Source organism: Hippoglossus stenolepis, chromosome 15 (assembly GCF_022539355.2).
Source record: "Hippoglossus stenolepis isolate QCI-W04-F060 chromosome 15, HSTE1.2, whole genome shotgun sequence".
Taxonomy (NCBI): domain Eukaryota; kingdom Metazoa; phylum Chordata; class Actinopteri; order Pleuronectiformes; family Pleuronectidae; genus Hippoglossus; species Hippoglossus stenolepis.
The window spans coordinates 23,003,452-23,147,630 of NC_061497.1; the positions used below are offsets into that span (position 1 = coordinate 23,003,452).

The following is a 144,179-nucleotide window of genomic DNA, read 5'->3' on the forward strand; positions in this document are numbered from 1 at the left end:
CGGCTGAAGCTGCAGAACAATCTGAATCAATTCTTATTTCAGGAATTAGTCGGCTCTTTGCTCCCAATGAAATGACCTTCATCAGTGCAAATCCAATTTGAGTCACAAAGATTTTCATTTTCATTCGCTCTGATTGACTTCGCCCCCGAGGGGAGAGAGAGAGGGGAACATAATGGAACGTAATGATAATTTATTTGTGTATCCTTATTTCTGAGTAACCTCAACATGGCAGCACGGTACGAGCATCGTCCTCTAGAGCGGAGAGATTCACTTTGAGTCACTGGACGTTGTTTCTACATCTGCGGAGCCCGTTGAGTTCAGCAAATCACTTGGAAATTAAAATTGATTACATATTGCCAGTTAAAATAAATTACTCTATTTGATTTATCACTTTTAAAAGTCCAGACAAAGCAGAAATAAATGAATCCCTCTTTAGAAATATTAACAGAACTTGTTACATTCGTGTCCATTGATGATGAACATGGACGGAGATGATAAATGGATTGTTTGTGATTATTGTCATGTTGTTTTCAAAAGGAGCCAGTTCTGAAAATCTAAATCAGTTTTAAACTGAATTTTAGTCGCGTGCTCTGTTTCCTGGATCTCTGCTCTTGGTTTTAAAGTTAAAGTTACTAAAACTTTAACTCTGTCTGTCAACTGTTCCAAAGCAATGAATACTTAAATACACAAAGTAACAGAAATGAATTCATGGAGCCTCTTTAACGTTGACTTCTTTGAAAACTGATCCTCTAAACGCAGCAGCTACCGACTGACGCTGGTTTTTCTCTGAGAAACAACTAAGTCAAGTTTATTTGTGAAGCACATTTAAAATGACTTACGTTTACCAAAGTGCTGCAGAAAGGAAATAGAAAGCTTGAAATCAGAACAACTCAAAAACCTGAGAAATCATGAGGGTGTTTTACCCTTCAGCTACTTTTAAGTCACGTATTCTGCATCCTGTGCGATATGTTTCACATGTGCATGTATTCCACTAGAGGGCACACCACAGATTTGGCTCCACGAGAGGAGGTAAGTCATGGTTACTTCTGAGACTCGGGCCGACAAAGCGAGGCAGCCGTGATGTGTAGGTGAATTTAAAAAGAGCACTGGGAAAATGTCAGCTGAGCCTCGACCGAGCGACGGCCAAGAGAATCTGGTGTGAGAGATCTGAGCGTGGAGAGATAATCTCAGAGATGTATTCAACACTTTGCTTTAGAAGATCTTCTTTCTGATTCCTGAACATGATTCACTTACTTCCCTCATCCTCTGTGTGACCTCTGACCCGAGACCATGTTTCTACAGTCGAGCGCTTCACTAAATGTCCAAAGACATAACCAGTGTAACCGTGAGTATGAAATCAAATAAGAACCTGATACTCGGTCCAATACGTTTCATTTATTCAGACTGAAGCTGATTCGCCGTCCAGACTTTTATTCAAATTAAATTTCGGTTTCTCCTCAGGCAGAAAACTTTCCCTCTCCGCAGGGAAACAACAACCGTTCCTGACAGTAATGTGCAGAAGTAGAAGTTAATACTCGTCCCGGTGCCGGAGCAGTAAACTAAATCCAGGTGTGACCTGTGTGTGCAGGAATCTCAGAGAGAAATCACTTCTGCTCGTTCAACCTTCACGGTGAATAAAAGGAGCTCTCGTCGCCCAAATTGTGTTTTAAATCAAAAGTCTGCAGACGCTTTGTCTCATTCTTTAAAAGTCTTAAAAAGCTCATAAATAAAAACACACAGCGATGTAGCTTTACTTCTCCCCTCCGTCGTCCTGACCAGGGTTTTGGCAGCGAACCGACGCAGCCTGTGTGTAAAATCAATCATGGCAGACAAGTGCAGTTGTTTTTGTGCTTAATACAATGAGATGGAATGAGAGAACCCCCCCCCCCCTTCCAAATAAACTCTCTAAAACCACAACTCAATTATTCTGAGAGCTTTCCCAGCTCCTCGGAGAAGGAGGAGGCTGAGATCTCGATGGGACTCATCCTCCGCCTGCTCGTCCAGTCAGGATAACGAATCGCTCGGTGAATAATTCATTCTGAGGCGCGAGTCAAACACAGACCGGTGTGTTGTTGTCTGAGGATGATGGACGAGGCCTCCGGTCGGCCGCTGACCTGAGTCCAGCGTGAAAAGCCTTTCGCATATTCTGACCTGCACCTGCACTGCTGCAAAAATGAGGGAGACAAATCTCCGAGAACGATTCGATCAATAATTGATAATCGGTGTCAGAAGAGTGGAAGAACAGTTTGAGCTGTTTTTGGAAAGGATGGAGTCAAAGATCGACAACACGACAGCCCCCAACTGCAGTGTAGTTCATAAACCCTGTCTCCTCCATGTTAACACACGGGACAAGTGTTCATGTTTCTGATAAGTTTGGTTTTAATTTGATATTTGATGATGTAAAGACCTAGTGAAATGTCATGATTTGACTCTAAATGGATCATAATTCACTAAATGAACATCAGCTGTGTTGAAGAAGACTTGAAACCAGAGATTGAGACAGAAACTCCTGAGGAAAATGTTTAGAGGAAGTAGAGTCGTTTTCTCACAGACTTCTTCTTCTTCTATTTTGGCTTCACTTTTCAGACCTGCAGTCTACGTCCGTTTTTATGAAGAGTCTCTGGTTTGTATGGATTCAGTGGAGACGTGTCGTCCATCTTTACACTCAGGAGAGGAAAAACTGTTTCCTTTTTACAGGTGCATAAATGTGCTGTAGGCTGGGGGGGGGGGGAGTTTCCCCACAGGAGCGAAACAAACACTGCATTTCTCCTCGATGCACAAAGGCCCAAAACAATCTGTCACGTACACCGTCTCCAGCCAGTTTGGACATGGATGTGGACGTCTCTGTCTGTCTTTGACCCACCAGCTGCAGCCACAGCTGCCTGACTGACATTTTACTGAATAATCTCGAAGTGGTCCAGAAGCAGATGTGCGCCAGCTGCTGCCTCAGGGCTGCTCCTCACGCTCCTCACGCTCCTCCTGCTTGTTGCTCTACGGCACACACACACAGCTCTGTTTGGATACAGTGGTATTTATACTCCAGACGTCTGGTTGAGGTGATGAATTCATGTCACTTCACTTTGTAAGATGACACACGTGGATGATGCATAACGGACTTTGATGTACCGGAGTCAAACCTGTGACCTTTAGGCTGCTGAGTTTCTTCCAGACGTTTCTGATAAATCATGATATTTAAAATTGGCTGCCTTGTGTCTTTGTGTTTATTTCATCTAAAGTAACAGCCTTAAGCTGCACACACACACACACACACACACACACACACACACACACACACACACACACACACACACACACACACACACACACACACACACACACACACACACACACACACACACACACACACACAGTCAGACACCGTGCACATGGCACAGCTTCATTAAATTTGTTGTTATAATGGAGCCTGTTTTGCTCCAGATGTCACCCTAAAGATGTTTAAAGTGAACTCGTAATGCAGCGTTGATGAATTGCATGTTTCCACTGCTGAAATATTGCAGCTCTGCGCTCTTGACAGTTTAATTACTGTAATCTAAAGACGAATTGTAGCACAATCTCTGTCACGGTTTTGCGATTCTGCGCTCGCTGCCAGAGGGAAATGGCACCGATGCAAATCACGCGAGGCCCCTCTGGCAGCTGTCCTTGTCAGGGCGTTTTGATTTGGTACGAGTGGACCAGAGGCACTCATTCAAAAACTCACTAATGGAGAAAAGTGAGAAACACTGGGGTGTTACTCATCATGATTTACCGCGACACGCAAACCCACAAGGAGCCTAATCTGTGAGGCTGCTGCTTTTTCTTTTTTGGGTCCTCTGAAAGAAAAAGAATGGCCTCGGGATCCCTGTTACTTTATTGACCAAGAAGAGTAAAGGCATGTTAATTTGTCTTAGTTACACGGGCGCACTGAGGGTATAAAGTACAGTCAGGGCTCTCTGATTTGATAACAGCGTAAAAAGATTTCATTCCAGAGCCCAGAGGGAGAAGCAGGGCTGAACAAAATAGAAGATGTTGCACACGTTTGTATCACGGCAGCAAGAAAACCGCCAAAGCTCGGGAGCTAGAAACGCAGGAGTCGGAGAAACTGACAATAACATGATCTCCTAAAAGAGAGAGAGGAGGACGAGAAGAAACTAGTGAAAGATAAAATGATATAAACTAATGACGCGATCAGAGAGGAGGGTTGTATTTGCTCAATGCACTTTCTCTCCAGGAAAGTTCAAGGTTTGAAACTGAAACGTTCCAGCACAGAAACCACCTCGTTTCTACTCAGCATGATTGTGAGTCAATTAAAGAAACTTTGTCACCGTGCACTCTGAGTTTTACTCTGTTTAAGGTTGGTGTGATTCCGTTTATACGGTGACGCATAAAAGCAAAGTCAGAAGAAGAAGGTGAGAACTTTGGTCTCATTAAAGCAACAAAGGAAAAACAGCTGCAGGTTTTTTTTTACACATACGATCAGATAAAAGGTTCAACGAGCTGTCGAAGCGTTTATCTGATCCGAGATCAGTTCAACCACTCAGTGTGTCTGTGTGTGTGTCTGTGTGTGTGTCTGTGTGTGTGTCTGTGTGTGTCGTGTGTGTGTCTGTGTGTGTGTCTGTGTGTGTGTCTGTCTGTGTGTGTGTCTGTGTGTGTGTCTGTGTGTGTCTGTGTGTGTCTGTGTGTGTGCCTGTGTGTGGTCTGTGTGTGTCTGTGTGTGTCTGTGCGTGTCACAGCATTATATTTGTTATTATATGTCATTTTTTACATATACATGTTCAGTTTTCATCATTGAGATTGATGTACACTAACCAGCATCTGGAATAAAAGAGCAAACTGGGATAAGATTATTTTTTATTTTCTATTTTCCAAAAATATGTATGTAATACAGGTGTGAGGAGGAGGGGAGGGTAAGGAGGAGGGAGGGTAAGGAGGGAGGGGGAGAGTCAGGATGAGGGGACGTTTGAGGAAGAGGAGGACCTCCGTCGTTTGAAGAGAAAACAGGGAACATCTTCCTCCTCTGTGTCCCTTCTTTCTCCTCCTTCTCCTTCTCCTTCTCTCTCTTCTTCAGGTCTTTATTCTCCTTCTTCTCTCTCTTCTTCAGGTCTTTATTCTCCTTCTTCTCTCTCTTCTTCAGTTCTTCATTCTCCTCCTTCTCCTTCTTCTCTCTCTTCTTCAGATCTTTATTCTCCTTCTTCTCTCTCTTCCTCAGTTCGTTATTCTCCTTCTTCTCTCTCTTCTTCATGTCTTTATTCTCCTTCTTCTCTCTCTTCTCGGTCTTTATTCTCCTTCTTCTCTCTCTTCTTCAGGTCTTTATTCTCCTTCTTCTCTCTCTTCTTCAGTTCTTCATTCTCCTCCTTCTCCTTCTTCTCTCTCTTCTTCAGTTCTTTGTTCTCCTTCTTCTCCTTCTTCTCTCTCTCCAGTTGCTCTTTCTTTTCCTGCTTCTTCTTCTCCTTCCTCTCCTCAAAGTTCTGCAGGATCAGGAGTTCTTCTTCCTTTTGCCCAGCAGACAACTTCTCCTTTGTCTCCGTGATGTGGTTTATGAGATCCTCTATCTGCCGGAAGTAGGCCTCCTGTTCCAGGATGTTGCTCCTCAGCTTCTCCTCACAGTCCAGCAGAAATTGAAACTTCCGCTTCCAGTGGTTTTCCACTTCCCGATTCTCCAGTTGCTGGAACTGAATATCAACGCTCAGCGTGACGTTGTCTTCCTCCATCCCTTTCATTGTCGTCTTCAGACCTTCAAGCTCCAGAGCTTCATTCAAAGCATCCAGCTGCTTCCTCAGGTCACTGTTGATTCTCGATAAATCATCGATTCTTGCGGCCTGCTTTGCCACCTGCTCCTTTAGAGCAGCGTTCTCAGCAGCCAGGACGGACTGAGTTTTTACATCAAAGCGTATTTCTCCAGGTGACTGAAAGATACAAATATACATATAACAGGTAAATACACAGTCCCATCCTCACTTCAGATATATTCAAAGGGACAGAGCTGAATGGACTTTAGTCATTTACACACGTCTGCTTTTAAAGTATGTAAAACTAGAGTAAAGTAAGAAAAGACAGTCGTGTTTTGAAGGTGTTAAAACTAAAAACTGTTTAACCTGAAGTCTCTCCTGCTTAGAACAGAACTTACTGTGTCTCCAGAGCAGTTGATCGTCTCCATGTCGGATGAACGCAGGTGATCCAATGTAAGAAAAGTAGTTGTGAAGTACTTTTGCCGTGAAGCGCTGGTCTACTGACGGTCGTCTGTCGGGTTTAAGGGACGTTGTCAGAGAGAAGATTCTCGGGCAGCTGTCGTCTACTAATGGTGGTAGAGTCTGATTCTGCTGAGAAATGTTCCTCCTTTATATGTGACTACATTGGCTTTGATATCAAAGCCAATGTAGTAATGTAATAAATGTAGCCAATGTAATAAAGACTTCTAAATGTGACATCTAAGGATCAAAGGACTGTTGTTTTTGTCATTTGACCTTTACTGAAACATCAATGCACAAACTGTTTGAAGTGATTTGAATGATCTGAATTTCAATTGAACAGTATTACTTATATATACAGTATATATATATATATATATATATATTATGAATATAAATATAATATAAATAATAATAATAACAATAATAATAAATATATAAATATTACGTATACTTACTCTGATGTTAATATGTAACATCATCTCTCTTTGTGCTTTAACTGACTTAATATTGATATTTTAAATGTATTTCCCTTCAAATGTATATAAATGTATCTATAACCTCAGAATTCAATAACAGTCATTGGTGTCTACAGACGCCCTCCATAAATTGGCTGAATTAAATTACACTACTAATTAATCATAATGTGTTCATTCTTGGTGATCTGAATTTAGACCTCAGCATCCATCAATCTTAAAACATCTAAAATCATTTAGCAGCTTGTTTCCCATCTCTCTCACTGCGACCTCAAGGATTCTGCTTCGTCAAGCTTAACTGACGAGATACTGACAAACCGACCTGACGAACATCTGCCAGTGGTGTTTTGGACTCTGGTGTTAGTGATCATTGCCCGACAGTTTGTACCACACATCGGAAACGGAGTCAAACAAATTCACACACAGTGGTCAGGAGGAAAGTGAAACATTTCAATGGCCAGGGCTTCGTACACGACCTTTACTCCAGACCAATTACTGACAATCTAACAAAGCCTGAATGCCTGAACGTTAAGCTATTATACCAGTGTTTTGAACTCAGTCTTAGACAAACACGCACCTTTCAAAAACACAAGAACAAGATGTAGCTCAAGTCCCTGGTTCACGAATCCCTGCCATCGGCTCTTCTTTAGACAGATGAGGAATAAGTCAGTGCTGCTGTCAGAAAAGACAAATCTGACTCTTACCCGAAGTCTTTTACTAACTCTTCAGTTAAATCTGGTGTGTGGTGTGTTTGTGTTGGAGCCGTGAAGATGATACAACTTTTGTCTGGCTCGAAATTCAGATATAATAACGTGTTGTTTTATCACGACAATCATAACCAGCTTGTTATCGTTGTAGTTACTACGTGTGAATCTCTATAAACATGTGAATCTGCAGAATCTTTAGATCAGGGTCCTTCTGGTTGTATGTGAAGTGTCAGGGATGTGAGGGAAGAAGAATGAGAAGAGAAGAGAGGAAAAGAATGAAGGAAATGAGACGTGAGTGAAGAGCAGAGGAGGAGAAACAAGTAGAGGTTTGGAGGAATTTAATATTATAAACACCTTAAGAACTCTTAATACATCTTTTAATTTATATTCTCCTCTTTCAGTGGAGGTGATTTCCAGGAATAAATGAGAGGAGTTGTGGAGAAAGCAGGGGAAGAAGAAGAGGAACAAGAGGACGATAAAGAAATGAAGAGGAGGAGAGGAGAGCAGAGGTTCAAAATTTAATTAAAATACAACTTTTTATGTCTTATACTTTCTTCTGTCAGTGGAGGAGATTTCCAGGAATAAACGAGAGGAGCTGAGAGAGAGAAGAAGAAGAGGAGGAAGAAGAAGAGGATGAAGGAAGAACATGTGAAAAGGAAAAGATCAAATCAAATACATTAGGACAATAATATACGTCCATGTTGTTTATCCTCCGGCTCCCTGACGAAGTCTAACATAAATAGAGTAAATGTATTGAAGAGCAGATTGTCTGGAATCTTTAATGCACAAATAGAGCAGCTCAGATTATTATAGCATGTGTTAAAACGTTAAAACGTCTTTTTGCTAAACAGTCATTTTCCAGCACAATCAAACAAAAATAGGTTTAAAGAGTAAAAACGCTGTTTACGACAAATGTTTTGCCGCCGGTCTCCCTCAGGTTTTACACTTCTCAGCATCTGGTTCCATTTGTCAGCGAACGCAGAGTTCACCGGGGGAAAGTCGGTCCTGCGTGAATCTGCAGCTTTCCTCTCATTTATTCCAGCCTCTGTTCTTTCCTCCTCCTGCGGATAAATTATCGAGGCTGTATGTGGCCGACGTTATTAATCAAACATTTTTCAGGAGGCTCATTTAGCTGCACAGCGTGGGGATGGAGTCGGAGAGGAAGCGCTCGTGCTCGTCTCCTTCTCCAAATGGATTCACACCGAAAGGGAAAAGTCATGAGAGATAATGAGATATGAGACATTTGGCTTTTGTCTCCGCAGGTGAAATATAAACTACCTGCTGCTTCTAACCTGCTTTGTTTCAATCTTCATTATATTCCACTCGTCTCTTCGAATAATCTCTGGAATCTGGCGACAGCTCTTTACCTGGAAAAAGAGGATTTCAAAGTGATTGAATTCTCCCTCGACACTGTTGATGAATCTGGACGTATTTTTGAAAGAGGATTGATTAAACTACTTCTCTGCCTGTTTGGAATGAGCCGCACGTTGATGAGTCCCCGTCGCCGCTGCCACAAAGCCCCGGGTCGCCTATTAATTCAGATTTTATTATTATTGAACACATCATGAGTCCAAATTGCACAGAATTCAACAATGCACATGCTAAGTGTGACGCTGATTAGAAGAAGCTCTTAAGATATGAGAGACGCAAACAGACAGAGATTAATATTAGTTTGATAGACGGGTGTGTAATTGGAATTTCGGTGCAGATCCAAATAAAAATCCGGACGTGGTTAATTTAAATGTGGTTTTAAAAGGGGACTGCAGAGGTACAGTTTGGATCCAGATCCACAAAACCACAGTGAACGCAAACCTGACGAACATCTGCCCGGCGACGTTGTCATCGTGAGTCTGTTTGCATGACGACCACTTTCCTCCCGGTTTAAGGACTGAACGCTCCGAGTGGTGCGGAACCAATTAGCCCGTGTGCAGCACTGTGGCTCTGCCTGGTGACAAGCTCTGTGGAGCCGAACCACATAATGGTGCTCGGCTCAGGGTGCAGAGGCTGCTCCCGCCTCAACAGCTTCTCATCAGGACACCGAGGACACACTGCAGGGAGCATGTGTGTGTGTGTGTGTGTGTGTGTGAAGAGAAGCAACTTGCAGGGGATGTTAGCCACTGAACGGCAGCTGAGAGATTACATGGCGGTGCAGATTGGTAGCTGCGGCACGCTCGAGGCGGAAACCCGGCACAGCGAGATGCATTGTTTGTGTCAGTCACAGAACACGAGGCTCCAGAGGGAAACACAATAATCTCATTGTAGGATTTAAATCTCAGCAGGCGAAAGGAAAATACGAACGTTTTCCTCCGAGCGCTAATTAACTAGAAGGCAAATTTTAAATTGGTCTAAAAGGAACTTTTATCATTTACAGCTCTTAAACCAGTGACTTCTCTCTGCGCTCATTAAGACTGATTAGCTCGTTCACTGAGCTGAAAATGCTCCACGTCAATTACAGTCATTCATGATTTAAAACGAGGGCAGTGCCACAAAACATCTCCATCGCTCTGCAGGGACCGAGGATTCTGCAGAATTTATCTTTTCTTAATGTTGTTGTTCTGTCACGTTCAGGATTCTGCAGTTTGAACCATATTGAAATATAATTAAAAAGCACTTAATACCTACTTTCCAACATTGAATTGTTTTCTCGTTGGTGCTAATGTTGCTTACTTGGATCTTTATGTTTGGTTCCTGATGGCGAATTATGAGAATAACTGCTGTTTTGTGCAACAGGGAGACGTCGCAGCTGAAATCAAATCATTTAATGTCATTTAAATACAGTTCTAAAGAGACACTCGCAGCTTTGTGAAGTTCAGATGCTCAGACATAGATTTATGTTCTCAGCTGGACATGATTCGACTGAAATCATTTGTGAATGTCCACGAAATAAACAACAATTTGAATAACCTGTACTTTGATTTGATAATTGATTTAGTCGCATTTGTGAATAAGTGTGAAACACAAAGTGCGGCTGAGGCCAATGGGACTGTTGTCGCAGATATTTGTTTGATATTTGTATAAATGTTTCAGTCTGGATCATTGACTGTAAATAAAGATGAATGACGCGTCTCAACTTCTCCCCGCTGCTCAAAAATGAAGCCAAAATATGTCGGATACAGGGGCGGCCATCTTGCACTGATGATGTCACCTGGAGCCAGAGTCGGCAGAGTCGTGATCGTGGTGTGTAGCCGCGTTATCGAGGCCCCACCTTCGCATCTGCTTGACCAATCGTGAGTCAGTCTCAGCTGTCAATCATGACGTTTCACCCCGTTTCTATGTAATCAAATATGTAATCAAAAACCAAACTTATCAGAAAACCTTCTCTTCTTCCATCTTTTCCCGGGTGAGACTTGAGGTTTCTCTGTTTTATGTGATATCAAGTTAAATCCATGATTTGCTAACGCCTGGTTCCTTTGTATGATTCAGTCTGAGATGTGTTTGTTACCAGAGGACGGGTCGTGTGTTCTTCCCCCTGTTTGCTCGTACAAAGATCAGTTTGTATTATTCCTGCATCAGAGGTGAAGTCTCCCTGACTTTCATCAGCCCGAGCTGTAAACTGTGAGATCCGTGCTGCTGCAGCTTCGTATCCGCAGGAAACCGACGGAACGTCCACTTCTACAAGGAGACACGTTCGACTGCGCTGGTGATGACCTCATGCAGGGTTACGCTTGTCAAATAGCGAGTACACAAAGAAACACGCACGCACACACACACACACCCTCACTCATTAACGTACAGTACAGGCAGTGCACACACACACACTTATGTATATTTCATGCTCTGTTGGCCCTCTCCTCGCACACACACTACCTCAGCCAAGCCTGAATGAAACATTTATACGGGAGCCTCCATTTACATACCGAGCAAGCGTCCGCAGCCGAGTCGGGTTGTTAAAAATACCTCCTCTGCTCCTCTGCTGCGTCTGCGTTTGACACAACGCTCTGCAAAGTGTCGCTCCGCATCTCAAAGTACAAAAAGAAAATGATTTTACAGAAAATACAGAAGAGGCAAGAAGCTGAAACTCAGTTAATGGCTCCTGGAGTGAAAGAGAAATATAGAGCTAGTGTCAAAGCAGGCGAAACACTGTAAGACAGAATATCTCATGGTGCCGAGTATTACAGGAGACTGGGACACCAGCTGATCGACGCCCAGAAGACTTTAACGAGAGTGTGATGTCCTGGTGTCCACACACTTTTGTCCAGTTTCAAGTTTCAATTCAACAACACGTGGATAAAGATGTAAACGTGACTTTCCCAGTATTTACTGTTCGTTTGATTTATGATGATCGAGAAAGTAGGATATTTCTTTGCACGTCCCCTTTTAATTTACAAAAGGTTTTTAGATTTATCAACACAACTTTCAAACCTCCACGTTCCTTCTTATCTTCCTAATGGAAAGACTTTTACTTCCCTGAGTGACGGGCAAACATAAACTTGCAGAAATACAGAGCGAGTGGCTTCCTGAAGAGAACCCATTACCTCGTGTGGTTTTCACAATCACCGCTGCTAAACCGAGCTCAGGAAAAATCTCTCTCCATCGGATGCTCGTGTCGGCGGGACTCGTGTCGGCAGGACTCGTGTCGGCAGGACTCGTGTCCGGCGACTTGGAAAATTTGCTCAGTCAAGTACAAATTGACTGCTCGACCATTCGGGGGCCGCGGCGAGAGAGGAACCTACCGGCTTCTTCTGGAGCCACAAGATTTAGTCCCTGCTGCACTGAAGACTGGGAGGAGCAGATCCATGGGGAATGCTTAACAAATTATTATTAAATTACATGAGGACAAAATAATCACATTAAAGGTGTCTACTAGTTTCCATTGAGATTATTAAGGGGAAATAATTTCACATTTATAGTCAGTTAGAAAGAAAACGACAATAAACCGTCACCTCCTGATTCCCAAAATATTTGCAGAGACGTGTCCAGGACTTATTAATCTCCTTATGATGAGTTAGCATCCTGGTTGTTAGCTCTTAATGTATCCGTCCTGTTAGCTCCTCTATTTAACATCTCTATTTAGCTGCTTCTCTATTTAGTTTGTCTTATTTGTTATAAAATGCTTAAGACACTTTATTCAGTGTGTGTGAGAGAACTTCAAAATAATAAAATGACGATTGAGACATAAACAGAATCACCGTGGAGCCGCGTACGCAAGAATTTTAATCAAATCACTAAATCTTTTACATTTGCACAGACCGGTAAAATGTATTTTTCATCAGGTCTTTGTAGCCTCGAGCAGAAGGGCCAAGATTTGAGTTGTTGTGTGTTTGTGGGTGGCCGGGGGGGTTTACTCCTCTACATCTGTACCTTCAGAAGCCGCAGGATTTGTGTTTATTCCCTCCTGGAAGCTCGCTGAACCTGCATCCTCCTCCCTTCCCACCATCCGTACCTCCAAGGCTGCTGCCATCTGTATTCCCAGACACTCGTCCGCACCTCAGAGGCCGACGGGCTCAGGGTTTTCTTTCTTCCTTTACACCTCAAAGGCTTCAGATGGATGGATTTCCCATTTCTCCGGTGTAAATCTTTCATGTGTGAAATTGTCTGTGCTTAAAGAAGCCATCGGCTGAGCTGAAGAAGCCGTCGACTCTGCAGTGACAGCCGGTGGCGTCACATCAGCTCTTTTCATTCAATAACAAATAATGAAAAGGATTCTACAGCCGTCCGTCCACACGGACTCACGGCTCCACTGCTGGTTGACGCTGTGAATTCTGGGTAAGTCCACAAGGGGGCTCGTCTTCCCAACTGGATTCGAGTTGTATCTGATAATTTTATACTAATGAAAAAGGTTTGATTGCGTTCTTTTATTTGCTAAAAAGCAGCTTTCGTTTGTTGTTCATTTCCAACGAAGCGGTAGAAGAAACAAACATCGGAGCCCTGAAGACCGGCGGCAGTTTGTCAACGTCAAATCGGGCGAGTGATCGAGTCAAAGATGGGCCCGGTGTGATAGATGAGGGCCGAGCATCGCTATCAATCCTCAGCTGGGAACTCACCTGCAGCGCTGAGCGGGACTGTCCTCACCACAACACAACAGCCGCCCTGGCAAACCACCTCTTTCAGACACGGGGACAAGAAAGAAAGACACAAAAAGTCACAAAAAGTGTGTGAGTTCGAGGCCAGAGATCAAAGTTCATGTCGCAGCAACAGCACTAATTTGTCTTTGTATAGTTTCTGCATAAAAATGGAGAAATGCATCTGCACTTCTTTGCCTCATTTGTTTACAAAAACATGAAGAAGCGTTTTCTGTCATCTCGCGCTTTGAGATTAAATTCAAAATACTTTTAATCGTCCCCCAAGGAGCAATCGAAGGCAAGAGGAAGAGCAAACAGAGAATTCATCCACACAAATAAAAGACGTGACTCATCACTAACAACTCTAAAAATAAAATACTAATTTGTCACATTAGAAAAATTGAGGATGGATAAGACACGATCACTGTTCTCCAGTCTGGTGGCTTCTGGAATAAACCCAAACTTCTTCGCATTAGTTTTTCATAAACGATCTAAAACATATTTCTGACGTCAGCAGCTGAAAGTCAAATAAAGTTTGATTGTTTGATTGATTATTACAAATGCATGTAACATGACGGTTTCCCCAAACTTAACATCACTATTGTAATGTGTGTTATTCTAAAGGGCCTGTTATTACTTTATTTTGAAAGACTTTGTTGTTTCCTTATTGTGCATTTGTCTCTATTTCCTTTTAGTTTGAAAGGATCAGATTTAAATCTCCTGCACTACACACAGATTTCTGTAACGCACAACAGCCCTGCAGCATCTTTTAAAACTCTAATACGATGATATTTCCGTTGCTTGTTCCGAGTGTTTCCTTCCATTGTGCATTTTTAAGTAATAATAATAATTTGTGCAGCTATTAATGTAATTTTAAACAGCAGCATCTTCTCTGCAACAGTGAATCCAGGCCTTGAGAAACGCATCAGGAACAATTGTCATAATTACGTTGGTTGAAATGGACTCAAAGTGCTTTGGTTTGATGGACGAGATAAAAATGGATCTTTAACGCGGTGGAGGTGGTGAAGTCAGTCACTCACAATACGTCCCGTTCTCTTTGAGATGCACATGTTCCTTTATTACTCGATCAGGGCTGTAGATTTTTGGCGTAATCCTGAAGAGATGAGGTCTGAGTATTAAAGATACATCACGAGTCTGGAGCTGAGTTAAAACCCACGTGAGAGGATGTAATCCCTGAGCTCTAATACTGCTCTCAACGTCCTTCTCCGTTTGACGCTGCCGTGTCTCACGTCCAAACAGTTCTCCCTCTTCCTGATTCCTTCGGTCCAGGGAGCCGGGAGACGTGACAGGCTCATAACCTAAAGCTGAATAATTACAGCTAACCTGCTTCTCCACAGGGCTTTGCTGCTATAAACGGCCCTGCTGTCACACTCTAATGGAAAATCGTGGCAGTCGCAGTGTCGCAGCGGCAAGTTCCCGTCCGGGGCGGCCTCCACGGGTCAAATCCTTTAGTTCTCGTGCAAAGCTCCCTGTAGACAAGCTGCGATCTGTGAGCCGAGCGGCTGCAGAGCTGGTGTGGACAGTTTGAAACAGCAGCTCTCCGGATCAGCTGATCTGAGCACAGGACAGTCACCGGCTGGGAGACGTGTTTGAGCCATAAAAATGGGGTTACACGCCGTGATTGACAGCTGAGTTCGGCTCTACGACTGGTCGAGGGCGTGGACCAGGACGTGGGGCAGGACCTCGCTACCGCCGCCGAAACCCTCGATCGCTACGGCACAGACTCTGGCTCCAAATACGCAAAATGGCTGCGTTTGTTTCCGGGGATACTTTATCTTCACTTCTGGATAATTGGAGGAAGTGGAGACGCATCAATCATCTTTATTTACAGTCTACGATTTGCATAGACAACCCGATGCGCCATGAGAATAATTGTGCACATGTTACTGGCGTATTCCACTAGAGGGCGCAGCACTCTGAGCGTAGAGGTCACGTACTGCCCCTCACATTCATATATGCACATTGCAACTCGCAGACGCACAACTTTGGTTTCTGAGAACGTGCACAACTGATGCATCGAGCGGAGGAAGGACACACAAGGCGGCCATGATGCATATGAGTAGTAGAAAGTACATATCCGATCTTTGTCATGATACTTTGAGGAGGCGCATGTCGTTCCAGAGACAAAGCTCAGAGAACCTGATTAAATTTTTCTTAGCACCGTCTTTCTAAACATTTACAATCATCGTCTTTTAAAGCAGATGTTTGCCTGAGTAGTTGTTTTAATTTAATTGCTGCTCATACAGCTCTTCTTAAAGTACTCTATAAATAAAGATTATAATTATTATGTCAACTCCTGCCTGCAGCACAGGAGCAGCACTTTACCTGCTCCTGCATCCACTTACTGCTCAAGTACACAGATAATCCACACGCAGGGAACACGGAGGGGCCTCGTTATTAACGGCACTCAACACGGGTCCAGAGACAACTCTGTAAAACCAGGACACTTCACTTTGTGAGTGTAAATCCTCCGTCAGCGTGTGTGTGTGTGGTGGTTGTTTATGAGCCTCGGTATCGATCGTGTGCTAAACTCACACCCAGCGTCCAGCGAATCCATTCTCACCCTGCAGACGTCTGATTACACACACACTTGTTATCCTTTCTATATGCTACACTTCTGACCCCTGACACTCAGGCATAATGCACCCCCAGCCCCTTAACCATCAAAACCCAATGCCTAACTCTAACCTAAACCTGATTCTAACCCTAAACCAAGTCGCAACCCTCAAACAGCCCATGGAAAGTGGGTCAGAACAGCCTCACTGTGTAGTGTACACACACACACCCACACACACACTGACACACACACAGAGTACTTTGAGTGTCCTCATCATCACGTGTGTGCAGAAGTGGACCACACTCCACCAAAAGCCGGCGCTGTTCTCCTCCACTCCAGAGCAGGGCCGCTGGTGAGAGGAGCTGAGGAGGAGACGATGCCTGAATTTAAAGAGTCCTCCACGCGCTCAGGAAGCGGAGAGGACGCTTCATCCTCACCTGCGTCACGTCAGCGTTCATTTCATCTGCTCCGTGGCTTCGGTGTGATGAGCTGTAAAGTGCCGGATGTTTCTGGAAGCGTAGATGTTCTCGACGGTGTGACGCTCGGCAGCTCGACGGTGACGAAGGTGGAACCAGTCACCAGGTCGGAGGGAGATGAGACAATCTCAGGTTCTCCACAACAGCCTTGATTTACAGGTGGAAAACAGGACTGGACTTATTAGAGAGACGTACACACTTAAACACTAATCTACACATTCACAGATGTCAACACAAATAGCACAAAACTCGTGACACATTTGTAGAGTTGTGTACACATTCACAAATCTGATAACGGATTCTAAAAACACATTTGCAGATTCCTTAACGTTAATCTCAGCAGGAATTTGCAGATTACTGTACACGATTACAATCGGACTACACACAAGTTGCAATACAACTCAACACAAATAATATTGACACACTATTGGCCTTATGTAAAAACACTTGTGTGGATGGAGGATGCACCTCTTGCTATATTTTTTTTAATTACAAACTGAAACTGGGTGAAACTCACAAATCATGAATCACTGAGCAGCAAAAGTAATCGAGTACTTAATACTTTGCTTGTTTAGTCAGATGCAGCTCCTTCAGTTTGCAGGAATAATACCAACCAATCAGATCCCATTCTGCGACTCATGAATGCCAAGAACTGACAGAATCTAAATAACAGATCTATGTAATCCTCAGCAACTAATATTTATAGATTTCTGTTGAGGTTGAGTCATCGTCTCTGCGGAAAAAATCTAATTCAGCTGCGAACAGAAAGAAAAACTGGTTGTTATTATTTCATCGTTTCACTGAGAAATAGTTCAACATGATTCTACAAGAAGAAGACAAGAGAAGTGTGTGTGTGTGTGTGTGTGTGTGTGTGTGTGTGTGTGTGTGTGTGTGTGTGTGTGTGTGTGTGTGTGTGTGTGTGTGTGTGTGTGTGTGTGTGTGTGTGTGTGTGTGTGTGTGTGTGTGAGAGAGAGATAGTGACAGTAAGATGGAGTTAATGTGCACGGGTACAAATGTCACTTGCATTATTGAACCATCAGTGTGAGAGGGGGTGTGCAAACAGCCTGTATTTTAATATGCCTCCCCTGTTTCCCCTCAATGTCCCGAAACCACACGACTTGTCAAAGACATTTTCTCCACTTGAAATTAGCTCCTGCTAATGAAATTTTAATTTGTTATTATGAGAACAGTCGTTGCCGGAGGCGCTGCCTGCGAGACGGAGATTTAAAAGCCTTGAATGCACTCGACTCCCAAACAGATGGATTCCAGGCCGGGAGAAATTGGACGTATCCATTATATTGACGGCGCCCGGTGCCGAACGTGGACCATTTGTCTCCGCCCATGAGACACCGGCTCGGCTCGGCACGGAGGAGCTAATGGCTGACGGTGCATTCAGCATCCGAACAACAGGGTAATTCCACTCGACAATAATCACGGGATCACGTCAAGTCGATGACACCGTAAATGCCTTTGCAGAGATTGGGCAATTTTCTGTCCTGCAGATCCTCCTGTAATGGGCCTGGAAGTGATTTTCTGGAGATGAGGTGAGTATCGGCCTCGGCTGAAACTTTCCCAGGAGGAGAAGTTTCTGTAACGAGGAGAAGTTGTGGAGCACAAATGAATCTTTTGTACAGTCAGACCGAAGGTGTTGAATAATCCGTCCTCTACTGTACAATGGTTACTTCTAATCCATGATGTCATCCACGAGATCTGCTTTGTGATCTCAAATAATTAATTAGTTCAAATGTTGAAACCTAATATTGAATTGATGTGCAATGTTAAATGAATTATATATTAATATTATATATATTTATGTCACTCAGTAGAGTTCATACCACCCAACCGTCCCTTTAGATTTAATCAAGCTGCTCTAAACTTCACACACTTACAGACATCAGTCCTCTGAATGAATTATTTATCCCATGAAATATCTGTATGAATGTTTGCAGTGTAATATAAAGTTATATGATATACTGGTTATCCAGAGACACGCTGGTGTGTTCTTCATCCCACTGATTATAATAAATCAAAGTATTTGGTGGATATGACACATTGTACATAAGGTTATGATAAATTAAAAGTTGTATTTTGCACATACACATTCAAAACATACAAGCTTGAGTGTTTATTAAGTTATTTATATCTATATTTACACATTTTTTTATGGTTGGGAATGAATCTGGGTGAGTTTCGGGTCTTTCTCAAAGCATTTGGGAATTTCTGTGTTTTGTTTTGCTGCTTTCTTCTTCTTGTACGTCAGGTATGAAAATATAGTAAGAATAAAAATATGAATAAACATAGAAATACTATTTACAATACAAGTTGAAATATTAACATATATACAAGGCTACATGTTTTTCTAAATGTGCGACATAAAGAGAGTGATCAAGATTGTGCAGCAGTTTTCTCTTAAATAATAGATTCTAGTATTTTATTGTTGTTAATTATTATTGCTATTGTTATTATCATAAAAGGAAAGTGACAGCGACTTCCCGAGAAAGAAGAATACACTTAAACCCAACTGCTTGTGTTGCCTCATCACAGACGGACGTGTGGATGCACACCTCGGTTTCCACAGTGACGCTCTGACATCGATACAGTTCGGATTCCTACAGAACTGATTTGCTGCTGCCGTTGAGGAATGTAATTCTGAGGACACGCTGTTCTCTCCCTGAAGGCGACAGAGACCCAGCTGTGATTCCTGTTCCTGAGACGAAGCGCTGCAGCTTTAAGTGGAGCTCGTCCTGGTGAATCGGGCTCGACACGCGTGACGTCTGGTGTCAGGAGGATGTCACCACTCTCCACTGATGAGGGAGCCACACGCTGCCTCATTGTCTTGCTCTGCTTGTACGTCAGCCTCTTTTTGATGTGCGCCTGTTCTTTATCCCTCTTTGAAATCTGTGCCAGACTGAATGCGGCTCGGCGACGAGCAGATCGTCCTCCTGCTCCACCGTGGAACGCATTTAGAAATTCTTTTGATGTTACAAATTGCATTTTTGACACTCGGGCCCGTCCAAATGAGAAGCGTTTACTTCCCTCTGATACCACACTGGCAGATACACGGCTGCAGAGAGGCGGCTTTCAACGGAGAGAATTGGTTTGATGGCGTTTTGTTAAAGCTGGATAAGAATTATTTGACTTGATCTGCACTGAGACAGAACTGAATTTATTACCTCTGCACAGGAGGGTTTCACTCGGGACTGTTTCTTTATCTGTCAGCAGGATAATGATAAATCTACGGAATCAATTTGCACGAAACATAATGGAGAATGGAACTGAGGCCAGAGAAGAACCAATAGACTAAAATATATATATACATATGAAACATTTATCAAAAATATCCTGGATTTCCATCTTGTGCTGGTTACGTCATTCGGACTAAGAGTCAGTGTGGATATCCATGTAAGTCTCAGCTGTCAATCATGAGGTTTCACTCCATTTTTTCACGGCAAATCAGTAGGTGGCGCTATAACCTCGAGTTATTTTCGAGTCGTGTTTCTGTTCAGGCCGGGACTCTGATCACGTGTGAGAAATATGGCGGCGATTGGACGATGCACAGTGGAGTTACAACAACTTCCTGTTTCATGTTGAACCAGCACAGCGAACATGGAGGAGGCAGGGTTTAGGACCCTATGTCGCAGAGAGCCACCAGGGGGCGATGAAGATATTTGGGATCTGTGGATTTTTTCAATGTCCATCATTTTAGAAAATGTCTCAGGAAAGATGACGTACAGAAATAAGCACGTTCATGTTTTGAACTTCATGTTGATATTCATGAGTTTGCGTAATTAGATCTAATAGATGTTTTACTGTGTAACAACAAAGGTTGTCGTCTTTACTTTTAACACTGAGAAATACTGAGAAATACTTTGTGTTGTGATAGATATTGTTTCTCGGAGTTCTATTGACTCTACTGATTTAAAAAAGACGTGTCTGACGTCATTCTTCTAAAACTTAAGTTGCTTTTCGAGAAGTGCAGCTCTGTGGAGACTGGATCGTTTCTAAAGCGAGCAAAGCTGTGGCAGCATCATCAGAATCACAACCTACAACAACAAGGACCTTATTATGATCACCTGGATATTTTCTGTGCATGTTTCAGATGTAAGTCTATGTATCTTCACCCCCCGTGAACCGGCCTCTCACCCTCTTTAAGGCAGAACATAAGTGGACGTGTGATTGAGTGAAAACACTCAGGATCCAAGCGTTATTAAAAGCGCTGAGTGTTTATCCACGTGTACTAATACACCTTCACATGCACTATCTGTCAAGTATCTATATCTACAGAGAGATACTTGTGTTTCTACATGAACACACACACACACACACACACACACACACTTCTATAAAGAAAGCAGAGCTGCAACTGCACAACAACATCTCAATTAAATTCAAGTTATTCAACATAATAAGGTTTCTCATTCCTGGAAATGTGCATTTTCCATCGTGTCAAACAATAAACAAAGAAATAACGTAGCAGAAGAAAAAAAGAGAAGATGTGTTTATTTAAAATACCCGTGTACTTCATGTCACGGTGGTTCTAAAGCAGCTCTGATCATCGTTCATCTCAACCTGCCACACACAGAGTTTAGAGCCACAGCAGCAGGACACTGATCACATCTGCTTTACGTTACGCTGACGGACGCAGAGACAATGAAGTCACGCCGATCCTCATCTACCTCATCTCTCCATCAGCTGACTGGAAACATAACGAGGCTTTAATACATATAAACCTGCTGATACAACACTTCCTGTTTGCAGAAACTGCTGATCGCTCATGTAAAATCTGTCAAAATGAGCCTCTCACAGACATATTGCTGATGTTTGCTGATGTGGGTCAATATAAAAACTTAGATTTTACAGATGCATTCATGTTATTATGTTGTTTTTAGGTCAAACTGTGAAATATCAAGCCTCAGTTACATTTCTTTGCCACAGTGGTTTGACATTATTGTAAGAATTTAACAAAACATGATTTTGCACCTTCAACTTTCAGATGAATTCATCTTCAAAAGCGTATTTAAAAAAAATCTGATTTATTTCTAGCCACATCAATTAGCTCCTGGAATGAGAACTTTCCATATTAGTGTTACGTCCTTTTGGTCTCTTCCCATTTCTGACATTTTGAAATCCTGGACTGGAATTTCTTTAAGAATAAACCAATAAATAATAATGAAAAGAAGAAGAACAGCGATATAAGTAAAACTATAATTACGATCTAAAGTTAAACAGACGGCAGCTTTTGTTGCTGAGATCAAACCGGAGGACTGAGCTGAAGCTGCCAAAGCAAATCAGGCGCTGGACGTATTGTCGTTGGTAAATGAGAGCTTAACGGTGGAGCTTCACGGTCAGAGCATCGGCAGGTGGAGCTTCACGGTGGAGCTTCACGGTCAGGTGGAGTCCTGCTGCTGGTGGAGTCCTGCTGCTCTGACCGTGAAGCTCCACCTCCAGATGGAGCCTTCCAGGTGAGCAGCTGCAGGCTGAGAGATGGACTCCAGATGGAGGACGGTGCATGTGTCCTTCCTCAGGGTCATTCCACACGACCTGCGCTCCATCACCGTTTTTCTGCCTCACAAACCCGCTCGGCCTCATGCACATTGTGTGCATGTGATTCTGTGCTGAAGCAACACGATGCAGCTTTTTCACCTCAAACCAGCAGCTTGATTAACGTGAGTCTGATGTGTGAGTGTGAACAAGGAGAAAGTTTCCTCCTTCTCTCCCTGAACGTCTGTTCTCTGTGACTCTGCTGAGTGGGTTCCATCTCCTGTGAGAAGAACTGACTGAGTGTCAGCTTCAACTGTCACAACCAGCTGCAGCTGAAGAGTGAAGCTGAACTGAGATCAGTTAAAAAGACTCAGAAGTTATTAACAACCAGGGAACGCTGAGTCAGTGAGAATCGAGCTGAGAAAAGGTTCAGATAATGATGTCGCATTAAATTCAGTGCAGCGGTGCAAGATTATTGATTTTAGTATTAAATTGAACATTTTAAAGCTGTTTTATAAGTTTATGTGCAAACACAGACAAATTCAGCTGTGGACAGTTCACATATGCAGGTTTATTCTTTATGAGAAGTTGCTTCACGTTCTACATTTGTGCACCAGGGAGGCTACATACTCTCAAAATTACATGAAATAAAACTTTCAAAATAAACTTTACTTCCTGCGTCCTGGTAAAAAAAACAGCGTTCACCTCCAATATTCAACAGGAAACTTAAAATATGAAAAAGTGTTGAATCCATTTCAACAGACGATTCCTTTGTCTCAGAGAAACGAGACGTTCACAAACTCTTCTTTTCCAGATGCAGATTTCCCGATGAATCGATACCTGACTTTGTGAAACCATTTTCCTAATCCCGGTTTTCATTTGTCAAACTTCTTCATGCAGCATCGACGCCTCACACAGAAACGATCTGTCACCGCAGAGCCGCCGTCATCCCGTCGTGTTTCCCGCTCACCGCTTGTTATTGTTTTATTGACGATGACGTTTATGTGGAGATCAGAAACGGAGGAAAGGTCAGATTTTTGTTATTATCCGTTTCACTCCTCTTCTTTTCATGGGCTGGTGGATTCTCCATCTCGGCTGCGAGCGCTGGTTTGCTGTGATATATTGGAGAGATAGTGGAAACAATTTACAGCCGCGGCCGCTCGGTGCAGGTGCACCTCAGATTGGCTAATTGGAAAAATGAACGGGGGGGAAATGAAACGGGGTGAAAATCAAAGCATCTGCCGGCGACTGTCAGCAGCCAGACTGAAATATTACCCAGAAGCTCCAGATCCAAACCTGCAGTCTGCGGCCGAGTGCTCAAATTAAACCTGTCCGTCCGTCTGCGGGAGAGAAATCGTTACCAGCTCATAATGTTCAGGTTTATTAAAACCCAGAAACACAACGTGGATCCATCAACGGCCAAAGAGCCGCAGACGCTGCCCAGTTTAGAGGAAAGGAGAAGGATCGGTGTTTCCCAAAAAACTTTTCTATTTATTGATTATTGTGTGAGTGAGTGTTCGTCCTGCTGTAAACAAGAAGAGGGCTTATTTGAAATGTTTTGAAAGATGTTCCCACAGAGTTCAGCCCCAAAGACAATAACTGTTATTAATAAACCTGTCGAGCTCATTGTTGTGTTTTCCTACGTTTATTTATTTGTGTCATTTACGTTCTTGTTACCGTTTGTTCTACTGTAATTATTTGCTCCTCAGTCCTTTTCCATTGCTTTAAAGGAATATTTCCTAATTGTGCGTCTTTATGAATGTCACCACTGTAATATTTACATTATATGTCCTTAAAAACCCAATAAAAAAGACTTTAAATAGAAATGATAAAGGAAGTTCTATGTTATTTTATTCATTCTCTGTATATATTAGTTTTTTTCTGAGGGGTGAACCTGAATCAGGCCAAACAATTATATACATTTGTCAGATAGATGTTAGAATATATTATATAAGTTTTAAGTTTTTATCCATTCCATCGAAAACCAATAATCTTTAACACTATAAACTTTCTTATTTAAAAAAAACATTTTTCACAAGTCAAAATGAGCCAAACTTCAAAGCGGGTCGTCCACCAACCGGAAGGTCGGAGGTTTGATCCCCGACTCCTCGAGTCCACACACTGAAGTATCCCAGGGCAGAAGTTCACCGCTGTATGAGTGTGTGTGTGATTGTGTGTATGAGTGTGTGTGTAAATATGTGTGTGTGTGAATGTGTGTGTGATTGTGTGTATGAATGTGTGTGTATAAATATGTGTGTGTGATTGTGGGTCGTACTGTAAAGTGCTTTGAGAGCAATCGGAAAAAAAAAGTGTGATGTGAATATATTTCCTATAACCTAAATTAAAAAAACTAAAATCCATCTTCTCAGTTTCTGCTGATTATCCAGAGTCATGATCGTCTCCCATCAACTTCCATTTGCCCGGAAAGTGTCCACAGGAGGACAAATCCTGATCAGACGTCTCCTCCGGTTGATTCTGACGTGAAGAAGAAGTGACTCTGACTCTGACTCTGACTCCGAGCTTCTTCCCCTCGTCTCACTTTAATCCAGTTACTTCCCGGAACCTTATCTTTACCTGTGCATCGCAGGGATCGATGCTTTAAAGTCAAACCAAGGACTGGGAACTGTGGTCTTCAATCAAGTCCTCCGAATGATATTGTATTCGCGCCGCGACCTTTGAGCAAATGAAACTCTGCTTCTAAACTTCATGCTTTACCGACATCTCTGTCTTTTAACTGGAGTGAACAGCCGCAGAGTAAATCTGATTTGACTCTGACGTGAAAAAGCCGGGCCGACAGATTTAAGGAGCAGGTTTGACTCGGTCCTCGCAGATTGATGGTATTTGTCTTGCAGGGGTTTCGGGTGAAAGGCCCCGGGGCCCCGAGCAGAACACGACGCCAGGGCTTGTAATAAAGCACGTCAGATTCAATCACCTCCGCTGCACCACAGCTGGAGGACACCTTGTTTTGTCTTGACCACCTTCCATCAGGTTATCGATTCCCCTCGCTTCCCCGGCAGCACCCTGCGACGCTTATTAACCTTGTGGACCGTCTCGGGACGAAATGGTAAAACGCTGGATTCCACAAAGGAAGAAGACGGAGGGAGTAAAAAGAATAATAAAAAGAGAGGCAGAGAGGAGAGAGACACGTGCAGCGGAGCATAAAAAAGCTTTCTGCAAATTTAATTCCTGGAGAAAAGGGCCGAATGATTCGAGAGCGTGACGCACAAACATGAAAAATTTAAACTTTGTAATTTTGTCTTTTCGGTTAAAGTGAACGTGGGAAGAATCAGCGACGGAGGGAATTCAGATTTCCACACAAATCGAGTGAAGACTCCTCAGACACAGACTGAATCTCACGGCCTCTTGCTCTCATCGGCATTAATTCTGATTCCACACGGCTCCTGTCATTAATGCTCGTTTATTAATGAGCCTCGTTGGCGGAGCTACTTTTAACTTTTTGTAATTAGCTGCAATAATCTGTGTTCACTCTCAACCCTTCAGGTCGCGTGTGTGCTGCTTCATTAAGTGGTTTCAAGCTGCGATAGGTTAATATTTGTGGTTTTAAAATAAACTGGGGGAAGAGATAATTCATTCCTCAGGTTTTCAGTCTTATTTTACAATATATTTGAATTAATTTTAAGAGTTAGAATTAAGTGACACCTCCTCTGACTTTAGAGATAAAGGCGAGGATGTGGCTCCTTTCTCTATTTGTCTCCACACCCTTCATCACACGGGCTAATTATTATAATAAATACGTATGGTGATTTGATGTGAAAATATGTATAATTTAAAGGTAGAATTTAGGATTTTTCATTATTAAACTTTAAATCCCTCGATGACCTGGCTCTCCCCCCGAGCCTGGGAACCTACGTTGACCAGGATCTGGAACCGTCTCCTGCTGTGATCCACAACGCACCAGGTCTCCATAATTAAAAAGAAAAGAAGCTTTTAACCACTAGTTTCATTATCAGCAGACAGAACTTCTACTATTATCTTATGTCCTTGGTTTGTTTTGTTTTTACTCTTGTTTTCCTGTGTGAATCGTCCCTGGGCAGGTAATTATTAATATGATTATTACTGCACTCGCCAAGTTCTTCCTCATCTTAGGAAAAACATTTATTTTTCTTTTCTTCATCACTTTTTATTGAACATTTTGAATACAAAACAAATATGAAAAACATATCAACAATTTCAATGTAACAGGATAACGAGAAAAACAAAGACGGGACTAACACAGACGAACACATGACATAGAACTGAAACAATTTCAAAATGATAAAGTAGATAAATTAAATAATAATCATGATGATGACAATATAAAAAGTAAAATTAAATAAAACAATTAAACGCAGTGAATTAATACTTGTAGGTGGGTATTTCTACACGGACCTGAGCTGCTTCTTCATCACATCTCCAGCTCATGAGTCTGATATCTGATGCTCAACATCTCTGTGTGTCCGTCATCATTTCAAAACGTGGATCCAAACTGGTCCATTCGAGTCCATTCGACTGTTCAGTGCTCATCAGACACTCGTCACTAAAAGCCTCGATGCTCTTGTGTGTGAGCATCGATTCCTGCCGGCAGTCGCTGAGTGCTTTCCCCCTGATGAAGGCGTTGGACAGAGCTCGTCTTCAAAGGCCTGGAGAGCCTGAAGAGCCTGGAGAGCCAAAACCAATTTCTACCTTGAACATCAAATTCTTCCTCAAATAAAAGCTTATGCCATGAGCATCATTTATAAATTGCTTTAATCATATTAAATATATATGAATTTATTTCTTAAAATACAAAGCTGCTGTAGGTAAAACTGTAGATATATAAACAAAGTGTTTCTACTTCGTTTCCCCGTATAACTTTATCTTGTGTTTGTCATAAACTCCACCTCCTCCATGTTAGCAGATGGGATATGGACCGAACTTAGAAGTTAAAGTAGACGTTAATTAAAATGTTTCTCAAATATGGTCTTGATTTTAGGTTTTTTAGGTTTGGTTTTAATTACTAATTTGATTATTGAAAATGGGGTGAAATGTAATGAGGAGATCAGATCATCACTGTCAGTTATAGTGTTGGAAATAGTGATCGAATCTATAATATACTGGTTTTAAATGACTATAAAACTAAAATGTCACTCAGCAGAAGTGGCAATCCTTTAATTCCAATCTGCCTGATTCATTTCTTAAAGATCCATGAAATGTTATGCAGATAAAACGGATCTCTCTTCACTCCTCCTCCTCCTCATCGGTTCTCTCTTCACTCCTCCTCCTCCTCACCGGTTCTCTCTTCACTCCTCCTCCTCACCGGTTCTCTCTCCACTCCTCCTCCTCACCGGTTCTCTCTCCTCCTCCTCCTCCTCACCGGTTCTCTCTCCCTCCTCCTCCTCCTCACCGGTTCTCTCTCCTCCTCCTCCTCCTCCTCACGGTTTTCTCCTGCCGGGTGAAGCCATCATGTAGAGCAGCTGCTTCCGGCTGATCAAGTGATTACCTGATGCTTTGTAGTTCACCAGCTCCTGGAGGTAAACAGCCCCGGAGCTCACACAGGAGCTGGTTTCATACTGGAGCTGCTGATTAACACAGACTGAGCCTCCACCAGGAAGGAAACGAGGTCCTGGTCACGTTCGCTTCACAATGAAGTTCACATTTTATTCATCCTGACACTTTCTTGGCTTCTCTGATGCCACAACCATCAAAACAGCAATATAAACACAAAGGAATAAAAGAATACGAGGATATTGAAGGACGCTAATAATTTCAACACAAGGTTTTTACCTGTAACAGAATATTAATATCAAACTTCCTCCAGCACTGATCTTCCTGCTGCAGTAACATCTACCAACATTATGTTCGTTTCATCATTTCCTCCTGAAGGTGTTTCTCCCTCCGGCTCTTTGAAAGTCATCAGCGCTACACGCTAGCTCCATGTTTGTAGTTGTTGAGTTGCAGGTTCCCACAGTTTGTCCTTGAGGCAGAGCTTCTCCTCAGCATCAGACTGAACACGCCGTGTGGCGCCTGTGGGGGAGACGCTGCCCCAGAAGAAGCAGGTCTCATATTCGCAGTAAACACAATCACTGAGCATCACAGACTGTAACATGTTTGTAGTTCTTCATCATGTAGCTGTTTGATGGTGAATCCGTCTGCACAGACATGAGATAACTGTACATCCTCATCATGCTCGGGGCCTTTTTACCTCCAACAAGCAGGAACAAGAAAGAACTCCCAATAATTAATGAGAAAATCGGACATATTCAGCTGACTGATATCTCTGTTTGTATTTGTCATTTGTTTGTTTGGATATTAGCAGAGTTACTTAAAAAACTACTGCACCGACTTTAATTCATGTTACTGGAGGAGTTGGACCTGACGCCAGGAAGAACCTTTACATTTTGGATCGGACACAGATTAACGGTTCGACCCAGGAATCGTTTTTCCACTTTCTTTAACGTGGTGAGAGGTCGTGAGCCGAGTCAGAGGAATGTGAACACCCAGTAGTTTAATGAAACGATCTAGGCAGCCTGATAGTGTAGGAAGCTTAAACTCTACATAACAATGGACGTAGACATTCCAGAGAGTGAAGCAGGAAACCTGTCTTCTCTCTCATCCCGTGACGACGTCGGTACAAATCTCTGTCTGTAGTTATTCAGATGAGTTGAGGTCAGGTGACTGTGAAGGCCATGGAACACGACTCACCTCATTTCTCATATTCAAACCTTTCAGTGGATTCAGCCCTGACGACAAAGAGTCCGACCACACGACTGATTTCTGATTTCCTAACATCCGGCAGCAGAACAGTGATGTTTTGTAATTAACCTTCATTTGCATAATGTGTGACTGTGACTCAGACGTCATCCACACGTGGTTCAGAAAGTTTTATTATATCTAGTAAAAAAAAACACACAATTAGAAGAGCCACAGTAAAGTGAAACAGATTCTGAGTCGTGGAGAAGGTGAGACGGAGAAAATCAAATCAAATCAGCTGATTCAATCATTTTACTTCTTTTTCTACGGATGAAACACATAAATGTTTAAGCAATAAACTCAACGTCCCATTAACAGAACATAAAGGCTGTTAAACACAAAAGAATCACGTTGGAATTTAAATAATTATACATAATTAAACATGTGGGTGTTTTTATAGCTGCTGATAAAACTCATCTTTCCTCTCTGTTGGTTTCAGGCTCCTCGTCCGGCTCAGAGATTTTCTGAGGGGGGGGGGTGAGATAACTGTCAGTCTCAAGAGAGAAGGGGGATTCCAGTCGTCACAGACTGTGTCCTCGTGTGTCCTCGTGTGTCCTTGTGTGTCCTAGTATGTCCTCTTGTGTCCTTGTATGTCCTCTTGTGTCCTCTTGTGTCCTTGTGTGTCCTTGTGCTACCTCTTGTGTCCTCTTGTGTCCTTTTGTGTCCTCTTGTGTCCTTGTGTGTCCTCTTGTGTCCTTGTGTGTCCTAGTATGTCCTCTTGTGTCCTCTTGTGTCCTTGTGTGTCCTTGTGCTACCTCTTGTGTCCTTGTGTGTCCTTGTGCTACCTCTTGTGTCCTTGTGTGTCCTTGTGCTACCTCTTGTGTCCTCTTGTGTCCTTCTGTGTCCTCAGGTGTCCTCTTGTGTCGTCTTGTGTCCTCAAAGGTCTTTTCACAGCAGATTGTTCCAGATGATCTTCAGTTCACTGATTCTTGTACAAAGTTCGTCTGATCTCATATATTGAGAGGAAAGTAAATCAGAGAGTAAATCTGGAAACATCTTGGATCGGATGTTTACCACGAATTTGTAAATAACTCGTGAATCCTGATGAAAAAAGGACTGAAGAGTCCAGAAGAGTCGGGCTAGGTTTGGACAAACATTTTAAAATGATATTTGGATTTGCAGCCAGTGGGAGCGAGTTGGAGCGAGTGGCAGCGAGTGGCAGCGGGTGGCAGCCAGTGGCAGCGAGTGGCAGCGAGTGGCAGCCAGTGGGAGCGAGTTGGAGGCAGTGGCAGCGGTGGCGGGTGGCAGCCAGTGGGAGCGAGTTGGAGCGAGTGGCAGCGGGTGGCAGCGGGTGGCAGCCGGTGGCAGCGAGTGGCAGGAGTGGCAGCGAGTGGCAGCCAGTGGGGCGAGTTGGAGCGAGTGGCAGCGAGTGGCAGCGGGTGGCAGCCGGTGGCAGCCAGTGGCAGCGAGTGGCAGCGAGTGGCAGCGAGTGGCAGCCAGTGGCAGCGAGTGGCAGCCAAACACAGCAGCTCCGTCTCCCACTATGACACAACTTTTATCTTTATATTGCACATTTAGAAAAACAGCCTCGTATCTTGTATTCTCCATTTCTATTGTTTACAGTATTTATGGTTTTATAGTTTTATCGTATTTACTCTAGAATCCGTTTCATTTCTGAATGTTTTCTCCTTGTGCTGCTACTTCCTGCTGTGTCTGTTTGAATTCATACAGTCGACCAGTAAACACACATCTTATCTCATCTGACGTCTCAGGTTCGCTAACGTTGATCTACTTCATTTTTCACGCTGCACGTGTCTGTAATCAGGGAAAACATTGAATTTGGATTCGGACAGAAAAACAAAACTGATTTTGTTTGGACTCGGTTGGATTTGCACAGAGAATTGCGTTCCAGGCTTTACTTCACTGTGGATTTAGCCTCTTATTCTGCATTCATGCTGCAATGAAGACTTTGAATAAAGCAATTACTGCCACTTGTTCCCTGAAATTCATGCAGCTCACAGATTCAAACCTGCAACTTTCCAGTCAGAGAAGCACTTCTGTGATCAGCGAGTCTTCAGCTGCGGCTCTTTAATCGCACAAAACCCCAGGAGACGCGTGAAGAAGCGTCTGTTTCACGGCGCCGTCGCTTTAAAGTCCATGAAAATTGATGAGTGTTGTGCAGCGTCTCGGGCCCTGAAGTGAAGCTGCACTTCATGATAACACAAACTCCTGATATGCACCCTGATAGAAGATCTGTGTTAAGGAGGAAAAGAAGAGGAGACAGGAGGGGGTGCTCAGTCATGCAGTTAAACAGATTGTTCTGGGTCACAGGTTCAAACAACTTCTCCAGTTCTTCGTCGATTCTGCTGAGCTTCGCCTGAAGCTGCTCGCTCTCCGTCGTACTTCTCTTCTCCGACCTTTATTTCCTCCATCTTTCTGTGACGGTGACATTCTGCATGTACCTGCCTCCTCCGTCTGCCGCTGCCTGGAAGGAAGGGGAGATATTTAATGGCCGTAAACAAGGAGGTTTAATGGATATAAACGGGATTTTACTAGCAGCTTTGAAAGAGACCATGGGAGCGCTCAGCCTGAAATGAGTCTTCTCCATAAAGACGTGAACAAATGAAAAGAACCTGCGCTGCAGAAACAGCTCTTCACAGGAAAACAATCAGGGAAAGCAGCATCTTGTCCTGCTCGAGCTGCAGCTGAGCACAAACATGTAAATACAACACACCGAGGATCAGCATCTTCTGAAAGGTGGAGAAACCGTGTTCATGCATTTTTATATCTTTAATCCAACAACCTTTTCTGCAGCTTTATTCAAGTAGCTGCCTGAATCTAATGAAACCTTCACTGTGAAGGTGGGAGACACTGGATTTGAAACATGGGCCTCCTTCATAGCAAGAAGGTTCCTGGATCAAATCCCAGTTTGAATAATGTGTGGAGTTTGCATGTTTGTGTAGTTTTGTGTGTGCATGTGAGAGTGAATGTTTTTCATTTGTATGTTCACCCTGCAACCGTGTTCCTCCTCATCCCTCGCTTCCTTTATTCATGTCCTCGCCGCCTCGGGAAGATTCACTGGAGGCTTTTCCAGATGCTTTTGTGACTTTTAATAAACCTCAGCAGTCGACCTGCGTTGGCGTCGACCTCGACCGCCAGAGAGCGAGCGGAGCCGCGGGTTCACACGGAGGAAATGTGACTTTCTCTGCAACAGTAATGGAGCTTCGGTTTCTGTGTGGATTTTTAAAAGGTTCATTTTGCACATGGCATGAAATCAAGGTTTGCATGGTGGATCTGAGTGTGTGTGTGTGTGTGTGTGTGTGTGTGTGTGTGTGTGTGTGTGTGTGTGTGTGTGTGTGTGTGTGTGTGTGTGTGTGTGTGTGTGTGTAATGATGTTATGTGGGCGAGTGATGAGTCTGCAGTCTGGACTAAATTGGAATGTGTGTACACTGTGTCACTCACTTTGCCTCGTACACTGTTTATTGGGGGGGGGGGGTGTTGTGAATCATACTGGAGCTGCACATCAACCATGATGACTTTTACTTCCTTTCACATGTATTAAAATACATGAATCATAAGATGCTCTGGTTTTAAACCAGCGTCTGCAAACTGGAGCAAAAATATTCAAACTGGTTTATTTCCTACATCGATATTTCTCACTAGGTTTGTTTGTAGATTATTCGTTTATATCTTTAAACCAAATTGGTTTAAAGGGTTAAAAGTTCAGACTCTCAAGCATCTGAACTTCTTTCACACACAGCTTCTATCTTCTCTTACTCAGCTTTAGATTTACTTCTCCGCTGCTACATTTATTCATCTGTTACACATCTGCTGCTGTATATATATTTACTGATATGCTACAATATTTATTCATCTGCTGCTTCCTAGTCCTGTAAAAATATTTTTCATTCACCTTAACTGTACATAATTTATAACTCACCTCAATGCACAGTATTCATACGCTCTCACAGCCGTTATCCTGTTCACGACTCGTGTCCAGCGAGTTTCATTCTCAACGCTGACGTCGCTTCATGCAAATGTTTGTGTGATGCTTGAATTCAAATATTTAAACTCGAGTGTCTCTTTATCGACTCGGTATGTCTGGTGTGAATATGACTTTCAGTTCTCAGCACGACTTCAGTTTGGTTTCTCGGCTCTAACAAATGTCCCTAATTGTTTTCCGAGCAGAGAATTAAACTCTCCACGGTTTTCTGTTGCTTCCTCTGCACTTTTATTGTTCTTCTGTCACTGGGTACTTAGGTTTCTCATCTTCTTCCTCTGTTTGAACTCCTCTCCGTGATAAGAAAGAAACACACAAGCATCATTATTAGCCCTTCTGCTCCCACATGCCAGGAGTCTGCTGTAATTGAGACCTTGATCATCCCACACAAGACGTTGCATGGATGGAAGCCGGAGAGAGAGAGAAGACAAAGTCCAATTAGCATCTCAGCAGCAGCCTGACTCCCAGGGGTCCCAGGTGGTCCCGTGCAGGGATCTCATTTGAAGAAGACTTGGAGAACTCAGAGGTTTTCTCTATTGGTTTATTGCCGAAGAACAACCTTGCAGGAGACCGGTTGTTCCAGATATTATTCATGCACCGAAATACCTGCACCTGCCAATCATGGTGCTTATTAAAATGCCGGCGAAGTCCCAACTTCCTGCAGGAATCATTGATTTTCCATTCTCTACTGTATCTGTTTTATTCCTGCAGATTTTTCCTTTTCTCCGTGTTGCCACTGTTAACTCAGTGTTTGTCTGAGGAAGGTGCCGTTCTTAGATTTTCACGAAAAACAAACTGAACAGCTGGAGAAGATGTGATCATCCAGACGTTTACAACGACACGTCGTGACCTTTCCTCCAGCACAGACATCTTATTCAATTTCAATAGTTGATTGATTAAAGATTGATTATCTGAAGGAACTTGATAAGTTGAGACCCTTCAATACTTTATATGAACCCAACAGCTGAGGAGGGAAGGAGAAGTGAGTGGAGAAGATAAAGAAGGTTAAACAGTTGTCCATTTGATGTGTTCTCTGCCAGGTTCCTGTTTTTTCTAATTATGATATTATTTATAATATAAATACTTGTAAATGTGATAATATCCTTTATATACAATAGCATAGCAGGACTTATCAATAACAAATGATAGGGGTAATAACAATAATCACCACCAATAGTCCACAGTGTCAGACATGCACTTCAAATATTCCTCAGACGGTTAAGTTGCCATTTTTAGCCAAAATAAAATAAAAGGTTTAAAATTTTTTAATTTTCCAGCTTCATAAACACAATAATCCTCATTTGAATTACTTGAGTGTCACTCAGTAGAATTCATACGTCCACCAAGGCCCAACAGGCTTTTTAAATTCTATCAAACCACAACAAATTATTACACACTCTTAAATATCAGATTTTCAAGACCCATAAATCATTATATAGGGAAACTGGTGAATACATGAACAAAATAAAAAGATCTCGGTATGAAATAACTTCTTTTTTGATCCATTAACCATCGTTCCACCAAATTTCATGGAAATCTGATCAGGATATTTTTGCTTTATCCTTCTGACAAACAAAAACCAACCAACTGTGAAAACACAAACATCCTCGGTGGAGGTAATACAAACTTTAAAATAACGAGCTGAACGCACGACACAGTCAAATACATCGATTGAAATAGTGTTGTTTCTTTAAAACTGTATAAAACCAAGTTGGTCACGCCTCAGATAGATGAATACGTAACAACACAACTGAAATAGCAGAATTGAAAGTGCAGAGCAGTATAAAAATATGTATATAAATATATAAAGAGCAATGGAACATAATCATGTGTGTGCAGCAGTGACAGTGATCGTCCTGCAGCTCCGTGTTTCACAGCTTCCAGCTGAAATGTAAAAGCACCGTGAAAAGAAAACCTCGTCTTCCTGTCGTGTTCAGCCTCAACTGATGAAACAGTTCAAGTGTTTTTCACAGAATCAACTGCACAGGATTCAACCATTTTCCCATCTGAACCGCGCGTGAGTCACTCCGTCTGCTGCTCTGCTGCAACTCGGCGCAGATTGAAAGATCGTCTCACGGCGCGGCTTTGATGTTCCAGATCGACAAGTAGCGTCTTACTCGAGATCAAAGCCCGGGGTCGTGCCTCACCCTTAAGTTGTGCCCGGGCCCTTTTCCTCCCGTCTTCTCTCGCTCTTATTATTCTGCAAATGCATTCTCCATGACAACAGCCCACATCCTTCTCACAGACTTCAAGGCGTCTGAAGTGCCTTTTTAGTTTTTTCCAAGCAGCACAAATGATTCACTTCTTTTTATCCGTCTTCAGGCTCGTTTCACCTTGAAGGAAAAGTTCCAAAGAGAAGGAAACGAGCAGCACATTTCATTTCTGCTGTTTCCGTCTTTCTGTTCAGCTCGTTTTCAACTTTCGTCTTTATGCCCTCGATGAGATTTCTAATCCAGTGAATGAGGTTCATAACATTTAATCTGGTCACTTTGGGCGTTGAGGGTGAGCCAGAGTGGTCCCAGTAACAATCAGGGGATGAAGCCGCGGTGGCGAAGTATCACCGATACACACACCTGACCAGTTGAGGGTCAGTCTCAGCTGTCAATCAGACGTTTCACCCCATTTTATAGCATCAAATAACCAATTAAAGATATCATTTGCAACAGTTCTTGATTAAAATGTCCAAAATCAACTTAAACTATTTTATGTTTTGTTGAATTATGTACTAACATCATCCACAATATCTCCAAGAATTTTCATATTTCATTTTGTTGGTTTTGCCCGTCTTTGTTGAAACTTTAAACAACGTATGACGTTTGTTTTTAAGTCGGTCACTCTTTATGGATTGTGATTATTTATTGTCTGATTTTCTGGTTGGGTCCACGTCCCTTCTGCTAACATGGAGGAGGTTTGATTTACACTAATCGGCGCCCATGTTATGAGGTGATGCTGCTCTGCTAGAAAACCTGTTCGACTGAATCCATTCGTTGGTTTTAACGAGATCTTTATTACTGTTGCAGTAAAGAAGCTTCATATTGTAGAGTTCTGACATTTAGTAGAGAACAAAAACCTACTTTTATTCAAGTTCATATATTATATCTCATATTTCTGTGCAGCTGTCACGTCGTCCGTCTTCATTTACAGTCCATGAAGACGGCGTTGTCTCAAACCTCAGCAGAGTTCTTCTCAGATGAATAAAACTGGGCTCAGATCAGCTCTGTTCCTATTCCCCATTTGTCTCTTCCTTCATTTCATCCTCATCCGTCCTCTGATTGGATGAAAATGAAGAAAAATAGAAGAAATACTTTTGTCACCACCTCTTTCATAAGCCTGAAATCCCTGACCTACTAAAGTGGTCCCATCTGAACCGAGCCTGTAATATGTACTTGAAAAAGAGAAATGGGATTATGGGATGGCAGGACTGTAACCTAAGCTAAATCCCTCTGCTCTCTCAGTCGCTCGCTCTGTGCAGTGAGTTACATGAGAAGCTGCAGGCTCCCCGGTGGAGGACATGGCACTTCTTCAGTCACACACACAGCAGATCAGCTTCATCCTCCTCCTCTTCGTCATCAGCAGTATCCTCTGCTGCTGGACATGGTTGACAGGATCAGGGAGGGGGCGTCTCTGGGTCTCATCACAGGAAACACAAGCTGTGCTGCTGGTTGTGTTGTTGGTTGCTTGATCGCACAAGAGCCACAACGACGCCCGTGTATCAATGGATACGAGGAAATTGCACCAAAGCTAAGTCGAAGAACGTGATCAAACATTTATGCCATTAAAATAAATGCTGGGCTTCGCTACGACACTAATCAGCATTTAGAAAAGAGATTCAAATAATTAAAACACCCTCAGTTACATTTTATTCCAATGGAGCCAGAGACAGATCTCAACCCACCTCCACGTCTCTGCAGAACAAATCCTCCCAACACTTTAAATACACAACTTCCATTTGTTTCTGTCAACGTCAGCTGACTGCATTTGTCATGGCGTGAGGACGGCGTCATTCTGATCTGTGTCACTCCCACGTGGACGCTGACAAACTGCAGACTCATGAAGTCACTGAGGCGAAGTTCTGCCCTCAGGCTCCATCCACTGTTTCCAACACTTCAACTCGCCGGCGGCGGCTGATTCGTCTGATTCGTCCAACACTTCCTCTCTGGAACAGTTCTCCTGAGTCAGAGGAGGCCGTCACAGCGTGTCGCTCCTGACTCGTCTCTCCCGCCGGCGCTGCCCGTCACCGGACCTCGACGAGCAGACTGAGGCCGGTTCAGATGCGGTGAGGGAGCGTTTGGCCTCCTGGTGCTTTACACAAGTAGGTCACTGAGCTAAAGACTGCTGCAGCTCCTTCAGTGAGGAGACTCCGGCCTCTGTGCGTGTGTCCTCCAGAGGGGAAAAGGTCTGAGTGCATCGAAACACATGAGATCAGACCAGGAAGAACAAAAACAGCAAAGTGCATCATGTTCAAATCCTGGTGCACGGCTGAAGAAACTGTTTGATGCTGAATGTTGTGTTTGGAGATAGAAAAGAAAAAAGGTTTCTCAGTGGTCACTGGCTCAAGGGTCCAAAGTATTAATTGAATATTTCTTCCTCTAGTTATTATCATTTGTTAATGTGGCCTCTAGTGTTGAGTCATAACAGTAATAACAATAAGAGAGAAGAGGTTCAGAGAGATAGGAGGTTTGCAAAGAGCTTTTCGGTGCATTCCCTGATTTCGACGTGTCTCTGCACCAAAGTCAGAACGACTTCACACTTTGGGAAAAGGAATCTCCACGTGCACACCCTCACGCTGAATGATTTACTTTGTGGGGACCTGATTTTTGTAGCCGTGTCCCCATAGCGCCCCACAAACACACTACCCCGGACACACAGTTGAGTTTTGGTTCATCTCTCTCGACTGAGGAGACGAGACGACATCAAAATGTCATTTCACGTCGCTTCCGGCTGATTTACTTCAGTTTGGAGGCAATAACCTTAAATTAAACTGTGAGCGTCGTCCTCACTGAGGCTGGTTTTTACAGGCACAGTTACACAACTTATTACCAGTGATTCATCACCTCACAACCAGGAAGAGGGAGATTGTTTCTGCTGTGTCGAGGTTTCAAAGTGCTGATCGAAGCATCCGGACTTTTCACCAGATTAAAAAACAACAACTTGTCAGCGTCCGCGGCTCTTTATTGATTTCATGTTTCACGGAGAGCTACAGTAAACTTCAGAGGAGATTCAGCTGCTCACGTCCACCAGAGGAAAGAGCCAAGTCTCAAACTTAATTGAGATCCAATCAGTTTCAATTACAGAAGGTTTTTCTCTCCTCTCAGCGCGATGGAGCTGCTGCAAACGCCACTGGAGGCAGGAGCTCCGCCCACTCACAAGATGTCACCGTGCCATTTCTACACAGAGACGAGACGGGAGATGAAACGCCAACAGGAAGCGTCGGGGACCACGAGCCAAGTTAACTGCTCAACCCACCGTCACAGGAGCTTCTGTGTGTGTGTCTCTGTGTGTGTGTGTGTGTGTGTGTCTCTGTGTGTGTGTGTGTCTCCTCTGGCAGATTCACATCCTCACAGTTGTGGCTCATTTCAGTAACCCTGGCTTGTTGCAGTTTAATGTTTTTGGCAGTTTCAGGGGCAAAGTGGAGGATTTATAAAAAGCAGAGGAGGAGTCACACTTGAAGTTCGGCTGGTAAACACTTGTGTGTGTGAGAGATGTGAGCTGCTGCACTCGACTCCAGTTTTTCAGCAGCGATGTTGAACCAACTGCTGATGAGTCACAGCAACAGGTTTCAACTTCTGCTCCGACGTCATCCTGCAAAAAAATAGAAGCATCTTCATCTTCCTCCACTTGTTTATTCAGTCTTTTCCTTTAGTTTATTTCAAGGCGAGACACATTCGACTTTTAATAACTGGAACTGCCTCCAGAGGTGAGTTCAGATCCTGCACACTTGTCAAATCTTAACTGATATAACAACAGATGTAACCGATCTCTTAATCGTGAGAGAACGCACACATTTTAGTTTTCCTTCTTTGGTCCATCACAGGGACGTAGATCTGAATCTTAACTCACATTAATGGTTTTATTATCATTTATTCTCTGAGCATCTTTCAAATACTCGCCTGGATTCAAAGTCTGTGTAATGTGCTTTAAGATTTCCTCAAAGATGCAAAAGCACCGATACACAACCTCGAAATCAATGCCTGCAGTGGATCTCCGACACCTCGACAGAAAACTAACGAATGAAGGAAGAGAAGAAAACGACTAAATGTCAGCGAGGTGGTTTAGAATTCATCCGTCTTGTTACTTTGCCCTTTTTCATTTCACAGAAACAAATATTTGAGGCTGGAAATTACGACTCGGAGGTTTTTCAAGGTGAAACTTTTACGACGCAACATCCAGCGCCGGCTTGTTTGATGCTCACACTCTGTTGTCATCAGGTTGGAAAATAAATTACACCAGTAGAAAGGATTTCAAGGTGAGGTCAGAGCCGAGGAGTCGGGAGACGAAAACTTTGCTTTTAAAAACTTACAGCATCAGATTTTGACAACCCCCCCCAACACACACACACACACACACACACACACACACACACACACACATCTCCTCTGAAACTCAGACAGAAATGGACTGAATAAATGGATGAAAGGTGGAAGGGGAAGCGACAGAGCTCCTTTAGTTGTTTTATAGTGGAGAAGCAGCTCGTGAGCACAAAGCTCAACAAAGTGAGGACAGGAGGAACAAATGTAATCTCTTAAACGACGACACTTCTCTTGTAAAACCCAGAGTTTTCCCAGCGATGCAGCGACACACAAACCAACACACAATGAAACACAACCTGACACCCGGAGGGGGGTGGAGACAGGAAGTAAACAGCCGTGAGTTGTAGCTGTACGTCAGCAACACCTCACTTCCTGCAGTTGAGTCCAGACGACTTCAGGTTTCTGCTCCAAACACTTTGACTCTCCAGTGAAAATTACTCAAGACTCACACAAATAAAACCCGACTGTTCATGAAAAGACCTGAAGATTTTTGTAGTCAAGATTATTGATCCTCAGACGGATTCATAATAATCAGCTGCTGGGTTTTCTCTGACGTCACAGCTGCTCTGTGTCGGGTTCAGGACCACGGACAGCGACCAGCTCCCAAAGTCAGATGTTGACGTCGAGATCAGCTGTTCATAGAAATACAACTTCTATAGTTTCTCACTTTGGTAAAAGTATTTACCAGCTTTCTTATAAATCTAGATGAGATCAAAACAACACTCAAATCTGTATATGTTATATATCAGTGGAGTCCAGAGACACAGAGCTGCTGAGACAAAACCTTTAAAATAGGTTTTACACAACAAAAGACAACTAATTTGAGTATAGGGTAATTACATCATCCCAGGGAATCATACCAATTAAATCTTGACCAGACCAGGTCAAGATTGATATACGTTCTACACCAATGGAACCTTCTTGGTAAAGTAAAGTAATCAGATATTCTCTTTGAGACACGTCTAACTCAGTATTACAGCACAGAAATCAATGGTCCTTCCAGTTTGGGCCTCGTCTACATCAGAGAAAACAGTTATTTAAAATTACATTATATGTTTTATCTTAACGTCCACTTCGGTGCTATCGTCTCAACATGTCACTCCAGTAAATTAAATAAAAGTTTTTTGTATTGATTTGTTTTGACAAGTTTTTCACCTTGCAGTTACTTGCCTGTAGGAGGCGCTGCAGCCCATCTACTTCCAGCGTTCTTGCTGGAGCCAAATCATGGTTAGCTTAGCTTAGCTTAGCTTGCCGACTCCTCTAAAGCTGATGAAGTCACCTCATCCAGTTTGTTTTTTCTAATATGCAAAGTGGAGAAACAACATGATTAGTGGACGTGTGACGTTCTCGACTATTTGTTAATCAGAAATCTCTTAAACAGATTAAACGAATGACGTAACTTTAATTACTGAGCTCTCACGCTGCTGATAAGTCTTTTATTCAGAGTCTCATTTATTTAACTAAAGTCACTCGATCAACTTCCTGCAGCTGCAAAGTGCCGCTCGTCTATTACTCACACTAAGAAAAAGGTTTTTACTCATATGAGTATCAGGGAAGGTTTAACATGGATATATGGATATATTCTAAAGAAACGGGTTATATACCTCAAGGAATAGTAGATGTTTTTTCTTTTGTGCTATAAAACTTTTTGTTTATAGTTTATTCAGCTCTTTATAGATCTGTAGACACACAAACAGGTGATATTAATAATATCAGTGCACCTCTTCCTCTGTTCTGTGGAGGATTATTGTTATTAACAGCTCACACGCTTCCTTCGTTACACTTTTGTCTCAAGATGCGTTTTTTCCTCTTTCTATTCCTGGACTGAAGAGAACGAGTCTGTGCAGAGTCGACTCTGAATTCAGTGAATCACAACACAAACTCTTTCACTGTTTGTATAAAACAACGTTGAAGACTTTCACCTCGAACTTTCACTGTGAAACTTTCTGTTCAACTTTGTAAAAGCTTCTAGAGCCGAGTTGCATATAGCATAACATTAGTTTGCTGTAATGTGCCCAAACTTCCACAGAATAAATACTTGTGTATTTATGTTTTACATTTCAACGTAATATCTGTATTTTCTCTGTTCAAGTTCCACTTATTTGGTTGTGTGATGGATGGGTGGTCGAATCTGCTGTGGACAAACTGGTGGAGGAAACAGACGGAGGAGAGCAGAAGGAGTAAAAGCCTGAAGTCTATTGATTGACTCGAAATGTGATTTATTTTGTTCCAAACAAGGACGAGCGTGCGCTGTGGGAGGAGGAGAGTTTAAACTGAGCCGATCTATTATTCATCCCAGTCAAGTGATGCAGGCCCACATCTGACATCTGTGTGAGGAGCAGGGTGAGAATTAGGTTTAGGTTAGAGCTGGGTATATAAGGGTAAGGGGTTGGGAAAGCAGTGTGTGTGTGTGTGTGTGTGTGTGTGTGTGTGTGTGTGTGTGTGTGTGTGTGACCTTGCGAGGGAAGACTTCTGTGTGTTTGAACTTTCTGTGTAAACAATTCAAAGTCGTTTCTCAGACAAAAACCCGTGGACGGCTCCTCACTGGAGACGCTCATCTGCATGAAACCACATTAGTCTGAGATATGAACTATCACACCGAGGAAATCTGAATAAAATGAACTCATGAATAACAAATATTTCATGCTTATTCTCTTTTTCCCCCCCTCCACTTCCGTTTTCCCTGGTGTTTTAAGCATGAAAGCGGCGGAAAGTGAGAATCACTGCGGCTGGAAAAACATCGGAGAATCAGATAGCTGCCGCGGTGACGGTCTGATTGGTTTGATATTCAGCTTTAATCACAGAGAATGCCGAATTCATTATTTATACAGTTCATTCTTGCCTTTGTAGTTATGGCCTCCGAAATATTGAACTTTGGGAGCTATGTAATTAACGGATTGCCACGCTGTGCTCTGGATCCACAATGGCAGCGTGAGTGTGTCTGTGTGTGTGTGTGTGTGTGTGTGTGTGTGTGTGCGAGAGAGAAAATCAAAGACGAACACCAGCAGATGTCTGGAGATGATACCATGATGGGTTTTTTCCTCCAAATGTCACAGACTCATGAACGAAAAACTGAGATTAAAAAACATCCCACATCTGTCAGCTGCTTAAGTGTCTGGAAGTAGAAAAATACATTTATGTCAAAGATAATATGTTAAACTACGACTGTCTTTCTCCTCTTGTTCTCAGGGAAACACAGAAAACCAGCACAGATACACATCCTCTCTCCAGAGAATAGATATTAGACAAATACAGAGATTCCACAAGAACTCTTGAGTTTTAAAAGCCAAAGTTTGGGACAAATACTGATTATTTAAATAAAGAAATACTGATCAACTTTGTGCAAAATCTTCAGCGGAAAACACTCAGGAACCTGAACCTCCTCATGATGAGGCTGAATCTAAACCTGTGGACGAAGCTCTGCCAGACGTACGAGGTCGTTGAGCCATCTGGGAACAAATAAAATAGACTTTAAATGGCGTCTGATTCAAAGCAAAGAGAGACGGAGAATCGTTTGTATGCAAAGTAAAACTTATGAAATGAGCAGTGACGTTTCTAACACACGTTTAAATTCACTGCAAACCCTTAATGGAGGATTCTGTCATCACAGGACGTCCCAAAGCTAATGTCTAAACAGAAGAAAGAACAAAAAACTCCACACAGAACGAGCCCAGCAGAACCAGGACCAGTTGCAGTCACAGTTAGTAAACAAATGAATTTGCTGTTGCAGTTAAGTTGTATACAAACGTCATCTTTAGGACCCGGATGCGACAGCAGCTTCGTGCACTGGCCCCACGCAGCTGAAGAGTAGTAAGAGATGAACTTCCTTCAGTCTCACGCCGTCAGAAAAGTGTATTTTTATCCCCGGAGCTGAAGGAACAGCTAATCCTTGGAGCCGCGGCGTCATCACCACTTAAGCTTCCCCGAGTCGGAGCGGTGTGTGTGGCGCTGGTCGCTGGTCGCTGGTCGCCCTGCGAGCCGCTTCCCAATGAGCTGCTGTGCAGAACAGGGACGTCATTACGCTCGTTGAGGATCCTGTGCTGCCCATTGTGCTTTTGGTGTTTGGTCTTTGTCCCTCACAGCTGCTGGTCGGGACGCTCCGTCCGTCCTGTATCCAGCTCCTGGTGTGAAGCTTTCTGCTGAATTATCCATCTCAAACAACTGGTGTTTGTGTTTCACACCACAACAGAACCAGTCAGCTGACAGATGATAAAACATCCTCATATCTGTTTAAAAGGTTAGAAAACTGGGCGTGTGCCTGGATGGTTGCTGGTTCAACCCCCAGCTGAAACCACAGACTCAATGATTGACCCCTACTTTACTCTTTAGGATCTTCTACGTATAGAGAACTCACTTTCTAACGATCTGATCCTGTCACTTCAGTTCATCAGAGAACGTGTTCTACAGACATCTGCATCACATGATCCCAAACAGTCACGTGACATTAGAGCCGTTTTGTATCTGTTCGTGAGGAAACACATTTCTCTCAGAACAAAGCAGCAGCTTGTCGTTTGTCGACTGAATTTTCCTCCGTTGCTTCGTTTTGGGAGAATCTTTCCTCTCAGCCAGCTCCACGATTTCATTTCCATCCCGTGGCCCAATTAGCGGAGATGTGACGCCGCCGCTCACAGCAGCTCCGGCCTGTGATTCAGTCGGAGAAGACAAGTGGAGCTTTTACATAAAAGCTGCAGCCGGCAGAGCTTTGAGTCTGACAGTCCAATAAACAACGGGGCTGCGAGGCTGACAGCCATCTGACAGTTTGCTCATCAGCGCCATCACAGAGTGGGCAGCCCGCACTGCGCCTCTAATCATCTGACAGGATCTGTGCACAGCGGCAAGCGCACACACACACACACACACACACACACACACACACACGTCAGATCTCGACCAACTCTCAGGATTCAAAACTATTTTGCTACGTTTTCGTGTCTGGTGTCCAAAATAAGAAAAAAAATGATGGACACAAAAATAAATGACGTACAACAGAAACAATAGTCAGTAAGAGATTGTGTATAGAACAGCTGAGGATGTTGAAAGGCAGATAAGAAGAAAACAGAGATACAGAAAGCAGTGCCGAGCACAGAGCTGACGATGGCAACAGGTTGAGATGAGACAGTGAAACAGACACAAGTGAATTCAGGCAGATAAAGTATGAAACAGATAAAAAATAACCAGACAGTAAAAAACTGTTCTGAGAATAAAGAGACGTACAGTTTCATTCCCTCGGTCCAGAGTCTCCGTCTCAGATCCCAGATCACGACTCTTCACATCTGCATCAGGACGCAGCAGAGTTTCCCGGCCTGGATTCGAGCCGACAGCAGCACGTGTGGCCCGAGCGGCGAGATACACAACATGTCACATCCGGTCTCGTACCTTCGCTTCCTTCTGTTTGTGCTCTGATGCGTTTCGGTTCTGGGATCTGCCTCCAGTTTGAGACCGGATCAGAGGCATCAGCTCCGGTTCCAATCAGGTCGGCTCCCGGCTTCTTTCCAGGGTCGACAGGTGAATGGAACCAGGTTCAGTCATGTTAGGGTTTAAAGATAAAGTCAGAATGGAGGCAGTCAGATAAACATTACATGTGATGGTGAATCTGTCACATTAGGGAAACTACACTTTCCGCCCTGTGGTTGTTTCAGTCCACGTTCATTTTGTTTTCCAGATTCGAGGTTCCTGTAAACTTTGACCTTTGACCTTTGACCTCTTGAATCGAATCAGTTCATCTGTGAGTCCAAGTGAACGTTTGCACCAAATCTACTGTCTCCTCCACTGGTTTTACTTTCACTACTGTCTCCTCCACTGGTTTTACTTTCACTACTGTCTCCTCCACTGGTTTTACTTTCACTACTGTCTCCTCCACTGGTTTTACTTTCACTACTGTCTCCACCACTGGTTTTACTTTCTGTACTGTCTCTACCACTGGTTTTACTTTCACTACTGTGTCTTCCACTGGTTTTACTTTCACTACTGTCTCCACCACTGGTTTTACTTTCACTACTGTGTCCTCCACTGGTTTTACTTTCACTACTGTCTCCACCACTGGTTTTACTTTCACCACTGGTCTCAACCACTGGTTTTACTTTCAGTCCTGTCTCCACCACCGTCTGAGGAAACTGCCGCCGCTCTGATGACGCCGCTGCTGTCGGCACTTTTCTCGACAGTTGAGTTAAATTGAAGATTTGAGACGAGTCAAAATCAAACGATAGAAATGATGAGAAAACTTTCTGCCTCCCTCCGTTTATTTCTCTCCCATGACGGCAGCCGAGCCAAAAATAATCCTCAGGAGACAGAAAAAAAAAAGAAGTTTCTCCCACACGTCCCTGCAGTTGAATGTGTCCAACCTGCCCTCGGAGAGTGTGTGCAACCAGAAGTGTGACACGCTGTCATTGAAACATCTTTCCACTTTGCTGCGTAATTGGAGGAAGCCGAGCGCCGACAGCGAGCGAGCGAGGGGGGGGTGTTAGTGAATTATGGGAGACAATTGGATTGGCTTCTTCTTTGTGTAATGGTGCTGAGCCCAATAAAGAACCTGGATGGATATCTCCAGTGAGCACTGTGCTAATGTAATAGTCTGATCTCTGTCCCGCTCGCAGCTCCCGAGTCGGACGGAACGCTGATTATCGGCCAATTACCTGGAAATAAATGCGAATGGAGGAAACTATTTCACAGGAAAATCGTCTCTGCTGATAACGATTTCTGGTCCGACTCAGTCTTCGGGGTCGCAGCTGATTCGAGGCTGGTTTCCACTGATTTTCAGGCCAAAGGATCCTGAAGAGTTCACAGACGTAATCTTAATGTCACAGAATGAATCAGTGTCACCATTTCAAAATGGGAACGATTCGCAGAATAAGCAGAAACCACAAGAACCAGTGAGAGCAAACTCGTGTTTTAGAGCCAAACACGGCTGCTTACAGACAGAACCAGACTTTTGTTTCTTGTACCAGTTGAAAAGTAGAAGAACCTCCATGTTTCCTGTTATTCTGACGTCACATCTGATCGAGCAGGTTTCTGTGAAGCTGCAGCCACACGACTGAACATGCATCGGCCTGCTGATTGGGTCTTTTCAGGCATGACGTAGCCTTCGCTGATTGGTCGGGCTCCGGTCACATGACCTCCTTCCACAGGAAAACCACCGGCCTCAGCCTCGGACGGAGCCCGAGCTTATAAGTCTCTGGAATCACATCTCAGAAATCATCAAGTGTGTCGTCCTGCGTTCTCTTGATTGACAGATTAATAATCGATCACATCTGTCGTTATATTCTCATGTTTTTATAATCAGTCAAGATGTGAAACTCCTCTCGTGTGCAGCAGAGTAGAAGTAGTTTGCAGAGTTTCATTAAAACGTAAAATAAATCAAACAAATGATCATTTTACAGTTTGAACAACGATCACAATCTTTCTGCCTCGTTTGGAGCCGCCGTGACAAGTCCCCCGCAGAAGCACAATGCCATTCCAGCCGCAGATAAATCAGCCCGAGCTGAAAGCTATCGGAGTTAGCAGTTTGCCGGGGAAATGATTACGGGGATTAAGGTTTGGGGCATGGAAGTGTGTTTTTCCTCCATCAGTCACAGAGTAACACAAAACCCACAACAACAAGTGGCACGAGCAGGAAATTACAAAGCTCCGGGCAGCAGACGGCCACCGTCAGGTTATTTGCAGGAGGCGGCGGCGGCGGGAATGAACCGCTGCTCCGTCCACCTGGTGCTCCGTCGTCTCGCTCAGATTATAAAAAGCTCCCGCTGGAGAAGTCGAGATGAGAAAAGCTGCCGAGGCTTTTGTTCAGAATAATGAGATTTATGAGGTTTTGGTGAGATGAGGAGGAATCTGCTCAGTTTATCCTCTTTCATGAAGAAAAAGACGTTTCTCAAAAATGTTGTTTAACTTTTCATGTCTTCATCGTGTTTGTTGTTAATTCACCACCACACACACGTGTTTTCATCCAAATATAGAAACCTTTTATTTTTACAATGTCCAGAAAAAATATCATACAATTCCAGTTTAATCGTACAGTCTGTTAAATATCTAAATACACTTTTACAGTTGCAATGTCAGTAGAAAAAAATACCGGATCTTTTTTTTTTTTTTTTTTCACGAGATACAAAATGTACACGTTCCTACACAAACACACATGTACACACGTACACACTGTTGTGTAGCTGGCCGACGCTGGACATTAAAAACCTTTTACTCCTAAAAAATAACATTTGTTGACAAATTTTAGCCTGAAAACAACATGGTGGGGAAAAATGTATTTCGATATCACTGGAAAATAAAACCTGTTTGAAATCATATAACTTAATTTAGACATTATGGAAACCTAAACAATTTAAACTTATTATATTTAGTATAAAGGGGCTTCAGTTAGGATTTGTTTTTAATAATTAACCACAAAGGGAAGAAAGAACAAACTTTAACAGTTTAACATAAGGAGAGAAACCTTTTATGTTTTAATGTCTCGTAAAAACCAAAATGAAAAGAGGAGGTTGATTGTTTAATTGGATTTCGTGTCACGTCCTCTTGTTTTGCTCTGAACCTTCTGAACCAGATCAGTTTACAAACAACCTGCTGGTCTCAAACTCATATTCATAACGTCTTAAAGAAAGTGATGAAATGCGGCTTGAAACCAAAACTAAAGCTCAAAGAGGCGAAAACGCTCCGAGAATCTGCAGAATTTAAAACTTTTGTAGAATTTTTATACCTTAAATTAAAATGCCAGAGGTTTCATTCAGAGCAAACCAGATGTTCTCTATACAAAACAAGAAAAGAGACTTTTACATTGATTTCTCTCTCTTTCAGATAAAAAAAAATATTTAAACCAGTGTCTCATTTCAACCCTTAAACCAGTACAATATGTAAATCATCCTTCAAAATAAAGTCATATGATTGAACAGCCCAGAATGCACCAATGATCCCAACGTGATTTTTCAAAACACCGTCACCGTGGCCGCGTGTCGAAGGAAAAAGAGGAAACGTGGGAACTGTTGGAGATCAGGGGGGGGCGTGGAAAGGTCAGACGTGTTGCCGTCGCCATGGAAACGAGGCTCCAGCAGCGGTGTGAGGTGACGGTGACGCATCTCTTCACAATGTGAACATGTGCGAGTTGTGGCAGAGTGTGAAGGTCGAAGAGGTAAAGACACGAGAGGAACTCACAGGCGAGAGGAAGAAGATGCTGAATCTGAAATAAAGTCTATTGAAACACGAGGGGAGAGTTTAAACTGAGAATTAACTTTCTGTTTCACCGAGCAAGTTCGGATTCCAATTAAAACTCTGACGTCTGAAGCAGATGAGGAAACGACTCTTGATTGACACTGGTGTTTGTGTGAACGATTCAGTTTTGTGATGCACAATCTTGATAATGACGGATATTTGAATTGGTGATAAAATGTGAAAGTTTCCTAATGTGACACATTTCTACAGAACAGCCAGTTTCACATTATTAAGACTCGCTGTTACGACAAAATAAAAACATAATGACTGAGGATTGTTAAAAGATGCGTCTTTTTGGTTTTGGTTAAAAAAAATCGACTACAGCACGAAACCTGGATCTGATTATTAAAACGGGACAAAGTGTACGAACTGTAGCTCTGCTTCATAAAGTCTGATTAGAGAGTGGGGGTGACAGAACACTAAATTATTAAATCATTAAAAAAACCCAACAGGGATTCAAACAGCTGGTAAAAGACAATAATTCCCTTTCCCATAAAAGACTTTGGATTGTAAAAGTGGGAAAAGCAAAAGCAAACACAGCATCGTGATTAAAGTACAACAGAGGTCTGGTCAGGGCTGTAGTTCAAGGCAGGAGAAAGTATGACGGACAGGAAACGTCTCTTGAGCTCGACTCACAGAAGGGACACGTGTTCAAAAAGAGTCTGAGGTGCCTTCAGGGCCCGGAGCGCCGGAGGAGACGAGTCCGGAGGAGACGACGCTGGACAAAGATTCCAGCTTCTAGGAAAAGTCACTTCTGGAGTCGGGTGAATTGTTCCCTACGCTTCTCTGGACACACACACACACACACACACACTCACACACACACACTCTCACACACTCTCACACACACACACTCACGAGTCCTCTTCCAACAAGGCACTAAGATTTCGTTCAAGTTTATCATGACACAAGTGCTTTATGCATTTTGAAGCCTCACATTCAGCCCGACCGTCCGTCTCTCTGTTCGCTAAAGTGACGCGTCAGCTCGGGCAGCCGGCCAATCGGGCGGCCCTGCTGTGAACCAGCTGACCCGTCCTGTCATGTGCCTGGTTATCGAGCCCCGAGCTGACGTGACCCCGCGCTCGGCCGTCTGTGACGAGGTCGTTTGGGCGACCGAGCGCGGAGCAGAGAGTCGGAGAGGTGTGACAGCAGCTCCTAACCCCCCCCACCCACATCACAGCCACAACAACAAACAAGCCCTTCGCCACTAATGGTCCTCTTGCATAAACCCCGGTGATAAGATGAGCGCTCGCCACGGGGGGGATAAACGAATGTGGCACAGTGACAAACAAGGGGACGACTCATCGATAAATACAGCGAGGAAGGAGGAGGAGGAGGAGGAGGAGGGGGAGGGGGAGGGGGAGGAGGAGGAGGAAGTCATTTCCTTATTTCCTTATCAACTTCCACCTGCTACGTTCAAAGCAGCATCTGCCCAAACAGACCGGAGGAGAACGAGAGCGTCTCAGGCCGAGGGGCGGAGGAGGGGAGGAGGAGACAGAGGGAGGATAAGGGAGAATCAGTTCACCTGGTGATTTTCAGAGTGGTTCTGCCTGGATTCACCCAGGTGTCACGATGACTTTGCGCCCCCCCCCCTCCAGGGAGGTTGTCAGAGCTGCAGAGACATGAGGGGATTTGAGAGGACAATGGAGAAGGTGGGCAAAGGTGCAGTCACGCAGGCAGATGGAGACGGACGTGCCGGCTGAGGCAGATCAGTGGAGACAGGACGGGGGACAGAAATGGACACAGAGGATAAAGGTGCAAAGACAGAGGTGAGAACCAGGGAGAGGAAACAGAGGGGGGTTAGGAGAAAGAAAGAAACAGAAGAGAAGAGAGAGGAGAGGAATGTGAAACCAATAATCAACAGCAAAATCAGGAAGTGGACAGACCCGGGGCCACAGCGCCGCTGTGACACAACAAACGCACAAAGTCACTTTGATACACAAACGCATCAATCACAGCTCAACTGACTGACGTGTTTAACCAACCACCCCCCCCCCGACAGTTTCCCAGCCTGCCTCATTCCAGGCGCCCCGAACAGAAACAGCTGTAACCTCAGCGCCAGGTAAAGAAGGAAACCAGAGGGAACGTAAAATCCCTTATCCCAGCAGCAGCAGCAGCAGATCGGCGTCTTCGTGCGTCACAAGTCCTTTTCTCTTGGACGCCGCAGCGCCTCAGTTGGCGCCCTGGTTGAAATGGTCCAGCATGGTGGCGTTGGTTTTCTCGAATATCCACTGCTGGCTCGGCGAGGACGAGTCGCACGTGTTCATGAAGATGCGCCGCTCGTTGGGGCTGCTGTCGATGCAGCCGTTACTGACGGAGTGATACAGACTCTTGTCCTGGAGGAGGAAGAGAGAGAGAGAAACAGGAAGAGAGAGAGAAACAGGAAGAGAGAGAGAAACAGGAAGAGAGAGAGAAACAGGAAGAGAGAGAGAAACAGGAAGAGAGAGAGAAACAGGAAGAGAGAGAGAGAAACAGGAAGAGAGAGAGAAACAGGATGAGAGAGAGAATCAGGAAGAGAGAGAAACAGGATAGAGAGAGAAACAGGAAGAGAGAGAGAAACAGGAAGAGAGAGAGAAAAGAAAAACATCAGAACGTTTTCATCTATGAAAAGAAGGTGAATATGAGCAGAATTTGTCTCCTCTCAGGTTTTTATTCCATCACAGAATCATCCTGTGAAGATTCTTATGATGCATTCAAAGATATTCTGACTTGAATCCAGATTTCAGGATGACTCCTCCTCATTTAATATTTGTGAGCTATAAGACAATTTAAAATAACCACACAAGCACATTATGTCTAACTTGAGGTAACAACATGTGCAGGGGACGTCACTTCTGGATCCTGGATTTAATCCTCGTGACTTTACTTAAGTTAAAGAAAGTATTTCAGGAAGAGTTTCCACATTCGTACCTTCCTGTAGCGCCACAGCTGGTTGCCCTTCATGCCGTGGCAGTCGTACAGGGTGACGGGGCTGTTGTGGGAGACGGCGTCGAAGCAGACCTTTTTAGTGTGCATGGGGTCGCCCACCCGGATGTCCTCCCTCCAGCCGAACGTAAACACCTGCGGGTTCAACGTCACATTTTAAATTCAGCTCAGGGCAACAGGAACAGGTTCAATGTCTGATCAGCGCCCAGAACGTACATCGACCTTTTACATTTCGTTTACCTCTCCAGTGTCAACTCAGCAGTTTATAACTTTGACTTTACAATTCTAGATGCAGGAACTTTATCATCAGTCTCCTTCAGACTCTGGTTCTGACCTTTAAACTCAGTTTGACACCATTTTATTTATTTTAAGTTGTTTTCCACAAAATATCAGGTTCCTGACGTCATTTGGAGTCAGAGTCTGTGAAGTAGTGATCGTGTTGTGAAGCCGATTCACTCGACCAATCCTGAGTCAGTCTCAGCTGTCAATCATGAGGTTTCACCCCCTTTATATATCATCAAATAACCATATAATATATAGTCTGTTATTATATATTTAATCATTGTGGTGTGTGTGACGTTATAGCTGATTAATCATCTATTTGATCATCACAGTGTTTGATCATCGTCTATAAACTGCAACGAGATCACGACGAGTCACCGAACTCAGGAGAGTGACGACGCTGCGATCGATGAAGTTCTTGATGCTCCACGTTCGTTTTATAGCTCGGTTTATTTTTCTTAATCGCTCTCTCATCTGATAATAAAAACATTTGAATGGTCGGTGACTCACAAACTGTCTAAATCAGCTCCTCGGATTCTTCTCGACTGAATCAAAGAGCTCCGACTCACGGTTGCCGGGCTCCACTCCCGTGATTTGCAGCGAATCCATTTCTCGCTGGCGCACAAACACAGATCGCAACCGCGACGCAGATTAAACCACAATGCATCTTCAGATTAAAGCAATTAAAGTGTCAGAGCTCTGAGGTGCAGTGTTCCAGCTGCGGAGACAAAAGGGGACATTCAATCCATTAAGGCGGCATTATGAGCTCGGCTGTAAGATCCTCAGGGTGACGTGTGAGAACAAACAGACTCCTTCAGGGCAATGCAAAGATAATGAAGCCGTGGGATGAGTGTGTGAGGGACTTGTTTGCGTGTCTGCGGAACTTCATTTGACTTTTATTGTGTGTCCAGCAGAAGAAATGCAATTACTAAGGAGACAATCTGTCAGCGGGGCTGGCGTCTCGTGATTCCTCTCGGGACAGAACGGCCTGTCACGTTTCAAAGAGAGAAGATCCACAGACCTCAAGCTCCCGTTAAAGGACGTATTCATCGGTGACGTTTTAAGGCTTTTACTCCGACTTCTGAGTCTGGTGAATTCTGAGAAGGAAAATACATCCGAGAGCTTGAGGTGTGCAGATTTTCTCTTTTTCAAATGTTTTGTGATGTTTTGTTAATCCAGAACCCATCAAAACATTGTCAGTGATCTGAAAAGCAGCAGTTTGCTTTTATCCACTCAGACGTTCTCCTGCACAGACATGAGACGAGTGGAAACAGTCAAAGGGACGAGACCGTCTGCGACACCAATTAAACCAAATATAATCTGTTGGCCCAAATCTGGTTTCTGTTACGAGGACCAAAGTTTTCCTGTGAAGACGGAAATCCTATAAATGCAGATTTGGAGAATAATCCCTTCAGTCACTCTAAGAAATAAATATAAGAAAACCAACACATTTTATAGCAGTTTCTGTTTTAAAGACACATTGTTGATAGACTTTGTTTTTTATACACGTGAAAACCACGTCATCACGCAAAACAGGATTAATCACAGCGTGTGGCTGCAGGGGGCGCTGCTGCTCACTAACAGTTTCAGATCTTGCATCTAAATGAATTTCGTGGCGGCTCACCTGTCCGTGGCTCCAGCTCACCTCCCCCCGTCCCTTGATGCAGCTCTCCATACGGACGGGGCTCCCTGACACAAAGTGTTTACTCTCCATGCACATCCCACTGCCCACGTTACGGATCTGCGACACAAACAACAACACATCTGCCATTAGAACACTTTTTTAAAAAGTCTCCGTTTTGACTTTGTTACTTTAATCTTGTTCTAGTCGTGCGTTGAAGGTATAAAGGACGCCTGTACCTCCCCCCAGGCAGCAGCAGGGGGCTCCACCGGTGGGTAGTGCTTGGGCAGGTCCCACGCCACCTCGCTCATGAACCACTTGAAGTTCTTGCAGTTGAGCCGGTTCCTCAGCTCCTTCTGCACTGTCATGTCTCCCGCCGACAGGTGGCGGTACTCGGGCCGACGCTGGTAGATGTACTCGGCGTATTCGTCCATCCACACCTCGGCCACGCGCTTCAGGTTCTGAAATCAGAGCGAACGTTTGCTTTCATTTCACGTTTCGGAAACGTTTCTAACAACCGACAGAGAAAAGTCAAGAAAAGTTCAACAAAAATCACTAATTTGCCTCATTGGGATTCACATTCTGCTCAAAATCTCAAAATCTCTCAACCCTTTTTGAAGTTTGCTGAGTGATGCAGCAGAAAGTGAGTTCCCCTGTGAACTGCTAGCAACTGGCCCGGTGGCAGATTATTCAGTTTCTTCACTGAAACCATCATCTGTGCTTCCTGCCATGTTCTGACTGATCTGACACGTCTGATCAAAGCTGCAGCGGACGCTGGTCCAGTCATCGCACAGGAGGCAGGCGATGGAACCATGGAAGACACTCGACTCAAATCAGGAACGAAGAACAAAACTAAATCACTGAACTCAGCTAATTCACAGGGTGGATTCTCTTTCCTCTTTAAAGTCTTTTATTTTACACTTTAATCAAGTGAATAAAACCAGCGAGACAAAAGGTGATCATGTCTTCAAATGGATGATTTATTATAAAATCATCTCCGCAGAGCTATATTTTAAAAGTGGCTTTGTGGGGCTGCTGTAAATACCTGATTTTTATAGTTTATAGTTATATGTGATACAGTTTTGGGAAGTTGGGAAAAAAGACGTCTTCACAAAAGTTTTATTTTTTGAAAAAACAAGCATTTAAGAGATTTGAGCATCACGTATACAACAATAATATATTTTGTTATTTTGAATATTCATAACACACGTGAATGTACTAAATGTATCTTCAGTATTGCAGAGAAACATTAAACATTAATAATAGTTGAGGGCGGAATTATAATGTTTTTATTTTACTAAATCTTATCACTGAACCACCTGCAGCTTTAGAACACGACTTCTTATTCAGGAAAAGTTCTGTCGAGCTGGAACTTTGTGAACCGTGTGAAACTTGCATGTGAAACACAGATGGTTTTAACTTTCAGATAAAGGTGAGATGTGTGTCCTCAGATATTCCAGAAATAACCTGACACCACCTTTCCTCATCCTGTATTACTCTCCTGTTAGTTAGTGTGGCCTATATACACTTCACCATACAAGCCTATTAGATGAGAGAGATGGGAGCTGATTTCCTGCTGTTTGAGGTGAGACCCATTTTCTGTGGCTCATCTTTAAATGTCTCTTTATATCACGTCACGATGTGTTGAGTCGGCTTGATTTTTTTTTTGTGGCGTGCATCTATAATTTGGTGCAAGATGTTTTTTGCAGAGGACTTAATGAGGGCAGCTTGGAAATAATATCTAAAAAAGTACGGACACTGGCTGTAATGCATTATTCATCCAGCATTTAGGCCACTAAATTATGCATTTAGTGGCTTTAATGCACAGAGAAAGCAGCGTCCATATGCTTTCATCACGCGCGCTGCATCAATCAGTGTGAAAGCATCTCCTTCCAGGGAGAAAATGCATAAGTGGAGTAAAGGAAAAAAAGAAAAAGAGAGACGGATACAAACTGAGCTACAGCCGCTGCAGTGCAGGCAGATTCTCCAACAGGTTCTTTAAGCTCAGACAATTGCAAACATGAAAGATTTACAGCGGCGCAACGGGAAGCCCATCCACCTTAAGTCTTTGAGGTGTCGAGCAGCGAGAGAAAACTCCTGTCGGGCTCGGAGGTACGAGCGCATGACTGGGAATACAGATGTACGCAGCCGCGTGGGTACGGACGCTGAGCAGAATGAGGATCTCAGGTCCGCTGAGCCTCCCAGGAAAAAACTGATACAAATCCTCCTGCCTTCAGAGGAACACACACACACACAGACACACACCGACACACACACTCTCCCTGTAGCAAAGCTTATTGCCTGCAGCTAAACTCAGACTCCAGGTGAAGTGGAGTTCAGTGGTTTTATCTCCCTCCATGGTGACTGGACTCCAGGGGAACCACTGACACACACACACACACACACACACACACACACACACACACACACACACACACACACACACACACACACACACACACACACACACACACACACACACACACACACACACACACACACACACACACAGGATTGTTTGTGGATATTTCTGGATTCTAATTAATTTCGGCATCTATCTCAATAGCCATGGTGAAATCTAATGGAACTGAAACCCGGCACGGAGCCATCCAGCTCGATCTGAAACAGGATTTGCCGACACATCGTCTCCTCCCTCTCGATGAAGTATCCAGACAAATGGACAGCTGCTTCAGCCAATGAGAGCAGAGCAGACACACACCAGGCTGAGGTTTCTCCAGGTGAGAGACTCCACATCACACGACAGCACATTGTGTTGTGTGAACTTGTCATTACACCGAATTAAAGTGTGTTGATTTTCCTTATAACTGGGCTCAGACTACAGGAGTTTCACAATCCAGTATTTGAAATCCTGTTTCATCAGACACTAGAGGAGAAACTTGGCAGATATTCTTCTCTCTAATCTCAAACATGAAAATAATGGTACTTGATAAACTACAGGATAGATAATTGCTTCAGAGGGAGCGCCGCGCCAAATCTCGTCACCTCTTTTCTCACGTCACTTTATGAGGAAGACGATGCAAATAAAAACAAACATGATGGAGACGTCATGGAGGTGCAGAGCTACAACTTGCTCTGTCGGTAAAAGGGATTTGCATCGATACAAAACAAAAGCAGAAGAAATCAGTCTGAAACGTTTGGTAAGACGCAGTCAACACGACTTCAGTCTGAAATCTGGAGGTGAGGTTTTAATGGTCACTTTACAGTTCGGTGGCTTGTTCTGACGTCACCATTTCAAAAGCTGGACTCTCCTCTCGTTTTCTGGGGCTTTAACAAAGTCTCTGTATCACCTCACGTGACCAGATAATCTGCACCAAACACCAACCGAGGTTCCCGACCAGATTTCCAGAATCTGGGCCCAAACCTCCTGTTGTCTGATCCCAGCTTTAACGGAGCGCTTCAGTCTGTTTGGCACCAGAACCAAAAGGAGACTTTTCTTTCTCGACCACCAGCCGAGTGAAAACGTTCAGAGAGTTCATTGTGTGATGAGCAAAAGAAAAAAGCTCTTTTTGATGAATTCACAAATTATATCCAAAGTGTTTTTTTATCTTCGGTTTATAAAGAGTTGTTTTGACACGATCTGACCTGCGATGCAGAACCCTGAAGTGAATCAGGTGAAAAGAAAAACATGTTCATGAAATGTTCTTGGTTCTTTTGAAGCTATAACGAAGAGAAGGACACAGGAGACCGAACTGAATTCATCACAGCCGGAGGGACGCTGAGTTTTTCAGAATAGTTAAAGCTGCTGCCTGTCTGATATTAACATTCACTGCAGCGTCACTCTGGGGTTAATGGTCAGAGCGGCGGGACAAAAACAGAGGCCAATAGGTTTAATTACATATTCAGCCGAGCCGAACAGAGCCAGGTGTCAGACTGAGGCTGAGTCATGCATGAGGAATAGAGTTCGGCTACAGGCCAGAGAAAAAACATCTCTCACACGCGTGTGGAGCAAATGAAATAAAGAAGCTTGAGATCATATCTGGAAAAACTGGGGGTTCGTAAACATGTTGAAAAAACAAGTTAGAAGATACTGAAGGTGCTAAAATGGAAAAAAATCCCAAATGTTCTTTGTAAAACATTCGACAATCAGACTTTCACACAAACACATGAACGTAAAGACAACACATCAGAAAAGGAAATAAAGATATTGTCCCCTCAACAAATCCTTGTGTCCACACTGAGACTCACCTTAGCAAGACTGACTCCTCCAGGGACCTTGTAGGGGACGTACTTCCTGTAGATGTGTCCCACCCTGGAGCAGGGGATGTCCTCCATCCGACCACCACACATCCACACCTGCAGAGGCACAGAGAGGGACACCGATGAAGGACGGTATCAGGGCGGAGGTGCAATGATCTGATGAGCTGACAAGGTCAACAGATCCCAGGAGATGTGACGCAGACGGTGTGAGGAAACGAGAGCGTGCGAAGACGTGATGAAGCAGATAAAGTTAATAAATAAAAAGAAATGACAGATGGAAGAGGTGGAGAGATAAACAGGGACCTGAGGGGTCGCAGGGTTTGTTGAGTGAATTCTAGGAAAGAGGGATGAGGGCAAAGAACGAAAGTACGACTTGTGTTTACGACCCGACGCATTAAAGTGATGTTGGATCACATCAAAGGACAAAAACGGAACAAATGCAGATGATTATCTAAAAGAAGTGCAGAGAGACGACGACAACATTTTTAAAACAACGCTCCCAAATTACTGGAAAGTTTTCGGGGTTCTCGATTGCACAGCGACCGGAGAGCGTAAACGACATGAAAGAGAACAAGCACGTCAATCACGCTCAGCTCGACGATTAAGACTGAAATGGGATTTGTTCCGCCGCTCAGGGGAAGTCAGGGTTTTGGAAATATTACAGATACACATTTTTCTTTAATCTTGTTCAGAACAGTCTGAGGACAGAAGGTCAGAACGTTCCAACAGCGCGAGAGCTCTTTAAGATTTACATCTTTTTATGCAGCGTATTGATAATTTCCACTCTGCGGTGCCCTGCTGAACTCGTGCATTTACGTTAGTGTGGCAGAAACCTTTGAAAGTGTGACACAGCTGAAGCTTAGTTCACGAGCTCGGGCAGGTACAAGGCCCACAATGCACTGCTGTTACTGTTTCACAGCCTTTACTACACACTCACATTACTACACACTCACATTACTACACACTCACATTACTACACACTCACAGTACTACACACTCACAGTACTACACACTCACAGTACTACACACTCACATTTTACCCCACAGAGCCAAGTCTTCATTCTGTGAACCGTGCTGCTGCGTTTTAACAGTTTTAAACATATTTTCCTTATAGCTCAAGCCGGCCATTGTTTTTTATAGTAATTTCTGTCCAGTATGAAACTCCAAAAGCAGAAAATCTAATTGTCACATCTCCTGAGCAACAAGTTAACCCTGAGGAAACGAGTCAAAGGAAATGGAAGTAAAATAAAGTCAATAAAGTCCAAAGCATTTTGCCGCCAGCTCCCGACTCTCCTCTTATGAAACGACATTTAAATTCAATACATCCACTAGATTTATTGAAATCTGCCCCAGATTTCAAAGAGTAAATATCAGTCACCTTAACATGTTGGATTTTTATTGATATTCTTTAATTATTCTCTGAGAAATTAATGAAAATGCTGAATAACGTGTCACAGTGTCAAAGAAAGTATGAAAATGCACGATGAATAAAAATGTATGTAGTATTTTATCTGTTGTTTGATCTTAGTTATTCATATCTTTATAGTGTCTTTAGTTTGTATGGTATGTTTATTATTTTATTCTTTTATTCTATTCTAATGGGCTCATCGACAGGACGAAACTGAATTCCCCTGTATTGTACTGGTGCAGTGACAGTAAAGTTATCTTGTCTTAACTATCTTAGTTTTTATGAATCCTGCTAAGAGACAAAGAGACACAGATGAAAACATGATGGTGCAGCACAATGATGATGATCCATCACTGTGCATCAATTCTACATTGATTATTGTCAACGTGACTTTATGAGCTCCTGTCATCAATCAATCACCATCAATCACCATCAAGCTTCAATATCACTAAACAATACAACAAAAATTGCTGTGTGAGCAATGAGGCTAATTTTTAACAATATGTTAGCAGCAGGGACGCTGGTGATCAAAATGAATTATTGGCTAAAGAAATGTTTTTCAATTATTCAAATAATTGCAATTGGGGGAAAAATATCAGAAATGCTCACTGACATTTCTTTAGTTTTTATCTGACCTACAGAGAACAAGTCAAACACATTTCAATTTACAACATACAACAGATAAGAAGAGGAGGAACCAATGAATTTCTGACATTTTAACTTGATACAGGACTTAAATAATTAAAGTTTCTGTCCATGAAGTTTCACGAGCTAACTGGAAATAAATAGAAACCAACCAGCAGTTTAAATAAATCATAATCAATTCCAAAGAAGAACAAACTGTGAAGCAGGAGGTTTCTAGTGTTCGACATGAATCCAGTTATGTTTGGCTTATTCAAACTTTCTCTTGACCTCCTCCCACCTCAGAGCATCGTCCTCCACATCCTCCTGAATCCACTCCTGTCCTGACAAAAAGGTCCAAATAGAAAAACTAAAAAACTAATATTTTTCAAGTTAAACTCCACATTGACGTCCAGTGCTTGGTTTGAGTTTAGTGTCTGTGTCGAGGAGGAGGAGGAGGAGGAGGAGGAGGAGGAGGAGGAAACTTAGGCATCAGTAATCAGGGAAACGCTCTTTTCTCGACTGCTGCACTACCTTTTTTTTAATTTTCTAATTTCTATTCAGTTTGTTCATATTCTGCATCAATTCACTTCCTGAGTCTCCAGAGTGGACATCAGCTGCCTGCTGTTTCAATTCAATTCCACCTTGTCAGGTTGTGTTGCCCCACGCCAGCTCGGACAAACACAATCTGGGGAAATAACAGATGGAATCCACCCGTTCTGCATCTCGCCGTGTGACCCGCTGCGCCAATCCCTTCCCTCCTCTTCATCCCTGCACTGAAACACTTGAGCTTAATAACCAGGGCGTCTGGCTGCATGGAGCTGGAGTCAGCGCCAGTCGGATTAAATTGAAAGTCTTATCACTCAACTCTAACACATGACTTCTACAATGTGCTCACCTGCAAACATGAACACCACCCCCACAGCACCAGAGGCACAGGGGGGGGGGGTCTCTGTAGTCGTTTTCAGGCATGAACTCCAGACAGTGTCCAGATCAATTGTCTGGAGTTCTTTCTTTCACATATGAGGAACACAGATTCTCTGAGTCAGACACGTTCCCAACAACAGGAGAATCCCTGGAGCATTCCAGTGAGGGGGTGTCTGAGTAGAACATGAACATCAACACCAGCTTCTACATTCTCACGTACATTCCCCAGGTCAGCAGCTACAGAGATGCTCCTGTTTAAAGAGTTTCTGTGTTTCAGGTGGTGTTCCAGTGATGAGCAGCTGGTGGTGATAACCTGCTAAGGAACACAGCTACGACCCAGCAGAGCACAGACAGTGCCCCCCCTTCAGTCTGTGGACCTGTCACTGCAGCTCCGTCGCACGTGAGCGTGAACAGGAATGGTTTATTCACTTAGTTTGTCTGATCGCTGTCACTAAATCCGACAAACTGAACCTTTACAGGCAACAAGATGAAGGAGTCTTTACTTTTTTTTTTATTTCTAGTTGCATCAAACATTTGGCAATGCATGTTTTTTTAAATCATACTTTCATAGAATCTCCTTCTGTTATTTCCGCTCTCAAACCGCTCTGTTAAACTCCTGCTGTTTCCTCCGTGGAAGCAAAATGCAGAATTATTTTGTTCTGTGCGAATCATGCACATGCAATATCCTGAATGTTTTATTTATATTATTCAGCAGCAGTTAGCAAAATAAAGCCACACGCGCATTAATATGAAGACGCAGCAGAAGGTGAAACGACCCCGACAGTAAATTTGATTTGGCTGTTCAATCTTCATCAGCAACAAACGCGGCCGCGCTGGAAATGTCCCTTTTATGGAAAACTGGTGGTGGTATCACACTGCAGCATATGTCCAATCAAATCCAACCAGCCAGCACTGGCCTTTGTGCTTAATTGAGTGAGACGCCAAAAGTCCTTACTCAATCAAAGCAGAATTCAATTATTGTGACGGGTTGCTCTGTGTGTCCGGAGCTCAGTGACAAGAGGGGGGAGGGGGACGGGCCGGCCGAGTCACACACAGTTATGGCTTCACTGTAGAATAATTCATGCTGAAGCAGCAGACAAAGGCTTAATGTAATATGGAATTCTGAGTATGATGAACGTGGAGAGTCTCCGGCGCAACAAGAGTGCGTTTGGCTCAAATCACAGAGACAAGGATGGAAACTATAATGAGGAGCAACTCGTTTTCTCAACAGGTCTTTTGTGTGTTTACCTGTGGATAAACAACACATTAGGACGAACACATGGGACGAGCGCTGAAAGCGAGTTAATGTCAGAACACAGCACGTGTTGTTTTGGATGCAGCTGAGCTCAGAAGCAGCGATCGCACGTAAAAGTGAAAAGAGCTCTGGGGGGAAATCTGAACATAATTCATCCTCACATCACAAAATAAATGCTGCAAGACCCAGTCTGTGGTTTAAAATAAAGCAAAATAGAACTGGTAAATATGAGCAGAGGAGCAGAGCGACGCCATTAAGGCCTTGAGAGGAACTCTCAATATATCTGGACTGTATAAGATAGATAAGAAGATGTATATGACATTCTTGTAACAATGACTATAACTACTCCATATTATACATGTTTACATTACATCGTTCTTGTTCTATTCTGTCATGTTTTGAATTGGTTGATGGTTGTGTTAAAGCTTAAATGTGGTATTAAGGTAATATCGAAACTGGTTTTCACCTTGAAGGAGATCTCGTACTGTTCTCCTCCCCAGATCTCCAGACCCGTGTCATATCCTCCCAGTTCCCAGAACCACTTCGTGTTCACAGCGAAGAGTCCGCCTGCCATCACTGGAGACCTGGAAGATACAACAGAGACACAGTCACACACACACACACACAACAGGAAACAACAGAATAAGAAACAAAAGGTTATTTCTGACTTGATGTTTTTTGTGATTATTCATTTCAAACACACTTAAAAGGAAGAAAGTTAAGTGTGTGGTTATAAAAGTTCATTAACCCAACGACGGAGAAAATAAACATCACGTCAAACTTTGCAAACTCCAGAAAAAGAAAAGATGAGACGTGTAATATTTCACTTCTTCTGTCTCCCTCTGGACACACTGACTGAACTCGACTCGCCTGAATGGGCAACACTGTCTGAGCAGCTCATCGTCCATGACTGGTGACTGTTGGGTGCCGCAGGAAATAAACACACACACAGACACACAGACACACACACACACACACACACACACACACACACAGACTCACACACTCACTGACACACACTCACACACACACTCTGCTTTCCTGGAGTGGTGCTGAATGAAAACTTTCATGAGGAGACAAAAGGATAAACAAAGCTGTTGTTTATCTGCTGGGACAGAGAAATGTGTGTTTGTGTGCGTTTGATTGCACAAAGTGTCGTGATTGCCGTCTGTTGTGCGGTCAGTGAAGTGTGCGAGCTTAGCAGAGGGAGCACAGACCCTGTGCGGGCGGTGATTTGCGGGGTGGGGGATTGTCAAGTTGGTGTTTGCCGCAGGGAAAACACACAAACGCACAAACACACCTCGCCTCCCTGGAGCTGAATTAAATATACTGGCTTCAGGACAGACAGCGAAAGATAAACTCAGAACCCAAGCTGCTGAACACAAGGATCATTTAACCACAACAGGTTCAGGTTCAGCTCAGCGGGATCGCGGCCTCAGGCTTGTGCCGCTACACTGATTTAGCCATTTCAGCAAAATATTAGATCTGGGGCCCGAGATGATGACTTGAGGAACCTATGTGTTTCAGATAATAAACATTTGATTTGATTCCTATGTCTTTAAGGCTTGTGTGGCAGCACAGACATTAATCACTGTCACAGCAGGAGCTGACACTGAGTTATAAGTGGACGAAAGAGAACACAGAGAATAAAGAGGCAGGTTATATAAAAACACAGAAACGACTGTGTTGGTAGCTTTTCAATTTAAAGGCGGTGGTTGGTTGCATGACCAAAGCTGAGACATATTAATATCTGCGTTTATGAACAAACAATGCAGAAAAATTATACATATTTGGGTGACCAGTATGTGTGTTTTCTTTTTATTTATTGTTACTTTATTGTTACCCTCAGTTACATTTCTTCGTCATATGGTTTCGATAACAATCTATGAAATCATTGCTTTTATTTAGAATTTATATATCGGCCTTTATATTTGTATCTGAAATATGTTACTCCCTAATATTCTTATCCTCTTCCTCACTATATGAAACTAGATGAAAACACCTGAAGCTGAACCTCACTTCATCTAAAATGTTAATGTGCTGACTCCAAGTCACCCTGATGCTCCGTCTGTTGCTAAGCAACACCTTTGTTTAGCTGCTGCTCAGGAACTAGATTGTTGTGGACAGATTGTTTTCCTGGAGGCAGTTAAGTTCATTTTAAAACAATGGCAGGCCTATTATTATTAATATTATTATATATTTTAAATAACCACAATATGGCATGTTGACAAAATAAAGCAATAAAGAAAGTGTCGGCATTTGTATTTGTATTTGTGTAGGTTCACCCCCACAGAGCTGATGGTACTTCTCTCTTCAGTCAGTGAAATGACAACTGTTAAACTCGACAGTAAACACAAACACACTCGACAGTGGAAGACCTGTCAGGTTGTATCAGAGCTACACACAGATTCCTTCTGATTATTAATTCAAACACACAGAGGGATACAAGCTGGAAATCGACCCGACGTGTTTGAGCCACTCGTTCAGGAGACGAGCACAAAGACGACTGTGCGGCTCTGAGCGGCTGCAATTACCTTCTCAACCGTTTTGATGTTAAACTTTATTTATTTTCTTTGAAAAAAGAAAAGCACATTGGAAACACAATGGTAAATTGGATTTGCAACACAATACAAACTGCAGACGGCTACTTGCAGCCGCTGTGCCGCTCCACAGAATTAATATCGACGAGCACTGACTGAACCGACCTCAACAGCCCTGAGAACAACAGGAAAAATAGAACACTATCAAAGTAAAATACCGGATTGATCAATCTCAGAAGGCTGCGGATCAAAGCCAAGGACTTTTCATTACTGACAAAAAGGTGCTTGGTCAGATTCTTACACTTAATTATTCTAGTTATTTTTTATACGGGGAAAGTTTTCTACTTAACACTGATGTGCTGCACAGTCTGGTATCATTTGTATTATCAGAAAAAAACAACTGTGCATTATAGTATTACTACCAGCATCAGCACCTTCAGGCGCAGTACTACAGTACTCCACAGTACTACAGTACACTACAGTACTACAGTACTCCACAGTACTACAGTACTCCACACTAGTTCAAATGCAGCAAATGAACGTCCTCGTGATTCAAACATTATATCGTCGGAGGTGAAGACTGAAGCTGCTTCCTCTTCTTCTTCTTTTTCTTCATCTATTGTTTAATGCTGTCTCTACTTCCTGTGATTGGTTCAAAAGGCCAAACTATCCAAACAAGTGTTTTTGAACAGAACCATGGTTCAGTTGGACCCAGACCCAGAACACCTCTTCTGGTCGGACTAGATTTCCGTCCATCCATTTGGGTCAAACTAAAGTGAAAAGTCTGAAGGTCCAAACCAAACAGAGAAGGTGTGAAATTGACCTTAATGTCTGATTCAATTTGTGCTGTTCCTCACTTATTCTAGCATTAACAGTTCCCGATGATAATTGGTCCAACCTCTGCTGGTGTCAGTTTAGACGAGAAAACGTTTAACTCAATGAGCCATGAATATTCAGACTCACAATTTTCCATTTAATTGCAAATGCTCAAGTTGATATTGTCCATTTGAGTCTATTGACCTTGGGAAGAGACGGAGTTAAGGCCTGAGAGAGAGAGAGAGAGAGAGAGAGAGAGAGAGAGAGAGAGAGGGAGAGAGAGAGAGAAAGAGAGAGAGAGAGAGAGAGAGAGAGAGAGAGGGAGAGAGAGAGAGAGAGAGAGGGAGGGAGAGAGAGAAAGAGGGGAGAGAGAGAGAGAGAGAGAGAGAGAGAGGGAGGGGGAGAGAGAGAAAGAGGGAGAGAGAGAGAGAGAGAGAGAGGTGATGGCACTGACAAAAGAGACAGTGAGAGAGGCATGAGAACAGGGATAAATTCATTCTCCACACACACACACACACACACACACACACACACACACACACACACACACACACACACACACACACACACACACACACACACACACACACACACACACACACACACACACACACACACACACACACACCTCGGATGGATTTTGCCGTCCCCACCGCCTCTGCCTCATTCTCCGCTGCGGCAATGTCAATCAGAATGAAAATGAAAATCTTTGCGACTCAAATTAGATTTGCACTGATGAAGGTCATTTCATTGGGCAAGAGGAGCAGACTAATTCACCAAATGAGGATTGATTCTGATTGTTCAGCAGCTCATTCCTTCTTCTTTAGTCTCTTATCTTCCTGCACCACAGCCACCGCCCCCGCTCCCCCGACGATACCTACTGTATCTCCTAGGACACACAAATGGTCCTTGGCAACCAAACACAGGGAAACGCTGTCAAACTAATCCCTGGATGCTCACAAATGGAGCGTCTGGCATCACATGCAGAGTTATTTTGGCCTTAATAGCAAAGTCTGACTCTGTGAAAAGTTTATTTATTCTGGCTTCCGCTACTTAAAGGTTATCTACCTGCGCTGCCGAGTGGCCAAGAAGGTCACTGTGGTCAGAAGCTATCAGTCCTGTTTGCACTGGGTAGTAATACCAGGAGATCTGACGTCGTACAGTACTTTAACCTTCAATCTGTGACTTTATTTAAACCAGTGGCGCTCAAACCCCTTTCCCCCAACAGTAAATTATACAAGATCCCATGTAGCACATTCATAAAACGTGGCGTGAGCGTCCCCAGCTGAAGCCGCAGTTGCCACTCGGGACGCAGATGTGTGCGCTTGTGCCACAATAAGACAATCAGGATGCAATCACGCAACAAATGTCCAAGATGACAATAACCGCACTCACTCGAAGGGCTCACTGGGGTCGTCATTCTGCAGCTTTGCGGGGATGGGGATTCGTTTGTAGTACATCTCCCAGTCGAACGCTCCTCGCATGGCGTCGCCCGCCTGCGTCTCGTAGCCAAAGTTGTCGTGGTCGATCACGTCGATCATCGGGCAAACGATGGTCTTCCTGTTCTTGGCGATTCGGTCTGAGAGACAACGAGAGGCGGTGTTTACAGATGTTGCAGCAAGAGTTCGAGCTCTGCCTTGATACCTAGATATTTGATTAACTGGTTCCAGTAACAGTGATGGTAGAAATAATTAGATTTATGGAGAAAGATGATGGAGAAACAGATTGTATGTTCTGTGTGTGCTGTGAGGCATGAAGGGGGACTGCTGACTCCTGTGTGTTGTATATGGTCAATGAAATGTAATAGAATCATCTGCAGAGGCTGTAAACTCTCAATTAAAAGGAAAACATCGGAAAACAGCTCTAATGGTTCATCCTACGAGGTATGAAGGATATAAATGTAAGGTTTTATTTCCTGTATTTCTGTCTCAACAACTTTTTGGAAGCCTTTTTTACTAAATTAAGTTAAATTTGGTTGCTCAAGACATGATCAGAAATGTCTTTTGGCATTTTAGCAGACACAGTGATGGAGACACAGCAAATCGTCCAGCTGGCCTGGAATCTGGGGACCTGCTGCTCCGGCTGTGTTGAGTTTACACCTTGGGTTTGAGCACGAGGTTAGAATAAGGACTGGGTTCATGATGGGATGGAGGCTGACTCACCCAGCAGCGGAGGCAGCCAGTTGACGTTGGCCTCACAGTGAGAGTCCAGGAAAGTGATGACTTCTCCTTTAGCGGCCGCGGCTCCCAGCAGCCGAGTCCGGATCAGCCCCTCCCTCTTCTTGGTCCTCATGATCCGGACCTTCGGCAGCCGCACCATGTACTCCTCCAGCGCCGACTTCAGGTGCTCTGCGGAGGCAAAGAGAGACACAGGTTGAAGCTTGATCACCGTGTGCACAGCGTGAGGCAGAGCGCCGCTTCAGAACGCACTCAAATACTGCAAAAAAGATCAGAAGAACACGGAACCATTAGCCGTCACCATCAAACGCGACATCTGCCGGTGCCACATGCTCCACACCGAAACGTTTCCCCTCAGGACTCTTCATCATAACACATCTCACCCAGACCAGGGAAAGAACTTCCTACTTTCCCCTTACTTTTCTGTTTTCACCCACTTTTTTTTTATTTCACATCTTATCCGCAGTCATTAGACAGAATGTTACCCTGCAGAGAAAGACTTCAACTGTGAGGAATGAAAAAGGAATTAAATCAGCCCTTCGTAACATGTGCGGTCATAAAGCCTTCTGGCAAAACACAGCAATTCCCCTAAAATTGCAATTATGCTCAACATTTCACCGCACAAAATTCATAATGCCTACAAGGGGATTCAAGATACTGCTTTATCCAATAATCTGTCCAGTTTACCGTCGGTGACTAAATTACACGATGCGAGAGTTTTAAAATAAACAATTTAAAACTGCGGCGGAAAGAGTCGGAGCTGTCGGCAGCTCCGGAGCCGCAGAGACGCTCTCCAGAGAGGGTGATGTCAACAAAACAGTTTCATGAGCTAAAACAGCAAATATACTGGAAGGTGCTACAGGAGGTCAAACAATATGGAGCTGCAGAAAGAAAAGGTCAAACCAGAAGTGGAAAGAAAGCATCAATCCATCAAAGGAGGGGTTATACATACACATTTTTCACAGATCTTTCCCCTGAGCTGCCTTCAGACAGAAATCAATCCTGCCCTAAATGGTGCTTGTAAATCTCTCCGCTCAGACGTCAAGCCAGCCGTGACAGCTCAATTAAAAAAAACTGGAGGAGCTGGACTCAAGGGCATGTTTCATTCACTGTCTGCTTTTAGGTTTAAATAATCGCTGTAATAAGGCCAAGATATCTCAGATATGAATACAGGCGTCTGTCTCGCACCATCCATCAGCCCTCTGTTCCTGTTTTTATCCTCAACATCTTGCTGAAAGCCATTTGCATGTAATTCCCGTCTTGATTGGAGGACGACTCGGTAAAGAACCATATGGCACAAAGCGACCGGCCAAGTGCGGCTGCAGATCGAATGTTTTTTTTCCACCTTGACGAGACAACAACAGATGGATGTGAAAAATGAGACACTCAAAATGTGAGGTGACGCTCGTCTCCACCAGACAAACATGAGTCAGCAGTGTTTTTAAAATCGCGTTAGTCTCCTGCTACACAAACTGTTTAGTGTCTAGTGCGACTGTGAATACACAAATAAACTGCCTCCAACACAACTCTTTGTTTATTCTGCATCATCGCCCCACAAATTAAAAAGGTAAAGATACTTTCCTTCATTGTTATCAACAGCAGCTCTGACCATTTATTCTCTGCTGGTCTGTCTGTGCAGCTCTCGTACTTCAGCTTGCTTTTAGAGGATTGTTTTCTAGTTAAGTTAAAAACAATATTATTTAAAAACATGTTAATGTTCCTCAACAGCAGCAGAACTCAGGTACGGAATCACTGCAATAATAATATGAAAAACGATCCAAGCCCTCCTCTGTGGCTTCTAGTATCTTCTCCTGTTCATAATAGGGAACAAGAATTAGCGCCCTCTGATATTACGCCTCCACCAACCAGTGCAGTTATTAATCTAAATTCATTTTCTTTCCAGACTTTATACGAGTGAGTGTTCTTTGAGTCCAGGTGACGACTTGAGGGACATGTTCATATACATGTGTGACACCACCGTGACCTTTGACCTTTGACCACCCAGATCAGATCAGTTCATCCTTGATTTCAACTGAACGTTTGCACCAAATTTGAATAAATTCCTTTACGGTGTTCTTGAGATATCGTGTTCACACCAAAACACGACGACTGGACCACCGGCTGTTCAGCTTGTGAAGCTCAATGTTCATCGAGCAGCTCGGTGATGTTTTTACGGCTTTAAGGCCAGATTATATTTTGCTGAGTCATCTTTGCAACATGTTTTCTCTTCACCACAGTGCATGATGGCAACATAAATTCTCACTAACGGCAACTAGGCCGAGAAAAGCAGCGGAAGCCACAACCCTGTAAATCACGTTTTTACGATTCTCTAAAACAGCAGCAGTCCAGGTTGTAGTGTTTCCTCCTTCTGCTAAAGTCCAACACAAGAAAAGGTTTTGAAGGACGAACCATTATTTGCTGAATCCAGGCAGCCAGGCCCTGCGTTAATAAAATATCACTTCTGTCTCCAACACATGCACTGATTGAATTCTGAATATCACGGGAAAGGACGGAGGAATGGCAGCAGTTACCTCCACCGTCTCCTCTTTCTATCTGAACTCTGTGGCTCCCTTCCTGCTCCGCTCTTGCTTTTCCTTTCTGTCTCCTCCTCCCTCGCTCTGCTTGTTTCTCTGTTGTGATTCTGTTTGGCAGCGGCCGCCTCTCGGGGAAACCGTCCAGCTCCCGACAGACAGCAGAGAGAGTGAAGACAGCAGGACCAGCAGCCGCCAAACGAACCTGCCATCTCTCCCTCCTTCCCTCCCTCTGCCCTCTCACTCGCTCCATCCAACCACGTCTTTCCTCTCTTTTCTTCTGCGATTTATTTTTTAATGATCTTGAGTAAATGACAGCCGGACGCCTGGAGTCCGACGGCGTCGAACCCCCCGCCGCCATACTCCCCCTGTGACATGTCAGTGCAAAACCAGTGTGTTGGGACACGACCAGATCCGACCACACATTATTAAAGCAGAGCAAAGCACATTAGAGCCCAGCAGTAATCAAGAGGGGAGTGAGGAGTGCTGTCTGTCACTCTGTCACACAGGCGTCTGCTGGTTAATCCTCAGGCCTGATTCAGGACGCAGGCTGCCTGCAGTGCTCTGACTCACATTAGATCCTGTTACATGTGTTAAAGTCGCTGCCAAATGCTTTGCTTCAAAGCCAAGTGGGGAAATATCCACCAGAGTGATATAAAAACCGTATTATAATAAAATATTCGACACGAAACAATGACTGTGAGGATGAAGTGTGGTTATTTAAGGTTGTTTACATCCACCACAGATAAACACTATCAGCTGCAGCTCTGTTCATAAACAGCAGAGCACAATATGGATGAAATCCTCCATAAACGCACATGTAATTTCATATTGTGATGTGATGAAATAAAATATCCAGATGGGGACGTCTGCTTTAGGCTAATCCATCAAATTAAATACATGACACGCTGACAGACACACTTCATCAGCTCTGATTTCAATAATGCTATAAAACAATCCTGCTCTTTCATTTGCAACAGCGCCGACAATCGTCAAATGAAGCCAGAGATGATAAAGTGGCTCTGATGGTGAAACAATTTATATCCTTTCATTTTATACAGCGACACGTCACCCGAACCAATTTGGTGTCAGATCCTAATTCACGACCCGTGGATTTCAGCAGACACTTGGTTTATTCGATGGTGAAGCTGTGCCAGGTCCGTGCTGCAGCCTCTTCACCCCCCCACAGCCTCGTCTTCAACAGGGAAACATGTGAGCGGCTAATGGAGGTCAGGACATTCAAGAACATAAAAAAAACCTCCTTGGTTGCTTTTATTAACATGTTTACAATAAGAACATTTCTTAGAAATGAATGCAACGAGTCTGCAAGATGCACATGAATGGTACGGTACCTTTAAAGACACGATGAAGTTCTACGATCCCTTTTTCTGCCGTGGTCTCAAAAATAAACATCAGCTAACTCCTTGAGTGTTGCCATGTTTTTGTATATACAGAAAGTGAATCCAGAAGTTCTATATAGTCTGAGTTCTGTGGTGGAATGCACCAGTAACATGTTTAGTACACAACAAGTATACGTGAACAATAACGCCCACGATGCATCTGGTTGTTTAGAAGTCGAAGAGAGCAGCTAATCTCAAATTCAAATTTTCGAATCCATGGTGCAGGAGAACAACACGAGGTTTTACAAAGTCTATTTTCCTCAACATCTATTAATAATCACAGTTATTAATTCAGCTTGAAACCTGCTGATGTATAAGAACCACTTTGTTTTACGAGCTTCCTAAGAGCCTGCTTCTCGTTGCTGTGGGTAATGTACCACTTCAATTTGCCACTAACGATGCATTCTGTTGTCCTTTGAATGTTTATTCCCATTTACTGAAGTATTGATGCATCATGCACCCATGACATTTGTTTAACAGTATATGTTTTAATAAAGTTTGATTGTTTTAATTTAGCTTTCTGGCATATTTAGGCAATAGGATGTCAAATATTCTACAACATCCCTGATAAATAAAGTAAAGTTAAAGTAATTAACTCATAACTGACTTTGTACAGGATGAATCGGAGCTGCAGGATGTTGACCCTGCACCAGAGGCGGAGGGGCTCCATAGGGTGGGTGCCACCCTCAGAGGAAAGGGCGAGCCTTCACCTTCATAACACGGCAATAAATCAGCCCATTAGCTATTAACCATTAGGAGATTGATTCAGGCTAAACTTTTGACCTGCATGGGGTGATTCTTACATAACCTCCATAATGACTGCCAGTGATTAAACAATGAACATTTGCATTGCATGTACGGCACATTCAGCAGAGGAGCGGGGAGCCGGAAAGGTTACTGCTTCTAATTAGGAATGGTTAATTTGACCCGAATAAATTGGAATACAGCTCCTCTGGTTTACTGAAAATTGGCGAGACTATAAATCACACTAATGAGAGCAGGCTGACGTTGGCAAACACATTAGTCATTATTAGAATGTGAAGTCCGGGACATGATGAGGGCTCAGACATCATCGATGCCTGGGTCACTTCCGCAGACCCCATTTACCAAACAGCCGCACGCTCGCTGCCCTCCATCTGTTTCTGCCACGGCGAGGCGGCGCGTCGTCCTCTGAGGCGTTAATTACCACACAATCACAAACATTGAGACCGAGTAAAGAGGAAGACGCTGTGCAAAGGGGGCAGCAGTGCTCCTTCAGTCCAGAAACCAGTTCCAACAGCCACATCGGACGATTTCCTTCTGCAGAAACACGTCTTCCTCCACCACAACACATTTTTCCCTTTTTTGGGAGAATGGGTGGGGGAGTGTGGCGGGGGGGGGTTATTCAATTCAATTAACCTCAAATTATAGTGGATCCAATATGACTTCCACATCTTGTCTTTCCAAGGTGCTGGATTACTTCCCAGAAGTCTTGGCGCGACACCAGAGAGCCAAGCTGCTAAATTATTTGTCCAAAAATATTCAGCTGCTCGTGTGAACCCCCCCACACATCCTCCCGTCTTTTTCTGCAGAGCGCCAGGCCTGGAAACATTTGAAGCTGCCTTTTCTGCAACCGTCATTAAAAAGAGAAAAGGATGCGGAGGGAGAGTCTGTGATGATATAAGCCAGTCTTGGGGGGATTTCAAAAGCACACACACACACACACACACACACCACAACACAAAATACACAGCTTAAATAGCTACTGAGGCAACGATAACAGATGTATTACAGATGTGCACTTTGCCGTGTCACGTCGTAAAATGATGAAAGCAGCATTTTGATAAGTAAGAGGAGAGGACGGACAATTTAACGTCTGTGCCTTGAAGCACTGTCACACTTTTGCAGGCGCACGCACACAAGCCACTGCTGCTGCTCTGCAAAAAACCACAACACGAACAACTCTATCACAGCTGCTCTACTTCTCTGCATCGGAATCGTTTTGGTCCTTTTTTTCCGGGTCCTCCAGTTTTAAAAATAGTCATTTTGAACATACACGCATACAACATATTCATCATTTGTATGAGCCACGACTCTGATGCCTTTTACCAACCGGACCAAGGACCCAGATCTTCCCAGGTCCAAATGTTACTAATGCAGCTTCATTTCCAAACATGTCTGGTTTGGGCTGTTTGCTTGACCTGCAGAGATGCTGCTTGTTTCTTTATGAAACTGTAACTGTGACCTGCAGCGATTGAGCCACAGCAAATAAAAGACCTGCTGCTGGACTCAGTTCACAGAGCCCGGAAGCTGCTCCACCGCTGCTGCACAAACAGCCATTCACCTGTTTATTCAGATTTCAGTAGAACCCTGAACTTAAGATCATGTCCCAGCTGTTCGCCCGTTAATTAAAAGTGTATTGACATTGCACTGCACTTCCTTGGGCCTGGTTGTCTTTAGATGCAAAACTGAAGACCAGGACTAATGACATGTTTGGAAACTGTCTCTGTCGCTGGCTGCTTGTTTATCGATGACTCACCGTGCTGCTGCCAGTGCTACTGTTCTCTCTCTGGTTGTTGGGCTGCTGAGGGCCAATGGTTTCACATGGAGGGACTCATGTGCTCTAATGTGAATGAATCTCAGGGACGAGCTTCCATGACGAAGAACAGAGGAGCAGAGGGTTCATCACCTCATTTATAAACAACCTTTGAGAAATGGATGCACGCTAATGGATAAATCTACAGGCTGGACCGACCCTGGATATTCTCAAGAGTACATTTCAACACTGGGATGAAAGAACATGATTGTTATCGTGGAAGATCGCTCACTACTGCCTGGATTTATTCTATACAAGGGCTTTATTGATTCAGGTTTGTGTGCCTGTTTTAAAAGGTTTCAAAAGGCTGATAAGACGTCGGTATACACAATATGAAGATCATCCAACGAGGGACGTCAGCATTAGTCAACGATGTTCATCCGATGTTCCAGTCCTGGACTTTGAGATGACATTCAAAACAAGATAAAAGTTAATCTAATCTCACTGTAGTTTGGTCCCTTCAAAGTTCAAGAGTCTTTACTGTCATTCCTTCAGACAACAACACAATGAAATTGCAATTGCACTCCATGAAATTGACAAGATGGTATAAATCACGACGTACAAGAAGACATTTTACTTCTAAAATGCTTCTACAAGGTTATCAAGCAGTTTATTCTCCAGAAACATCAGTTCTTGTTATTTGCAGGAATCTGCTTCTTGGATTTAAGACCAGAAGGAAGATGCTGCCTCTGGGCTCCGCGCCAAATTTCAGTTCTAAATCTTTCCAGAAAGGCAAAGTCAGTTCCTGGCACCTCGCCGATCACCTATCACACGAGTGGGGGGGCATTTAGATGCAGTGAATCCTTCAGTCCGTCATGTATGACGAATTTATGACCAATCTGAGTCACCGGATGAAAGCTGCAGGTAAGAGCCTGTCGTCGGCTGCTTGTCTCAGCTTCACTTCACAAAACATCGACAAACTCTGAGCTGCGACCAACTGAAGTAGAAGGTTTAGATCCAAAGATTTACATCATGCAGTCACAGCTGATGTCTTTTATGTCTGTTTGGTCATTATTTAGACAGTGACTGGCTCCGCTCTTACAATTTTTGCACCATCACAACATCAAGGCCTTAGCAAGTGCTGCTCATTGTGGGAACTATTGGGTTTATATGTAAAATTCAGCCTTTTAAATATTCGAGCCTTCATTTTCGATCCCCCAAATGCTAATGTGTAGACTCTGGCTCCGAATGACGTCAGTGGCACAAGATGGCAGCTTTTGTATCAGGGATATTTTTGGCGTCATCTCTGGATGGTGGGAACGAGTGGAGATGCGTTGTCCATCTTTATTTACAGTCGCCGGTTTAATACAACAAGAAATATCCCCTGGACCATTCTCAAGCACTGACATAACACTGTGGAGATCTGGGAAGAGATGTCACGTAGTCTGATCCCGCCACGAGGACATCAGACTTCCCTCAGTAAAGCGCAACATAAAAGGTAAAGCTGGAGAAGTCCCCAGAACACGATACGATGCCCAGAACTTGTTCCGTTCCTGCAAATGATTGATGGTAACAGGACAACACAGGGGAATGAAACGAAGTGGAAGCAGTGATACGGCCGGGCTGACTGCACGGAGACAGAACAGCAGCAGCTACAGAGGAAGAGTCACTGTTAGTCACTGTTAACAGGCAGCACTGATGTGTTCACTCTCAAGCTTCAAACCTCGCCCTGCCAAGCGACTCTCGTACTGCTGCTGTCAGCTGCTGTAGAAATTCGCCCGGTGGGAATTGTTCATCTTTGAGAGAGTCACTGTCTTTCTTCCAATAGACTCTGTTGAAATCACTGTTGTTATACTGAAGGACATTTGGGCTTATAATTTTGTTTAAATAATCAACATTTACTCTTAATTGTATTTGAGTGCGGCTCCGCTGAATGTTTTCAGTTTAGATATTCTACCTTTTTAGGGACATTTGTAACGATGCTACAAGGTTTGGTTCAGAGTTTTTATTGCATCTGCACTGAAGAGGTGCTCAGATAACTTAAATCCCCAACGTTCTTCATTCTTTAAATGTTGTTATAAAAGATGCAGGGGAGAGGAACTAAATAATTCAGGAGAACGAAAATGAATAAAATGAACAAACAGAAGGTGAATAAGGATAAAAAGGAACAAAGGAGGTGAATGAGGAGCACAGAGGAGAAGAGGAGCAGGGAGAGGAAGGAGGGATGAAGAGTGCAAGGTGAACTGCATTGTGGTAAATGTGTTTTGTTTGTTTGCTGTTACTGGAAGTTGTTCAAGTTTTTAAAGTTGCATACAGAGGTTTATTGTATTAAAACAACAATGATAACTTGTGTTGTCCCTGCCGAGCGGCTTTAGGGTGAAAGTCATGGTTCAGGAGACGGACAATTTCAGATTGACCTGAAACAGGGAAACTAAAACCTATGATTTTCTGCCTTGTTGTGCCACAAATCAGTCTCTTTATGGAAATGTGTTTTAGTGTGTGGAGGAAACTTTGTGTCCTGTCACATGGCGTCGATGCAGAAAGGACTTTCACATGAGGGCAACACAAACAAACATGGAGGACAGGGTAAAGGAGGAGGACTCCGACCAGCTCAGCACAAACGAGGACAGGTCGCAGTGATGTTGGGAATGAAATGGTAAACTGGTAAAAAGTTACACCACAGCCTGATCCCCACAACTGGCTCTAAACACCACTAACCTCTTTTACCACCAAGGTAAGAACCACATCCAAAAGGAAGACGGGTGTGACAACAGCTGCTCTTACTACTCACATCTGCACAGACACGGCCACAGTTCGCACGTTAGAGAACAAGTAGGAATTAGGACATGAACTAATACAAATAGAGCTGTCAACAATCCAGACCATAAATGAAAGCTCATGTATCCTGATAAATAAATAAATACATAAATCAGCATTTGTCTCCCTGTGCTTTGAATCAATGTTTTCAGCTACAGGTATTTTCTAATCTTTTACAAACCACACCATCCTTCTTTAGAGCCGCTCTTTCCAATTGGCTGAGCTCCGGGGAATCTTATTAAACAGAATAATAAGTCTTTAGCTCACCATTAATAGCCACAATGTGGATTCCTCATCGCACATTTCTCTGCCCCTTCTACTTCCCCCTACTCCTTTTGCCTTGTGCTTAATGGTTAAATTGTGTTTATGATTGTTTGGGTACTGGGTTTGGCCCCATTAAGCTGGGAGGATGCCAGTTATTTACGCTATTACAGATGCTTATGACACTCCCTGGGGAGCAGCCCCAGTTCTCAATTTAAACTTCAATTAAACCGTAATAATAATAAAAATAATAATAACCTCTTTATGGAAACAAGACAAAACAAAGAGCAGCTTTTCTGTGGAGTCGTACAGGGAGGAAATTACAACTCAAACCATCAAACAGACTTTGAAGTGCCACATTAAAGGAAGCACATATGGGTTTTTTTTTCCAGGGAAGAGGAGGAACATTAAATTTCAAAATGCTTCACTAAGTCTGTGATATCACATCCAAATCGTCCCCGACAAGCAGTTATTACAGACAACTCCTCCAACACACCCTTCTCTCTGAATCTCCCACGTCCCGCTAACAGGCGTGGACACTTACAGGTGCTAATGAAGTCGGTGTCCCCAGAGAAAAGCTCTCATCTCCAAAGTACACTCTAATTAAAAAAGGGAGGGGGGGTGTAAACAAACACTTGCTACAACATGATAACGTGTTCGACTACTTTGTGCTGCCTCTTGTGTGAAAACACATCACCTTTCACCCTCTGGACCTAAAAAGCACAGCGTTATTAGAGGAAATGAAATTATCCCACAAAAAAAATTAAACCACAACGAGGCAGAGAGGAGGAAATGAAAACACTGTAATGCAGCTTCCGGGCTTCTTTCTCACAAAAGTCCAATTTCAGCACTCGCTCTGCATGAGAACGGTCTCCGATGTGGTTTTATGGAGCATGAAACAGGCGTCACCGGGGAGTTTGGAGAGGAACGAGAGTTCGAGCGAGAACTTTATGAAGAACAAGAGCTGATGAATGTACAAGAACAGACTGTTGGTGGTTCAAATGTACAACTGCATCTTCTCAGTTGGGATTATTTTATGGTTTTCATTGTCGTGCATTATGATAAACTAAAAAACCTTTGGGTGTTGGGACGCTTGGTTGGACAGAACAACATTTGATGACCTGGACCTTGGAAATCACCGTATTTTTTTCTTGACCACATCATTAAAAGTAGCAGTTGAGAAAAAACCCTGACACGTAAATGCTGGATCGTAAATGTTTAGAGTTTAAAAAGTTTCAGAGCCTGAGTGACGTCTTCTAATGTTTCAAATGTTCTCAGGCCGACGACCTAAGACCCAGATTCACACTAAACTATCAGTAAATAGAGCAGATATCTCTACCAAGGCCAAATAGTCCCTTTAAATTCAATGAAGCTGCACCGATTACCCTTTTATACACATGAGAGAAATAAGTGAAATGTGAAAAATGTCAGAAAAATCTCACAATGTTGAGAAAATGATAGACCAGACTTTGATGGGTTCTCCCCTGTACCCCCCCACCCCAACCCAACCTTCCACCAAGTTGTGTGCCCCATAAACTCAACAACCAACAAACAAACACACGGACGGGGGTGGAAACATAACCTCATGGGCCGAGGTTAAAGTTCTAAAAGAAGAAAGCAGCAACTCCTCATAATTGAAAAAGCTGAACAAGGGAATTCTTTGCATTTTTACGAGACTAATGAATCCTTGTGTCGAGAGGGAGAGACGATTGAGCCCCGAACAATCGAGTTAGCATTTTTTAGATAAGTGCATTATAACAAAACAAGCTCAACCATCCGTGCACTTCCAGGATAATGACAGAAATTTGCAACCGCCAGATAATGCTTTTTGTCAGAGTGATTTATCCAGGAACGTTTCAAGACAGGTTAAATGACCACAGGGAGCAGGCAGCATCACTTTATGAGAGCAGAGTCTGTTGTGGTGAACTCATCTTGCACAAGTTGGCTTGAATATAAAATAAAAATCCAACCAATAAAGTCATCAAACTGCAGATTTAAAATTTTACTGCACCTTTCCAATCAAATCAAACCGCTACGTCCTGAAATGTGGTTTCAGGGAGAGGAATTGATTCGAGACAATAAAAGATACAACTTCACGAGGTGTTTAATGAGCTGGACACCAAAACTCACCCGATATCCAAACCCTGGAGGCCGTAACCACGGTAACAAGCATCCACATATTAACTTTAGAAAGAAGAGTGCAGTCTGTGGCGTCGGCTTTAAACTCCGCTTCTACGTTCATAGAAGCAACTTGACAATAAGACAATAAACGGCTTGTGACATGACCATGAATCGTTACCGTAACAGCAGCAGGAGAGAAACACCCACGGGGCCAAAGAACATTTATACAATCAGGTATAAGAAATACCTACTAACAGAAGCACGTTGCCATGTTGATAATCCTGGTATATGATGCTGTGATGAGACATTTCTCATGTGCAGGGCGAACAGAACCACATTGGTGTCTAAAACATTCACCTAATGATAGGACGAATAAAACAGTCTGTCCCAAAAACCTGTTCTCACTATAGAGCTGGTCTGCAGCTGTGATACTCGTTGATATATCTACTGATCAACTTGTTCCTCGGTTGGATAAAGTCCTTCCCAGTCTGTGTTGTCGGCTTCAACACAGGGACGCTGCAGGTCCCTTGTCGAGTCACAGCCGTGTGTCAGCTGTTACCTCCGGGCCAGAGGTGGTCCAACGTGCTACTGAACAGGGTCTCCGGTACGCCGCTGTCCTCTGGTGAAGCTGCGTCACGTGGGGGAGGGGGGGGCATTACACCTGCAGACCTGCACCGTCAGACATGCAGATGACAGATGGCGAGCAGAGGAAATCCGTGGAGAAAGCAGCCTATTAGCAGAGCTAACCTTGAAAGTGTTGAGGAGGTTGTGAAGCTGGAGCGAGGCAACACTCCCCTGCAGGGAGAGCGAGGGCTGAACATCCTCCCTGCATGGGCTGCGGAAATTCAATTACGGCCTAATGAAGAGTGAACTGACCTCCCCTCGCCATCATCACCACCCTCCCCCTCTGCCTCCCCCCTCCTCTCACCCTGCTGGAGCACATCATGGACTGTAGCTGGGCAGGGTTCCCTGCCAACACAATATTTGTATTTCTGCTTTACTGTCATTATTAAACTGCATTCCTCTACTACTGGTTTCTCTTTCCCACTCATCTCTCCTTTATTCTCTAAGGAACTTTAAGCCACGCAGCCATGTTTGATGAATTTTGACTTCTCTTTTTGATTAAATACATTAATGTTGGTTTTAATATCACATTTATTACCAAACTGATGTCTAAATAATCTACATTTATGGGTTTAACATGACTCATAACAGTCTGGGATGTTGCAGGACCAATGATTACGTAGAATCAATCATTTGGGACATCTCTATGTCATAAAAAGGAATAAATATATGAAAAGTTAACACATTTAAGTCGCCATCGTAAAGCACAATTTCTCTCTAGCCCTTTGTTTTCAGGGGGTCCTGAATACACTGTGGTTGAAGCTGTGTTTAAAGGGCTACATGGCTACTACCCCTACATCACAGAGGAAAATGGGGCATCACTTCCCCTTCACGGCCTCACACAAAACAAAGGGGTAGAGCCCAGTGGGGGGGGGCCGAGGGGTGGATTGGAACAGGGCCTGAATGTTTGACTAACATCAGTGAATTGACCTTTTTAGATCCTCAAAAAAAACGAGAGGATGTTCCTGCAAATGAGGTCTCAGCACTTTCATCTCCCACTAAAAGAAAAAACAAAAGCCAGCGAAAGTGTGTGTGTGTGTGTGTGTGTGTGTGTGTGTGTGTGTGTGTGTGTGTGTGTGTGTGTGTGTGTGTGTGTGTGGTGATGAATGAGTTCTTCATCACACACACCTCTGTTGGATCCCGGCCTAAATCGGCTATTTTATTCGTTTCATTGTGAAGGTGCCTTTTAAATATCTGTCTATTTCAGGCCGTCGTGTGATGTGCCAACGATCTGTTGATGTCGACCTTTCACTGATACCGTTTTATAAAAAAAAGTCGTAAATTACTTAATTCCCTTTTTAAAGCATCCACCTAATCTCCCTGTCTCTTCCCAGCGTCGCCCTCCGAGTGCTGCGTCATGCGTCTCGATTGTTCCAGCGCTCACTCTGTGCAAATGTATTCCTCGTCCTCGTTTATCACCTCCCTCCCTCCACGCTGCGCTGCACTTTCATTTCTCCTGCTAAAACACAATAACCCAATTTGGAACATGTCATAACCGTCTCAAATTGCGAGCACACAAATTAGCAACCAGATATACACAACTAATTTGCATTTGATTCCGTTCGCTGAACACAAACACTTCGGCTGCAGAATCAGTGTCTTGTTGGATTTGTCGCATTTCCCTTACGCACACATCTTTCATGTTAACATGCCGGGTTCCCACATGATAACTTTCACAGTTTTTCAAGCAGAACTCGGCAGTGGAGGTGAGTAACTGGACGATCCATCTGGAGTCGGTGACACGTCTCCATCGCAGGAGGTGCTGGTGCAGTGTGGCTCCCTGGTCCTGCTGCGACAGACCCCAGTTAACCATGATGGATACATCTGGACTCGCACCGTCCCTGCTTTAATGAAACTCTGCTATGAAGACGTCTGAGCCCAATAACATGCCAGAGATGAGATATGAAAGGGAAATACGAGGCCGTCCTTGGGCTGACAAAATATCTTTTTTTAACCAAGTGGTTTCTTGGTATTTGAAGAAGCTTTACTGAGGCAGCAAAAGCAGCAAAGAGAGAAATATTCCTAATCTCGCCATTTCATCTTGTCCAAGCAAAAGAGCACGAGTGAGTGATGACTGATAAGTTAGAGCTGACAGAGCAGAAATATGAGTCATGTACGTGCAGTGAGATCTTCCTCATGAGACAATGTCAAACAGGAAAAACTCAAATCAGGCCTTTTTTAAAAATTGTGCTTCTCTGCAGCAGCTGAATGTTGCAGTAATATAGCAAACTTCTATTTTCTCCCCTAAAAGAAAACAACGATATCCTAATGACCACCACTGAAAACACTTTGTGTTGTCATGGAGACACAAAGACATGTCGTTGGGCCGCAATTAATACAGTGATTGATGTGTGGCATTACAGTGCGTTAAAGCAATCACAATTTGTCATGTCAACCGAATCATTAGGTTTGTTAAAAGGTTATTTCTCTGGGTGCACTTGCAGTGACATTTATATATATTTGCTTTAATCTCAGTCTCCAGCTGCTATTTTTCACAGATATGAATTATATATTTTGAATCCCTAAGGATGGGAGTGTAAGTTCAGAACAAGTTTGGGTTGGGTATCGAACTTAGTATCTTTAAGACTATAGACAGGTTGACGGTGCCTGGTTGGGAGAACTCAACAGCATGTGGACAGAATACCATTTACTGAGAAATATTACAGTATATGTACAGTACAGTATATTACACTGTGCATGATGCAGTAGTGACGACATCAACATGAGAGGAAATGTAAGTATTAGACCTAAAGAGAGAGTGAAAAGTACCAAGTTCCACAAGATGCAAAGTATCTGCTTATTTCATCTTTTTGAATTTTGAATTTTATGAATTTATGTTATCAACTGGTCTTTGATCATTTATTCTTTGCATTAGTCAGCTCAAAATCCCAGTTAAACCAGCGGACTGAGTGGGATGTAACCTTACATCAATAGGATGCACAGTCTTTGTATATCTTCTCCTTGTACTCGGGTTTGCATAATGTTTATTTTCGTGAAGTTATGAATCTGGTGTGAATAGTACGACACTTAGCGATCAGCCTTGGGTAATGACAGCCTATCTGTTGATATTTTCTTTCATCCACAAAAGAAAGGTTTCATCTGGAGCCACAAGCGTCACATCTGAGCAATAGAAATCATAAAAGCAGCGGGGGATGTTTTACTTTTTCTCCTCTGCCGTTATTCAAAACCCAGCAGGTGCAGGATATTATTTTTCCGAGGCTACAGTGGGAAGAGAAATTGGTCCGTGTGCCGTCTCCGTGATAGATTTCTCCCTTCATGATTGTTGAATGTCCATGGGAACGGGGATGAAAAGGAGGGAACAAACACTTGCTCTGAGATTGAGGGAACGACACTAAAACACGGCGTTTACCGAGGACGACAATCTTCTACTGAGTCGAGTTTTCCAAGTCAACAGCAGCGGAGATTATCGGGTGGTGGAGCGGCAGCGAGGTCAGTTACATGACAGCCAACCGCGGCAGCGGCCCTCAGAGCTGGCAGATCCACCAGAGTCAGCTTTAGGAGCTTTGTGGATCTGATCCCTGGAAGAGACGGATGACGGACATCACACCAACGCACACGTGGTCGTCCAAGTGGGTCAGAGCAGAGGCAGAGATCAGTGTGTCGGTCGACGAGTTAGAGAAGGAACAGTATAAATATTAGTTTGAGGGTCATTTATCAACGGCGTCTTAATTGAAGAAATATTCTGTCGACAAATCTTAATCTTACTCTGCGTCTGCGTTCGAAATTCCCCTTTGAGCATTTCAGATTTTTGATAAATTGTGTTTTTCATCTGATTAATGTGCAAAAAGCTGTAGTTGTCAAGGTTTGTTGATTTATACGATAGCAGGTTTTAATTATTACTCAGGACTTGAGAGTTTCTGTACAAGTTAGAAAATAATGTAGAGAGTTGAGTTTTTTATTCTTTCTGTTTTGTTTTTCCCCCCCGTCAAAGCTGTCAAGTTTTCAAACTAGTGATTTCAGGCTGAAAAATGTTCCACATTTGCAACTTATTCAAGTAATTTCCTCTGTCAGGAGGAGTCGCCTGCCGACTGCGATCCGCCCAAACGTCTCAGCTTCCATCATCGGCGAAGGTTTTCCTCTCGATTCTAACACAGCGGTGACGGCGGCAGCGTTTGAGATCACTACACATAATCAGACGGCAGGTTTTCTATTAGTACCAGCTCATGGCCCATCCACATTCATCACTGTTTCTCTGTTCTGCTCCAAAAATATTAAAAAAGAAGTTTGGAGACGTGGACTGAGCTTAGAACCTCAGCTCTCCTCTTTAAAGTACCTGAAAATATGGACGAATCTGCAATCATATGATGCCGATGATCATGTGATATGAACACAAACTCGTAAACTGCAGCTGAAAAGACTTTGATGATTTGAAAATTTGGTTTCAGTTGTTTCCAGTGCACTGAGACGGCTTTGTTCCCAGGAGTGGGTCTGTGCCTGCGGTGCGATAAATAATTGTGACTTCACTGTTTAGCAGAGTAATGGATTTTCATTTTTAGCCCCGACTGTGACACCCCACCAGGCATGAAACAACAAATGCAGATGGTGTAATACGCGGGATGCAGAGGCTCACTTTACATGCTGCTGTTTAACACTCGAGCTGCTAAAGACTACTTTCAGTTCAGTTCACGTGAAAACCACAAGCTCGTTTCATCCATCTACAGTAAACTTTACTGTAGAAAAGAGGTGTTTTCACTGTGGAAGGAGATTTATTCTGCTCATATTTAAAGGAGATTCAGGAATTTTGTTGATCTTTCGTTAACATGGTGCGATGGGGGGTTGGTCTTTGTGGAGGTATGCTTTCTCTGAGTGCTATTCTAGTTTTAATAAGTGTTATTAGGGTTTAAATGCTCTAAAGTTCAGGAAACTCACTTTCCTCAGACTATCCATTGCTGCAGCTCCTCCTTCATCCTCTGTCCTCTCCTGTTTCTTTAAGGGCTCTTTCCCTCTAACCTTGACCAGAGTCCTTACCAAAGGACTTACATTACTGACACAACCGACCAGGAGAGGAGGTCGGGGTCCGGATCAAACTGAACCATGGATCTGTTTGTTAACGTTGCAGAACTTGTAAATTCACGAAAAACGTATATATATATATATAATAAGGAGGAAAGAAAGACTGAAACATCATATGTCTCGTTTATGGTTGTAACAAGCTGGAACTCTGAAGCAGAACTTAACAGAGGAAGGTACTCTGGTCTACAGTGTCAAAAAAGATGGAAAAGCAGAGCACAGTGGGGAATAAATAAATATGAAGACTCCCAATGAAAATGATCTGACCCCCGCCTCGAATCTGATGATCCCACAACACACATCCGTCCCCGACTGACACCATCACAGGTCCTCACACTGTGTCTGCTGTGTTTCCTCAAGCTCGCTGGCTGAATCAGAAGCAGTGCACGTCTTTAGTTCACACCTGTGAGCACACTTGATAACCCAACAAGCTTCCCCCTTCAATAAAACAGAAACTGTAGCAGAGACAAATAAATATCGCCCACCAGGTATCCTTTGAGTCAAATATGAATAGTTGTATTAATTATGATTTTGAAAAGGAGAGCGGGGGCTGGTCCTGATGCACGCGGCTCGGCAGCAAAGCTATAATTACACAACACAGAAAGCAGACACTAATTAGCACCTCGGAAAATATAACTGCCGCCTGAAAAGCAGCTCATCAATTCTTTATCTGCCTCGTGTCGACTGTGAGGTTCCAAAACAAAACCACGTCACTACGTGTACCGAGGCGTCGCTGGAGCTGCCGGGGAGCTTCCTGCCGCGGACGCCGCTTATCTGCCTCGGTGAAAGTGACTGAGAGGGTTTGACGGAACTCCATCTTTAATTCTATGAAAGTGTAATATTCAACTCTGAATGTCAAATAAAAATATTCCTTCATATCCTTTCTTTCTTTCTTTCTTTCTTTCTTTCTCCTCCTCTCTCCATATAGTTTTACTGCATTATTTAACATCTCAGGAAATGGAAAAGTGAACAGGAAATTATGCGTCACGCAGCGGCCGGGGAACCGGGCTTCATGATGGATATCTTGTTCCTCGGCTCCACTCAGACCCCGCTGATGATATTGCACTTGTCCTCCGATTTATTATGTGCAGGGATCAGAGCTGTACATTAACTCCCAAGTTCAGACTGATTAGGGCGTCCGTGTGAGAAACACCGAGCCACACCAGAAACTGGATAACTCCCCGGCTGACCTCAATAACACTAGCGAGGGTCAGAGAACGTCCTCATCATCACCATCTGCTCAGAGGAGACTGCAGCCCTCCTCTGCATAGCAATACAAATGTGTAATGTGATCTCCATGTAGCCTGTGAGGGAGCTTGAGGCTTTGCATTTAAAACTAGTTCACAGACTCAACAAAGTAAAAAAGTAAACAGGTTAAAAATCTGTTAAAAGCAAACAGTATAAAGCTTTCTGAAATACTGACTTACCTAGTGTGTGTGTGTGTGTGTGTGTGTGTGTTTTACTCCCTCAGCCTGCGTGTGGTAAACAAAAGCCACAGTGTTCTGAGATCACAGGCGAACCTCTCCTGAAGCTGATATTTTCTCGTTACTTGTGCAACAAACACTGGACAACAAGTGACTCAGCTTGTGCGTGAGAAAACAGTTCACGTGCACGAAAGAGGGAAAGAGAAAAGGCCACAGACGTCCAGAAGTCCCAGTTATTAAAAGCTCCACCGGCTGCAGCTGCGCTCCTGTTCGCAGGTGTGTGTCAGTGATGAGAGAGACTGTGTGTGTGTGTGTGTGTGTGTGTCCTCTGTCTGTACCTTTGTCGCTGAAGTCGTCGACCAGGATGATCTCGGCGATGAGGTGTGGAGGCGAGCGGTTCAGGATGCTGTGAACGGTCCTCAGCAGCGACGACCAGCCCTCGTTATGGAACGGGATGATGATGCTGGTGTTGGAGAGCTTCTCCGAATACAGCTTCAGTTTGCAGCTACACACACAAACACACACACAAAACCAAATATCGAAATATAAGCGAGGGAAACAGACAGGGGTTTGTCATTCCCAGTTAACAGCCATTTAATCCATTCTTATGAGAAAAGTAGAAAACACCAAACTTATCTATTACCACCTGTTGAAGGGAAACTACAGGAATGGCAGATTGGCTGAAAATGCACCATCACAGGCAGTTACAGCAAAATAAAAACCTGATATTAATGCTGCAACATATGCAAGAAAATCTAAGTTTAGCTCCCAAGAGTCGCAGATGACGCCAGCATGAACAAATCACTTGATGTGTCTTGTGTGGTTTTCTGTCCAATATGTTGATATATCATGTCAAAGTGAAAAATGAAGGTTCTGGACATATAGGGAATGTTGTGCTGAAAAAAAGATGCCAAACACTGGCAAGATAAAGGTAACACTTTAAAATAAAGTAAAAGTCTTTACTGTTGATACTATCATTCCAATATTCAAATCCCACTCGACAGCGGGGGAATAAAATCCTCTGGAATCAGTGACACCGCTCTTCTTCCTCATTGTCGAACACTGTGCTGCTCTTTTAAAAACCATGTAATGAATCGTACCACCTGCTGACTTGTCTTCCACTCGTCTCTGCTCCCCCCCTCTCTGAGAAGTCGGGGGGGGGGATCTGCACAGACATTAATTATCTCAGAGTCTCTCAGGCCTGCCGTGCTGTCTGAGAGCCGCTGGGAGGTCTGCACCTACCCAGCACTGATGTGGCACCTGGCTGTCACGACACCTGTCACTCTGCTGTCACTCCGACCCGTCAAATAGAGACACCAGCTCCCCTCCTCCACACAGGGCATCACCCCCCCGGACTTAAACTGTGTGAAGCATGCAGGACCACGTGATGGAGGCCCGGAGGTCCACAGCAGCCCTGACAAGTCATTTCTGTTTTCATGCTCAGAGGATTTCAAAGCTGGACGAGCTTTCTGACGAGTCAACCTCTAACTGTTGGTCTGTGTCTGTGACTTTGTCTAAAGATGGACAGACAACTCCATTTCCTCCCACTAGGCAGACATGAAGCCTTTCTGCAGTAGTTATCTGAGGATGGAGCCGGGGGTCGATGTCCTGCAGATACACACATTAAACCAACTGTGAGTCAGTCTCAGCCGTAACAGAAACATGAAACCCTCGAACACGACACCAGAAAACATCTTAAACATGTATTTGTTGTGGATTTGGTGTGTTTAGTTTGATCCGTGTCCCATCCACTAACATGGAGGAGGTGGGGCCAACATGGGACACTGGCTTCACTTTAAGGAGCTGTCAAGTCGTCCATGATGATGATATCCTACCAGTTTATCACAAGTTGTATTCTCTACGCCCCTGGGCAGGCATGGAGGTGGTGGCGTTTATGACATATACTGCAGCCGGCCACCAGGGGGCGTTCAAGACGATGTTGTCCATCTTTTTATACATGGTTAATACATGACTGAGCCAAAAGCTTTTTCTTCTTAAATAATGAGATGCAAATGTTTGCTTTGCATAAATGAAGCTTCTGCTTATCAAGGTCGATCGCTGACCGAGGTGCATCCAACAGTGTGAAACCATGAAAAACACAAAAGCTCTGTGTACATCAGGCAATTATAGAGGCAGTCGGTGGAAAACACGTCTGATGACTAACGCTTTACAAAACTCACAAGATGCAGGAGATTTATAAATACGGAGGGAAAAATGAGAGAGAACACGAATTGTGTCCCGACGAGACCCGGAGAGCGAAACACATTCAGAGCTGCTTTCAACATGAAAGTGACAGCGGGGTCAGGAGAAGGCTCTCGTCAGGTGGAGGCAGAGCGCTGCAGGCTGCTCGGTGACGAATCGGGTCAGCAGGTCCCAAGCTGCTTAGCAGACGATATTTATAGTGGTTCTGCTGTGTTTATTCTCAGTGTTTACTTCTGGAATGAGTCAGAGGAGAGCGAGAACAAACCCCGGCAATATGTAGTGAAGCCACAGGTCCGTGTAGCTGATAATGTCTCGACAGCATCGGTTCTCTAACACATCATTCTGTACATTTCCCCCGTGATTCAAGGTTCTAAGCTTCCTCGTTCTTTCAATGTTTGTCTTTATTCGTTTCACCTTTTGGAACTTTCCTTCGAGAAGAACTTGAAGTTTTCACTCCTCTTCATTAGTGCTGGAAGTTTCCTGGAGATTCTGGTTGTAGTATAATCAGCTCTCTGTGGGGCTTGGAGGAGATGCAGTTCTCGTGCATGGGACTGAACTGCATCTCACAACACCTTGACATCCAGGGGACTTCTGCAGGGATTCTGTTTGTTGACTTCAGCTCAGATTTCCACACCATCATCCCAGGAATCCTCCTTTCCACAGTCTGAGCTGCTGATCCAGTTCTACACTGCGATCCTCAAATCTGCTCTCTGCACATCAATCACACTCTGGTTCGGCAGCCACCGAACAAGACAGATTCCAAAGAAGAATCATAAATAATTGTGATTTATCTTCTGAGGATGACGGATGTCTGACACTAATTCAATGGAAGTTAATAAAATAGTTCTATTTAATTCTGGACCAAACTATCTGATGGACAGACCATCAATAGAACCATATCAGCAATTAGTGGCTAAATCTCCAAGACATTTGTTTGTGAATCATGGTCACACACTTTCTGTCCAATGCCTCCATCAGATAATAAAGTCCAGAAACTTCAGACTTGTATCAGTTCAACGGGCAGAACGAGTAAACTGTAAACTACCTGCTGACATCCTCTCTGGGCCCATGATGTCAACACTGCACTGCAGAGACTATTTCATCTGTCGGGCGAAAAACAAATCGGCCAATATGAACCTTTCACAGATGTTTTACTCCCTAAAGTCGTTATCAGCGTCAGCTCCCATGTTGTGGGGCTCTATCAGGAAACTTCCTCCCTATGAACAAATGATGAACCCACTGGATGTTTCCTGGTCTTTCCCACGTCAGCACAGATTAGAAACATCACCAACATGTCGTCTGTTCCATCCTCGACACAGTAGATCTCAATGTAAGAAGCAGCATCTGAGGGTCAGCACAGGGGTTTTAGTTTGATTCTGTCTTGATTGGGAGGCTTCACTTTGTCCAACTGTGACCAACGTGGTTAAATTGGCTTTCCCACCTCCTCTATTCTCGTTACTCATCTTCTTACCGAGGAAACGCTCCTTCAAAAAATAACCCTAACGCCACAGCCGTCAGTACAAAAGCTGCTCCAGTGCACAGAACACATCTATCATCAGCTCTTCACACCTTGTGCACAGATGCGGAGGGACGGGGGCATCAATGACACTGATAATTGCTGTCAAGAACGTGGTTTATAAGGACATAGGTGCTGTGTGGTGTGTAATCAGCTCCTCTCCGTGCGAAGCTACATCTCCCCTGTGAATAGACTGGGGAGGTTGATAACTGGAACACTTGTTCCAAACACTGCCCGTTGTAATGAGTTGGGACGGATCCAGCATGACAAAATGAAGGTGTCTTCAAAACAGGGTTTGATGTTCAGGTGTCCTCTCGGCTTCAGTGTTATCCCCCTGTCCCCCTTTATCATTGCAAAATTCATATTGATGAAATAAATCCGGCAGGCAGCCAATCAGAGGACTGGGATCAATGAGCGTGAGACATTTGGAGCAGTCCGATTGAATTTAAGGGACCGTTGGGACATTCTAGTTTAAATTAGGGTTTTAGTTTGTTGGTCGGACAAAATTTCAATCATTTTAGTATCTAGAGGAAAAAGCAAATTATCTGATAAATGTGTCTGATTATCTCTCTCTCAGTGATTTTGTCTTTAAAAATTCAAAAACATGATGTTTATCACAGATTGTTGGGCCTTGGCAGGAGAAATGCACTCCACTGAGATCCATTCTAGTTTTTAAGACTTTAAGAAACTCCAGGCCAAGATTAAAGATTGAAGTCGTAAATACTGACCATGAAAATGTCAGAACATATTGCAAAGCATTGAATGACGCAGCCGAAGGAAACTTGTTCAAGTTGTTATAACGCACATTAACGCATTTCAGTTTAGTCTCACAGCAGTAGAGTCAACACCAAGTCAAAATCTACAGCTCTGAAGTTACTTCAAGAAGAAGTTCACCAAGAGAAAGTCCTTCGACCTAAGATTCTCAAGCTTTAATACATGACCTGCACAGAATCATGTACACGTATCGATTTATTATTTAAATGCCTTAAAAATCAACAACTTTCTTTAGAATTCCTCAGGAAACTGCAGCATGGACTCATCTGAGGTGAATCCTCGGGGCTGCCATCGCCGAGAGGTTAGAAAAACAGGCTTGGAATGGAAAGTTTGCCAAATCAAATCAATTTCCAAACCGTTTGAGTGAATGAAAAGTGCTTCCCCTCGCTCAACACCCACACGGCTGAAGTAGATTGGTCCCCAGGCGCTGGCGCTGTGACTTCGTGTGAGATCCAGAGATCAAACTTGGCCAAAAATGACTTCTCCTCCTGAAGTGGATTGGCCATTTGATTCTATGACTCCATCTACAAACAGATTTCCCTTATCAGACTTGCTGGTGAGCAACAACCATCTGCCACACAGCGCAGAGTCTGCAGGTTTCCAATCCAACCAAGTCGGCACCAGGTGATTCATTTTGGCCGTTTGGTTGATGAAGTGCCAATCTGCGAAATAACCTGCCGCAGTCTTTGGCTGGAATGAAACCCTGCAGACGCCGGGTCCCGGCCCCTATTCAGATGAAACTGCCAAGAAACACTGACCAAGAGGATTGATTTTGTGGAGAAAAGTTGCAGGGTGGCTGAAGGTTACTGGGAACTTTGCTGTTTTTTAAGTTAAAGCAAATGGTTGCACAGTCCATCAAAATGTGGCTGATCGAGAGTCAGGAGGTGGAACTGCACGGACAAAAAAAATAAAGAAATCAGTTTCTACTTTGGATTCTTAAAATCTAATAACCCTACAATCCAAATCCATTTTCAACTGCAGTGATAGTTGTGGTTGGAAAAGAGGCAAATCAACAAGTTGTGAATTTGAATATGAATTCAAGGCAGCTTATCAATATTTATCTTTCAGTAGTTGTGTCATGCAATTTGTATGAACTGTCAAAGAAGTAGTGTCAGAGGACGATCATTACAACGCAAATAGAAAAGGCTTGAAACGTGGAAACCAGACCGGAGTCGGCTCGGAGCTTACGGATCGGGCCAGGTGCCAATATTTTTAAAATGATATTCAGGTATGAGTCTGTTTTTTTACACGTGTCTGAAATGAGGGAAAACATGAGGTTCTGGTCTGGTTCGGACACAATAAGCAGAATTCCTGAAGTGTTTGGTTCTGGCTTGGTCAGTTTTGTCTCAGACTTGGTTCGGGTGCGACAGGAAGCTGCAGCCCGGCCTGAACTCGACTGCAAGTGCATCTGAAAACAAGCTTTCTAGTCCAGTGAAGGAGTCCAGTTATAAACTAGTCTCTACGACTGGAGCCTGTGAGATACCAAGAGTCCGTGGTCATGTGCGTGTTTGACAGAGATCCTGGTTCAAAGCTCAACTCTGCCACCACTGGTTCGTTTGTCTTGACATGTCATCCCCCCCCCCCTCTCCCTCCTTAGACAAGCACGAACACGCAGGACTCACTTCGGATGCCGGATGTCGGGCACGGAGCGGTTCAGGGAAATCCGGTCACTGACGTAGATGTTGAACCCGTTCTCTCTGTACGCCTGATCGACCCGGTCAGAGTCTGTGAGGGGGAACGCCTTCCCCTGTTCTCCATTACCTGCAACAAAGGTTTCACTGTGAACACAAGTGCAAGGCCTCAGTGTGTCAGGCCCACTTCACTGTATCCCTGCTATAACCATACATACTGTACAGTTATCAACTCTACACAACCTTTAAATGATTGGCTGATATAAATACATGATGAGGGGCCTTTGACCCAGATTTTTGAGACATTTAAAGTCAAAAATAGTAAAAAATTGTTATCACAAAGAAAATGTGAAATATAGAAAACCTCCGACTGACAGAATTCAAAGATAGAATATGGATTAAAGTGATAGTCATAGTCTCCACACCAGCGTATTAAAATTTAAATGAATTTAACAACCAAATCACACAATGAAAAGTCCAGAAACTGAAGGAAGAACACAAGAGCTCGTCCAGTCGTGCTTTACGGCTTAAGATAGAAAATAACTAAATTAAACATATTCATCACAAACCGAGTACTTCAAAAATAAAAGCCTGGACTTTAAGAGCCAGAAACCTGCTGATGAAACATGATTAAATAAATATGAACTCTAATGGCTTTATAGTTTTTACAGCTTCACATTATGCATTTTTATTAAAAAAGCAGAAGCAGGGACCAGTGGACACCCGGAGAAAGAAAAACAACGGCCATCATTTACACACATGCATGTTTCATTAAGCAGACATTACCCACTTTCCATCTTAAAAGTTACACGTGTGGAGAAATAACTCGGAGACTTTAGGGGCTCGTTCCAGGGATAAACCCATTATAAATAATTTACACTGTTTGTATAGAGGCTGATTTCCCTGAACAGAAAATAAAAACAGAGCTGGTGATTATTGTAGCAGATATAAACTGCATTCAGAGCACAGATTTACAGCCCTGCTGCCGAGCTGGAGAGTAGTAACAGAGGAGGAACTGTGTGTGTGTGTGTGTGTGTGTGTGTGTGTGTGTGTGTGTGTGTGTGTGTGTGTGTGTGTGTGTGTGTGTGTTACTCTGTAAACGTGCATGTAAATGTACGACTCTGTCTCCAGTCTATGGGATTGTAAACACCGTGTGTCGTAGTCGTGCCAGTCTTTCCTCCGCACGCCGTCACGTCCCACCTGAGCATCCTTCGCCACCCGGTTGACGCCCTGCAGACACACACACCAGCACATGAATGGATGCAGCTGAAGGATGTCGCCCACACAGAGACACACATGCATTTGTTCTGTATTGGAAGCATAGTATAGAAATTACACTGCATCACATTCCTGCCCATCAAGATAACAATATACCACAGGGGTTTTTTTTTTCAGATTGGTTTCCATGGAGTTTAGGTAATTTAAGCAATGTGCAAAAGTGAACTTCCAGAAAACTTGAACCTCCCACGAGAAAGAAACAACTCAGGATAACTTGGGCTATGTTGTGAAATAAAACTGAACATGGACCCTGGTGGAGAGGATCTGTTGGATCTGATCATCTCCTGAATTGAAAAGGTTAAAATTCCCTACTTTCCTTTTTAAGGTTCATTTAAAAGAACTGATAAATGTAACGGACGAGTAATTGTGATTAATTTGTTGTCAGCAAATGTTCAAGTCTCTAAAAACACCTTAAATATAATTATAGTGATTATTATTTTTCCATCTCTGCAGAGAAGTGCAGTTAAATTGTCAAACTGAACATTTTCTTGATAACCTTGTTTGCTGTAAAACCTGTTGTGAATAAGTTACAGCCGCTCATCCTCCCACACCAACAAGCAAAGGTTTACCCTCCTCAGACAAACCCTCAGTTTATAAGTAACAAGAAGCAGCATTGTGAAAATTCGACATTTGTTGTAATCGAGCTGTACCTCGCAAAATCACTTGTGTGCACTTTTAAAAACACACTGCAACACCGTTACACAATAATGCAGCACATGCAACAGGATCTGTTTTCTTTCTCCTGCTGCTTCTCCGTCAGCCTCGGTGTCAGTGAAGAGATTTCTCCAGAGCATCAGCCTCTCACTATCCAGCAGCGCTCCGGTGAGAGTCTATCCACAGAAAGTGTACTCTTCTATTTCATGCTTGACGACCCCGTGAGGAGAATATCAATGCTGTGACACACGGCCCCACGGAGGCCTTATACACACAACCACACACACACAGACAGATCCACCGCGGCGCCGCACACAAAAGGCAGAAGCCCCTTCGTCTTCCACTTAGTCATTCTGCACGCCGGGCGACTTCCAGTGACTCGGCATCGTGAATTACAGGATCACAGCACAATGGAGTAATAATTAGCTTGATGGGAGGAGGCAATTAGTGAGACACTTTAAATACAAATGGCACCAGTGACTGCATGAGATACAGTGAATTATTAATCAGACCGCTGGCTTAGAGGAATATGACACTGAATAACAAACTGTGTGTACAGTGTCTACACACACGTTTGGTTTGAGGTCTCTTGATTGTCTTTGTGTGTTTGTATTTGAGTCAGGATGGAGTTTCAGAACCGGATGAGACATTTTATCTGATTCTCATCTCTTCAATTCGCCGATCAGGGTTTAAGACTCAGGATTAAAAGGTTAGAACGAGTGACATCACACTGTGGAGACAAATGTGTTTGTATAACGACGTTTTATGGACCAAACTGTATCATCGGTATCATCCTGAGATATTTATATTCTGTCTGTCGCACAACATAATGGTTATCAACAGGCCCAGTCTCTCGCTGGGAGTTTTTGCTCTGGAGAATGTCCGGAGCAACTGACTCTGTCATTACGGCTTCTCGGAATCATTTCTGGGTAATATCCGGAGTTCAGTGCCAGTCGGGAAGCAGCTTTCGTGTAATTGTTAAGATCTGGATCATGAAATGACCAAGAACTAAACTAAACTTAATCATAAACCAAAAACAAAGCAGAAGTCATTATCTTCAAGAGACAAACCACGAAATAGTTGTTGACTTATTCGTAGTTTAAGCTTTGACATGAGATTAAATGTCACAGGATGAGAATATAAATTAAGGATTAATCTTCTGCATCCCTGCACCAAATTTCGTGGACGAATCTGTTTGCCCAACAACGATAGTGTGCTAGTTGAGATCTGAACCCAGATGAAAAATGTGATTACTGCAATGTAAGAACAACTGTAACATCTGTTGTGAATCTGCACTGGTGGCATTGCATATGGTTGTTTATCTTCCATGTTTATCTTCCATTCAATATGTAAAATTGTCATCTTATCACAGTATACTCAGGGTTTCAAATGAAATGGTTCAAACATTGAAAAATCTATCTGAATTTGATTCAATGTAAAATCCAATCTAATGACTGAATGTAATTATTAGAAATAAAAAAAATACCTAAATGCCATAGTTTGTCCTTCACTTTCTTTTCACATCACATCTCTAAGTTTTATACATTCAGAGCTGAAATTCTCTTTCATATGCAGCTCTTTATAATTCCTCCACGCAGTTTCCACCTGTCTAGGTCAAACCGACAAACAGGAAACCTTGAACGCTGTGTGTGTGTGTGTGTGTGTGTGTGTGTGTGTGCGTGTGCGTGCGTGCACTGTTGTGTTTCTCTACAGATTTTAAGGTTTCGACCTCAATGTGTTGTGATCTGGCGCTGACGATTGAATTGAATATCTTTTATTTTAATTAATTAATAGTTTTTTTCTGGAAAAGAGCTGTAGAAAATAAAGTTATTATTATTAGAATAATATAAAAATGTTTTTCTGCCCTCCTCTCTCCTTCACCGCCTCCTTCCGCTCTTCTTTCCCTCTCTCTGTCACAGACGCCCTCAGTGTGTCACACAAGAACCTGACAAGCAGCAAGAGTCCATCTGTGCAAATTTATACTAAAAAGAAGCGAGATTGTGCCGCCCCATTTCCTCCTGATTAAAATTTCAGCGCACGTCGCCATGATATTCCTCGGGGGCTTTTCTTGCTGCTCAACGAGACCTTGAAAAACAAGACAAGGAGAGAGGGGAAACTTTTGCAGCTAATGTGTGCACATGTTTAGTTTTGTGGAAGCAGAACGTGGGCGGCCGCTGACACCAAAGACGGTAATTGAGATCGACGGTAAAAGAGGATGAGTATGAAAAAGACGGAATAATCTTGAGGAACAGATGGGGGATGCGATCACGTGTGTGTGTGTGTGTAATCAAAGTCGGGGGAAGACAAGTAAAAGAACTCTGCATCGGAAAAGCCTTCAATCCACAGCACTTGACTTGCATCACGTTTCCATGTTCTCCGACTCGGAGACTGGACAGAAAGCTCAAAACCCAACGACGCTGCCAACGCTGTGATTTAGTAATTCATTAAATCTGTACTTGGTGGAAATTTCAAATGTTTTCGGGGGGGGGAGAAAATTGTTAAATAAAAAATAACTCGCAAGCTTTGAGACGAGATGAGAAATCTGAAGATTAGCACATCTCTTAACGAAGTGCTGTGTTGTTAAATAATCCTAAACAGAACTGAACTGGAGAAGATGGAGTTTTTAACTTTAATTTAGCTACAGTCAAAGTTTTTTCACCAATGAAATAATACATTTTAAGAAATAACCTTTTTTTTTAATCCATCCTTGGACAAAGATCCTCTTTATGAAGGTCAGATATTTGTGTAAGTACTTGACACTGTCCCAAACAAAAACATATTTCAGAACAATATACGTTTTTGTCATTAAAATGGAATCAGAATAATGAAACGTGTGGTTCTCTTGTATCATTTCGCAGATATCTAGGTCAGAGCCCATCAGAGGTAGAGGAGGATGTGGTTTGTGAAAAGCGATCTTGCCAGAGAACATAAACTCCACCTTTCTTTCTTTCGATTACATTTTATAGGAGGTGAGCTTCATTCTCAAAAGACGTTGTGTTGTCTAATGAGACTCATTCACAATAAGGACGCACACGATGTCTTCTGATGAGTAACGTTGACTGAAAGAATAAATGAGTAAAAACAATATGTCAACAATAAAACCCACGAAGGGTATTTCTTTAAGATTCTCCCCCAGACGACTCCGGTCCTGCCTCCGCCGGCTGCAGCACATTCACAGTCGACTCACACACGCCAGCAGAGATGAGGCATTGAAACGGAGCTGAAAATAAGGCCGAACCAAACACACTCATCCGTTTCTCTGTTGTGCTACACAGCAGAGTACTGCCTTCCTCTACTGTGCTAATCACCATCATCACAAAGCCCCGACTCCACGCTGCCACAAACTCATTCCACTCTGGGCATTTTTCCGCTCTATTAATATTCAAGACCCGGCACAAACACAGTGATAGGACGTAGTAGGAATGACACCGCAATCCACACAGGCTGCTCCGTCTCCATCAAGCACGCTTTAATTATCTGACAGAAGCCGAAATGTCTTGTTAGCGGCGCCGAAGAACAGCAACTCATCTTCGAGGGATAACACCGACTCTAACAGGAGGCAGGACGAGGGGAAGACGCTCGGACGAGCAAGAGGACGTAACTCGTGTCACCTGGCAGCGTGATCCCTCGTTAAATTTAATGCAGCCTTTTAGTGGTCTATTTAACTGATGGGGAAAAGGCCACATGCCAGTCAGTGTTTGCACAGAGATCCGCGAGAGACAGACTGAGAGTGTCCGTTAATTTGTATTCACACAAGACATTGAGGAAGACACATATCCTAATCTGCGTAAAATGGGATATTAGCTGTGTCCATAAACTCGGGAGCTGCCTCCTTCGTGTTGTCAGTTCAACACAAAGTCGTATCCTTCACGGCGCTGCAGGCGACCACACACAACCTGCACCTCCTTCAGAAATCATATTTCTGTGCTTCTCACTCATTGTGGTACAGAGACCATGCATGATGGTGCATTCAGGCAGGCCCCCTAAACACGTACAATCCAATACCACCAGAGTTACTTGGGGCAGCTGCCCTGAAATAGCCAACAAAGTTGTAAATACCTTGAATAAAGTCTGCACGAGGTGACGATGGGCCAAATTTGAACTGACAACCGAAGCACCTGGGTGGCATTAATCCTAATGTGTGAACAGCTGCGCTAGGTGCCGTTATTTCCTGTATTATCATACACTGGAATATATTATCATGTTTATACCACAGCTGCTTGCCACAGGAAATACAGAAGATGTGTTACATCATTATTCTTATTTATTATTTGTGGAGTAGATCCGGTACGATTGACACTTCCCTTGCAAATCATCATCTCAGATAAATAAACGTCCGCACGTTCGTCGACAGATCAGAAAAAGTTCAAACAGAAAATGCTTCTATCTTATTCACCACAAATTAAAACGTGAACAAATAGTTTTACCCCTAATAAGCTGTTAAGCTGTAATAAAAGTCGATATATGACAACTATTGCTACCATAGACTATATAAAACATGGAGGGTCCCACAAGTGAAGCCAAATCATCTGGATCACCCCCTGGTGGCTGGCTGCCGTATAGGTCATAAGCCCTGCCACCTCCGTGTTAGCAGATGGGACATGGACACGTTAAATCAGAAACAAGTGATTTCCCTGGTTGTGGTACGATGGCAACCTACACGCAGGCACATGGTCATTAAAATGTGATTATGTGGTTTCTCTATCATGGTAAACTCAAAGCAAACACTGATTTTATCTTCTAGTGAAAGCAGAATATCTGTTGAACCATACTGAGGAAGGAATGGGACACTGTCACTCTTGAATCGTTAGGAAACACCTGAATTAGGACGTTTTGGAGGGAACTGAAATCCCAGTCAGTCTCCGGTCCATGGGTTTTCATCCCGGTGACCTCGATGGAGGGATTTACCGATTACGACGAGCCTCTCTGAAACGCTGGCTGCCTAACCTCATTTCCATGCTGCTGTGGTCTTCTGCTAATCTGCCCAACAGCAGATTATGTTTGCTATTCGGACAGATAGTGGTGGGATTGGTGCTGCTGCTGCGGGTTTAGGCTCTAAGCAGCTGTTGAGGGACATTACGCAGTAATACAGCATCCACATGTCGGAGAGGTTTGCTTCCTCTAACAAGGACGCTTTGTCTGGGAGTTTAAAACTATTTGGTTTTCGGTGCTTCACAGGGACAGGTGTTGGGTTTAATTCCTCCGCCCTCTCCATCTCCTCGTTGTTGTTGTTTCCTTGCCATCCTTTCATTATCCATGCTGCACTGCAGAGAGGCGTCCTGCACGTCTACTGATTTCTCCCATTCATTGGAACCTTATCATTATTTGGCCTGCCTGACTTGAAAGAGGAACAAAACGCTGTCCTTGGCTTTTTCTACGTCTGTATTCAGGCCTGAACTCACACTGTCATACACAGATACAAGCAGGTTTGATTTTAGAGTTACTGGTAATATCTTCACACCTGAATAACCGTGTTAGGTGCTGGTGAAAGGAAGGAGAAAAGGTAGATTCTCTGTTGAGTAATGATATTTTTTCCCTTTTCTCCATTGACTAATATATGTTCTTGTCCTCTACCTGCCACCTTCAGCATTTAGGCTTGTATCTGTCAATAAGTGGCTTTTTTTTGGACCCACAAAGCGTAGATATTACTTTACTTCTTTTTCAAATCTGTCTTATGCAGACCAATGTTCATGTTCATGCTGCATACGAGTACCACAACCCTCAAACCCAACACTAAAACTATATATGTATTTGTTTGTTGATTTATTTAATTTAAAGGCAAATAAATATCCTGAGTTGTTTTTTGGAAAAAGCCCATTTGACACTTGCCTTTCACAATCCACTGTATTTCTATACAAAGCAAGAAAATATGATAAAACGAACATTCATGTGTCTGCAGCAACTTCACTGTTTGTTTGAAGTGGGGGGATCACCAGCAGAGAAGAGTCTGATAAGAACAGAGCTTCTCATTCATTCTCTGCGGGGGATCAATCCGACCACCTTGGGTCAACACTTCCCTTTTCTGTTTCCTCTCCTGCTGAGAGTCGACAGTAGTTGGGAGTGAGAAGAGCCCCCAGAGGCACAATTACCTGTCCTGCTCTACCTCAGCCCCTGCTCCTCTTCCACCTCCTCCTCTCCTCCTCTCCTCCTCTCCTCAGCCACTTCACAGACAAGTCAATTTGACCTGGCTGTCCCGGCTCATCGCACACAACCACGAGCCAACAGTAACCACTTTCTAAAAGTAGTGCGCTGTACCAGCGGCCTACACCTCCACCGGATCCAACAAGCTGTTGATCCAACTCCAAGGTGAATCACATCATCTCTTGCAAAGTGGTTCAGCAGCAAATGGCCATGTTTGGTAATGTGAACTTGAGAACGCTAGAGCATCGGGAAACGGCTGCATCATCCCCCAAAGTTTAGACTTCTCTCTCTGGGAAAATAGTCAAACTAAAAACAATCACATTCTGAAATTGACATTTTAGCTCTGTATTAGTAATAATTTCCATCCACAACACACCTGAAATCACATATCACATGAGCAATCACTGCTGGTACTTGAGTCATGACCGACCCGATCAGAAATCACACGTCTTTTACAACGCTGTTCACTGTTTCTGCCGATCCAGACTAAAACAACCCCTGAGTTTTCAAACTAAAACGTGTTAGTGTGGCTGTGGCAGTGGAGATGAAGTGCACAGAAATAAAACTCGCAACATCTTGGACGAGAGAACAAACAAATGTCCTTTTGACACTGTTGAGAAAACGGCTTCTGGCAGAGACGGCGTCGTTGAACTCATTCACTTGTTTGCTTTTGTATTTGTCTTAAATCTTCAGAGAAGTACTGAGTTGTAGAAAAGCCAGTTGGGGAGTTTTGACTGTGGATCGGTTTCAAATCTCGGCTCGTCTCCGGGGCTCCAGCTGCACTGCTCTTTACCGCTGATGTTGAGGATCTCTGGGTGGGGATTGAGGTTCGGAGACCCCCCTAGAAGAGGAGCCCAGCAGGGGGCGGCCACACTGTCTCTCATCTCCCGACAGGCGTCATCATCCACAGCTCTGCCGACACCAGAGATGCCAGGCAGAGGACTGGACGTTGGCCATGACAGATGGGAGCTTCCCTGTCTTCTTCAGGCACAAAACTGTGCTTGATTACTGAAGCACAGTCACACAGACACAAAAAAGGCCATTTGCAGACTTCCATGTTGTCTGAACGGTTTCACTCTTTGCAGGATGTTTACTCTGCACAAAAACAGTGAGTCAGAGTTTATATCAACTAGGATCAATGCCAACGAGCCCTTGCCAAATCTGCACCAATTTGCCAGCCGAACAAAAGGCGAAATGTTTCTGCAGGATTTATGAGACGTCGTTCAGCAGCACAACATTTATCTTAATCTAATTCCACACCACTGATACTTTGACTACCGAACAAACAACTTGGAAAAGAATGTGCATCTATCAAAAGAGGAGAAACAACCCCCCCCCCCCCGCTTCCTTTAATTTAGAGATTATGTGTCAGACAAGTTCCGGTACAACAGAAACTGGGACAGATGTTTACGACAGAGCAGTTGTTAACCTCCTACAGGCAATTTAAGACGGATTATTCCACGTCATTTAAGTTAAAAAATCCCATTTTAATAGGAGGCACAGTGAGATGGATGTGTAAGGGACTTCAGTGGTAATTTACAGCTGTGTTGCCGCTGCCATGATCACAGCCTCCGCTGGCTCCCGTCCAAACCCATCTGAGCAAAGTGCTGTTCAAATAAGCTCCTTATCATGTCTGAGGGAGAGGAAGCAGGGAGACACCGTGCAGTGGCCATTAAATGCTGAGCAGTCCACTGTCCTGTCCAAGCAAAAAGCCAAACCTCTCCTATCGCCCCGCGGTCCTTGGATTAATGCAGGACTGGAATCGGTCCTCCAGGCCTGTGTGGGGTCAAGGTGCAGTGATAGAAACAAACTGCTCTGCTGTAGCATCCTTGAGTGAGGCAATTAATTCTTCGTAGGACACTTTCCCGGTAACACTCCTCCACGAGAGAGTTCAAGCGAGACAAGAGACAAATTTCTGGTTATTTGCAGTCTGGCACAAAAGTGCACTCGAGCTGAATTTCCAGTTTGGCCGAGGTCTTTCTGTTTGGAGATGCATGTTATCCCTGTATCTGCTTTCTCTGGCTTCCTCTCCACAGTCCAAAAACATGCAGATTGGTATTAGGTCCATAAGCATAGATGGCTGTTTGTCTCTCGTCCATTGTCAACTGGGATCGGCTCCAGCCCCCCACAACGCTCAAAAGATGAGTGGTACAGATAATGGATGGATGGTTATTTGCAGAGTTTACTAGATTTTTGTTTAACCTTTTCAATTACAAATGAGATGTGATTTAATTGCATCTTCACAGGGAAAATAAGGTCTATTAATATCCATTAAGGCAATTAAAACACCCGTTTATTGCAGAAAAGCTTCTTTGGTTGGCTGATGTGGGAGAGTTGGCATATCAACAAAGACCTAATTGTGTTCGATTGAAATGATGAAGTGGTGAGAAGCAGTTCACAGAACATCGCTGCAGACGGCCCAAGATTTTAAATGATAGCAATATAAAAAATATACTGCACAGCGTGTTGAGGAGGAGCGATAAAACAATGAGGAGCTGCTGTGACGTTTCTGCTGCCATTCGTCCATCAATCAATCCACAGGACGTCGTTTGGAGTCTTGATAATCTTTCACTTTTAATAGTCAAACTTTCCAACTTTGCTGCTTTTCAAAATGTGATGATTCACTGCGTGTGTGTGTGTTTATTACATCATTATTTTGATGTTATTACTGTCGATAAGGTGAAACCAGACTCACTTAGACTCTGGGAGACTGCATCGGGTATTTTTGATATATTTCTGACATTTAGAGACAAAAAAAAAAAGACGGATCAATACAGGAAATTGCAGCTCGAGGTCCAAGGAAACTATCTCTCTGTGTGAGGCCTCTCTGTAGGATTGTTCTGTAATTGAAAGCACTTGGCTGGTCAGCCTTTCTGCCATCATATGAACACCACTTTCCAAGGTAACCCCATGATTTTCCCAGCATTTTGCCGACGAGCAGCCCGCAGTGTGTTTACCTCCCCCTCACCTCACCCACTCACCCTTTCCCCTGGCTTGCACTCTGCAAGCACAACTCGGTCTCATCTCTTCATGTTGCTGCCGGGTTTGGCTGTGCTCAGCGTGGGAGGCCGGGTGCCACGGCGAGGACAGAGGACAGATGTGGCTTACATAATGATCAGCAAATCAGTTATCTCGGCGGCCCTAATCCTGCTAGCTTCCCCCCCATACATCTCCCTGTGGCTGGCTCGTCTTGCCGTGCCAAGCTGTACTGTGCCATGCCAAGTAAGAGAGCCCAGGGCGCGTTGCTCCTTCCCACCACTGGTTAGGGCGAGCGAATCAATGGGTTCAGTGGGGAGACGATTATAGCTCCCCTGGAATGCAATTATCAACATTTGTCAGTGAGCGGGACAATAAGGCCACAGGATGAAAGCTCGGGGTCCAACAGACAACAGTCCAATAACAGAGCGTAATGTGAAACAAAGTGGGCAGAGCTCTGAGAACTGGTTCACAATGTTGTAACATGTTGTAAATCCACCACCTTTTCTCCGCCCGCTGCCTCGTATCAATGCTGAGAACACAGACTAATGACACGCACCAGTTCACTGCAGCTGCAGAAGACTCGACAATAGAAGCAGACGTGACTCATCTGATCCAAGAGGGAGATACCAGAAGAAGTCACATCCATTTAAGGGTCCGTTCATATTTACTCAATTACCTCCTCTGGTATCCAGTCGTGCGGATCGTTACAGTTCTACTGAGACGGCGTCCGTGAGATTTATGCTCCTGTTCAGATGTAATGGGCAAAGGGGGGGGGATTTTGTTTGTGGGGCTCAAAATAAAATGCAACATAACTCTATTCGGCAGATTCTGGAAATAAAAAAATGATTCCAGCATCTTCCAATTTGGGAATTGGCTCCATGGCTGCTTTGGTAAACATCAAACACAGACTTAATTCAGCCAACGATCCAGAGTTCAAATGTCACTTTAGATTTCCAGTACAAGCAATCAGTATTTGTACTTATTGTCAGAAGATTTATAGACTCAAATTCAAACAGTTCAAACAGTTTATCTGTTGGAAAACTGCTGACACGTTCACAAATGTCCTGTGGCTCTGAAGGGTTTTCCAGTGTCATATATAATTGATTCTGCCGCACAAATCAAATCTACAGGACCTCCATTTAGGGATGGGTCGTGAAACCAGGTAATACACGGGCCCTGGTGCTAAATCTTTAAAGAAGTATAGATCAGATTAGAGTTTATCGTTTCTGCTCAGTACTGGAGAGAGATATTGGCTTTTTATTGCTATATAAAGTTTTGAAAAATGCCTTTTTTGGGGGAGTCTGTTGGTTGAACTTTTGCTTTTTGGAACTTCAATATTTTTTGTTTGTCCAAAAAGAGCACGACACGGTTTTACTGCACAGTGTGATAAAGCAGCCCCACGGCTCAGAAAAGAAGCAGTTGATAGAAAGTGTGTGCACAGCCTCCGAAAAACATCACTGAGCTCTTCACCGCTTCTCCGACCTCCACCAAATCACCAGCGGCACAAAGGTCTGAAAACACGGAGTGACCCTCTTCCCACAGGGTGAAGTCTGGATGTGAGAGGACTCCATTGTGAGGTCTTTTGTTTCTGTTGCTTTGACTATTTCCAAAGTTTGAAGTGTTGCCGTCAGAAACCCGATGACACTGCAGATTCTACGACATCTGAGGAAGTAAATTATTGCCGTGTCAGTCACACGTTGGCATTCTGAAAGATATCTACTATTTCTGTATAAATAAGTCTTGAGGTTATTTATATCTTCTCACTCCCACAGCTCGTGGTTTCAAAGACTGTTTTACATCCGTAATCACCATCAACGAAAATATCTTAAAGAGGAAGAAAGAGTACATTTCCAACTGTCATTCCAGATGAAGACAGGCCTCCGGGATGGTGTGTGTGTGTCTGCATGCATGTGTGTGTCTGTGTGTGTGTTTGTAATGATCAAAGCATCACAAACAGTGACATCACCTGCTGTCCCTGCGAGCAGCTCGGTGAGGAACGCTTCGGTCTAGCAGAGCAAAAAATGCAGCAATTTCTTCCCCGAGACGCCGCGTCAATCATCAAACAGCTGTTCAGAGGAGCTGCTGCAGACTGAGTTTTTAAAGACGGGGAAAAACGGGGCCGACCGCCTCGGTTCAAACCTCGTCCTCTGAAGCTCTGTGAACCGCGGGGGAAACGTCTACCGCGCCGCTATCTGTCAAAACGTGAAACAAAGTCGTCACACCTCACATGGGAGCGGGGGGGCGGTGGCCTAACGGAGAGGGAGGAAAGGTTTACAAATATTATCATAGGTAACCTGCTGCAGCACCTTGTTTCAGCTGATCCAGGAGTTATTTATTATAACTGCTTCATTAATGGTTTTATTCCAATCGATCGAGTTTTGCTTAATCAAAAAAATCATCCAATAGATGTAATATTTTCACATGTACTGGTTTCTGTGGTCTAACAGGTTTAAGCTCCAGTGGTTCAGGACAGTAACTCCTCACCTGGTTATGGTTCTTGCTAAATGGCGCAGAAACTGTTCAAACATTTATCAATATTACTTTTTTAGATTAAAACAACAGAGATGATGCAAAGTTTCTAATCCGATGTGTCATCTTTATCCTGCTTGTTCTGAAAACTGTGATAAAATGAGATGTATTTAAAGTATAAACACATCAAGACCTGTTCTGTTCTGTATGTTTACCAATTAAATGATAAAAACATAAATCATTATGAAAACTTAGAAAGCCGTTGATTGATGGATTGATTCCTCGTCGACTGAAAAACTGATAAGAGTTTTGGGCTGATTTAGTTTTAACTCTCATTATGAGACACTGCCGGGAAGTTTTTCTTATCATCACTATGCTGCTGCCACAGCAGGACTTTATCTGTGCCGAGGATTTTTCATGGAGATTTTATAAGAACTTATACAGGACATCCTTTAATGAGGCCAATAGAAAGGTCTAAATGAGCCAAGTGCGTTTCTCCAGCAGAAAATCTCCTTTTTCTGAATCCATAAACATGAAAAAACCGATTTCCCGTCCACACTGAGGGTTCAGGGCTTCTTGCTGCCCAGAAAAGAGAAGCACGACATTACTGAGGAGCACTTGAACACATCCCAGCTCTCGGGGGTGGGGGGGGGGGGGGGACACAGCAGCAGCAACACGCCTCTGGTTAAATGGTTCATCTGCTCAAACACTGGACACTGGGCCTGTTTTCCCATGATGCTCGGGACGATTTAAATGTCATTTCTGTGAAGGGACTGCGGTCCACTTATCACCTGATCTTTACTGCTGCGTGCAGCCAGGCAGGCGCTGTGGGGAAAATGTTGCATTGTCTATTGAACACGCACACAGAGCTTTTATCTCATATGCACAAAGCCCACAGCATGACTGCCTTTAAATGCCGCCGACTCACCAGCTACATGAAATAACACACTTCTTGCATCAAAGTGCTCGGCTGGAAGAAAAGAAATCTCTCCAGAAAAACTACACTGGTGCATTTCCTTTAATAAAGTCATCATAGGTCAGGTGCTGCGGTCAAGCATTCACCAACGCCACGGAGAAGGAAACACATTCTTCCAGCCAACAACAACAACATCGAGTTAGTGAACAGAGCAGGGACAAGCTGAACTGTGAGAGAAGAAGCTCGGGTCCATTTACCAGCCAACGGTTCCACTGACTCTGGATAATGAGAGTTTAAACTGCAACATTTCACAGTTCAGGAATCCAGCTGATGAGTAACAGTGACATTAAATACGCAGTTAGCAGTGGGTGAGTTTTAATTCCTGCTTCATCTAGATTATCGGCAGTCGATGAAGAGGAGGGCGAAGGTCAGGGCAGGGTTCAGAGAGCAAACCTCATAAGCAGGGCAAAGATCTTCTGTACGTTGTGACAAGCACCGGACAGAAACACAGTCAAAATGGACGCCATCAACCTGGTTACTACTGCACATTAACTAACCACAATTAGATTTATATGAGAGCACATTTAACACACATATGTTACTGTCCTTTCCCTCCTCCAGACCGTCAAATTCTAAGTTATTGTGATTCTCTCAACACAAACTTGGGTCCAGCTCCATGGCCCATGCATCTGGATCTCAGGATGCCTCGAGGACGCATGTATGTGCCTTCAGACCTGAACTTGTGATGGAACCACTCAGGACGGATGTTGATACCAGGTCTGAACAGGGTCTACATGTCATCCCTTCAACAGACCGGCAACTGGTCCAGAATGTACCCCTACTCCTGCCCATTATCAGCTGGGATTGGCTCAAACCCCTCCCTATAAGTGGACTGGTTTATTAAGCCATGTGAAGTGTGGGGACTGGTTTCCTCTGACTGATTTTCAAGTATAAAATTGTTGATGTGCCCCCGATGACTAATAAAGATCCATATAATCATCACTCCTGTGTTTCTATGTTGGGTAATGATGAGGATACATCACGACTCTATTAGACCTGAACATTGCAGAATAATGCAAATACAGGTCTAAATTAAGAGAGTTTCAGAGTTTGTACATGTACAGATTTAGCCTGGAGCCAAGAAATGTGCAAAGCTGACCCCAGGTCAGTATGACTGTGTACTGAGGCAGATTTATGCAGCAAATACTTAACACACAACACTCAAGTGCATCTTATTCTTTGTGAGGCTCAGCACCATAAAGCACAGAGCTGGCCTTAAATTAGCCTCCAGGGATTAGTTTAATCATCTGAACATTAAAAAAAGCAGCTCCATAGCCCACGTGGCTGTAATTAAAAGCCTGACTCCTCGCTCCGTATCCACAGGCTGTCTGCTGCACCTGTCCCTCATTTGGCTCCTCGCACTGATCTGGGGCAGCGGATCCCTGACAGGCATACAGAGCAGCTCCTGCATGCGCTCGGCCTGTGCCGCAGCCAGCGGCGACTCAACGTCTGCCTTGTGCGAGGAACCTTGGGGAGGAAACGCTCGACCCCCCCAGAAAAAAAGTTTGCCCGTGAACAAAAACCTCTTTTTCCTGCTCAGGCTGCCTCCTTCTCCTGAGGTGTTGCATCCCCTCCCGTCCTCCCTCTCCTTCTCAGCTCCGAGTGATAAAGTGCAGCGACTTAAGTCTGCAGCAAGTAACTCCACTTGTCTTTGCAAATGACTTTCACCCCTCAGTCTCCCTCGTTTCCAGGGGCTTAACACGTTACCGATAAGATCTCATTCCCCGGTCCAACAGCACAGCTGGCTCACAGCTCAGTGAGGTACATCAGGTACTGACATTAACAGCTTTTCTCTCCAGCACCAGATCTCCGGGCAGGACGGTTTGTTCTCTTTCTTTCTAAATAACCTTATTGTGGCACAATCTCATGTTAAAGGTTATAACTGCCATCTGGCACAAACAGACCGAAACAAGCTCCGTGGGCCACACCCCTCCCTTCTTGTTCTCAGCAAGGTGTTGCTCTTATATAGCTTCTCGCTGTTTTCAAATATGAACTGTTGCATGATCTACCCAGACACCCCCCCCCTCACCTGAATGTTAGGGAAACGTCTGACCTGCACAATCTCCTGCTGCAGTCCTCATACGTCCTTGCAGAGAAGACTTTTTTTAATACAAAAATTAACCGAGCAGTGTGCAGAGTCATAAACTCTAATATACTCTCGCAACTTATCATGAACCATGTTAAACTGTCTTAATCCCACTTCCAGAGCCGCTCTAATTGCTCTTAACCTCACAGGACTCACCGAGCTGATGCAATTTCCTTAATTGCAGGAGGGCCTCCATTTCCCACACTGGTTTGCAGTCATATGAAGAAATTCGGTGCAGCTCGATATTACTCTCCACAAACGTGCCTGAAGGAGGCTCGATTTTCTTTTTGAAATCCTCGTGCATGCGTGGTGCAATGTGAGGGCAGCCGAAATCCATTCAACTTCAATTTTGTTTCTGTGCACTTTGGATTCACGCTTCCCGTAGGTGCAGCCTTGAGCCTCCCGGAGCGCTCTGAAATCACCGCCTGCTATTGGCATGTAACATCATTGCCTGTCTCCCACATGATGTCAATAGAGCAGAAAGGAGAGATTCTTCACAGAACCACGGGCTAAGGTCTTATTCAACAGACAGGGAGCTGCGGGTCAAACAGTTCGACTCTGCCGGAGCGCGGAGGAGAAGCAGGGACCGGGCCTCGGAGACGATTGTACCGAGATGTCAGAAACGGGGACATTCAGATGACTCTATAAGTCGAGTTTGGCCCAGTTCCTGGAATTTTAGTTGTGGAGAAACATGTCAACCCCGTTTCCTCTACACATTCCCCTGCAGACGAAACTGTGATAGAAGAAACCATTCATTCCAAAAGTAGTATTTGTTAAACAGGTAATGTGCAGAGGGAGGCCACTAACTAAATTACTCCAGTAGACGATTTCATTGGGTCCAATCATTCCTCTGCAGCCTCATTATAGGGTTAGGGTCAGACAATGTTTTGTATAAGTCCCCCGGAGGCCTGCAGGGCAGAGGGGTTAAACCAATATCTGATTTGCATTGTGACTGTGGGGGAGGAATTCATCACAAGCCGACAGCAGGGGATTTCAAAATCACACTGGAGCACTGGGGGGATTTATTTGGAAAAACTGTTTGTTCTGGAGTAATAATTCGGCCGGAAATCTGCAGCTTCTGAAGCAAAAATAAAAAGATTAATTAAAAAAGGAAGTTCTTGCAATATTTCTCAGCTGGGATTTCTCCTTGTACTGAGATGTTCTACATAGACGTCCTTGTTTACTTTGAGGTCTGCTCATTAATAAGACTGGACGGTGGCTGACTGACCTTTTACTGCCTCTAAAAAGAGTATATGCAAGTGTGTGTGTGTGTGTGTGTCGGGGGGCGGGGGTGTGTACTGTACACGTGTCAGAGGCGAAATGCACAAGGTCCTGGAGTGATGAATGAACAGTAATCCAGCCTACAGTGTGTGGCTCATAAATGTAGCCTCGAGCGTACAGAGGCCTGTATGATTCTCATTTCTCTGTGACACGGCCATGAATCTCAGCCAACTTTCCTTTCAAGAGCAAACCTTATCTTCTGGACTTTGTACCACAGCTGATTACATCCAGAGGAAAAGCCACCAGCAAGAAGGCCCCCTGAAAATAAAGCCTGGAAACACATAAAAACTACATCCTGATATGACTGTATGTAGTCTGATCTACACTCGGTCTGAACCACATTAAACTGCTCAGGATTGTTTGAGTTGTGGCAAAAACGAGCACAAGCAGCACGTCTCAAATAAGATAAAAGAGAGTAAGAGACTGAGATCCTTTTACCAGCAAGTACGAGGAAACACGTTGAGTGGCTGAGAAACAGAAAAACAACAATGCATCTCTAATTCCTGTATTTATCTGAGGAGATCTTTGTGAAAGTTCTGCAAAGTTGTAAAAGGCCAAAGTCCAGACGTCACATGGAGCTCCTCACCCCCACAGAACACACTGACGTTCCTGAAACAGCTCGTCAATAGTCCGGGTCAAGCTTCCAACTCACCAGCATCAGAAACCGTCCCTTTATCAGGGCTTCATCAGGACGGGGCCCTGAAAGAGACAGGAGCTCAAACCAAGGACAGACTGATGGAAGAGATGTGTTTCGGAACATTAGAGCATGAACACTTTGAAATAATGATCCAAATTTAAACTTTGAGCCTGAATATGAGCAATCATGTGTCTCTTTAAACATTTTTTTTTAAAGGTCTGAGACAAGATAAAGGCTAAAATGCCTGGTCAACTGAAATTGGATGTAAAATTTAACGTTTTTGGCAAGTCAGTGTAAAATGCATTGCCACCAGTCTGCCAGGCGTTGGTCTGGACGTGCGTTTGTCTCAGTCAGAAAGTGCAGCAGACATCAGGTCAAACTCTTGTGGCCACTTTTTAAATTCTACCCGCTGCTCTCATCTCGTCTAACCTCAACTTAACCTGAGCTGCTGGAGCAGGCAAGAGGAAGCTAAGCCACCTTCGCTTCAACAGGCATCCTTCACAAGAGAAGGGGGAATGTGAAAATTACCTTTCTGTCACTGTCACAGTCGGGAGGCTCTGAGGCAACTCATGTTTCCTTGAGCAGCATGAAATAGTCATTCAGGCGCCATATGCACGGGCATATGATTACTGCTCGAGCAACTTGTAGCTGCGGGATCCGATGGTAATAACACAGTGGTGAGGTCAACGCCTCGGAGACACTTGTGCTGTGGTCAGGGTGAGTTCTGCATTTAGACACGTGCGTGACAAATTACAGGGAAAAACCATGATAAGGTGTCTCAGGTACAAGCCTCTGGGACAGTTCCAGTCTGAGGAAGTCTATGTATGAACAAGCCTCCTGTGGAGGATGTGATGGAGGTGAGAGCACAGTCGTACCTGCTACCAGACAACATCATTAATATTTGACATCTCTGCAGACATGGACTGTTTTACATTCAGGGCCAATGGGTTTCAAATTTGTATTTTCCACAGTCAACAGGTTTCTCTACCGACGACCTCCACACGGTGACTCAGATCAGGAGAAGGTTGTTGTAATGAAGTTGTGGATTGGTCGGGATTACTTGATTACTAGATCATTGTTAAAGTAAAAACGATGTAAGTCACACGTTCTATTTGCCCACTAACGATTCTGACTTCTACAAACCCTGAGGTGCAGAAAGTACAGATGCATTTCCCAGGGATACGAAGCTGGTAAAACACGATGTATGATTGATATTATCTACATTTACATCAGCGACCCCTCGTACACACCCTGGGAGGAGGGGTAGATAACAATTGTTGTGTTTCGACTCATGTATTCAGGGGTTCTCCTTCTACTTGTCACCTGTGTGTATCAGAAACAGACCGTGTGGCTGCTTTGTTCAATCACCACGTTATGAGTCACTCGACACGATCTCAGAACTGTTCACGCCGTCTACATCAAACTTGGCAGGCGTGTTTGCCAGGGGCCCCCGAGGAAGTGCGGTGACGAATTTGGACGTGCGACGTGTTCAATATTAATAGATTTTGAATAAATAGACGAACGGCAATCTGTAGCAGGAGGGTTTGGGGATCTTTGACATCATCGATCATGACAACGGTGAGTCACACAGATGGCTGCGTCAAATCCAGAACAGTTCATCGAAGGGTCCAGGCGTGATTCCTCTGGAGAACAAGCTACAGCTAAAAAACAAACTCATCCTCGATCATCTGCTCTGTAAGCTCGACAAATTGGATATGTCTTATCACTGCATCATGTTTCAGGATTATCACCACAGGGAAGATGTTTTCCTCGACGTGTCACTTACTGTTGTTGTTTGGCTGATTTCATATGGTGAGAAAAATGTCTTGAGCTGATGTCACATGAGAAAAGTTGTAGCTTTTGACCAGAACCACTTCTTTTAGCTGAAGGATCTGATTCTCACCTCGTTAGACGGCTTCTACATCTTGTTATGAACGTTTTTTTTCCTCCACTCCACCTCCTTCATTACCAGAGAAAGTTGGCATCACTTGTCGAATCAGTGTGTCTCTGATCAAACCGCTCTCGACTATCACACAGGATTCCCCAGTCTTGTAAATGTCCCTCAGTCCCATTTGTAGCTTTTCTTGTCCTCAAATCCAAACTTCAGCAGTGAAATAAGGTCCTCAGAGGAAATGTGTGCAAAGTTTATCACTGCCAGAGAATTAGCATTAGCTGCAGATAACAGCGGCTAAAGCTTTAATACATGAAACAACTAACTGATCATGAAAATAACTGTTTCCAGAAGAAACTGTGCACGTGGACTCACAGTGAGAGTGAACTCAGTCCCCGCTAAAGACCGAACATCATTCCACACACATAGCATCCATGAAAGCCTCCATTCAGCAGGTTGTCCCTCATTAGAATAAGAGAGGGCGGCTATTGTTTCCCTAATAAGGTCCGTTTCACTTCAGATTTCTATGTGAACCAACACAACTTGTCCAACATAAACTTCTGCAGCTCATCTTTTCTGTCTGTCTGTTTTTTTACGCTGCATCGATGATTCAATCCAAGCCACGTGAAAAGGATCCGGTTTCCCTCAAACAGAAAACAGATCTTAAAAACCAGAAGTTATTAAGCTTTTCCCTGAATCTATAAATGTTATTACAACCTTCAAGTACAAGAATATTACGTCTGCTTATCAGACAAATGGAAAATAAACAGGTGCAACTTCATTCCTTCAACCAAACACCTTCCACCTCAATGACACAAGGGGCGGGAACGCATGTATTATTATGAATGAGTTATTTTGAGGAGATGAGTCACCGGTGTTCTTATTTAAATCCGGTTTAAGACGTAGAATCACAACTTGGAAAGCAGGTTTCACAACTTGACAAAAACGTTGAAAAATCTATTTGGAGAAACTCAAAACATAAAAAGTATAAATGATGAAAAATAAAAAAAGGAAATATGTACATAACAAGTTGTTTTTATTGTTGATTAGACCTAAAGTTGGTTAATTAATTAATTATCCCAGAAGGACAAGTTAAGTTTCACAAACCTGCTTGTTCACATTTAATCCTCGTTACCACATCCCATGATCCAGACAAAAGAGCAACAACCTGCAAACACCTAACGAACAAACATCTCATCACCGTGAATCATCCATAGATGACAAAGAGCTGGGTTGTTATGGCAACAGGTAGCATCCCGCCCTGTTACACCTTGCTGACATGAACCTGTGTCACGGTGGCATTTTCTTTAATTGGTCCTTTAAGTTTGCGAAGGACACAAAGTGGAATTAGCATCAGAATAAAGTTTGATTCATGCTTCTGCGTCAAAGCTACGACATCGTAAACATCGTATAAACTCAACCAGTAAAGTAACTGATGGTGAAAACAACCAGTAGTTCCAGTTTGTAAACACAGTGGACCACATGGTGGTTTCCAGCAGGAACAGTGTGAGTCTGATGTTGTGTTACACTGAGCCAGTGACAGAGTGAACACACAGACCCTGGCCCTTTACAACTCTGTGTGTGTAGTGTGTGTATACGTGTTATATGACAGTGTGTGTGTATGAGAGAGAGTGTGTGTGTGTGTGTGTATATGTGAGTGTGTGTTTGTGTGAGTGTGTGTTGTATGGCCGTGTGTATATGAGATGTGTGTGTGTGTGTGTTATGAGTATAGGTATGTGTATTGAATGAGTATGTGTGTATGTGAGTGTGTGTGTGTATATATGAGTGTGTGTATATATGTGAGTGTGTGTGTGTATATATGAGTGTGTGTGTATGTGAGTGTGTGTGTAGTATGAGTATGTGTATTGAATGAGTATGTGTTTGTGAGTATGTGTGTGTGGTGTGTATTGAATGAGTATGTGAGTGAGTGTGTGTGTGTGTATACGTGTTGTATGGCAGTTTGTGTGTGTGTGTAGTATGAGTATGTGTGTATGTGAGTATGTGTGTGTGTGTGTATTGAATGAGTATGTGTGTGTGTGTGTGTGTGTGTCTGTGTATGTGTATTGAATGAGTATGTGTGTGTGTGTGTGTCTGTGTATGTGTGTGTGTATTGAATGAGTATGTGTGTGTGTGTGTGTGTCTGTGTATGTGTATTGAATGAGTATGTGTGTGTGTGTGTGTGTGTGTGTGTCTGTGTATGTGTATTGAATGAGTATGTGTGTGTGTGTGTGTGTGTGTTGTGTATGTATGTGTATTGAATGAGTATGTGTGTCGTGTTGTATTGAATGAGTATGTGTGTGTGTGAGTGTTTTCTTCACGTGTACCAACTTCCTGGACTCTGTGTTGTTGTAACTTCGCTGCCTCCCGGACCTCCGGGCTTTCTCCCCGGGCTCCTCCCGGGTTCTCCCCGGTTCTCTCCCCGGTTCTCCCCGGTTCTCCGGCTCATCCTGCCCGCTGAGCCGACCGACCTGCCGGGCTGACACGGTGCCAGAGCAGGGTCCATCTTGTAAACCCCACACACACACACACACACACACACGGTGGGGACGCCACGGTGTGCGTGTTTGGGGTGACGCCGACACAGGGAAGTGCGCAGCGGGTAAAACCTCTGCCTCCGCACCGACAGGCCACGGAACTATTCTGGGGAAGGAGGGAGGGAGGGAGGGGGGACAGAACCGAGCCGGTCGCGGCCGAGCTTCCCTTACCTGTATCGGGGGGAATCCTCCGGGAGCCTCCGCCGTGTCGGCCGAGTTGTCGAAGACTCGGTCCCGGTACAGAGACCACAGCCCCACGTTGGGGAAGAAGAGCAGAGCCGCCACCAGCAGCCCGGTGAACTGCAGCAGCCGCTTCTCCTTCCGCCTCATGTCTCCGGTGTGAAGCAGCGGAACGTGGCGAGTCCCGAACCCGCTTCCTGCGCTTCTCTCGGCGGAGGCAACTTCCACTGTGACCGGGGGCTCGAACCACCGGCGCCGCTGTGACGCTGCCGCTAGGGGGCGTGAACCGCGGCGCCTCCGCTGGAGGAGGGGGCAACCGACACAGGATTTGATTTATTCTTTATTTATTTATTCCTTTTTATGTATTTGTATTATTATTCTAGTTGTTTTTAATGTTTTTTTAAACTAAATTAATTAAGTTTGAGGTTGTAAAGTATGACACATTCATGCTGCCTTCAAGTGCACCTCGGAAATAACAGACACTAAGTTCTCTCTTGGAAAAACCACCTGTCAGTGTGGGAAATTAAGGTTCTAGTATTTTAGCAGGACATATATAGATTTATGGCTTTTATAAATGTCAGTTAACAATGAATTAAACAGCATTAGATAAGAATCCAATGTGCATGTTAATGTATTTGTTTGTTATTATTACACAACTCTCTTAACTGTGCAATATTCACTTTTACACTGTATATGTTAGTTTTTATTCCAGTCATATTTTTCTATATTTTTTACATTTCCTTACACTTAAGTATTATTATCCTTACGCGTAAGTAATGCATGTATTACTTACTGATGCCTATTTTAATAAATAATCTTAAAATCTTAAATCTTTGCATGTAGTTATTACCTGGCACGTTTGATAAAGTCCTGTTCCCATACGTGCACTTTCATGTGGTGAGGCTCCCCTTTCTATCGTTGAGACGTACGAGACGTTCTCTGTGATTGTGTTTTTACTTTTTACTTCGTTGAGCGTTACGTCATCATAGGCATCATTCTCTTGAGGGTTTATAAGACAAGACGATATGAAAGTTTGACCGAGAACAACCACGTGGTTCTTCTTCTCATGCTGCATGAGGTGAAGTGATTTGATTCATCACATCGTGTCTGCGACTCTTCAGATAATTACCAACTCTCAACATTCACAATAACTGAGCACATCCGCTCTGAAATAACAAACAAATAGATTTAATTGAACGCGCTGTTTCCAATCACTTGAGGATTTTGTCGTATGAATATAAATTGACATAAATTCTTTCTTCAAGGGACTGACAACATCCTTTAAAACCCATAATCCCCATTTTCTATCTGTGCAATCTCATCTACGTGCAACCCTGTTACTCTGTATATAGGCCTATTCACTTTACACTATATATATTATTTTGTATCTTCACATTTCCCTGTGTTTATAATGTACATTTCCTCATTTATTACTTTTACTGGTGTTTCTATTTGGGTCATTCTGTGTCAAACTTTCACACTTTTGTTTTGCACCATCACAGATATTATTCTGTTGTGCAGATATATGCTGACTCTCGGAATGTGTGTCGGGTCCTGATTAAAGGAGATGATGAAGTTTGAACTTTCTGACTCTGCCTGGACACATCTCCTTTCACATGGGTCACAGAGAAATTGTTCTTATATTGTTTTAAAGTTATTTCCAATCTCCATATTTATATAAGCACCAGGCTTTTCCCAATTTGAAAAATAACACGAGCGATTAAATCGGTTAGAAATCTGTTCAGTGGTTATTTTTGCATCATCCTGTTGACAAACAAACAAATGCACAGGGACAAAACCCCACTTGTCCATCAAAACCCACATTTGATGGACAATGGCTGATGTAGGAATAACCATGGCAACTTCTGCATTCAGTTATGTTACTTGAAAACTCTTCATATGGGCCGTACGCACGATGCTGAATCTTTTAAAACAATTCAGCATATCTGCTCGGTGACAAAAGGCCTTTTGGTTTTACGCTCTGCAAAACTCGCTGCAGACAAACCACTCTAAACGTGTCAGAAGCCAAAATAAGATCTCAGAGCAATCAACCCGCGTCATCGCATATAAAAGGGACTGCAGCGCTCACAGAGGGAGGTGGTTACTGATCCAGCAGGGTCCAAAACAACAGCCGCCTGTTTCATCAGGCCTCTCCCGCTGATCCTCCAGCACAGCTGAGCCGGAGCCAGCGGTGGAGGAAATGAAGCCGAGCTGCGTCTCTGATGTAAATCCTGGAAATCCAAGCAGCCACCACACCTGCTTTGTAAGCACAGAACAAAGCCTGTGTCTTTTGTCGACAAGCCGTGTAAGCACTTGTTAAAGCATTTTCCAAATGATGCCTCGTTGGTGGGAGAAAAGTTTGGGCTCTGACACCGTGCGATTGTAATGCACATAGTTAACAGTGTATTACAAAACTGAGCAAGGTTATATGGGTCAGCGACCGGTGATTTGTCTACAATGACAAACATTGCCAGCAAATTTAGTCGACTGCAGCTAATTAATATTGATTCTGGCCAAACAACAAAACCACACAAAAGAAGAAACTCTCAGCTGTTGTTTGGTTCTTTCAGCTTCTTACGTTCTTTTCTGTGAGTCTGATCCTCGACTCAGGTTAATGTGAATTACCTCCTCCCTGTCTGTGGTCGTGCCACCAGGGATTCAGAAGTCACAGGGAGGAGGACAGGGTGGATGCTTGGGCAATCGTACAATTAACATATCATCATAATCCTCCCCTGCTCAGACATATATTACAGAACATACCCGCAGCACGTTAACACTGGATTTCACAAAGGCTAATTATTGTGAGGAAATATGGGTGTGTATACACACAGAGATAGATAGATAGATAGATAGATAGATAGATAGATAGATAGATAGATAGATAGATAGATAGATTGATTGATTGCCAGCAGACTCCACACATCCCATGTAAGGTTCAGCGTCTTGCTCAAAGACTCCGAACAAGTGGACTGGAGGAGCTGGGGATGGAACCACCAACCTTCTGATGAGGGGACAATCTTCTTTACCTCCTGAGTGGTTTTATTGAACAAAAACATAAATTGAGAAGAGCGCCCGAATAAGGTCTTTTCAGTATTTTTACTGTGGCGCCCTGACGCCTGCGGACTTTCTTTTCGTCAGTGTGTGTTGCATCAGTGTTTTACCTGCTGCCTTCTCCAGCACTGCATCATCTCTGCCTCCGTGTCTCTGTGTGCACCCTGCAGAGTTATGGATTTAAAAAGTGCTCTGCAAAAAAATCAATGTGAGCCGAAACAGAGGAGTGTGGCTGACAGAACAAAAGGCTTCAAATGCATGAGCAGGGATGAAAATGTGAAACGTAACCTGAGAGCAGTTTCAGAACATCTCACGCACGGAGACCACGAGAAGACTGAAACACGTGCTCATCTTGTGCATGTGTGACGTTATGTGAAGTTTACAATCAAAATTAACTACAATGTTAAAAAGTTAAAGTTTATGGACGATAAAATATGAATAAATGAAATACAAATAAAGGCAGAATCCTGATGCACGCTCAACTAAAACAAAGAAAGAGGTAAATAATGAGTCATGTCTGATAATGGAAAACCGTGTTTTTGTGTTTTGAAACCTTTTAGTGGTAAAATAACCTCAGTCCCCACCTGGAAATGTTTTAGAAATACACTCAAACCTGATTATAGAGATGAAAAACATCTTTCCACAAATCAGTGGCTTTTATTTAGCTGACCTGGGCTGCACCGCCACAGCTTTGTTTGCTGAAGTGGACTGATGCTTGCTAATTGCTAATCAGAAAGGACTCAATGCCAGAATAAATGCCGCTAATGGGTTTCAGCACACAACAGTCAATCATTGGTCTCCCACCGGGGGAATAAAGGCCTGAAAACAGGATGCTTTGTTTTGATGCTCCGCAAATTACCTTGAATTCTGCTTTTTTTCCCCGGGACCTCTTTGGAATCCACACTGAGCCTGTGACACGAGTAATAAAGCGAAGAGCTTGCTCGATCAACGCAAATCCCCTCAACATTCACAGGTTGCAGGCTTCATCCATAATTCATGTGAGAAGACAGTGAACAGATTGAATTGTCACAACTTAGGTACAGACGTGGAGAACGAGGGGGGGATGAGTTCTCTATCTCTCTCTCTGAGCGTCCTGAGAAGGATTAGAACGAGCAGCACTCCCAGCAACATCCTGACTTCAGACTCCAGTCTGTTGATGTCAGTAATCTCTGTCCACAACAGACCGGTTCAAGTCTGCATGTCAGTCAAGATCGTTGAGTATCATCACTGAGCCGAGAGCTGCAATGAGCTGCTGTATGAGACAAGGACTGTGAGCAGGTCTGCTCTGGTGAAGACGCTAGTGGCTGCTTATGATCATTCTTTGGAGTTTTTCTTCAGAATTTGGCTGGTTTGTTGGTTGGTTGGTTGGTTGGTTGGTTGGTTGGTTGGTTGGTTGGATGGTTGGTTTGTTGGTTGGTTGGTTGGTTGGTTGGTTGGTTGGTTGGTTGGTTGGTTGAATGGTTGGCTGGTTTGTTTGTTTGATGGCTTATTGGTTGGTTGGTTGATTAGTTGGTTGATTAGTTGGTTGGTTGGTTGGTTGCCTGGTTGGTTGATTAGTTGGTTGATTAGTTGGTTGGTTGGTTGGTTGCTTTGTTGGTTGCCTGGTTGGTTGGTTGGTTGGTTGGTTGGTTGGTTGGTTGGTTGGTTGGTTGGTTTGTTGGTTTCTGGTTGGTTGGTTGGTTGGTTGGTTGGTTGGTTGGTTGGTTGGTTGGTTGGTTGGTTGGTTGATTTGTTGGTTGGTTGGTTGGTTGCTTTGTTGGTTGCCTGGTTGGTTGGTTGGTTGGTTGGTTGGTTGGTTGGTTGGTTGGTTGGTTGGTTGGTTGGTTGGTTGGTTGGTTGGTTGGTTGGTTGGCTGGTTGGTTGGTTGGTTGAATGGTTGGTTGGTTTGTTTGTTTGATGGCTTATTGGTTGGTTTGTGAGTTGGCTGGTTGGCTAATTGGTTGGTTGGTTGATTAGTTGGTTGATTAGTTGGTTGTTGGTTGCTTTGTTGGTTGCCTGGTTGGTTGCTTGGTTTGTTTGTTGGTTGGTTTGTTGCTTGATTAGTTGGTTGGTTGGTTGCTTTATTGGTTGGCTGGTTGGTTGGTTGGTTGGTTGGTTGGTTGGTTGGTTGGTTGGTTGGTTGGTTGGTTGGACAGTATTGAATTAGTCTCTCGTGTGACCACTTGTGATTGGATGTCACGTCCTCGCTGTAAAATAAACACGACAGTCATCTGTGTTTCACCCAGTAAGAGTTTACAGATGTGTCCATAGTCACTGTCATTGTTGCTACAAACATATGTTCATTAAAAATATATTTAAACTGTAGCTGGTCGGAGACATTAGCTACGATAATATTCATTTTAATCAAATTAAAATGAAAAAATATCATTTTCTGAAAATGTGATTTAATTAAGTTGTTGACCTTCATTCAGCTTTCCAGTTTTCATGTGACTTTTACAGTCCTCAACATCTGTTCATGTAATCACATTAGACTCCTACAGCTCTCCCTGCAGGCTTGTACTAGCTGTGTGTAGAGAATGAGCGTGTGTGTGTGTGTGTGTGTGTGTGTGTGTGTGTGTGTGTGTGTGTGTGTGTGGGCGTACATGAATCCTCATTACCCAGGCTCCCAGCTGCTGTACCCTCACCTTCCCATTAAGCCCATATGATCCGATAAACACTGATGCACGTGGAACGTCAGTCTCACTAATGGATGTTCTGCTCAACACGAGTAACTGAACACGCGTTACACGTGTAATTTTCATCTCTGCCGAGGAGCAGAGGTTCTGCTTTTTCCCACGAGACCAATCGATGACGGCGTCATGATGGACAGATGCACTGCGGTAAAATGTAAAGCATGTTATGGACGGAGCATGTTAAGTATGTTCCTGGATGTGAAGCTCAGATCATCACAGCTGAATGTATAAACTAGGATGGAAATGTCTTAAGTTGCAGTTCCTCTAATGCTGGATGTAAAACTCAATTTGTAGAAAATCTAAACCTGTGTAGAACAGTTTACCTCTGTTGGTTTGTTGGTTTGTTGGATTTTCAGCAGGATTTCACTTCCATGGAACTTGGGGACGGGACGTGGGCCAAGAGAGAACTTGTTACATGTTTGCATCGATCTGGACAAAGAGAAGGATCCAAGAATTTTTTATCACTTTCTATATCGTTAAGAAATTTTGAGATTGTCAGCGATTTCCCAGAGAATAATTAATGGGTCTTGGTGATAAAATAAGCACATTTAAGGGACTGATATCTATGAGTTTGCAGTTTTGGTCGATCCATTGATCCAAGCTCGGGTCATGGAGTTAGCCTGCCAAGTGGAGTAATCCAGACATCCCTCTCCCCAACCACGCTCTCCAACTCTTCCTGGGGGTCTTCCCAGGCCTGATGGGATACGTAGTCCCTCTAGCGAGTTCTGGGTCTACCCCGGGGTCTTGTCCCAGTTGGGCATTCCCAGTAAACCTCCAACGGAAGGCGCCCCAGGAGGGATTCAGACTAGACTACCGAACCACCTCAACTGTCCCTTTTCGATGTGCAGGAGCAGCGGTCCTCACTCGAAGCCTGAGCCCAGTCCCCCAACGGAGAAAACTCATTTCAGACACTTGTATCTTGTTTTTTCAGTCACTACCCAAAGCTCAGTAGAGTCAGAACATATCGACTGGTGAATCGAAAGCCTTGTCTTGCAGCTCAGCTCTTCCTTCACCACAACAGTCCGGTACAACATCTGCATTACTACTGCTGTCGCACCAACCTGCCTGTGTAGCTCCTACACTTTAAGCAACAATTAAGCAATTAGTGGGAAATATAAATCCAGATCAAGCAGATTTAAAGGAAACACACAAAACCTTCCCAGTGTTTCTTCCCTCTAGTGTGTTGCAGGTATATTAGTGAATGTAAAAATTTTTCTGAACATTAGAGCATGTGAACCTTTTCAGTTCATAACTCAAATAAAAAGGATGAAGCTGAACATGAGCAGAATGTGTCTCCTGGTTTCATAATGTGGCCTCGGCGCAGGTATGTGCTCTTCTGAGTGCTCGTCTAGTTTTCTTTTTCAATTTCTTATTTTTCTTCCTTCATGTACAGTTGCAAATAACACCAGCAGCCTTCAGTCAGTCATTATAAACCCCCCACATGCTCTACCCTGAGGCCACATGTCCATTAAACCCATATAATCTGCTGGATATTGATGCAATAAAAAGGCCACGGTAGAAGCTCCTGATTAGATGAGAACATCTGCTCCATATGGCGAGTCTGGCATCTACACTGTCCTCAGCCTCCAGACTCACAATGTAACACAACAGTCAAGGTGGCACTTCAGATTTATTGGTGGCATCTGGGCGACCTGGTATTTGACGGCTTGATTTAGTGCAATCCAGTGAATCTGGAGACTTCACCGATTCAGCCACAGTAATTATTACGTCCAAACTTCATCATATTGTGTGGTATTGATTTATTGGAAAACGAGGCAGAAGTTCACTCACACAGGAATTCTGATATTTAAAGGAATCCCACTCTGAATCCGAGGAGACGATCGATATGAGATTCTGCAGACGCTGCCTCGGAGCCGCTGGTTGGACACGTTTCAGCGTATTGAACGTACAAATTAACTCACATTGATCGTTCCATCTTTTGCTGGGTTGGAAACCAGATGAGCGTTATTATATTTTTTGTAAAATTACAAAAAAATCAAAGCTAAATAAAAACAGGTTATGTTGGAGTAAAAATTCAAAAGATTCACAGGTTTATTTTGTGTATGAAGAAATTAGAAATCCACTTTGGGTCATGATACATTTCACATTTTTAGATCTGTGGTGCTCTTCTTATGAAATTGAGGATTTACATTTTATTGATGCACTATTTTCCTTAAGCCTAGAAACAAACATACAGCTTCTACTAACATAATAATACTAATGATATACATTTAAATAACAATACTGACTGAATACCTTTATATAAAGTACACAGAATATTTCCAAGCAATTATTATGCAAACATGCTCGACACTAACAAGAAAACTGAGATGAGCAGACGCTGTCAAATCAATGAGCTGAAAGAGGCGGTTCATTAGTGAAATGACCTCCTTCACTTTACAAAAATCATTTATTTAAAAATAATTACACGTCCATATGAGCAGAGATTTAAATAAAGAGTAAAGAACACAGACAGAGGTTCAGTTGTATTGGGCGTCATCATCAACACACATCATCAACACACATTATTAACACACACAGCACTATCGGCTCTCAGTCTCCTGTGTTACCGTCCTAATGGAAAAGCTTCACAACAGAAAACATCGCTGCCCTGGAGCCAGACGGAGAAATATCGTCCATGTCGCTGTGTGTGTGTGTGTGTGTGTGTGTGTGTGTGTGTGTGTGTGTGTGCGTGCGTGCGTGCGACGAGCAAACACTTAAACAAACAGGGACACACAAATTGATCTTAAATGAAATGCAAACACAGTCATTTGCAGTTTCCTGTCAGAGGCTGTGATTTAATAACCTGAGTTCCGACGCTCTCCGGCTCCCTGCTGACATTTTAACGTACATCACCGAGCTGCAGAGGCTCCGCAGCATCCAGGCACTTTGTACACATGATATTTATCATCCTTCTTTATATATATACATCCATATATGTATTTATTGATTGATATATATCAGTAAAGGGGTTGTTTTTCTGTGTCAGGGCTTCCTCTTGATTCACTAACAAGTCAAAATGCTAAAGAGCCAGCGACACTATGTAAGTTTTAGTGAGCAACAGCGCCCCCTGTCCAATGGGTTGAATATACATGTATATGTATATTTAACACATTTGATTTGAAGAGTTAGAAGAGCTCATGTGTGCGTTTGACTTCTCGTCCGACGCAGTGAGGACGCGGCGCTCGCTGGCGGAGGGCGAGCAGGTGACGCTGAGGTGCTGGAGTGGCAGGTCCTTATCTCCTCGCCACGGGCGTTGTCATGGCGATCGACGGAATCCTGCCGGGGTCGCGACCCCTGAGAGTCAATTAGAGCTGCTTTCTCTCCTCCTTTCTTCTGTCTTTTTCCTTTCTCTCCATCTTTGTGATAGAGATCAAACTGCAGGTTGTGTATTTTTATCTAAAGGCGAGAGAGAAAGACAGTTAATAGATAGATGTGTTTATGGTAGTGAAATGATCAAGTATGAAATAAAAATACACGGTTTGGTCACAGATACATAAATGTTCTTATCATCATGGCTTCGAATAAAACCTCCGTAAATAACTTTATGTATAATTTAGTTTTGGTTTTGACTGTAACATTTTCTCCAGGACATTTATTATCTCTGCCAAGAAGATTATATATAATACATATCAACTTTGTTTGTCTGTTAGTTGGCAGGATTACGCAAAAACTACTGTGCAGCTCCTCTCTATAAGTCCTGAGATTCCCTTGTGTCCATCATTTAATCAAACTGTTACTGACTTGATAACAGGAAGATGGATAGATTCTGATATTATTTTTCTTTACCAGCCTCTCTTCTCTATTTGTTCCCTCTGTATTCAAAGCCTTTGTTTCCTCCTCCTTCTCGTTTCCATCGTTTTCCAGACATGATTGTCACCTTTAAATAAGTTGTCTGGAAATGTTTGCAGCCCTCAGCTTTCTAATTTCCTTCCCTTGTCACTCCTTGATGTAGATTTTATATTACTTTAATCGTCTCCCACACTGATGTCGCTAAAACACACTTTCTCTAAATGTTAATCCCATAATCATTTCCCTCGGCGTTCTTCCTGTGTTCGTAGCTGAGCGATATTGCTTCTTTTTTTTTTCGCAGCGTGGCCCATTTCTCTGAGTCTCACGGGTTGTCATAAAATGCTCAACTTGTCACACCAGCTCTGAAAGCGGGAGAAGGACCATGGATATATTAAGGGACCGCATTATTATTCAAGATGATTCCGGGGCCCGGACATGTGTCCCGGGGGATATAAACTGCAAGAAGTGCAGAAGGGATTTGGATTTTCTCTTCTTTTTTTTACTTTCAAGGCAAAGGACTCATTCATCTGCTCTGCTGCTCCTTTATCTACTCTGCAAATGAGAAATAACGTCTAAGGCCTGATAAAAACTTCTCACATTGGTTTTAAAGTGGGTTCCAGACAGCACACTGGTAATTTAGGGTTTGACGAACTCAGCTTAAAAACATTTCTGTCTGGGAAAACACTCGTTAAGCCTCCTTGTAATATTTCTTTTCTTTTTCAATTTGTTGATTTATCTATGAAATCAAATGCCCTTCATAGTTTTCCATTGCCCAAGGTGAAGTCTTCAGATTGTTCTGTCTGATAAACCGTATAACACACAAACCACAAGGACACTCAGATTCTGCACCCTCCTCCAAGTACTGGCGTTTTATTTGAACAGATATTTTCCTCTCTGTTATTAAAACAATTAAAACCTTAATTTTTTCAAACTATCTCTGTCCAGACGAGGAAACCAGGTAACGTTGGGCGAGGCAGATGTCTGTGAACGTCAGTGATGTCGTGCAGCGCTGCTAAATTTAGCTGCTAACATATATTTAGAAGTTACCAAACGTGGAGAAACCGGTATATAGACGTTATGGTTGTTGTTTCTGACGCCTGCTCATCAGACAAAGGAGCAGTATGAACGCACATAGTCAACTGTGATGTCATCTGACATGTGGACAAGAGGCCTGAACGCAGAGGGGAGAGTCTGTTTTGCTAAATATCTGCATTAGCGTGAGCAGGCGTTGATCCGGATCCAGTCAAAAGTTAACTAGTTCTTTCTTGGTCCACTTGGTTCCTTTCCACCAAGTTTCAAGACAATAAGTTTCGTATGTTTTGGTGTAAACCTGCCAACAGACAGACAAACAGCAATGGAAACATAACGTGGTTTGTGCAGGTAACTGGCAACTCAGCAGTAACTGGCATCTGAACACAATGTAACCTAAACCATCAGCAGCCGGTGAGCTCCCTGCTACAAGGAAGCTGTATGAAACATATTTCATCAGAACATCTGAGACCTTTTTAGATCTTGTCCTCGTGTCTTCAGCAGAAAGCAGCCGCGGTGGTAAACACAGTGTAAGTGTCCCAGGTGCAGGTTGTTGATGAGACGCTGCAGGACGTCTGGACTTTTATGCTTCCAGATTTTCAAACAAGCTGCCAATATGTGGAATAACTTGAAACAGCTTTCTCCAGCTGTCTCTTTCTATGTGTGTGTCCCTGCCGCCCGGTGGCCCGGGGACTCCTTTGTCTTCTGAGTCTTGTTATCTTAGTCTTCAGTCAGCGAGGGATAATACAGCTTCAGTCAGAGACGGAACAGAACGCCTACTCTCCCTCACTTTATAAAACAAACAGGCAGCCGAGCCTGATGTCAATAGATTCCAGACCACACCTAGCTCGCAGCGTGGGAAAAATAAAACCAGCAGCATCGCAGGAGCCCCATCGTTAACGAGAGCCGGAGCTGAGAACTAAACGCTGGGTCGCACACATTAGCGTGAAGATAAAAGATAAATCACCTGCTCTGTTCCCCGGATGTCCCGCTGATTTCTGTCAGCCGCAGTGAACTCGGGGAACTCAGTTGTTTTCTTTTATTCATCGGAGGAGGCAGCGTCAGTGTTTCTGCTCTTTTATGAAACACCAGGACGCCCGACCGACGCCGGAGAGCAAGACGCTCCGGCACGAAAGACGAGAGGCCTTTGAATAAAACAGCTGAGGAATCAGGCATTTAGTCACAAACCTAAAAACTGTGTCCACACGTACAGGTTACCTGCAGGGAGGGTTCTTCTGAATGATGCCTATCGTCTCTGCACATGTTTTAAACTCAGAGTTCAGCCACACAGGGGTTTTCGTTTCCATTTCCTCATTAGTCCAATGATCAGGGACATTTTACCCAACTCCTCGTTCTTACTCTGTCGTGAGTCTGAATGGTAAATATGAAGCTTTTTACATTTCTAAAGGTTATTTGCAAAACTACTAATGTGTCATTGGTCCTGATCACTAGCTTAGCTTCTTTAGCTCCCTTAGCTTGTTAAATACAGATAACTACCTTCACCTGCTTCCTCAGATACGCACATAACCTATACATGTGTTGGTTCACTACACTTAAGGAGGAATAACATGGTGGTGACTGTGTGTTTCTCAGGTTGTGTCTTGAACAACAACGACCATGTTAACAAGTTGTTTAAGATTAGATACAGACAGAGTTCCTGTGTAGTATATTAATATATATATATGTATATATTATTAACAGGTCTGAGAAACGTCCCAGGTAAAGGAACCTTGACTTGGTTCATTAGCCTGAATCATGAATGTGGAGCTAAACCATTAAATATGATGCTATTTTAACCTGAATGCTCAGAAGTCCTGTGACACAGGCTCAGCTCCACCGTGGCTCTGACTCGTTCTTCCATGTGAGTCAAGGGGACAGAAAAAACCTTTTGTCTCTGTGTCTTAACGCAGAAAGTCTGAATGATGAATGAGGCGTCGCTGCAGATCCTCGTGTCGTGTGTGTGTCATGGCAGCGACACAAAGAGCTGGATGACTCTCTGGGGGGTTCACATCGATTCTCCACCTGCCAGAACTTCAGTGATGTTGAGAGGTGACACCAACGTTTATCATTCCACTGATTTGTAAAGACGGAGCCGGGCTGAGCTACGAGCGTCCAGCCGTCACGTCCTCGTCCTCGTCCAGCCGCCGTGTTCTGGGTTCTTCAGCTTCCTCCGACAGCCGCTTTGTTAATTGGAGACTAACTTGTCTGCAGGTTTGAATGTGAGTGTGATGTTTGTCTCTACGTGTCAGTCCTGTGATGGACTGACGACCCGTCCAGGGTGAACGCCGCCCATCGCTCCAATGTCACCTGGGATTAGCTGCACCGCCCCTGAAACCCTCGAAGGATAATCGGTATAACGGATGGACGGACATTGATGACCACATGGTGGACTTAGCTGCAGGAGCGTCTGAGTGTCTCAGGTCATGTCTATGGTCTGTTCTCCAGGGTCACCAGCTTCAATCCAGAAACTTTTCCTGCAGAGCAACCTTCAAACTCCCTGGACTCCTTGTGTAGGTGTTGGTTGTTTGTCAGGTCGGTGTTGAGGGTTGATTACCTTTGTCCCTGGCTCCTTTGTCCCTGGCTCCTTTGTCCCTGACTCCTCTGTCCCTGACTCCTTTGTCCCTGACTCCTCACTCCTCAACGCTGCTTTCTCCCAAACTGTAATTCTGTTGTCACCGTGTTAAGTTAACTGTCAATATTGGAGAATATGTTGCTTCCAAGTCAAATTCAAAGAAAATTAGATTTTGTGTGTTTATATTTTCCAGTGAAGGTTGTGTAGCTTTGTCTGATGTTAAAACCTAAACCCGTGAATTCAGGTAAACAGTCTTCAGGCTGAAACGAGTCACATTGAATCATTTAATCGCTGGAGTCACTTTATTATTATTGTTATAACAGATTTAATCATTAATTATTAATTAATTTTGGGATAAAATATCAGGTATGACACTTGTGTGAGTCATTTAATATGAACACACACACGCACACACACACTGAGCTCCATTATGTCTTCAAATCCCCTCTCGTGGAGCATCAGCATTGTGTTTGAATCCCATTGTCAGAGTGGACGAGTGATTAAATGAGCATTACAGCAGTGAAAGGGAGAGGACCCTGGTGACCGGCACCACTGTTGTTGTACGATAGTGACGGAGAAGAATGGACGGAGCGGCTCGTCCGGTCGGCTGCGTCCAGGGCCGAGCGGCAGGCGTGAGGGACAAAGACAGAGAAGCACGACGGAAAACACAGAATCCTTAATGACCACTAATGTTCGTCAGCGGCGTGGAGAAGAGCCAAACAGCCCGAGCCGAGCCAAGGACGCTCTGTCATGTGTCGCAGGCTTCATGTGATGCCACGGAGGAGAAACACACTCGGCTGTGTGAGGACGCCGGGTGCAGCTTTGTTTCTGAAACTGTAGAAGTGACCTGCAAACACCTGCAGATTCTGAACAGGAGAATCACTCGTCTGTGCGTTGACGAGTCCCAGATCATCGTCTGCTGATTCACATTTTACTGGAAGTTTAACAAATCCCACCAGATCCAACACTGCACTTTGGGCCTTTGACTACACATGTCAAGTGTGAAGCTGATGAGATGAACGGTTCTCGAGACACAGACATTTCTGGAATTATTAGATAGATTGAACTGGTATTAAACAATTTAATTTAAGTTTCGACAAAAGCTGAATGAACCAAAACTGGAAGAAACTTTCCTGCTCGTAAAGTTCAGTTACATTTGTCTTGAAGTTTCTGCAGAAGAAAAGTCTCTGCGGTGGATTTAAGGTCAAAACGGTGAAAATGACACCGATTTTCTCTCTGCTTATAAACCATAAGTGAAAAAGGTTTCTATGGATGTGAGCACGACACCAATGTTCCTGCTCTCGTGCAGAAACCCGGGACTCAGATAACCACGCTGACGACTGAGGGGGTTCCGCCGCTAAATGCTGCCTTTCAGTTCGGGCGGAATCAGGCTCCTCGAAGACTCGACAGCTCCACGCAGCAGAGGATCGTATCTTTGGAAATGTCACTGCTTTGCGACTAAAGCACTTTGAAAATCACTTGAACGCCGCGGCCACGGAGAGTTTTCCATTTTCACGCCAACAATCATTTTGTTGGAACAGGCGTCGCACTTTTCAGACGGCGAGTATCTCCCTGTGAAATGAAGCTTTTCAGAGGGAGCATTCGCTGTTTGCTGTGATTACACTTGAATGTCAAACGGTTGCAGCAGCTTCAGTATGTGATTACTGGCTGGAGACACCCTCACCCCAGGCTTTCTGCACGTGGTGCAAATAAAAGCAGATTTTAAAAATGTTTGATTCGTGTTTTCATGCAGACGAGAGTCATAAGATGTAGAGAAGTAAAGGTTTAATCAGACACGAGTTCAGAAAGTTAGAAAGAAGAGTTTTTAAGACTTTTGCCAGGAATCAATTCCACTTTCCTTATTTTCCACTGACAGGAAAAATACAAGCTTTTGTTTTCTGGTACTTTTATAAATATTGTAGTATTTATAATGAAGGGAAAATCCACGTCTCCATACTTGAATAATAAAATACTGTTTGGTTTAAGGTAAAATACAATTTCATAGTTATAATCTGTGATTCTGTTATTTTTTCTAATATGTTTCCTGTTCATTATTCTCATTTTTATTAATATTAAAAGTGTCCAAATCGCATCAGAATCAAATCAATTAGATTTAAAATATGGACTAAAATATTCAGGTACATCCACTGAGGAATGGAGCAGAAATGCAGCCGCTGCTTTAAAGCTGTTAATATTTTCATTTCTTATTCATTGGTGAAACATCAAACTTCTGGTTGTTTACAAAACACTAAAAATGGAAGAAGTGGAAGTTGTTTTTTTCTCGTTTTTCTCCTCCTCCCCCTGCAGGACGCTGAGTGGAAGCAACACACACTGTGATGCAACAGTTAATGTACAACAGTAGGAAGCAGTGTCTGATTAATAATTCCCTCTCATGCAGCCAGATTTCAAGCCCAAGTCGGCGAGGGAGAGCAAACAAACCAACACGGAGCACATTCACGCCGCGGTGGGACTGAGTCGTATGAAACTGCACGGGAGGAATCATACATTAATAATGGCTGCGTGCAGAGAGAGACAGATCAAAGTTAAAGTTTAAAGTGATGTTTGAATATCGTGGATTCTTTTACTAATATTCAAACTGTGGGATTCATGTGTCACAACATCAGGACACCAGGAAGTTGTTTTTATTAAATGTGATCATAACTGTTCAGTGTAAAATGTGTTTTTTACCTGTTTTTTACTGAGTTTACATAAATATAAAATGTATAAGCACAAGAGTGAAAGTAACAGCTGTGCTGTGTGAGAGAAGAGAAATGATTTGATTTCATATAAAATCAAAGTTGTAAAAAACCTGCATCTTTCTGTGATTGATTCAATGAGATATGACAATATATTAATTGTAGGTAAACAAAGTAAAATTGAAAACATTAAATTTGGCATCAGAATTTTTTAATTTGTGGTAAAAGCGTTCGAAACAGCATTCAGACGTCATGTAAAATAAAATAAATCCTAAATAAACCAACAATAGTGATTATGAATGAGAAAATGATAAGAGCTACACCAGTGATGACCAGTAAGAAAACTGGAGGAAACCAGTGAAGAACATCGATCTAGTAACGACTTCCCAGTAGAGTTCATTCCTCCATCAAAGCCCAATAGAAACATTACCTCCTCGGCGAAGGTAAAAATACCAGAATACCAGAGTTTCACCAAAACTCTAGAATTATTTAGTTAAATTGTTTTTTTAAGATGAAATATTGTCAAAATACATTCATGGAAATCCAAACAAATTGGACAAGATGTGCTGTACCTTCCCTCCGGGCCTCAGCCGGAGTTAAACTCTTCCCTCTCATCTCTTCTTATCACCGTCTCTCCTGGTTCTGCCGAGGCAGGAGTTCGATTTTCACCTCGGAGACGCTTCCTCTGTTCAAACCATCAGACTGTGTCAACACCAGTCTGGACCATTAATTATGCCGGCTGCAGAAAACACACACCGGAGGAAGGAGAGAGGAGTTTACGGACATGCAAAGAAAGTGTGAGTGTGTCTGAGGGCGGAGGACGAGCGAGGGAGACAAGATGTGAACATCTGCTTCTCCTCTGATTTTCAATGAGGAGCAAATAGTCGGAATATTTCAAAGTCAAATAAAGGAGTTAAAATTGAGACGTTATCTTTTATTCATCAAAAGACTCGAATTAACTTTATTTTTTTATCGCATCTTTCATAAAAACATGTCGGCGAAGTGCTTCAGAGAGCGGGAAGTACACACACACACACACACACACACACACACACACACACACACACACACACACACACACACACACACACACACACACACACACGAATGAATGATTATTGTTGATAATTCCACAAACGTCGTCTGTACATATCTCATAAACCGATCATCTTATCGTCTTTATTTTCCAATCTAATTTCTGTGATGTCAAGAAACAAGATGGACACAATATAAAATATAGAAACGCCCTGATGAACGATGCGTCATGTGTCCCCACTTCCTCCCAATATCTAGAAATGAATTGAATAGAAATTGGTATTTTGAGTTTTTACTTTGGTTCACGTCCCATCAGCCAACCTGGAGGAGGCGTGGCCTATAGGGCAGCCAGGCACCAGGGGTCAGATAATGTGGCTTCACCCTTGGGAGCCGTCATGTCGTCCATCTTTATTTATAGACTACGAACAAGTGAAACGATTGGTTTTTATATCTGACTTTGTAATTTCCTGTAAACCTGTTTCTCCAAAGCTTCAAACACGCAGCAGAACTTTTCAAACTCTTATTGTGAAACTCCGTCACACAGACGTGACGACTCTGCTGGTCTGAGAGCTGATTGATAATCGTGACCACGACGATGCTGCTGAGGGATTTAACGTTTTTGATTGTTGCAGATCCTGTTGTCCTGCGTTTTTTTCTTCCTGGCTCAGCAGCTTTGCAGCGTCGGACAAAGCCCTGGATTTAAAATCTGGAGTCAAGCTTTGTTTCCATCGACGTGAAAAATCATCGATCTCACATCGGAGCAGCTTGTTCTCAGGCGGGCGAACATCGTCACTGTCAGATCACTTCCTACTAAGAACAGCTACGTCATATTCAACCGCCACGTCGTTGTGCTTTTTGCATTTATTACCTGAAGCATTTATTATTTGAAGTGTTGGAGTCAGACGAAGGGTTTTCATTTGGCTGCAATTTGAAACATCACCACTAGAGGTCACAAAATCCTACACAATGAACCTTTAAAATCGACCTCCTCTGAAAATCAAAACCATGTTAACATGTTTCCTTTGTGCCTATTGAGTGTTTCCTCTTTAAAGCTGCAGTAAACAAATCCCGGTGAATTTCTTCCTGACAAACTTTTTGAATATGTATTTTCTATGAAACAAAGACGAGTTGTGGGAGGTGCAACAAGCTGCTGGAGGAGGACGTGTCTCCCCTGGTCCACAGACGTCATCAGCAGACACAACCATCTTCCTTATGAACCCACATCCCACTAATCTCCCGCTGTGTAGCTACCACAGGTCTGGATGATTTACATACGTGTCTATTAACATCTCCTGCTCTCCTGATTTGTGTCTACACGTGTGTTGGTGTGTAACCTGGCAGAGGGTCTGAGCTTTGATAAGAGGCCAACAGCCGACTCAGCGCTCCGCCATGTGGACGGAGAGATTAGAGAGTGAATGACTGATAACTGGGAGCCAGAGGGGCTGTGGGAGCAGAGGATCACAACCCAGAGGAGCTGCAGCAGAGAGAGGGAGTGGGAAGAGGAGGAGAGGGAAGAGGAGGAGAGGGAAGGAGCAGAGGATCACAACCCAGAGGAGCTGCAGCAGAGAGAGGGAGTGGGAAGAGGAGGAGAGGGAAGAGGAGGAGAGGATCACAACCCAGAGGAGCTGCAGCAGAGAGAGGGAGTGGGAAGAGGAGGAGAGGGAAGGAGCAGAGGATCACAACCCAGAGGAGCTGCAGCAGAGAGAGGGAGTGGGAAGAGGAGGAGAGGGAAGAGGAGGAGAGGGAAGAGGAGGAGAGGGGAGAGAGGAGGAGAGGGGAGGGGAGTCGACGTGTGGAGCAGAGATCAACAGTTTTACTTTACAATCCAGTTCTGAGCTCGAGTAGAAACCACGTAAACACAACCGGGTCAGAATAAAAGCTTCATTGAGCTGCTGTGACGGATGTGAAGTTTAAACATGAAGAAAAATACAAAGAAAAATATATTTTCTTTAAAAAAAAAATCACTTACAAGATAGTTTAAGGAATTTTTGACTGAAATACAATAAAAAATACAAACAAGACTCTGATTTAAGATGAAGTTTGAGCTTTAGGATGATGAAATACTAGTATTTAATTTTTTAACATACATTTTTTACAGTATCTTATATATTCTGTATCTGCTTATGTCAACTTTACATTATATGATGTTTACATTGAGTGAAATGTTCAAATGGCTCCATCAAAAGGAAATGATTCTATATTTCAATCTCCACTAATATGTTACAGATTATTCTTTGGATTCAAACTGTGCTAATTTTCTTTCCTCTAGATTTTGACTCACAGTTCTCGTGATGAAGAGTTAGTGATGAAGAGTTAGTGATGAAGAGTTAGTGATGAAGAGTTAGTGATGAGACATAATTCTCCTCCAGTCTTTATCGTATCTAACCTGCACCATCTGGAAAAAGAAAGAGGGAAACATTTGTAGGACAGAAAGTTTGATCTGAAAGACTTTTCTAAAAGTTTAATGAAGTCTTGGTTAAACTATAACTTTGAAACTCGTTCTTTATTAAAAGCGTCTGACAGGTTCTTCAGTGAGATTCTTCTTCTCTGAGTCAGCGTCTTTCTGCTAAAGGTCGAGAGTCTTGGACCAGATTCAAACAAGCAGCTTTATGTAAAACACGACGACCTTCATCCTCACAAGGTCAGTTCTACATTTTTATGACATTATCTGATTGATAATCATCTTCTGTTTGTGCAGCAGGTCGAGCCTCTGACCTTAAACCTTTTCTCAGACATTACATTACATTACATTACATCACATTACATTTCATTCAGCTGACGCTTTTATCCAAAGCGACTCACAATAAGTGCATCAACCATGAGGAACAAACCCAGAACAACAAGAATCAAGAAAGTACAATTTTCTTCAAGAAAGACAAACTACAAAGTGCTATAAGTAAATGACATTAAAGTGCTACTAACCCCCTAACCCTAACCCTCACAGCACGGTACGCAAGTACTAGTGTTTTGAACCGGATACGGTCAGCCACTGGTAACCAGTGAAGGGAGTGGAGTAGTGTGAGTGAACTGAGGTTAAAGACCAGTGGAGCTGCTGCTTTCTGGATGAGCTGCAGAGGTTGGAGGGCAGCAGCAGGTAGACCTGCCAGGAGGGAGGAGGCAGTAGTCCAGGCATGAGGTGACCAGGGCCTGGACCAGAGCCTGGACCAGAACCTGGACCAGAGCCTGGACCAGAGCCTGGACCAGAGCCTGGACCAGAGCCTGGACCAGAGCCTGGAGCCTTTCCCTGGAAGGAAAAGTAGTTCAGTCTTGTCAGGCAATTTTATAATTGTGTTGTGTTGTTTAACCTGATAAACATTCTCACAGGTTGTAGTTCTCACATTGTGCGTCTAACCTGCAGAACCTCTCCCTACAATCATATCTTGAAATTTCCCGTGCATTTATTTTTATCTCAGACCTGAAGTCTGTGTTCTTCCAGAGAATCTAAACTGGTTTTCATTATCCCAGCGTCACTGAATACAGACAAAAGCATTACGAGCTGTGATCTTGTTCAGCAGCACCAACGCACCGCTGAAGGAAACTCGAACAGACACGAAGCACAAAGTCCACATTAAATGTAGATTCATCTAAAGTCGTGGAGCTTTGAGTTTTTTTAGCCTTGTTTAGCTCCTGGTTTTGGTTTTACAACAGATTAACTGAAGCCTACATCTCTGTCTCATTATGTGAGCGTTTTCCAGAGTCAACAGATCCCAGGGAACAACTGAATGTAACAACAGTCGTGGCCTCGTGCACCTTCAGCGTCTTCACACCTTGTGATTTATCGTCATGACGACAACTACCCCCGTCTGACCCATCTATGTTCATAAACCAGCTCAGGGCAGCATGTAGAACTGAATCATTAAAATTTCAATTTCCCCTCACCTTGAGTTATCCATAAACCTGCAGAGCCACAGGTGAAATCATTTACCCCGAGTCTGATAACCTGCTCTGCTCCTCTCAGATAAACACGTATCTGGGTACGAGGAGCAGGAGCAGGAGCAGGAGCAGGAGCAGGAGCAGGAGCAGGAGCAGCAGCAGCAGGAGCAGGAGCAGCAGCAGCAGGAGCAGGAGCAGGGCAGGGCAGCAGCAGGGCAGGGCAGCAGCAGCAGCAGGCAGCAGCAGCAGCAGGAGCAGGAGCAGGAGCAGCAGCAGGAGCAGGAGCAGGAGCGAGCAGCGGCAGGAGCAGCAGCAGCAGGGCAGGGCAGCAGCAGCAGCAGGAGCAGCAGCAGCAGCAGCAGCAGGAGCAGCAGCAGCAGCAGCAGCAGCAGCAGCAGCAGGAGCAGCAGCAGCAGCAGCGGCAGAACGGCAGCAGCAGCAGCAGCAGCAGCAGCAGGAGCAGGAGCAGCAGCAGGGCAGCAGCAGCAGCAGGAGCAGGAGCAGGAGCAGGAGCAGCAGCAGGAGCAGCAGCAGGGCAGGAGCAGGAGCAGGAGCAGGGCAGGGCGGAGCAGCGGCAGGAGCAGGGCAGCAGCAGCAGCAGCAGCAGGAGCAGGAGCAGAGCAGGAGCAGCAGCAGGGCAGGAGCAGGAGCAGGGCAGGAGCAGGGGCAGCAGCAGGGCAGGAGCAGGGCAGGGCAGCAGCAGGAGCAGGAGCAGGGCAGCAGCAGCAGCAGCAGGAGCAGGAGCAGGGCAGGGCAGGGCAGGGCAGCAGCGGGGCAGCAGCAGCAGCAGGAGCAGGAGCAGGAGCAGGAGCAGCAGCAGCAGCAGGAGCAGCAGCAGCAGCAGCAGGGCAGGAGCAGGAGCAGGGCAGGAGCAGGGCAGCAGCAGGGCAGCAGCAGGAGCAGGAGCAGCAGCAGGAGCAGGAGCAGGGCAGGAGCAGCAGCAGCAGCAGAGCAGCAGGAGCAGGAGCAGGAGCAGGAGCAGGAGCAGGAGCACACAGTGTGATGAGTCTCATCCGCTAATGTGCATCAGTTTAAAACTCAAGCACACACTGATAAACCTGGAGCTGTTTCTACTAACGTCTCTGCTGAAAGGTCACAGTGACGCTGCTGCAGTAAAGAAGAGTCACACACGAATATCTCACGACTTACATGTCCTCACCTTGAAATCTAAACCTTTATGTGTGTGTGGGTAGGTGGGGGATTGTTGGGGGATCTCCCATGATGCAATGAGAACTCCTCTTTCCTCTCTCATGTCGTAAACTGTGTGTTTTCTCCACACATGAACTCTGGAAAACAGTTTCTGGACATGTTGTGTAGTTGGTGTTTGTCCTGTGAAGCAGCAGCAGCAGGTTGTCGGGTCCGACTCGTTCACAACAACAGGAACATGTGGTCTCCTCGTCTTTCCAAGTTGACGTCTTCGTCTTCTACGTGTTAGAAACCTCATCAACACGTCCACTCGCTCACTGGGAAGCTTCCTGCTGTTTTCTCACATGGTCTCACTCTGACATTTTACTCGGAGGCTGCAGGAAAAGTTCAGGAGGATTTCTTCAGCAACTGCCTCAGACATTTTGTGTTCTCACATTCAGCCTCTCCAGATGATTTCAGGAGAACATCTGGAGTTCAGTGCAGCTCTGAAAGCATCTAATGTCTGTGTGTGTGTTTCTCAGCAGGATCACACGGACACTACCGAACAGAAGATTTGTCGCTAACTGAGACGAATCACTTAAAGTTTCAGGCTGAATTACAAGTCACTGCTCCGCTGGGCACTAAGTGACAGCATCAGGCGTCTGTAACGTGCTGGTGGATGCACTGGTGCTGCTGGGAGAGCAGTCGGTCTGTGGATCCCACTGAAGATTACACTGTGTGGAGGTGAAGCTTCCTGCGCTCCAGTAGCACGGCGGCAGATTGAAGTCGCCCCGGGGGGCCGTCGACACTTTAACCTCAGAAGATGCTTCATCGGCTGCAGCGAGATTATGACCAGACCTGGACTTCAGTGCCTCGTGGAACAAACAGGAGCGTGTGTGTGCTGTTTGTGTGTCAGTGTGTACGACCACACGCTGGATGTGGTTCAGAGGTAAATCTGCCAGAATGAGACACGAGCTGAGACGTTTAACATTTCTACAACATGTGAGGTTAGATCCAGGGAATTAAAACAATAGGATAATGGTTCATTCTCTCCCATTGTTTAATTGGCCCTGGATGTTCTCTTATAGGGTTAAATCTCTTCTCAAATAGGAAAAACGAATTATGTTTTTTCAAGGATCCTAAAAGTAAGTGTGGTGAAGAGGCTGCAGCGAAGAAACTCGTCTTGAAAATCATCATATAGGCTAATTATCGACTCGTTGTTATTATTAATGTGTATTTTATATCAAATGTGTTCTCATTTTATAATATTCAAAGTGTTTTCTGTGTCATGAGCCGCTCCGAACTTTAACGAGTTCTTTCTAGACCCAGGTCCTTTAAACAAGTCAAGTGGAAATCTGTTTAATCCTGTGGACAAATAAACAAATTAACTAACTAACTAACTAACTAACTAACTACCAGACGGGGTTAAAACTTCATCTCATTGGCAGAACTAAGAATCCTGAATGTTACAAACTCTCTCTGTAAACAGACCAACTTGGACGGACTTCCAGCATCTCTCACATCTCTTTCCATCTCTTTTGTGAAATGTTGTGATAATGAATCAAAACCTGGAGCTGGATCTGATCCCGGCCGACAGCCCGTCGGTGTCAGTCTGGGCAGAGGAGTTTAAAGTCGAGCACACCACAGGGAGGCCCGGGAGAATCTGGGGATCGAACAGAGAACATTAATACTGAGAGGTGACAGCGTAAACCGCTGCACCACTGTTCCACCCTCCTCTGTCGTCCCCGATTCCATGTTTTTGTCATTTTTATGTTGTGTGCTGCTTTAATGGTTTAATGGTTTAATAGTTTAATGGGACGGGGGAGGGAGAGTCCAGATGGAAGTTTGCTCTGAGATAATTGGAGGACGTGTTTCTCTCGTTGGTTCCAGAGAGAATAATCATCCATGTTGTGCAGTGAATTCAGTGTAATGGCCTCAGGCTGCTGCTGTAACGTCCCCACAGAACAAACTTCTTCTCTCAGTCCTTTATTTCCTCTGCTATCAGGCCACTAAACACCCCCACCACTCATTTTAAATGACTCCCACGCTCTTTTCTTATTTCTTTATATTTCTTATTTGTCTTTACAAACTGTCACATTGGTCTTGTTGTATTTCCCCGCTTCTCGTGCTGATCCATTTATGTGAATCTGAGGTGTCGGACATCGAACCACCGAGCGTTTGAACGTGTGCGTACGAACCGGTTGCAGATGAATTTCCTTTCGGATCAATAAAGTCTGATTCTTTCCCGTCTCTTCACCTCTCTCTGTCTCTCCTGCATGAAATGAATGATAATGAGTTTAGCAGGAGCCACTTTCCAGGAGTGAGTGTCCATGAGAGGACAGAGCAGCTCTGCACCGACTCCACCGGGAAAAACACAAAGACAGGAAAGATTCGTTGAACGGGATATTTGACTCTCGTTCGTCAGAGGGAGTGGATTCGGTTTCTGGAGCGAATCAGGTGTTCGACTGTAACTTGAAATTAAAGTTCACAGAAGTTATGCTACATTATTTTTGACTCTGCGGATGATAGTGTCGCAGATAGAACTTTACAGCACAGCAACGGACCAAGAGACCAATTTACAGATCTGTTATTATGAGTAGGTTTAAAAAATGGTTCGTTATGAAACTGTGGAAAAGAGATCGTGCATTATCCTCAGTGGAGGTACAAGTTCTCAAAGTGCCATTCTACTGTTTCCATAATGCAAATCGTGTCTTTTTTCTGTCATGGATTCTTTATGGATTTGATCTGTGCCCAAATTTGCTCTTTTTCTGATTTCTTTATTTGCTTGTGCATTTTATTTCGGTTATATTTGAGTTATGTGGAACCAGTTTTGTTCCAAACACAGTTTCCCTGGAGGTGCATTAGAGAAATGAAACCAAACAGAGGATCCTCAACAATGTGGCTGCAGGAATCATTTCTCTCATGTAGAGTCTCCTTAACGAACCTAGAGAAATTAAGTGGAAAACTTTGGGTCCAGGGTAATTGTTGGAGGAACAGATATCGAAGCCTGAGACACTGAATCCAGGATCAGCAGCAGAGATTTCCTCCGAGGAGAAAGGTCACAGGTCCAACACTTCACAGAAACCAGTCTGAGCTCCGACCTGCTTCCCCATCGCTCTCTGGTTAATCTGGAGAAAAGACTCAGGTTGTAAAAGTGATGCTGTTATTCTTTGTGTTGCTTCGTGCACAACGACACAGAGAAAAACCACAGAGGGTTAAACTCCCTGCAGCTGCAACTAAAACACTGCATACAGATTGTATTCATAATTAATATTCACTGCGTGATTCCTTTTTTTCTGCAGATTTCTGATATTTTAGGTCCAGCGTATTTTTCTGGCTGTTTGAGTTCAGCTGGACATTTCAAAAGAAACTGCAGGTCTTTGTATCTTCCACCACTTCCTCTTCTTTTTCCTTTCCTCTCTGTTCAGGAAGTGGAATCATAAAACCTTGAATTCAGAGTCAAACTGAAATGTTTTGAATGAGCAGATTTGTTAAATGTGATCCTGCTGATTTGATTCTTTACACCTGAACGTTCAAGCAAGTCTTTAAAAAAAAAAAGAATCCACACGAGTGTTTTTTCTGATCTTTGGTGTCTCAGCGTTAAAACCCTCCCAGATGTTGAAGCCTGCTCCGGGAACATGTGGTGGAAACTTCACAGATGTTCTCTGATCTCCAGTTCATGATGCCAGTGGAACAATCACCTGATCTCACGTCATCTCACGAGGACGCAGGTAAAACAGGAAATGGAGCAGTTTATTATTTATTCAGAAAGTTTCTTGTATTTAGTCTCTTGTTCCTTGTTCTTTTATAATAAGTACTTTACTGTGTATTCTAGTACTTTAATGTGTATCATTTACTGAGGGAGTATGTAGAGTTTTTAGTACATTTTATGTAATATTAGTCATTTTAATTCTTCGTATCTGTTTTATTGCTACTTTGCTCAGCTTTTAACCACTAACTGGTTTCCTGGTGTAGTTTCAACCTGACGTCCTCTGTGAACAGTGTAATGTCTCCGTCTGTAACATCCTCCGGCAGATCGGGTTTGTTATACAGGTCAAAGCCTCCGACTGAGCTTTCTGGGCCTGAAACTCGCGCTCCGTCATCTGTCAGAGAATTATTTCACCGAGCCAAACCGTGTGTCTGAATCCCAACCTCCGGGCGTTTGGCTGAGCGGTGTCTGAGGCGCAGCGGAGCATGATGTGGACCATCTCTGAAGACTGTGCAGGCTTGTGTTGTTCCAGCAGATTGATGAGGTTTATTTAGAGGGAAGCGCTGCGAAGGCCGGGAAACAGCAGAAGAGAGGGGCAGCGAGTCGGAGGAGGAGGAGGAGGAGGAGGAGGAGGAGGAGGAGAGAAGAAGTAAACAGAGGTAATGGATTTGACAATCTGAGGGGAGGTGAGCTGCTCTGCTCGAGATTTGCCGAGCGGAGATGTGAGGAGAACATGAGGGAACGTTAGAGGAGAGATTGACGGATGAGATCAGGGGCTGTCAATCAAATCAGCAGCTGAAATAACTCCCGTTCTTAATGATGTGAGAAAAATCAACAACAACAGGAGAGACTGAACTGTTTCAAATCAGCTTCACAGTCGTTACAAATACAAACAGACGAAAAACATGTGCAGCAGCTGAACGTGAGTCTGAGTCCGTTTGAAAAGCAGATATTGTGATAATTCCAATTCACAACGACGTCATAATTCACATCGTATGATGACAAATGATTGGTTCATTTAAATAAGCTGCAGATCGTGTCTTTGATGCTATTGGTTGCAGTGTAGGACGTCATTTCTATCAGATGATCATAAATTATTATTCATTTTTTAATGACGTCTTTTTCTGATCAATAGAAGCTTTTCGATGTTATTTCAGGGGATATCTTGGAAAATGTGTTTTTCAGACTATGGCATCGTCGACTTTGACCTTTCAGCTTCACACACACACACACACACACACACACACACACACACACACACACACACACACACACACACACACACACACACACACACACACACACACACACACACACACACAACCAACAACTGTTCTTGCACTCGTACAGATTTATCAAGTCCAACAGGTCAGTGGTTAAACAAGACGTGGGCAGTTTGGTACATTTTCTTTATTTCCATGTTTCTATTTCAGATACGTTTCCTCATGATATTGACAAATCAAACTGAATTACTCTTCAACAACAAACTGTCGCCTTAAGAGCAACGTCCTCATTTATTCCCTTCGAAGCTTCTTCATGTCAACACTCGGCCTCAACTCTGTTTGTTTCACATCAACATCTCAACTTTCTGGTTTTTTCTCCCAGGATTATTTTTATTATCACCTCGTCCTCTGCTGTTTATCACAGATTAAGTTAAACCGACATAAACAACATTTGCATAAAGGTAATTCATATATTTGCTGATATGTTTCCGCTCACACGGGGACGAGGACGTTTCACCGGGAGGGAAATTTATCTTTTTCTCTCTGCTAACGTCCTTTACCCCCCCCTCGCTCGCATCGGACCACAGGAGGGGGGGGAGACAGAGGAGGAGAGAGAGGGAGAGCGAGATGGGAGTCATTGGAGCACATGCATTATGTATCATATCCTACAGTGAAGAAGACAGCGCTGCGAGTGGGAACGAGAGCGGCCGGCGGTGCAGCGAGGTGATGGCGGTGAATGCTAATGAGCGGGCCGCATTCCGCTGGAAGGTGCATCTGATTAAAAGTGGTGGTGAACACGGGGCAGTGCTGTTATCAGCGAAAACACACAGAGAGTGAAGCACGTTCAAGAAATACAAAACATGGGGGATTTTCTGAAGATGAAACATCTGTTTACTAATGAAGAGCTGAGTCAGGGCGGTGCAGAGGAAACGGAAAACGTTAAAACGTGAATATCGGACGCGTCCTTTTTGTCCAACAGGCCTTTTCAGCATTTAGACGCCGTTGGAAAAGTGTAAACAGTGAAATGAGTTGTGTTGACATCAGGACAATCTGGACTTTTCCTTCTGTGACAATTCAAAACCAGACTCTTGTGGTCAAACAGTGAGTTAGAGGAGAGTAAAACTTTAATGTCCCAGTTTGGACGTTTGGCTCAGAGACGTAAGTCAACAGTAACTGAACCCTGGTTTGTCCTTGTTGCTCCCGTCCTGGTTACTACGTGTGAAATCCTCAAAGACGTCACGTTGTCTCCTCCAGCTTGTTTTCCAGCCGATGAATAATCGGGACGTGGAGAGTGAACTGCACAACGATCCGGCGACTTTGGCTTCAGGTTAATCGTCCAGATCACATCGACATGAGTCGCCGTTTCTCAGTTTCTATTCCAGAACCAGAGTTCATTGTCTTCTCGCTCCGAAGATGAGAAGAGACACTTGTTTTGTTTTTGTAAATTTTGTAAATGTCCCCCTGAAGAAAGCCTGTCTTTTTTTCATTAGAGGATATTTTTACACATATATAAACACATAGCTAAAGCTTTAAAACCAAATATAAATATAAATCTCTAGTAAATCTTTACTATAAATCTAAAAATTGAATATAGAATCTCAAAATTTGAAGAAACGACATGTGAAACACATTTATGAATAGAATGAGATGAGAAACAAGATGATTGAGATATTTTGAACCAACGTGTGAGACGATCACCAATAGAGAGACTCAGTGTTTCCTTTACTCTGTCGTTACTGTAAATCGATGTTGTATTGACAGACCTGAGAAGAAGCGATGCATGAAATACACATAATGATCAATCACAACACAACCCCTGTGTGTTGAAGCTGCAGCCGCTGCATGAGCCAGACCACAGCGCTTTATCCACTCAGCTTCCTGATGAGGTGTCGGTGTTAATCCCCGGAGAGGCCGAGGCAGCAGATCCGATCGCAGAGACGACGCCTGACGATGGTAAAGAGCTGACGTGGTTCGATGGAGAATGAAAATGAAAAGACCGATAACGACGGAGGACGGAGCACGAAGACCCCGACCTCGGCCAACGATCGGATGAGCGGCTGTGTGGGAAAACGGAAAATCTTCTTTAATAAACTGCTGCGGCTGTGAAGACGCCGCGCGGTGGATAAAACACAGAGGTGACCTGATCTTTCCATCGTCTCGACGAGGAGCACTTCAGCGATGAAGGGCTGACGGAGCTGAAGGTGAAGTGACGCACTAAACACTGTTTTCAGTCCATTCACCCATTAACATGTAAAGACGTGACCTTTGTGCAGCTGAGTGCAAACAACACTGAGAAGCCTGCGATGTTTTATTCATGGTGTACATTACTTTTAAAAGCCCTTTGAATA

At 43.7% G+C, this 144,179-nt stretch overlaps 1 protein-coding gene across 1 annotated transcript; it reads right to left on the reverse strand.

Annotated features, from left to right (window-relative positions):
* Nucleotides 1–47,036: 47,036 nt before the first annotated feature.
* On the reverse strand, nucleotides 47,037–115,315 carry LOC118122326 (polypeptide N-acetylgalactosaminyltransferase 10). Its single transcript, XM_047343556.1, has 12 exons — nucleotides 115,046–115,315; nucleotides 93,099–93,178; nucleotides 91,940–92,095; nucleotides 86,164–86,330; nucleotides 67,087–67,272; nucleotides 66,320–66,503; nucleotides 62,035–62,152; nucleotides 57,346–57,453; nucleotides 53,379–53,600; nucleotides 53,143–53,259; nucleotides 51,222–51,371; nucleotides 47,037–50,647 (listed from the first exon to the last, which is right to left on the reverse strand). Exons 1-12 carry the CDS (start codon nucleotides 115,202–115,204, stop codon nucleotides 50,483–50,485), a joined length of 1,812 nt encoding a protein of 603 aa, XP_047199512.1. The 5' UTR covers nucleotides 115,205–115,315; the 3' UTR covers nucleotides 47,037–50,482.
* Between the last annotated feature and the right edge of the window lie 28,864 nt (nucleotides 115,316–144,179).

Excerpts from the sequence above, each read along its gene's own strand:
- LOC118122326 (XM_047343556.1), bottom strand. The coding sequence starts at position 115,204 with ATGAGGCGGAAGGAGAAGCGGCTGCTGCAGTTCACCGGGCTGCTGGTG. Across the intron at positions 67,273-86,163 it reads CGACGACTTCAGCGACAAAG|AGCACCTGAAGTCGGCGCTG; the intron begins GTACAGACAGAG and ends TTGCCTCCGCAG. Across the intron at positions 66,504-67,086 it reads CTGGCTGCCTCCGCTGCTGG|ACCGAATCGCCAAGAACAGG; the intron begins GTGAGTCAGCCT and ends GTTGTCTCTCAG.